Here is a 144,179-nt window from a genome sequence, read left to right on the forward strand (position 1 = left end):
AGAAGAAACAGAGAGAAAGAGTGGTACAGCACTAGAATGGCAGCAGGTCTGGTTTTGTTTTCATTAAAATTAGTAAGAATCAAATCAGACTGTTTGATGAAAATATAAACTCATTGCTTCAGCCTACAGGAAATTATTCTGTTAGATAAATCCACATTTTGGAGAGTTTTTGGGGTTTTTAAAAATATATTATTCTATACTTCTTGATATAATATGTATTCATTATTTAGAAAACTGTACAAAATAATTCAGATATTTTTGTGTAGAGCTGAGGCAAGATGCTTAAACATGAAACTCAAGTATCAGTAGCAGATTATCCAAACTGCCTCAAAGGTCAAAGCAACACAATATATAACAATGACAAAGACATTTTAATGCTTTGCTGGGATTGGAGGAATGTAGAGAGCTTGGCAGAAGAATGGTTAAACAGCAAGGGACATGAAACTGTAAAACTGGTCAAAGTATGAGGGGCTACGTAACTGCTGCAACAGTCAGCATGACCCTGGGTATAGAAATCAGGATATGTAGAAATCAGAGTTTGCAAGAATCAGAATGCTGAAAACTGCTTGGTATGTAGAAATAGATAGAGAAGAACCAAAAAGTATCAATCACAAGAACAGCAAGAGCAACCGAACAAGACAGATGCGCAAATCACACAGCAACCAATCATGAGCTTGGCTTTTGCAATATGCATGAACTAATTAACAAGTATATATAAACTTTGTAATTTGTTGTAATAAACTGAGACTTGATGATCATGATATCATGAGTCTTGTCTCCCGCGGCGCTTCTCCGACAGAAGAAAATATATTCTTTTAAATGTTGATTTGTGGATCAAGCTGGCATTAAAAGAAAAGTGAACCAGATGATGCCATTCTCTTTCAGAGAATCTTTTTTTTTGATGGTGTTCTTAAGGAAAGTATTATATTTGTATGCAATCCAAAGCTGTTACAATTTTATTTGAAGTGCAGATCTTCCAAGTTCACCTCACCCCCTTCCCCTTCAAATTACTAATTTGCCAATAGTATATCTTCATTCAAGGAACTGGTAAATAAGGTCCAAGGATATAGAGAAAGATGTTCTGTTTTCCAGTAAGGAATTAAGCTTCTACAGTTTAACCTCTTCAAACACATTATAGATATCTGCTAACATAAATATGCACTTTATGGTATTCCATGTATTTATTTTTTTTATAAATTAAAAGCATGAAATCATCTTAGTAGATGCATTTTATTTTTTTAACCTAATGAAATTTATGAATTGATAAAAGAAACCTCAAACATAGGAACCAGCTATTTAAAATGTAACTCCAACACATTCACGACTCCTTGAAGAAAGATTTTGGAGAAAAAACCTGAAGATCAAAAGAATTACATTCTCCCCTTGTGAATAGGAATTCTGGATTTTTGTAAATGCATCTCTTATAACCAGAGACTCTCAAAAGCACTGAAATGTTTCAATTGCAGGATATCAGACACCCCAATTAGAAACAGAAAGCAAACTGTGCAATACTGTAATAACCTGTGGTAATTTTGTTATTTTAGATGGGAATGCTAATGATGAGCCACAAATGCAAGTTGTTACAAAGCCTTTGAGAATAAAGCTGTATGCCCTATATTCTCCTCCCATGCTGTTCCAGTTAAAACCATACATGCAGAAGGACAAATGAAAATGTTGCCATGGTGATCAGAGCAGTTACTAAATCATGTACGCTGTAGGAAGGATTCCCTAAAGAACCTTATTAAGCATTTTGTTGCTTTTTTAAAATAAATATTTTCAGAAAGCCTTTTTTAATTTCACTGTCAATAAAATAGCTACTCAGCTAAACCCTATTTCTCTACCTTCTAAATAAAAACACACCATACATTAAGAAATATTTTGTTAAAAGTTAGGAATGGGATTCTTAAGCTGAAAACTTTGAAATAGGAACCAAGGATGAGCCTACCTGTTCAAAATACTTTAATGTTTTTCAGCATAGGTATGTCAAGCCTGCTAAGATACTTATGTCTCCAGCTGCCCAGGTCAAAAACCAAATCTTTGAATGAAAGACATCTCAAAAGCCTATCGGTTAAAAGGAATACTGTTATCTAGTGGGTTTTACAATAATAGTGCATGTGAGACATGAGGTGAGTTCTGCCAGCAGCAGAAGCACCGTCCAAAGCCCCCTGTCCCTCTGCCCAGACTAGTAGCTGAACCCAGTTGGGTGAGGCCCATTATCCAAGCTGAACGGCAAAGAAAACAAAACCTGTACAATGCAGACATCTTGTATTTCCACTGCACAAAACAGTACAACAGACATCAATGGAAATTGCTAAAAATAAGCTGGAGAAGGTACATGCACTTTGGGGAAAATGCACATGGCTTTGTTCACTAAGGAGTCCTTGTCAGCATCTTAATTCAGCATTTAAGAATACCCCAAGGCCCTCAATTCCTCAGCTAGTTTTTTTGCCTTGCAGGTATTTAAGATGTTTATGGAATACAAGTTTGTACAGAGGAAGGGAGGAAGCTTGATCTCTTATGGGTGGTTGTGCAGTGTCTCAGCTCAGACTAGTGCAGTTCTCCAACAAAATTGTCTCCTGCCTTATGGGGCTGGCTGATACACTGTACAAATCAACTACTGCAGTGAGACAACTGTCCTAATGCATCTGATTGAAAAAGGGCTTTCAGTTTTTTTAATAAGGAAAAGAACAACAACAACAAAAAGTCTCTAAAGTAACAGCTGCTTCCATCAGGTGACTTGTACGAGTTTAATTTTACTTCATGAAGAAGGCAGTCTTATTTCACACCTCATTCTTTTCCTCTCACTGCACTTTTAAATTGAAACAAAAAAACATCCCAGAACCTCCAGAAATTACTTGCTGACAACTTAACTAATCTGTGGCCACAAAATGTACAAACATAGTGGCTGTCAACAGCACAGTGGTCTCGCTGCATATCCTAGAACAACATTTATTTACCATTACTCTCCATCCCCATAAAGTCCTACTCTTGTGGGCAAAGGCATGTAGAGGGCTGCTCAGAAAATGTAATTCCCCCTCCCTGTGCTGTTCAGGGCAGTTTTACGCTCCCCACTAAAACCCTTAGGAACACTTATTTCACAGTTCAGTTTACTTTCTAAATAATTAAAATCATTATCATTCAAAATAAGATACAAGCAACCACATTTTTCTACATTTTTATTGATGTAATCCTGATGTGTGACTATACATCTTCATTCTGCTCATAGCTACAATGGCACTTTACTAGGATTGTTTTTGTAGTCAAGTTTCTTACAGTCTTCAGAAAACATATTTATAGACATCACTTACTGTACAAGACCAATCATTCTAAACACTAAATCATTGGGATTTTTTCCTCAGTAGTGCTACTTGAGGAAAAGGTCACACTACTCTCTTTAGATAGAAATTTGTAAAGGCAATTGAATTGAATTCACCTTCCAGAGAAAATAAGAATGTTAAAAATAGCTTCAAGAATTGATATGACTCATTTAGATCCCAGAAAAATCTATTACTAGCAAAAATATCTATAATTTGATACTGTACTTGGTATGTACTTTGGTACTAAGACCAAAAGAATATTTATGAAGAACTGAAATTAAACTTGTACATTGCTCCGAAAGATAAGCATTACCTTGAATTTTTCTTTTTTTTTTTTTTTTTTTTTTTTTTTATTTTAGGGTTTTTTTAGCCAAAATTGCACAACCTTCCAAAAATATTGTAGTTATGGGGTAAGTATTGACATCTTAAGAAAAATTGCTAAAAGCATGCAACACTGATACCAAGTTTTAGCAGATGACATTTTTAATTGAAAACTGACTCAAAGTATAGTACAAAAGAGTTTCTTCTCCCTAAAGGGATTTTCAGATGCAGGTACAGGAATAATAAGGGGATCTTCTCCAATGTGTGCATCACAATATGCCAATAAATCTGCTGCAGCCTTGGATACCTATTAGAAGAGAAGAGAGAACTACTGTAACACTTAATTCTGAAGCAATCTGAATTGCATAAATATTGTTCATAGAACAGATTATAATGGAAGCTATCGCAAAACAGGGAGTAGATTGCTTTATCCTTTAAATATTACACACATCTCTTAATCTGCTCTTCCTAGGCCTAGTAATCCTTCCATACATTTTATCTAACATAGTGACATAGTGACATCAACCTATTGATTGATGTCGAGCTGTTCCTCTCCATCAGAAGGAGATCAGGAGCACATAGTCATTGAAACATTTATATGTTAACCATCCAGAAGCAATAAGGATTCTCCTTGAAGTGTCTGTTTCTGTAGAGAAACCTGCTTCAGCTCTTACTCCCATTCATTGGTTTTAAGGTTTTCCACATACACTCTCTCTCTACCCTTTGCTCCTCTGGTTGCAAAATAAAAAGTTCTTTAGGCACATGACCATGGGATTAAAAAGAAATAATAAATCAGGAACAAAACTTGAACAACATGTGTCATAGTATTTAAGCTAAATACTGCTCTTTTCAATTAAGCAAGACTAATGTCTTTTGCTTAGTAAATTACTATAAGTAGTCCTTTATTCACAGCATTTATTTAAACTTGAGCACTACCTTAATATTTTTAACTTAATATTTTTATACTTCTAAAATAAATAATTCTCAAGTCTCCAAATTCAGAACATGGGTTTATGCTTACTGAAAAGTCTATAAAAATACAAATACATACAAAAATGTGGCAGTGTGTTGAATATTTGCAATGCAAGTTATTTTGCATTAAATGAAAAATGAAATATTAAACCTTGTATTTTTTGCAGCTTTGTGCCATAAGAATATTGGTGGCAGTAGGCCACAGTGATTCATTTATTTTTTCAAGAATTTAGAAAGCATATACAAATTTTTTTTGTTCTGATCAGTCAGTAAGATATTCACAGCTATCTCTATCTCTTTGCTTTGATGAATTATCGGGTTTTCAATATTCTGATAGTTGAGAAAATGAATTCTGGAGTCTTTACAAAGAAGTCTTTTCTCTGAGCACCATGACAGCTTGTCCCCCATCAAACACCAAGGTCAGCATTTTGCACAACTAGAGTGAAGAGAAGAAACAAATCGCATTTCTGGTATTTTTCTAGCAGGTGTGTCACCAGTGTTAGCTTTAAGCTTCCCCACGGCCTGCTTGTTTTGACATGAACCCAGCCCATAGTAGGCTTCAGATTAGATCCATGAAGTCAATGGGTATCAAATCAGAATTTGCATGAAATGCGAATGAACGTACAGATTTTATTTCTTCATTTTCTGTATTTTTAATTTCTGTATGTCTTTGTAGAATGTTTAAACCATGGAGAACCTGTGGTTGGCACCCCAATATAGACTATCCCCCTAATGGAGGAAATAAGAGTCTTAAGGTTATTTAAAATTAGTTTGTCTTTGAATTGGCCTGCAAGAAAAAAGGGTGACAGAGACACTACATATGAACAGAAGGCTGCTGGGCACAGGTGAAACAGAAAACTGAAAAAATCAGAAGAGATTCACAAGGACCAGTGCTTCTCAAAAAGAAGCAGGTAAAACAAAAATGTGTTGAAAGTTACAGACTTCATAATACAAAGGATTGTAATGATTTTCCTGTAATGATCTTGTTAGTTTCATGCATGGATAAGCAACATCAGCTGAAGTATATTGCTTTTCATTCAATGGAAGAGAAGTACAATTTCAGACCACATTCTTAGATGGGAGAAACCCAATAATATAATATCCTGTTTCTCTACATATTAGTAAAAGCTCAACATACATTTTTGTATCTAACTTGTCCTGCAATGCTGGTAGGAATGTTGTGAAGCAGAGTAACACATTCACAGAATTACCTGGGTTGGAAAAGACCTTTGAAATTATCAAGTCCAGCCTTTGACCTAACACCACCTTGTCAATTGGACCATGGCACTTGGTGCCACATCCAGTCTTTTCTTAACTCCAAGGATGGCAACTCCACCACGTCCCTGGGCACTCCACTCCAATGCCTCATCACCCCTTTCTGTGAAGAGAAACCCTTCCTTCCATGTCATGCTGTTTAAGTCACATTTTAATTTTCTTTTAAACCAACCATAGTACAATTTATTTAAAAACCAACCTGCAACAAGACACTGAGGAACATGATAATTGTCACAAACTAAACCTGCACTAGGCCATATATTTTCATCCTTTAAACAAATAAAAGGTTTTGAGAGGAAAAATCCTCCCACTGGGATTACAACAGTCATTAAAAAAAAGTGAATTATAACCATTTCTTCACTAAAAGTAGAGTAACTTAGGCCTGCACAGTGGAATAATGACCATTCACAACAGGGAGTTAAATGAGCTGATCACAATCCAGGAGAAATGAAAACACGAGTTCCTGCAGCTGTGAGCAGCATTGCCAAAGTCAGACCTGTGGCCCAAAAACCAGCAAAATACAATATTGCCTCCAGCACGTTTCCTGCTCAGTGTCATTATTGGGAAGAGCAGTAGTGGAAGGCCTGTGCACTGAGTACATGGCACCAAGACTCCAGCAGGGATGGCTGCTTTCGCACAGGCAGCACCTAGAGGAGCCCCACAACCAGGGCTGCAGGCACATTGATGTGCTGATCGTCCCATTGTGCCATGGAAGGAGTTAAGTGGAGCCAAATCTATTGTAGCTTTTACTCGCCTTCAGGGTTATTTGTAGCTGAAGGTTGCTCTACAGCTTCAAAATAGCTTTTCCTAAGAATTAAAATAAATGCATGTGATTTGAATATTCAAATGAAACGAACACATTTATCATGTCAGCTTTCCTACACACTATGGCTTGGTCTGCAAATTCCAAGTAATTTACACATATTGCAGAAGTGGCTAAAGAAAAAAATCAGTCTCCAGTTTGACTGATGAATTCTATCAGAAAGTTAACATCTCATTTTTTAAAAAATCTTTTAAGGTGTATGGATTAAAAGATGGAGTATATAGGTATCACACTGATCTCACATTTTGTAGAATTACTTTTACTCTTGCAGGAAATACATCTGGTTATCAAATTAACAAAAGGGAAAAAAATTCCTACAAATCACTCAATCCTGATGCTTTAGAGAATTAGTCTCAGGAGGACTGTGAAATTTTATCATTGTATTTCAGAATAGCTGTCATGGTTTGACTCTGGCACAATGCCAGCGCCCCCATGAAAATACACCTTCCCAAATAAATGCTGTGAGATGGTATCAGGAACAGAGCAGAGCAGGCCCAAGCTTAATAACAAAGGAAAAAAACTTTATTAAACTACTACTACACAAGACACATGGACTAAATCCAGGATGAAGACCCTCTAAAACACCCCTCCTCCTCCCAATTTCCAAAACAACCACCATGAAACGTCACTCGGGATTCCTGATCAAATTACCATCCTTCAGATAATCAATACTCAGTCTAGCAAGGGAGAGAGAAGTCTCTCTTGCGCCATAGACCCTCCAGGAAACACAGTTGCCACCTCCTGTGTTTCCATGTCACACATGGCAACCACCCAGAGAAAATCTGCCAGTGTGACACTCTCCTTTCCATGTCACAGTGCTCTCACCACCGTGCATGGACAGACTGCTCATAGGGCTCCTTTAAGGATGCTTTGCCACGAACCCAAAGATACAACAGTTCAGCTTCTCATCTTGGGACTACAGTCCCCCCCATTTTCCCCTGGGGCCAAGGGTCCAGGAACAGAGATCATCTTCTTCCTGAAGACAGAGGGCATCACCATTCCCTCCTCAACTTTCCTCTGTTCTTGCCATTCCTTCACTGGTGGTTGCTGAAGCAGGTCTCCTTGGGTCACCACTACATCCCCCTAAAATGCAGTCTCTATTGCAGGAGAATTTGGTTCAGTCCATGGCTAACAAGAAAAGTCCAGCCAAAAGCTACTCCATCATCTCCTCCCACCTAAAAATTTCTTCTTCTAACATCTCAGGTCCTGGACTGTCTCTCTTCCACTACAAATCGAGGAGGAGTAATATTTTACAAAGCCCTCATTTCCCGGAAAGGTTAGAAGTTCAGACTCCCTGGATGGCTGAAATCTCTGCCCAGCATTCCCGTCTCCCACGCTGGGCATCATCCCTCCCCTTTCTCCTTCTCCTCTGCCCGCAAATCTCCAGGTGCCGTCAGGCTCTCTGTCACTTTCCCTCTGTGGGGGGGGGGAACAAAGGCATCTCCGCTTCTCTCCACCCTTCCATCCCCAGGAGCTGGCTCGGTTCCAGACCTTCAGCCCCTCGGCCTACCTGGACAAGGCCGCATGGCTTCCCCTCCCCCACCCAGCCCATGGCTGGGCAGGGGAGAGTCTGCACTCTCTGATGACCAGAACAAAAGAGACAGTTCTCCTGGGAGTTCTTGCTTTTAACCCCCTGTGTTCTCAGAGGCGTGTCCATACTTTCAGTGGTCACTCCAGGTACCAATATCCAAACTTGACCACTGATTGGTTTGACCCAACTTCCTGAAAAAAAATTCACTTCCATGTCAAACCACGACAATAGCAGAGGTGATAAAAACTGCCAGAGTTAGAACATCCTGTTAGCTGCGCTAATAATTATAAGGTTCAGTGACAGGGCAAAATGCTGCAATTAGAATGTCTTCTGCCTTGTCATGGATTGTGACTCATTACCATCCTTGCTACAACACCCACTCTGCTTATCCTTTACATCTAAAATAAAGAGATTCACACACATTTATTGGCATTCTCACTGTTCATCTCCCAACACTATTGAGAACCAGTTAGGAATACTTCCTATCTTCCTTAGGAAAAAGAAAATGGAATGATAACTGATATGCTAAGGGTCTTAAATGTCAGAGTACTCTTGCTTTTCTGCTTGCAAAGAGAAAATTGGGCAGTGCTTTATTCTGAGGACAGCTCTGATAAACACCAGTACTAATTTTGCTTTCTCAATTTTACTGCTAACATCTTTAGAAGACACATTATTCTACAAGTCACGAGGCCACTGTTCACCTGATTTACTTGGGTATTTCCTAGCTTGGAATCTGCGTTTCCAGTTTCCTACTTACTTTTCCGTTATAACTCTAGCTGTTCCTTTGCCAGGTAAGTCAGGTTCAGTTATGATCCTTCTGGCATTCCTATGGCTTACAAAAAAACCCACAGTAATCCTCCTTCCAACTACTGATCAACACACCAGTAACTCCATCCTCCTCTTTCGAATTGTCCTGCTTCTTTCACACCTCAGCAGCAAGTTGTCTTTGTGGTACTTCAGAACACAGCACTGGTTTGGTGCTCTGATTGGCTAGAGGACTTAATAGGACTTCTTAAATGAGTTGAAAAATCCAGAACACAGTGGGGAGTCAGAAACTATCAACATACTTTTAACTACATTTGAATTGAGTGGACCCAACTCTTGCTGGTTACAGCAGCTACTATGCATTGGAAACAAAGTGTCTCTGTAGTAGAAAAATAAACTGGAACTTCTGATTTTCCCAGTCAATAACACAGACACCTCTTCCATGTTAGCAATGTGTTCTTGCCTATTCTGGCAATAACAACTTGGCTATAGCTATTTGCAAAAGAGGATTTAATTAAATTATTTGAAAAGCCCTGATCTTTTGTTAAATGTCTAACTTGTTTAATCAGATGCAAAACACCAGAAAAAAAGGAAGTAAGTTAATTTACCTACCTTTACAGTAATGACCTGAGAACTTAAAATCTCCTATTGAAACCACTGGAAAGTCTCTTGGTAAAATTTTACTGTGCTGAAACACACATTTAACTGATTCAGAATTTTGAAGGAATAAAAAGCACATCAACCACTTCTCACAATCCCTCATATGTTTGTTCAAAGAAATTCTAGAAATTAAGGCATTTTGAAAATTTATATTTATTTTATGTTAGCATAGGAACCCTCATAATTCTGAAACATGCCAGATTTTCTTTGGTGTGTGTTTGGTCCCAGGCAGCTTCAAAAAGTGAAATAATTTCACTTTCAAGCTACCTGTTTTTTAGATCTGCCACATTTGCTGATAACTGTGTTCATTTTAATTAAATTGACTTTAAAAAAATCTTTCTTGCAGCTATGTCTTTCTTGCATATGTAATTAAAAATGTTATATACCTAACTAATGAGGCTATTTGCAAAACTGATGTAATGGTGTGGGACATGACAGTTACCACTGCATATATAGAAGCAAGATTAAGGCAGTCTACTAAGTATCAACAACTTCAAATGCCAATTAAATGGGCCGTATTTTTCCAACCCTTTCCTCTGCCACCCACACCCTCCCTTGTCAGTTCTGTTCATGCAGCTGCAATATGACCTGAGCTGGGACTAACCAAGACAGACCTTCTTTTACTGCAGGAAGTAAACACCCTGTCCCTGTGAACAGCTTATGTGATGAATTTGTGACATGCTATGAAATAGAGGAACTACTTTTGCAAATTCGATGGTCTTACAAGATATTGTTAAAAACTGCCACAAAACAGAGTGACTGAAATTTCTTTTTCATATGAGCAAGACTGACCACTCATGTGAATTGCACTAATATTTCTGAATTATAAATATTACTTTTTCAGCTGGTGAGTTTGTGATCTGAAACTATTTTAAAAATCATAAATATATACTACTGTCCCCACGCTGACTACATGCAGACTTTCAGCACACAGGATGGATGGACAAACAGCCTGAGTTAAGACTACATGAAGATTTTAATGTACAACATTTCTAAATTGTCCTACTGACTTAATAATCTCAGTTACAGTTTGTAACAACTCAGTTACAGTTGTTTGTAGAGAACTGTGTCATTTTAATGCATTACTTTTTTAAGATGTAAAGACTAAAAGACTAAAAACTTCCTTGTAGAGGCTGGATATTTTATCAAAATAATGATTACCTATTTTCAGGGGAAGAGAACAAAATAAATGAGCATTGCTTTCTTTAAAAGTTCTATGGCATTTTTAGCTTCTAGGTACTTGATATTTCACAAAATTTTAGCCTAGTGGAAAGCAGAATGACATGCAAGAATAATCTACAAGATTTTTTGGTTAAAAAAACTGAAAACCTCTGTTTAATAGTGCCTTTAATGATAGTATTTAATCCACAAGAGGCATGATGAAACCAAATCTTCACATACAACATGTTATCTAGTGTGAAGAATCATAACTGCACACTGCAATCATACATGTTTTTTGTGCAATGACGTCTGCACTAAAACAAAACAAAGCACGGCAATTCAGCTTGTCTCATCATTATTAAAATTTTTTGCAAGATCTTAAAGACTTATTCAAATTCTTAAAGGAGAAAAACCAAGAAACCAGAGCTGCACTTAAATTCAGCTACAGGTGACAAAGAAGAGCACCTGTGCACCTGCCAGCTGACTTCAAGCATTTCACAAAATACCACTTTTGACAAATGTAACGGACACTCACACACAAGCAGACTTGAAGTCAGACTTTGGAAATTGCTTCACTAGAACCCACCAGTCGGTATGTAACTCACAGTACTGAATATTGTTTTATTGCTCAACACAGATTCTTGATTTCTGCATTATTAATGCATTATGACTGTTCCACAAACTAGTCAGTGAATTCAAAATGTCAACAATAAGTCTAAGTTTACCTTTATTCTATCCATGTATGCTTCCATTTTTAATTGCTCCACAGCTTTCCTGGCTTGAGAAATACTGGTTGTACTGTTTGAGACTAGTTCCTTCATTTTGTTTTTCCTGGAAGAGATGAAGTTGAGACCATTTAAAGAACAGGTAGCAAATGCAGCAATCACTGAGAGGACAGCTATCTGAACTCTAACCAGCCCTTGCCCACCACATCCACACTGCCAGGCTGTTGGTCATGAATACAAAGCAGACACCATTTATTTCTGTTCTCTTGCTCCATGGCACTTTATTGCATTACATATTTGCATCCTCAATCATCAGCATTACGCCTGAATCCTGCAAATGACATACAAATGCAGAGCACATGACCATGACTTCAGTGTGAAAATGGTTGCCCTGGTTCACATTGCCAACGCAGAACAGCTGTTCACAATGACTTTGCAGGCATTGCACAGTTTGGCTCCACGCCCCACTTACACCTAAAAACATCAAAATAAGCTCAGTGCAGTGGAAATTAATGCCACACCACTCTCACCAAGCATCAGAGAGAAATTTAAGATAGAGAATTAGTCAGAATTCTGACTATCGATAAAAGAGGTTTAGAAATGAGGTAACAGATTGAGATGAAATAATGCAACTTTTTGCTTAGACACCCCAGCAAAGTCTAAAGACGACTAAACCCAGTACAGTATGCTATACAGGATAGGAATACTTTATTTTTTAAGAGACCTGCAGCTCTTGGGAAGGGACATCTAGGTGAGGTATGACAGTGTTTGGTTCTGTTGCATTGCTCCTCCCTGAGGGATTAAATCAGGTAAATAGCCAGCAGTCCTCAGCACTGTTACCAAATTAGTCGAGACCTCCACACTCAGACCTCCACACTCAGACCTTGACTAACTTAAAATATTTATGCCAGAGGTGGTCTGCATATTAGACTCCCTTGTGCTGACAACTCTATGCAGCGCTGGCCCAGCACAAGAAACAGTCACTGTTTTGAAGTCACTGGAGGTTGTACTAAGGCCTCATGGAAAGATGATGGATTACAGATGACCTAAACAGGTCCCAGACTAGCTGTACTACCTAGTAACACTGATGCTGAGGTTTCAATCAGGCAACATTCCCCTGTGGTCCTTACCACAAGGGCTACCTGCAGCCAGATTGATCTGGCACCAAGCCTCAGAAATCAAGACAAAGTTCAGCAAAATGCAAAGAACACAGGGGCAGATGGGACACAGGAAAAAAAAAAAACCACACACAAGGAGGCATTTTGCTCTGCTGCCAAAGCAGTTTTAGGCTCAGGCCCTTCAAAATGAATACTTCCAGCTTATTTCTGGATAAGAAGCAAACACCTAGAACCACACAAATTTCCCTTCTTGAACCTTGATAGCTTACCTGATCCAGTCACTGGGGTGTAAGATACAAACAGGAAATAAAGTAGGACACTGGAAATGCTCTTGTAAACAAACCTGTATGTACAATGCCCCTGTTAGACTCAAGAGAAGTACACAATCCATAGTACAGAAAGAATGGAGGAATAATTTTTAAACTACTTTGATTTTGCAAAACACAAATGCTCAGAGACAAGGCAAAGACAGTTGTTTCTTCTCTCAGCCTGGTATGAAACAAACTGTTCCTAAAAATCAGTAACCTGTGCTGTAAAACAGGGTGGTGTAATACAAATACCATGGTGAGCTATGCTCAACACTAATTTGAAGAAACAATAGAATCTTTTCCTTTCAGGTCTAGTATAAGTCAAGGCAGGGAAATGCTACTTTAGAATACGTTAATTTTGCTAAACAAAACAAGAGCTTTAACATACACCAAGTCAAAGAACAGATTTTCTTCATATACGTGTGTCATTTGAATGGAACACAAGCTTCCCCCTTGCGTGCTCTGATGAAATAAAATTGTGTCAGAACACAGCAGGTTTTTTGTCTTCATCTTTGTTTACAATTTTTTTAACTCGTATTCCTTACAAGGCACAGGACTGAATACATGTAGAGGAAATGGCTTTGCATAAAATGCCATGTACTGTACAAAAATCCACAACCAAGCCACAGCCTCCAATCCATTTTGAGATGCGTTTTGAGTTGCAGTGGAAAGTCAAACAGCAGAAAGGATACAAGACATTCACAAAAGGAGAAGGCTCTCAATTACAGCTCATCTCTGGACTTTTTGTTCAACTCAACTTCCTCACTGTTAAGTATCAACCTCTCTATAAAAATTAGAATAGAGTGAATAATTTAAATTTTATCATCTCCCCTTCTACCTTACTAATAATGATCACAAATCCAAAAATGTCAAAGCTAAATCAAGTCAGAGGTCTTTCTACATTTGACACATACATTTAAATTAAACTGAATTAAACAACTGCAACTCTTTGAACAGCCCAGAGAATTCCACATCTCCCACACTTTTTTGGCAATTCACTCACTCATAGTGTAAAAGCTATAAACATTAGAGTTAGACAATTTGAACTGTCACTAGCTGCAACAAAGTTGGCAAGAACAGTGTTCATAGTACTTCCAGCCACTGTTTAAGCATTTACAGAATAAGGATTGAGTTAAGTCCATAGTAGAATTTTGAAAAGGCTATTAAGCACAAAAATGCTTCTAAAAATTCAAACCATGTTCCTAAAGCAATGCCACCAAGATAATATATCCTCACCTATATTCTGAAACACCAAATATGAAAATTTAAAAAAAGAAAATATATATATTGGCTAGTAAAGCATTTCACAGTATCAAAAAATCAACCAGAATATGAGGCTTCATAAAAAAAAAAAATGAACTTAAGAAAAAAAAAAAAAAAGTCTGGCACTAGGCATTTCAGACACGGGAGAAAATTTCCACTTATCCCAAAGAGGTTTGTTTATACTCTGAAGCACAAACATTTGTTCTGTTCCAAATCCTGCTCCAACCTTGGCCTTTACATACTTTTAAATATTTAACTACTATATTTCTGGAAGTGTTTAGCATCCATTTAAGTATTTAATTTTTTACAGACAGGTATGGTTCCATAACTTTGTGAGACTGACTTCTCCTCACATACCAAGCTACATATACCTCTACCTTCTCTCTCTGCAAGCACTGTGCATCATTTAAGGCCCTATTACATATGGTGTGATGTTGACAATGAGAATTGTAACCACTTTCAAACCAGGCTGTGATAAAGATCCCTTTTGCAGACAAGATTTTGTATGACACTTGATTCTGTTCCCCTTAGAACCTATGATAATAACCTTAAGCTTAATATTCTTTAATGAAATAAAATTGTTATTAGGAATAAAGCTTTGAAGAGAACAGTAATTTTAATTACAAGAGAATCTATTACACACTCATCCCCTGGAATGGGGAAGCCCCTCCTTCAAACACCCTCTCGCAGGGTGTGTTTCATCTGAGGCTGCGCCTGACAAATGGATCTGATCCTTTCTCTTAAGATGACTCCTCTTAAACTGCCCAAATATTCTCTAGGCCTGTAATCCCACAGGAAGGCACATTTATCTTTATATTGTACCTGGGTGACCAGTCTACAGGATCATAGAATGGTTTACGTTGGAAGGCGCCTTTAAAGATCACCTGGTTCAAGGCAATGCAATGTTCCTGCAATGAGCAGGAACATCATCTACTATAAAAGTTGCTCAGGGCCCTATCCAAGCTGACCTGGAATGTTTCCAGGAATGGGGAATCCACCATTTCTCTGGATAACCCGTTATAGTGTTTCGCCACACTCATGGTAAAGTTTTTCCCTTATATCTGGTCTGAATCAACCCTCTTTTAGTTTACAACTATTAGCCTGCATCCTTTCACAACTGGCCCTGCTAAAATTCTGTCCCAGTTTTTCTTTTAAGCCTCTTTTTATTACTGAAAGGATGCAGTAAGGTCTCTCCGGAGCCTTTGCTTCCCTAGGATGAACAATTCCAATTCTTTCAGATATTCCTCACTGGAGAGGTGCTCCAGCCCCCTGATATCCTGGTGTCCCTCTCCTGGACCCACTCCAACAGATCCATGTCCTTGCCGTGCAGGGGACCCCAGAGCTGGATGCAGTACTGAGTAGAGGGGCAGAATCACCTCCCTTGACCTTGTGACCACATTGCTTTTGATGTTTAAAAGGAGTAACTTCTCCCCATCATTTGAATTACCTAAGACCCCTGGAACCAGAAATTCTCAGCTGGGTTTGCTACTGCTCATTCCTGGCTGTTTTTACCTTGGATCAATACAGGCACACACAGGCCCCGATAATCACTGTAGTTACAGTAACTGTGCTAACGAGCAGCCTACATGCAGCCTACATGTTACTGCTGCAGCCAGCAGACCCGGATTATATGGAGCTCATTTATCCAGCATATTTTTGTGCAGCACACTGAGTTCAGTAACCTGGTCTCTATTGATTCTTTTCTTTCAGGGGAACACCGGCTGGGCTAAGGAAGAACAGTGACAGCAGCTACACAGCCTTTTTTAGCCAAACAGTTTCTGCTGACTGGCACCCCACACCAGACAGCCGTTTACTAAAGCATCACTCCTGAAAGCTGCACAGCAACAGCCTCCCAGCCAGCTGTATTTTCTGGCATTTTGTTTTGTTTACTTTACCTCGTCCTTTTTCTGGGTGCACGTAACTCACATGTGCCAAAGTTCTTAATTTCCCAGGCTCCTAAAAATGCTTGCAAAGAGCAGCTTTTCCTTTTTTGTTTTCACAATGAATGATTGTACCCAACAGCATTTCAAAGGCAAATTTATCTTATTATAATGCAGAAAGCTGCATAAATATTTGCAGGTATAGCTTGATGCTGCATTGGGGTAAGGAGTGCAACCTTTGTTTACTAAACATTATAAATACTTGTTAGTAAAATACAGAAAAATTCTAAAAACTTGAGTAACATAGAAGCAAAATTGAATTTTCAAGCTCTTTAGGATGGATTTCTACAAGAAACAGGGATGAAAAGCTGTGATTTCCCCCCCTCTAGCTCCAAGTACAAGCTTACAATGCCATACCATAAAAGTGACCTCTGGAATTCAATCTAAAAAAGGCCTAAACCAAATTGCTGCCTTAATCTAAAGTGATGGACCTGAAATTACTAGCTTAGAAAACCTGGGGTTGACAGCTCCGAATAACACCTTCCACACAAGCGCTGTACTTTTTGGACCACACAGCCCAATAGGAAAGTTAACCCAATCAATCATTCAACTAAGTCCCAGTGACATTAGCAGGAATCATCCCTGGATAATGACCTGCAAATCACATCCTAAATTGCACCACATTTCATTATCCACTTGCAGGAACAGAAACAGCAAAATTTACAGCCTCACAGCTGTTCGATGCCAAACTGGTATACCAATGAAATTAAAAGAAAAAAAAAAAAAAGAAATAGGAAAAAACCCAACTTCCCCTGCTATCTCAGTTCTTACTCTAAGATTTACAGCAACTGATGTAGCTCTGTAAGGAGAGAAGGAGGGTAAGGAATCCTTTTCTTTCTCTATCACAGGGCTGCACAAAGAAATACAAGAAAATTACTACTGGAGCTTTTCACTCCATCTCCTAAGGATAAGCTTAGTAGTACAAGCAGAAATGATTAGATTAAAGTCAAGAACTATTGTTCACGACAAGGAAAGAATGCAATTTTCATACCATAAACGTGGTGACTTTGAAAATAACTTCTCCTCATGTAACTGCAAATCAGCGAAACTCCAACAGCTCAGTTCTCATCTAACATACCATATCCAGCCCAATTGTCAAGTTCCAAAGATTCTTGCCATCATACCCAAATTTTTACTCAAAAATATCATCTTGCTTCTCAACATTAAAAAAAATCAAAGGAAACAATGGCTGAACTAATGTGATATTTCCCAAGGACAATCTTTTTGTGCAATATTATTTATCATCAGCATACGGGTTATGTGAACGTATAGCCCAGCACACCATCAGAGATTTGGAAGTCTGAGGCAGAAAGATTTGTCCTGGCTACTGTTTTACCTCTTTAGCTAATTTTGAAAGACAACTGTGAGCCTTCAAAGAAATACACAGGAATTTTTGATTATTCCTCTTAAACGCCGCTTAAAACGTACTTGAACAAAATTGTAACCTACAATGTAGGAAGAGCTTCTCCGGGAAGCTCGGCACTGCATCACCTGCAGGGCAGAAGCGTTTTTTAAGTTGTTATTCCGAGTTTTCTGTCTCACTGCACTGCCCTAATGGCTCTACTGTGCAGCAGCTCCCAGCACCACACATCAATGACTACCGCCAGCAGCAGCCGGGCAGCGGGAGCTCTTCCTCCGCCAGCACGAGCCAGCCAGCAGGAAAAGCGGCCACTTCCTTGAGCCTTCACCCCAGGCAGCTGACGGAGGAGGAAGGAGCACGCCGGGAAGAGACCCCCTCCCCGCCGCCCGCGGGATACCTGGGCTCGGGGCGGGTTCTCCGGAGAAGGATGCTCCCCGCCGGTGCCGACCAAAGCCCGACGCAGACTCCTGCGGATAACCGGGAAACTCCGGCTCGCGCGGCTGCCGCCGGCCGATGCCTATCCGCAGCAGCCCACGGGACCACCGGGATGCCGGGCGGAGCGGCCAAGGGTTTCCCAGAACACCAGCGCCGACCGCCGCGCCGGCGAAAGCCCCACGCGGAAACCCCGACCCGCCCTGCGCTGGTCGCCCCTCCCGGCACCTTCTCCCGCCCGGGCTCCCGGGCACTCCCTCCCTCCGTCCCTCCCTCAGCGTGCGGGCGCGGAGGCTGCGGACAACCCGTCGGTGGCTCATGGCGTGGCGGGGCGGGGCGGGGCGGCCGCGGCCCCCGGTGCCGCCGCCCTCACGCTCCGCCTGCCTCTGTCCGTCCTGATTCCTGCTGCAGCTGCCTCCTGCCCCGGCTCCAGCAGGGGCTAGGGATCAAGCGATCATCCACGTATTCTCGAACGGAATCACAGAGCACAGAAACAAAATCAATTAGATTGGAAAAGACCTCTGAGATCATCGAGTCCAACCTTTGATCGAACACCACTCTCTCAACTAGACCATGGTGGTAAGTGCCATGTCCACTCTTCCTTTAAACACATCCGGGAACAGTGACTCCAGCACGTCCCTGAGCAATCTATTACAAAGTTTAATCACCATTTAAGTGAAGAAATTCCTCCTGCTGTCGAAACTGAACCTCCCCTGGCACGGCTTGAGGCCATTCCCTCTCATCCTGTCACTTGTGACCTGGAAGAAGAGACCGGCCCCCACCTGGCTACGGCCTCCTTTCCTTTCCAGCTAAGGTCTCCCGAGTTTCTTTTTCTCCAGGCTAAACACCCCCAGCTCCTGCAGCCACTCCTCACAGGACCTGAGTTTCCTTCCCAAGTTAATTTCCCTTCTCTGGACATGCTCCAGCACCTCAGCATCCTTCCTGAACTGAGGGGCCCAAAACTAAACACAGAATACTCAAGGTGCTGTGCACAGTACAGTCACTGCCCTGGCATTTCTGGCCACACTGTTGCTGATCCAGGCCAGGATGTCATTGGCCACCTGGGCACAGCTGGCTCATGTTCAGCTGGGTGCCGACCAGCACCTCCAGGTACTTTTCCACTGGGCCACTTCCCAGCCACTCTGCCCGCAGCCTGTAGTGCTGTACCTCAAACAGCAAAGCCCAAATGGCACTGGGGTTTGGGGTGAGAGCCCACAGTGCCTGTCCTGCCCTCACACCAGACAACAGAAGGATGATGTAAAAAGCCTGCCATGAGGAATAGAACTGCTGTGGGAAAGGGGCTGCTTAGGTTCACCTTGTCAGGGCTAGCATGTCAGGACAAAACAATTCAGCTTCATAGATCAATTTTTATATGGTTCTCCCTATAAAAGCTGTATGGCTCAGCAGCATTCAAAAGTGCCAATTAGCATCTTTAACTGGAAATTAAAGCTGTGATAACCCACTGAGAGGATCACCCAAGTGTCATTAAATTTTTTCCCCAGTAAGATAGCTGCTCCCTCTGGAGGGGTGTATGTTTTTTCCTACCTGCCTTCAGCACATTTTCTCATTCCATCATAATGGAGCAGAATTTCCAAGTAACATTTGTTTTCTATAGGGAGGAGAACAAGGAAGAGTCCTATTTCTAAAGGTTCTTTGGAGCAAGGGCAACCTCTTCTGAGATGGAGTCAATGGCTTTTGGGGTAGTGGCTTGGCAGAAGGAGATGCAACAGGAAGAAGGTAAACATCACTAAATATAATTAGCTAAGTTCATAAGCTTCCCATAACTAAGAGTTCCAGAAACTGGTGGAGACTTCACTGGCTTATGCTGCTGCTCTTTCATTCATGTTCAACCACATCATCAGTCTACAAAAGGCCCCATTTCGTACACAAAGGATTTACATGCTATTAGACAAAGAGCACATAGATAGCTCTAATCATGAGGCCATTGTCATCAGAATATTTTTACCACTGGATTCTAACAATTTTGACTTAAGCTAAAATATAAACGTGGAAAATGGCTGTTTTAAAAACATGTTTTCATCATATATTACACAGATATTTCTTTTAAATTGCCTTCTTTTAAATCTGTAAACTCAACCTTCCACCACAACCAGGAGTCTCCCTTACAGGTTCTGAAAGCAACACCCACGCAGCTAGCACAAATTTCTATTCCTTGAATTTACATGAACTTGGCCCTAATGAGTATTATATGGGCTTCACTCAATTGCATTAGAGAATAAGGATTTAATTTTTTTTTTCCTGGCATTGCTAGCTCAAAGCTGGAAACAGTAAGCAAGCTCCTGTTTTCCTCAACTACTGTCTCCTGTGTAGTCCAGAATAGTTTAAGAGTCTATCAGAGCTATCAGAGCAGCCACATTTAATTTTTCATCTTTTTTTTAAAATTATGAAATACACAGAACAGAACCTATTACAGGAACTCTGATGCAAAATCAGTGTCCTTCTGACCCCACTCCAGAGCAGTAATGGCAAATAAATCTCCAAACAGCAGTCGTTTGTCAGTAGTTTGTAACTTAATACAGCAGTAAAAAAAAAGGTGTCTGTACGTACAGGGGCTTAAATATTCCAGTGGATATTTTTCAAGGCAAGCAGAGCTTTTAAATAGTAATTGTTTGATTTTTTTTTTTCTGATAGAGTAGCAGCATATGGAAGTGTAACTTCCATTTTCATATCTAAGGAAAAAACCCAATACAGCTTTAAACAAAAGAAGGCATGAAGAAATTAAAAGGTAAACTAAAAGTTTGTTAGTAGCAAGCCAGGTCATATTTCTCCCACTACTCCATTGTTATGTTTTACTATTATTACTATATTTTTGCTTAATTCAGTTCAGTTTTTTTTTCTTCCTTCTGTTCATTGTCATGGGTTTGTCTAAGCAATGGATCTTTAAGATCAGGGTTCCCTTTCAGTAATGGGTTGGAGACTCCCTCTCCTCACCACAAGTGAATATCCAGCTATTGCCTCCCCTTCCTTTTTTCACTATGTCTCTCCACTATCAGAGCATAAAGGTCTGGATTTACCACAGAATCCTGCAATCAGGTAGACAGTCCTTGCCCCATGAACCTCTCCCAACCCTGGCTTCCAGGAGAAAGAGCCTCATATTCTGTCAGATGGCTCCCCAAGATCCCAGGATTCCAATTTTGACCCATCTTTCTAAGAATCCTGGGAGAAGTTGCTTTTCTGCCTTTGCTGCTCAGACAGGTTTTCAGTGAGAAGGCAGATGGAAGGAAGGGGAATGTCTCTGCTTGAGAGCCATCATTTCATCCAAATTCTAGTCATGCATCCTATGGGAAGGAAGGACACATGCACAGAAGTGGAAAGTGATATACCTAGAGTTTCCCACTTCCCATCTTCCACTCACCACCTTGAGTTTCACAGACACAGGATGCAGTCCATAAATGGAACATTCCCACTTCATGATTTTTCAAATATGAATCAGCAGAAACTGATCTGGGGCAAGGTGTGAAAGATTCCCTAAAAGAAGAAAGTTGCAACTAAGCCAAAAACACTAATCATCTCAAAATGGTTTGATACAAAGATCTTTTTATTACCCAACAATGTGACAGTGTGTATACAAATACAGTGTGGAATGTGACATTTACAGGAAATTTAAGTACATCATGCACAGACACTATTGCAATGTTATTTTAATAGTTCTAGAATCCAGACTATTAAGCTGAATAAATATTCCTTACGTCAAAAATCAGTTTTACTTTTACATAAAAATATATAATATTGCACTCTTTACAAGGCCAGCAGTTTTGCATATTGGTTTGTAACAAGTGGAATTCTACTTTATAAAAAAATAAGCCTTTGTGAGCAACACCCCAAAACAGGGAGCACAAAAGCACCCCAAAACCACAATGTTTGTCCTTTTTTTCTCTTAAAGCACATCACATCAACACGAGCCAGGAAGCTTTTCAGCTGGTACTTGGACCTTACATTAACATTCAGACAGAGAAAAATATGACTAAAGCCATCCCATACAATACTGCTACAATAATATGCAGTTCAAAACTCAATCCATACAGTATGCAGCCACTTCTTAATTGAACCAACAATGAGCCTTTGTATCATGAACTATGAGAACATTTTTCTTAAGTTTTTCTAGTTTGAAAAGTTTGTCAACCGGGAAATCTCAAGAGTTTCTGAAGACTACCTGGAATTTTCAAAGTAAGTGTAAAGACTGCTTGTGTGTGTATGTGTGTCACCTTCATCACAACCTGACAATTTCATGTAAAGTGTTCTGAAAGCAGATGAGCCTTAAACGTAAGAAGATACAGCAGTTTGAATGGCAATAATAGAACAAGTCAGTGATAAAAAAAGCAAAGCAATTTAAAAGGAAAATGTAACTACATCAGACTTGTGTCGCATTCTTGCTTTACCATTCACATGACTAGTAGGCACTCAGTCATGGTGCCAGGTTTAGAGGTCTTCAAATCCATCAACTGAAATACTAATTTGTCATGTGGCCTAAGATTTCAAGTTTGTTAAGCCGTTCACAATAGAGGCTTATTTTTCCCCTCTCATAAAATAGCACCCAGGAATACACAACAAATTTGCACAGTGTATATCTGTGTAAACTTTCTGAATCATCTGGTGCTAATGAACATTGATTATTCAAGCAGTTAAATTCAAACATTTTACAGTGTATTGAACCTCAATGACACTAGAGCAGGAGCACATCTGTTCCTTCTTTAACACCTCTTTTTAGAGCTCTGGAAGATAAGCTGTGTGTGTACATAATAGATGTTCTGCCACAGAACTGCGATAGCCAAGTATCACAAAGTTAGGGAGTTCACACTGCATTGTGATCTAACCACTGTTTCATGATGCCATGAGGTGTCTACCCATCACTAAGACAAATTTTTCATTATTGTCTGTTGCAAAGACTATGACAGTAACAGAAAAGATGGCAAAAATTACAAATATAAAGATAGCAGAAATTCTATTTTTAGCATTATAATACCATAAGATGGTGCAAAAAGCACCTACTAAGTTCTTTGCTTCTCAAAAAAAGCAATTTTAAGTGGTCATTGTTTTTTAGGTTTTTGATTGCTTATTCCAGAGCTAATCATACCACACTCAACTAATCAGATATACATATGCTGACATTTGACATATATATTTACAGAATTTGATGCTGCTGATATTTTACATACTAAGAGGGAATATAAGAATAATCAATTTTTTTAAATACTTCTGTCCAAGAAGTGATTTAAAAAACATACTGTTGGTGTTTTATATTGCAGCATTGAGCATTTCTTAGTCACTTTGCTGGCATTGAATAATATGACCAGAGCTTCCTGCTGACCTGGATATGCTTCAAGTTTGTGCATGCACATATGCAATCTTACAACCACCTTAGGCTGATCTTTAAAAAAAAAAAAAACCAAGCTATTCAGTCATTCTAGAGACATTCAAAGAACTTCAAAGTCCAGTTAAATAAGAGCTCCTATAGCCTATTGGGATTAAAGTGCATCAGAGACATGAGTTAGCAGCAGGCCCTGCTGTCACCCAGCTGCGTAGCTGCTGAGGAAGGAGTAGAACATGGGCAGCTTCAAGCGCTGCTGGTCCTTGCGGCACCAGGCGATGACATTCCCATCACTGTTAGCTGTGAACAGGTGATGGCCATCGCAGGAAAAGGTAAGGCTGCAAAACAAAGAGAGAGTATATTTTTATACCAAATGTGGCTATTTATAATGCTAGAAGACATTAAAAGCCCATGAGAGTTCAGCCAACAAAGATGAGCTGTCAGGGGAGGCCCAGTACCTACATTAGCACAGCAATGTGTTTGAATATACCTGCTTATCCACTCGTACCCAAACAGGGTACCAAAGCTGATCTGCAGCTTTGGCCAGCACTTCAACATCCCCTGCAGTTTAATACTCATTTCTTTGCAGTGTCACAGCAAAGGGCAGGATTAGTAGCAAAATCCTACCCTCTTCCCTTCTGTTTCTGAAAGGAAGGATTTTCTGCAACAGAGCTCAGTGCCCTCTGAACTTGCATTGCTGACAAAGGCAGAAACTAAATCCATCAGATTTCATGGCACAGCACAGGACTTTTGTTCAGATGGGCATTTCTTGAGCTGTACCAGGGCTAGTAAAGCTCTTTAGTCATGCCATGGGTAATGTTAGAGAGCATGAAGGTCAGCATCCGTTTACTGTCACATTTAAGCAGGAAACTTTAAATTATTCAATAGTACAAAATCGTTATCAACAAGCTTTGTGAAATATGCTGCTTAAAGGATGTAACAAAGACAATAACTGCTATCAGACAATCTTTTTCATTTCTAAAAAAAACCAGGTAGTTTGGATTTTAAATGTTATTTTACCAACAGTCAAAACAAAAATTTTCAGAGTCATTTGTTACTATGCTAACATTAAGATAAAATTTTGGTGTAACTCTTAAGACCTTTGTGCAGACTACTGTACCATTGGGGATATCAAAGACTCAATCTTTGACCACTTTCTTAGAACACTTTGGCACAGGAACTCTGCTCATCTAAATCAAGGGGACTCTGAGAAAACTAACTGCACAAGCACTCCACAGTGGCAGGTTCCAGGCTACTCTGAGTTTGCCTCTTTCTCCATTTCCCTCTACCATCAGAAAAAATGGAAAAGGCAGTATTTTCATTTAATTTTCAGTAAGAAACACTCTGTCTATTTAAGTCTGTCATAGTTAAGATTATCTCATTTTAACACAGATTCTGAGGAAAAATATTAAATTAAAAAAACAGAGGAGTAGCTATTGTTCAGTTTTCAAGGGAATCCTCCTAATTTCCATCTGCCAGCAGTAGAATGTAGTTATTAATGTCATTAGCAATACAGTATACTTGTGCTCACTTTGCTTTCATGAATAAATGGTAGGCATGAGTGTTTACCTCCTATTTTCATGTTCAACACTTGAGACTATTTTTGTTGTGGTTTTGTTTGCTGGGTTTTTTTTGTTGGTTTTTTTTTTTTGTTTGTTTGTTTGTTTTCCTAAAGAGAAAAATGCATTCATTGTACACTTAAGATCTTTTTACCTTACAATAGGTTTGGCTGACTTCGAAAATGTTATTTCTCGTACTGGCTTCAAGTCCCACGTACTCCACAGTCTGAAAGAAAGAGCCATTTTTCTTCACACTTGCTTTTACAAATACTTCAGTGATAAACAATCTATTTAGCAACTGCTAAGACTGGGAGCTGAGCAACAGCTTGTCTACCTTCTTTAAAGCCAAATATCAGCATGATGTTTGGCTACATGCTCTCAAACTGTGAGCCTAAGTGATAGAGCATTTTAATAAATAAACATTTCAAATGCTTACCTTACAACTCCATTTTCAAGGCCCCCTGCAATCACATTGACAGACACACCTTCAGGCTGGTTAGAGAAAGCAACTGAGCAAATACTTTCCCTGCAGTGCACGTGTCCAACAAGATCACCATTAACTGTCCAAAGTCTCAAATCGCTGCCTCCTCCAACTGCAACAGAATATAGCATGGGAGTATTAAAAAAATAAATCTAGACCACAGTAAAGTCCATAATGTTTAAATATTCCATGGTAAAGAATTCAACTTCTTGAGAGTTCACAAGGTTTAAATGACTGAGTGATGTCTGCAATTACTTCTCTCTCTCTCTGAGACAGGAAGCACACAAACCATCAAGCCACTGCAGCAATTTAGAAACTATCACATCCTATTTATGGAACATTTTATTTACAAAGCACTATGTGAATTTACTTTTAATGACGAATTTTCACTTACTAACAGGGAAGACACTAAGATGGAATTCATACTAGCGATCTAAGCAGCTGGTTCTCATACCTTAGTTTGCATTTTAAGCAAAATACATAAAAAATAGCAAGCACAGTTCTCTTACCTGGTTATCTGGCATTACTTGGTTCTATCAATGAACTAACAACCCAATTACTGCTTTTGTCTTGAAAGGAATTATCTTAAAATGAAATGTAATGTCCCTTACTAATTAAAGAATACAATGGTTTGCAGAAAAAAAAAAGGTTTTGTGAGTTATGGAAATGGACTTGAAAGTCTCCAAGTTAGTTTAAAAATCTAAGTATTAGTTTTCTGAAACTGCCAGAATAATGTCTCCTTGTCCTTTAATACCCCTTACTGCTCTGTAATACCCGGTACTCTCCTGAAGAATTGTACTTTTGACAACAAATCTATCAAAATAAAAGTACCCAACATCACAAAATGTGAGTCTCCCAGGCACCTGTGAAATTTCAAGTCTTTATAAAGAGACCAAGCTGTTGGCCTTCATGTCTCTACATCACATTCAAACACCTGCCTAATCACTTCTGGAGAAATTTGTATGTTACTATGTTAAAAAAAGCAAAACATTGCTCCTGTATGACTGAATGAATCCTCAGATGATTAATACACATTCAGTAACTAATTTAATTATAACTCTCATTATTTATTTAATCTGCAAGTCAAACCAGCTTTCTTGACTGACAAATATACCTGAATCACAAACTGTTGCAATATCACCAGTAGTTTCACTAGCTGAAACTGCAGTCACAGGACTCTTGTGTCCAGCCAGACTCTGGACATAGCACAGCCTGGAGAAAAAAAAAAAAAAAGGGAAAAAGCCTAAATTTCAGACTCAAATGCAGAAAAGGTCCTTTGAGGAAAATCTTAAAAATAGTTACATTAATTTCAATCAACATTTTGCTATCAATTATCAATCAATTATTTTTCATATTCACTATAAAATGTCGGCACCTTTTATAAGAAAAAAACAATAAGGGTTTGACTTCACAACAAGATATACACAGAACAAATTCAACTAACTTCAAAGGGGAAAAGATACCTAAGACTAGGAAAACCTATATTTATAAGAAAGCTATATGAAAAAGTTACATATATACTTGTACCTGTTCAAATCCCATATTATGCAGGTTCCATCTTTGCTGACACTGATCATTATACTGTATGGTTTGCAGACAAACAAGCTTGTTATTTCTGCTGTGTGTCCATATAGATGGACTTGTGACTCCATTTCTATCTCTGAAGGCTGAAAAACAGCAAGATAAGACAAAATCTCATCAAAAGAAAATTAATGTCTCTCTAAAAAAGGTAAGCCTAGTTTAAGTCTTAAATTTCAAAGAGTGGTTCACATTGCTTTTAATATCATCATCATCATTTTAGCAACTGTGTTCATGCTTTATTATGTTTAACACTTTATAATGAGATAAGACATAGCTATCATTGATGTTCAACATTTGCTTCCAGTGCTTTAGCCTCAGCAAATATATTGATGTGATCCAATGAACCAGAATGAAAAACTACTGTAGCTTAGTCTCAATTACACAGCTTGAAGTTGGCTGATTTGTTTTCTGCAAGACTGCTCTTTCCATACAACAGTGAAATGACAGTTCTCAATATTTTAGCATCTAGTGAAGACACTTGGAAACAAGAGGAAAATCCAGCTTGGAAGTTGTCACTCTCCATACAGCAAATTACTAGAAATTCCTCAAGTTGGTGCCAAGTTCTTCAATGATAAAGTTCGAAAAACATGCAGGAAGTCAAGTTTAAATACAGAAATTCCTAGATAAAAATTAAAGTAGCAAAATTTAATACCAAACAACACTTTTTATTCAAGTTATATAATTTGAAATGACTCAGACTTCCTGAAAACTGGCTAAGTTGAAGGATCTGCTTAATCAGAATGCTAATGCTTTATTTAAGACAACTTGCTGTACAGAGATTACACTAATTTTGTAAAGGAAGAGAACAATTTTCTGCTGGTTTCCTCACCCATGTCAGAGCACATAACCTGCATTTTTGTATGAGGGTACTGGATGCCTACCTATAGCAGGTCTACAAAAAAACCTTGAAAGTTCAAACAGACAAGTACACATTCACAGGTTGTAGAAAATGTATGTTTTTGCACTAAAAGAGACAATCTAATCTATGTAATACTGCAAAAGAGCACCAGAAGCACAATACAGAGCCATTTTTGAATTCTGACAGCACTCCTTTGAGTTCCCATACCAAATTAACAACACAATATCTACTCCATGCCCATACACTCCATTTTTACAAATGTGAAACAGGGCAAAATATTCATGTTTCAAGTACTGCATTATAACAAACAGTTCACTTTATTGCTGATCAGCTGACAAGATGGATACAGAGCAGATGTCAGGAAGCACTTTTGCATTCCCTGCAGCCCTGACTTGGATAACTGACTCAACAACAGGAGCTACAAAATTGGCACAATGTCCCTCTGCCTGGGGCACATAAATCTGTCAGTGCTGAGAAATTCAACAAAGATGGTCTCAAAGAACATCATCTGTGCAGATGAACAAAAATCACTTTTTTCTAGGAAATGGAAGTAACTCAAGAACCATAACCCCACTAACTAAAGTTTCTTTTCAGCTTTGCAGGAGGCAAGTATATTTAATTTCTATTAAAAAAAAAAAAAACCTGGAATCCAAGTCTCAGTATAGGTTATTTACAAGTTCACTATTCCAGGAAGCAGTAAGGTGCCTGACTTATGATCCAACTAAGTAAAGCCTGCAGGCTTGAAGCTCTGCTTCATTTTCTATACTCAAAGTGCCGCTGAGCTTTGGAAGTATGAGTGGCAGTTCACCAGAAACTGGAAGAAAGCCAAGGGGGAAAAAATTCTAAAAATCACTGTTTACGTTCTTCCTGGTCTAAGCATCTGCTGTTTGCCACTACTGAAAACAGAAAACTGGATAGGCATAGCAGATCATACCAAGGTTCTCTCTAGCTCATGCTAGTGTAGGAATTCAAGAGCATCAAGGAGTACAACACCAAACATGTAAAATGAGCTGTTAGGAAAGTTGTCTACTTTTTGTTAAACTACGGAGAATAGAAGTTACTGCTAAAGAAAGAATGGAAGATTCAGAGGGAAGCTTCAAAACTCAGAAATAGATTTTTGAGTTCTATTTATGCTTTCTATTTTTTCTATTTATGCTATGTTTATCAGCAAACAGTATCAAGTATTTTTCACTAATAGATTAAGTAATGCAAGCTACTTCCTCCCTTCCACACTCTCAACTTTGCCCCTTGGAGAATATGACAAAGTAAAGAGGCTTGGTGGTTAGTATATACACTGTCTGAGAATTCATCCTGGATCTCTGTAGTTTGAGTGCCTTCTGCACTTGAATTATTGTTTACTTTGGGGAATTGCATTCCATGGCTTCAGTTAAAGTATTGAAACGCTCTGATGCCTTCACAGAAGAAGTTACAACTTAATGCGGGGAGCTTTACTCTGCCAGAGAGCTTCAGTTCCAAGCCCTGTCCTGAACACAGTTAGGGCTGTACATGTTGTGCACTCAGGTGATGAGGGTTGACTAAAGGCTAGCTGTATGTAAACAGCAGCATAGGAAAAACAGGCAAACATGCTGTGATGTCAGAGGAGCCTTTAAAAATAAATACTAAAAACGCATGTGATTTTTTTTTAGCAATTATCCAGAATATGCTCTTTTCCTCATTTTTCCTGTTAAAAAGAAAAGACTGTAATACTGAATACACAAAATTCTTTATTTATGAATTCTTTCCAACGTAACTTACTGTATTGCTGGTGAATCTGTTCATATATGCTGTGATGACACCAGATTTACTACCTGTGAACAACTGACAACTGTCTGGCACCCAAGCACAACTTGTTACCTTGAAAAGACAAGACAATGCGAGGAAAAAATTAGAACAGAAGAACTGTTCTAACTGCTGTTTTCATTATGCTACAGCATTTGGTCAAACTGATTCTTTATTAGTTGTCCTATGAAAAGAAATGTAGAACACCTAAACTAAAGAAATCCAAGACCTACAACATAGCTACTCTAGGTTGTATTTGTTACTATGTCAGAAACAGAGTAAAGAGGGAGTTTTATGTAGCCTGGAATTCATAGCTAAAGAGCAGTGCAGACTAGTGCAGACTTCAAGATCATACACCAAAATCTTTTTGGCAAGATCTTACCAATCACTGGATTGCGACAGAGATTATGTAGCTTTCACTAAAAACCTTTTAGACAATCTTTTTCAAATGGATCCTAAACCATAGTGGAGTTGTTCTTCCAACATGAAGCACCTATACTTTTTTTCTGTATTGATTTTTCCTGGGACAGAACTTAAAACTTTTTTAAATTCACAGCAACATTCTATAAGAAGGAAAAGCTACAAAAATCAAATTAATTCAAAAGGAATCTTTATCTAGTACAGGAAAACAACAAGGAACCAGATAAAACAGTGGAGCCATGAGGAACACATTTCAAAGGAAATCAAAAATATTAAAGGGAGTTGTGACTGGATGCTCATCTCCAAAAAAGGCTAAAGCAGGAGTACCCCACTGCCAAGTCAAGCCACCACTTAAACTGCCAATATTAAATTGAAGAGCAAGAGACTGATTTCATTTTACCTGATGGAGCTGTGAGCTCTGTATAAAATTTACTGGAGGTTCACTTTGCTTGCTTTTCAGTCGTAAGATGTTATCGGCATATCCCCAGCTCAGGATTGCTGACCACTGAATGTCAGTGCTGTGCATGCTCCTCACGCCTCAAGTAAAGCACAAAGGATTGTGTCATGTTCACAGCAAGATTCAATCACTTTGTCAACAACAAAAGTCTCAGGCTCATGTTTTATCACAAGTTAAAATATAAACCCCCCTAAAGTTTCAAAATAAGGTATTGTCTGTAACATATAAACAGTTTTCAGAAACCAAATGAACATTCCATCTTCTCCAAAGACAATTTGCAACATGGACAAAACTTTTTTGAAGAAGAGTTTCATCTTTCGAGAACAGAGAAAAAGGGCAGACAATACTTCCCACCTAGAGAAAGGAGTGGTGTAACTTCAAGAGTATGTTACTTGTTTTGTTGACTAAATGTGAAATGATTTATTTTTAGAAAGCCTGCACTAGTATATGCCACCAAGAAAACAAAAGCTTGTGAGAATTTATTTGTACATTCTCAGTAAGAAACCCGCCAAGAAGTTTAACTGAAAGCAGCAGATTCTTCACCTCTGCTTTTTTAGTGTTAACTTTCATCATTGTCTGGCTCTAAAATCCATTTCTTAAGCTTTCCTTTCAGTTGTCACATGAGTTTTTTCATCTGTTCTTCAGTTCTGGGACCCAGTCTGCTGGCAAGTTCTAAAGTTAAATTCTCATGCTTCAGTCACTTCAATGAAAAATATGAACTTAATTACAGAATGCCTCTACTGTCGTTTTGAAAATTATAAGTAAAATTCACCCTCCACATGTGGAAGCTGTTAAGGGAATTCTAAATTAATCTTTGGCAAAAGCAACTAAACTTAGGAAGTTTGCTGAAGAACAACAGTAGCATTAGATGTAATATTCATGGCTCATTTCACATATATTGTGCATATAGAGAAGAAAGCACAAATTCACACCTTGCTCCTTGCTATATATCATCAAAAGGCAGAACTTGCTGGACAAACCACAGATAGCCTTAGTTGGTAAAGCTTGGAGAGAGCCAAACCTTTCTCCATGTGGTTGGCTAAAGCAGACAACAGGGTCAGGAGCACTTGGAGAACCAACATATTCTCCCCACTTCAAGCCCTTTATCCATGGTAATGGACTCTAAAACAAGCACAGACAAGGTTCAAATTATAGAACTTTCAGAAAAACAGTTTCATTAGTAATGTAGAATGATTCATGTCAGTTTCCTGTAAGCAATCAGATAGCCGAAGGTACGGATAGCCGAAGTCTACTCAAAAACAACTGGAAAGACAAGTTCAAAGCACTTTAGTACCATCAATTATACTATTAACTTTAAGGTAGCTCTACTCCTTCTTTAAAGGCATAGGCAGCAAGCTTCTAGTTCAGGTAGTTTAGTGAAAAATACAGATCTCAAAATCCAAGGATGTAGTTTCTGACTGGACTGCAGGGGAAAAAACTGCTTGAAGTGAGGAAAGTTTAATTGTCCTACAGGCAGTGAAAAAGCTGAGGATGGAAGAAAGCACCTATAGCAAGTTTGCTTGCTATAGGTCTGCACACAGATTCCACAATTCATCATGGAAACTATAAAACTGTTAATTGAAATGTTTTCCAACACCTATTTCCCAAAACCAAGACAAACTCAGATCTTAGTTTACACAAAATATCACCAATGCATGAAAGTAATTTTCACCATCACTTCCTAATTTTATGTATTTTCTTTACAGTATAATATAGCAAGTAGCACTTTTAGGAAGAAAATTCTAAACCAAGGGTACAGGGTACAACAACTATGGCACAGAGATATAATTAAACCATCTTGCAATTGAAAATTACATACTGGATAAATGATTTCTTTAGTGTGTTCTCTGGTTTCTCTGAAAGCAAATTGCACTAGTAATCCCATGGCAGCAGGAAGTTCTCCTTCCATGATAAGCCTGGATCCAGGTCTACTAACATGTGCTGTATGAAACAGCTGGCGGGGTGTTTGTCCATATGTTTTTATCATTGTTTCAAGGGCTCTTCTCTGAACAGGATCTTCAACAGCAGAAACATCCATCCCAAAATAGGTCTATAGGCAAAAAAGAAAGGAGAGGGGCAAGAATAAGCTCATCAGGTTTGTCTTTGGGAAATATTTTGCAACACATACACACAAATTCAGAGGCAGACTATTCAGTTGTTTGCTTAAGGTGTGGACCAGAAGAGATCCCACAATGACTGTGCTGAGTAAAGAGCCACTGAGAGCATAAACTTGTCACCTCTTCTTTATTGGAACAAACTACCACTTCAAGGATTATCATGTGAGCTGCTCCTACATATGTCCCATAACTAATTTCTATTGAAGGTTTGCTTTGAGGCCTTTACCAATCTGTGAAAAATTGGAAGGGTTGCTGATGATAAGCAAAAGAATTGGAAAGAGTTGGAGAAGTTTATTTTCTTTACCTCTTTTTAATGAACATATTAAAGCTCTCTTTTGTGGAAGGGAAGGAGAAAGAAAACTCATACTTCAAGAGAGTGGAAATTATTTCCTTCTATTTGTCTTTTTCATGCCTCTCCAATTGTGCACCACACTCTTTTACTCAGTCACACCAAAGGCCTTTTCACTTTAAAAAATGACGAATATGCAAACTTAATATTTGAAGCTCACTAACTAAATCAATACTTAAACCCAGAAGGAGAAAGAGAAAGGGAAGTATTTGGATGGCTACTTGAAAATGGCATCACTGCTACACACTACCTATTTATTAGCTTTTCCAGCCATAAAACTAACACTAAAACCAGGAAACATTTGAATGCATTTACAACCAGGACTACCTGCTGAGGAAACCTTGTGATAATAAGGACTGAAGCTAAAGAATGCAATTCAAGATAACCATGTTGCAATTATGCAGTAAAACTCTGGAAATCTTAACAATAAATGAAGACTTATTTGAAATTAAATTTACTGTAGATGAAAGTGCTCATTAGAGGGAGAGAACACAGGACCTGTATGAAGGAAAACACTATGAGCTCAGGACACACAGAACTATTTCAATCCTATCAAAAGCTGCAGCAGCACCTGGCTAAATTAAAGGCTTTTGAATTAGGCAGAACCAGATACACACAGTTACAACAATCAGACTACTGCAAACCACTGCAAGCAACTATCCACAGGGTCTAAGCCCCACATCTGATCATGCCCCACACCTAGCTCAAGGCAAGAAAGAGGAACAAAAATTCACTAAGTTTCATAATACCCCCTGGGATCTTACAGTTCAATACCGAAATGGTTAAAGCCTTTCCTTATTCAACATTTCATGAGCAAGGGATCTTGATTCATGTTTGATGTTGTCCAAGCAAGTCTGACCAAACTCTCCCCCCATTAAGTTATTAATGACAATGAACAAACATGCTGCTTAACAAATACTTACTGCAGGATGAAAGACATTAATAGCCTGAACAGAGGCCTTGCCTTTTTGCTTATAACCAAACACCAAGTCAATCCAGTGACAGATTGTCTGGGAAACATGATCGGACTCCAAAGCCTGACGATGAATCAAGATGAACAGACGAGGATCATTACGGGCCCAGGGTGGAAGATTGACATGGTTAACTCTGTCACCATTTTGACGCACTCCAAAATCAAAACCTAGAAACAGGGGAGTGAGTATTCCAACACTTTAGTTGACAGTAACTTCAAAAAGGTCTATAGGGTTCTATAGACCTCAATGATTAAGCATGGTGATTAACAATCAACAAAGCAGCATCATTAACAAGTCTGTCCAAAACTTACTCAGCTGTACATACTCATTCAAATGGAAAAATGAAAAAACAGCAAACTCCTTTGCCCTGCTGACAAAATTAGGGAAAAACTCAGTTTAACTCCTACATTACAGCTTTTTTAGCATACCCCACAAATTTGTGCCAGATTTCTCCCATACCTCTACTACTTAGCACATTCAGCCAAGGCATATAAATGTTCTCAGTTTCAACCCATAAGCTCAATCATACAACTCTTTTGGGTATATAGTTCTGTTGTCCTCTTAGTATACCTTCTCTGTTAACTAGAAAGTCGGGAAGATAGAAGAATTCTGGTATAAGCTCCTTTACGTCAGTCATTGATTCATACGAAGAGAGGCGCCAGGTTGTATTGGTAGAGTGAAAAGTTCTGTCTGGGATGTCAAAACTTTGATCTGTAAAGAAATCCAAACTCAATTGTTACATTGATGATGGACACTAACAGTTGCACATCTGCAACTTCATGTTGTTAACTGCTCTCTAGTTAGCTGAGAACATTTAGAATTCTCTTATCTCAATTGCTATGTGTTACACATTGACTGCAAGTCAAATAGAAGTCAGCTTTGTATGCTACAGAAACTAAAGTATAAACATCAAATGACCAGCTTTATGGTCTAGCTTGGTAATTTCAAGAATGGATCTACTGTTAAAAGCATACCAGATCTAATTTTACGAGGCTCAGCTATCTGGAATTGGAAAACCTATGCTAAATAGGGTAACATATAGCATTCCTGGGTTATTGGAACAAGGCCCAGATGTAAAAGGCAAGTACAAGCAAATGCAACGTTACCTTGATAAGCTAAAAACATTTTAGTAAAAGGTGGCAGCCTAACTAGGAAATGAAGCACAGTTCCACTGTTAGAATAATGAGATCCATAGTGATATGGTTGTACAGGGGGCATTGGATCATCCTCTCGTGCTCCTTTACGGTACTCTTCTTCTAAATACTAGAAAAATAGGAGAGGATTAAAAAGAAAATAAAACCTTCTCCTTAGATGCATTCCAACAACAAAAATAAGAACTTGCCTAAATTGTTTAGGAATAAACACTCAAACTTTTCAGAAACATACATTCAAAAGTGATCTGGAATCATATACACTTAAATGTTTAAAGACACATGATCACTTTTACAATCCAGTTAGGTATCAAAGTCTTCAGCCAATTTAAATTACCTACTTTTCATTATTTATTACTTTTGCTTTTCCCCACTCCCCCATCTTGTTTTCTAACACAGCAGTCTTATGGAAAAAAACAGTTTTTGCAAATAATACAGTAGACCATGGTGACACAGACAAATTTGAAAGTCCAGATGCAGATACTTTAATTCCCCAGTTTGTTCCTATTTCCTACAGCCTTTAAACATTTTAAAGAGAAAAAAATCAAAAAGCACCATTATCATAGTAGGGCATGTTAAAATAACAGAGTACTTGAGGGAAAACAGCCTTTCTGTTATCAAACAGAAGAAATAGCTACAAATTCCACCAAAGTAATGTGAACTAAACAGCAGTAAATGATCTTCCTGATCTTTAGGGATCTTAAAATGTATACAGATTTCCATATAAGGTAGTATGTAGTACCCATTTAAATTCCTCAACAGTATCACATGGATGGGCTAAATTGATTTGACATTTCAGGTACAGGAAAACACACAACTTCCAAGCATGTTATAAAACAATTCCTAGGAAATGTTTCCTGGAAAATACACTGGAAATAAGAGTTCTGTAGCAAAGAAGTACTGTATTTGTAGTTTCCTCTTCCCCAATAAATATATGTTATAAAAACTAAAGCCACAGTGTCATTTGTCCCATTTGTCATGGGACAAAAGCAAGTAGAAAAAGTAATCCAAATTACCTTGTAAGTATCCACATAACGATCCTCTTTTTCTTTAGACTGCACAGCTATTGGTTTGACCAGGTTTCTGCAATAAAAGCAGTACTGATATGTTGTAATTTTGATTACTATACTGATTCACATCATTAAGAATAACACCTTTACTATAATGAAAAGGCCAAGGAAAATGTAACACTTTTCAAGAAAGTTCAGAAAATAAAGAAACAACTTTTAGTTAGTACTAAAGGCAAAGTTGATCCACAGCACAGTAACAGGCAAGCAAATGCCAAGCACCTCAGTCAAATCAGAGGCATCCTATAAAGGCAAAGACTTACTGCACACAAATGTTAAATTAGCATAACAGAAATTTATTAGGGTGGGACAATTCATTCAAATCCATTCAGAGGAAGACTGAGTTTGTAACTAGCTAAGTAATTTACAATCGGATTTCCTTTTCTATTTAATTTTTGCTAATTGGCCTGGAAGTCTAATCACATGAAATTAAACATACAGCTTCTATTTAATTCTGTGAATTATACATAGCCTATTAAGACAGTGTAAGTCCAATACACTGCATTTGAATCTATACACCTGTTTTATTTCAATATCCCAGGCAGAGCAGCCACTTAATTTGGGTAAAAACCCAAATTATTAGAGATGAGGCTTGTCCCTGAATAGTTCCATTTGTGCGTGTGCAGTTCAGTACAATGAGGCTAAAAAGCTATATAGGATGATCAGTTCAAGTATTTGGAAAAAAAGTTTCAAGCATTTCATATTACCTATATACTGAGGGATCATTTAGGTCCAGCGTTTCATTGGTGTAGTCAGAAAGTATAAAAGGAAATACTGGATATTGCATGAGATCATTGAAGGAACGACCCGCATGTTTGTTTAAATGAGTCAGATATTCAAAGTTAGTAATCTGTCCTGTGCACCACAGGTGGGTCAAAGCAGTAATGTTTCCATATTCCAAAAGGTTAGGCAAATTGTTAGTCAAGATGTTGTGGTACACATCATCACGGACCTAGAAGAAAACACCATAGATTTAATCATACACTTTAGATGTTTAAAACTACCAAGAGTAAGTTTCTCTCATTTTGTATATTTCTGCTGTATATATATATATATATATATATATATATATATGTATCTGCTGTAATTGAATAATGTCTAGTATCAGTAAGATTCTTTAATATCTTAATATATCAGAGATGTGTTTTACAACATGCCTATGATCATCCAGAAGTCTAGATGAGCCAAATTCTTTCAAAGGCATTAGGCAGAATTTAATTAGTCCATGCAACAGGTCTCCTTAAACCTAATGCATGAATATACATATTATAAAGACACAGCAAAATGCTTTGGTGTATTACTCTGCATTGGTGCCACAGTACCTTTGTATTATCGAAAGCCAAGAGTAAAGTTCTGCCATTTGTTAAAAAGATTTCCACAGCATTGTCTCTTAACTGCCACCAGCGCTTATGAACTTCCTTAATTTCCTCATAGGTCCAAGAAAATGATGCTGGTTCAGTTTCTCCATGAAAACTCTGCAGAATTTGTAATTTAGAAAGTAATTTTAAATAGTGGGTTATCCAAACAAGAGACCCTTCAATGCAGCCAGTTTATAACAATACAGCAAATCATAAGGCAAACTTTAATTTTCATGCAATGCTTTAATAAGTTGTTGTGACTTTCTTTAGCTACTTTCCCCATCCTCTACTCTCCTCAAAGCATGATCATGCCCCACATGTGTCACCAGATGACACAAGGAAAAATGACACACCACAGCTTTGGTCATGATGAAGAGACTAATTTATTTTCTCTGACTCCAATCTTTTATAGTTCTCAAAAGGTGCCAGTGGATTGGAGGGTGAACGTGCCACCTCTCCAACAACACTGGACAAACTACCTGTACATCAAATTTCTCCGCCTCTATGAAAGAATGCAAAACAATAGGTTGTTTACAGAAAGTTGTGTGGGAGAGTTCTCTACAAGAATGTAAACTCAGAAGGCTTTAGAAAAGTCTTGAAAATCAGGGCGACACACATGCTCCTCAGCTGCTCCAGCTCCCTACCCAGCACTAGCAAGCAATGCCACATTTTCAATGGCTCTTAAGCTAAAAATATTGGACAGCCAATCAGAGCAAGAAAAGCTTTGCTGTGAATCCCAGCTCTAACAGTCCTGTAAAGGACAAAGCAGCAGGTAGCATTTTAAGCCACAGGAACTGTCTGCTCAGTAGATGCAATGACGAGCTCTGTAAAAGCAGTTTAAAGCTTTCAGTAGTGCAATCCATATCTTGATTACTTTTACATGTTTGTTGGATGTATAAACAATTTACACATTAGTCTTTGTGTATCAGAAAGATTAGCTCAGCTCCCATTTCCTCCAAGAAACAATCCTCTTGTATAGGAAAAGGGAGGAGCTAGAACATCATATATAACATAAAATTCAAGAATGAGATGCTGTGGAGCACGATTCATACACCTGTGACTTTCTGCACTTCATAGTGCCCCAGCTTCCACTAAGGCAAGTTCTCAGGCACAGATCAAAGCAAACTCTGTGCACTTTGCTGATGAACAAAGATCAAAGCAGAAGCCTCTCACATCACCCATTCCTCATTCCCTCCCAGTCCCAGGCCTACATCTTTCCTGTTTTCTTCTATCACCACCAATTCCATAGCCAGGGTCAACAGAAGCAACAAAAACCAAACTCATCAGTTTGGCTAGCTTTGTCCAGAGATCTAACTCTAGGGAAATTGCTGAAGAAGAAAGCTACTCATGGCTATAGTTTGGAAAAATTAAAGCTGGACAATATGCTCTAACACTTACCGAATTTTCAATTGTGTCCGAAGCATTATCTTCAACAAAATACATGCCACATTTTCCTAGAGCAAAAAATAGTTATGAAAAGGTACATGATATTGCACAGTGCATCTCTGGGTTATATAAACAGTAGTCATGAGTTAAGAATGCTAAGAATAGTACCTGGGGCAAGACAGTACTTGACAGAAATACAATTATGATTCCACACTTTTAGCAAGTGGTCTGCAGATCTTAAAACTTACTGGCAGTTCAAACAGCACTTATGCAAACAGTAGAGAAGAAGGGCAAATTTGATCTATAAAGTATGTAATCCACAAAGTCAGGCAACAGCAGAATTACTTATAAAAAAATTAGCCAGGTTTATATATACAGCAGACTCTTACACCAAAAATGTATTTATAAAGAATGAAAATTAAACTTACCTAGCAACAGTTCACCAGCAGTCTCTCTAGAAGGTGCTACACTTACACATCTTCGATTAACTCTGAAATATTTCAAAGTGGAAATGCTTATGGATCATGGAAATGCCTATCCTTACGGATTTATCTACCTTTTGGCAGACATAAAACCAACCTAAACCAAACAGACTCCAAAGTTACAGCTGAAGAAAAACTGTTCAACAACATGACTAATGGTTCATATCCCAAGAGGGAAAGAAATAGAACCTCAGCTTTCTAGACTTGCTTAGGAGTGTATTTGTACTTATTTCTTTACATGTTCTCTGCAGTTATTTTAGGCTGTATTAGTGCCTGTAACAAGTGGCAAATTGACAACTGCAGAGCTGAGTAATGAAGTGATAAAAGCAGAGAGGATGGAAAGACAATTTGCTTTTGAACTCTGATGGAAAGACCTACCAGATCTTAGATATCTAGGACAGGCAGTGCTACTAAGCAAAAATAAGATCTCATCAGGTTATCCCATAGGTCCTATCCACAGCATACTAGATGGTATTTGGTAGCTCTAGTCTTTTGCTTTTGAGTAAAGCAAAATGCCTAGTATTTTTGACACTGGTCTCATTTCCCACTTCATTTTTTAAAAAATGTTTGTAAGACAAAAAAGTGGTTTTTAGACAGCTGTTTCACTTGCCTAGGAAAAGACAGGAAAGGGAAGCATGTGTTATCCAAAACATACCTTATATGTTCACTTGCAGCTTTGTCCTTTACAGTAGAAGAGTGAGAAGAATGTGTTTTGTCTTCAAATAAGTAAGACAATGGAGTTTTTATCACACCTATAAAGACATCACAAATAATAAGTTAGTAAGTCATTACAATTCAGACATTATGCTACATTCAGCATTGAAAATGTTTTAATTACCTTCCTGTTTTTGCCTGTCTGGGAGAAGATATTTGTTTGGAATAGTCAGGTAGCACCTCTGCAAGCGTCGCCTCTCTCTGTTTGGGCCCTCTGTTGGATCCAGTTGCCAAGAAGTTGGGTAATAGACTGGGTCATACCAGAGTGCTCTGACAAAAAAAAAAAAAGAGATATGTTAGGAGTTTGGCAGCAGAGGCAGTATATGTGCTCATAAATTCTGCTCTTCTTTAACAAGTAGAAAGACAGAAGTTGCACAGAAGTACACTGGACAATTATTTCTGAAAAAGTATTAAAAGACTGAATTCTGTAGTTTATTTTCATGAGCTATTCCACTGAATGACTTTTCACAAGCTGCTACTGTAAGACTGTTCTTCAAGTTACTCACTCTAATGAAAACATCAATACAATGCATCCAATACTATTTTGAAAACTCTGCTGCTGCAAACATGAGACAATACTAGTTCTGCAGTGCTGAAAATACCCTAGTTTCATTTCTTATCAACATTAATATCCTTTGTTCTACACTACTTAGTGAACAGAGCATCTAGATGCTAATGTGAATAACATTATCCCAAAAATGTTTCTTTACTCCATCCATGTTGTGCAAGATATGAAAACTTTAGGAAACTCTTCACTGTATTAGGCGTAGCAAAATGCATATGATGAAAAAAAATGTCTAAATGGGATAGAAATACTACTTGATTACTGACCCTAAAAGATAGGGTAAAAGAAAAATCAAGTCTTTTACAAGTCTAACTATCAGATGGTTAGCAGAAGGAATTCTAATTTTAGTATCATCTCCATGTCATATGCCTCTGAGTAGAATGAGAAGCACACATCAGGCATCAAGTCTCTCTCACTTTTTCCCCCGAGATGAGAAAACTCACCGATCATGCGTAAGCTGTTGAACAAGTTCCTGCCAATGTCTGCTGGCACTTAGCTCTGCCTTATACATTCCCCTGATGTGCTGGATTACTTTCTTCCTTTCCATTCCTTGTGACAGCGACACAGCTTGTGTGATGTCTGAAGCTATTTTAGAAATGTCTTTAGACTTTGTATCTAGACGCTGAAAGAGACTGAGAAAAGTTGTGTTTTAAAATGCCAAATAAACACACTGAAAAAGTAAAGACCGAAATGCCTCAAAATAAAATCAGTTTGGCAGTAGATATGTAGAGTTCTTGTTACAGCAGATGCAGAACAACTTAGCCTACATAATAAGATTCATGAATACCTTCTGCTTCTTAGTCATCAAAAAACTTACTACTTTTGGCCAAAGACAAAACTAGCCAGTTAGAAGATCAATGGCTATGTTTTAATGTGCTTGACTAATTCACGTATACACATTACAATAAAAATCTGGAGTTTTAAGGACTTTAACTGTTTAAAGGACTCTAATTTACCACTGATTAAGTCTCCTAAATCATTCAACATAATAAAGTCTTAATACTCGTCTGCATGGACTTGACTAAGCTGACCTTGACATCTATTACACTTGCTTACTTTAAAGCACATTGTGTGTACATCTCAAATCTGATTTTATGGCAAAGCCTGAAATCTAAATTAATATAAAACTCAATCTATCACAAGGTACTGAAATTTACAATTATACCAATGAGCAGTAATCTACATAGCTCACAAAAAATATTCAAATTGCATAGTGAATACAGTATTTCATTTGTTGAAAATCAGGGTTAGTTGCAGGGAAATTTAATTGCACAGACCACAGCAACAGGAGATGTGATTGGACAGATGCAATAGTCATAAAATTAAGGGTAAAATGCCAAATGTGCAAAAAACCAATCCAGTACTGAGGTTCACACAATGCCATTTATTATACAACCTACCAAAATGTGTATGCCAATAACAGCATACTTAAAACTCTGAAAGCTACTGATACTGTTAATTTGAAAAAAAACCCATCCATAATCACACAGGCAACTTTGCAATGGGAAGTGTTGAACAGAGAACATTTCTTAAAGTTCTTGCAGCCTCTAAGGTACTTACTTCTGCCGATTATTAGCCATTGTCTTCTCCCAAGCAGCTTTGTTTACACCTTCTTCCATCTCATATTTCTTCTGATCCTGAATGGAAGTTTAACACATTATTTTCTTCTTTCAGATGGACAAAATAAGGAAGGGGGGGCAAAAGGGTATGCCAGTTTTAAAAAGAGTGACAATACTGTTCAACGGATATCTTCACAGCACTTAAAACCAGCAAGGTTTCATTTCATTACTGCCATTTTATTATATTTATATATAAAATTTTCTCTTTGCAAGAAATCAAAAATTATTTTCTTGAAAATAAGAGATACTAGTAGCTTATTATGAACTCTCATCTCCCTCTGGAATAAATAATATGTTTAACCAGGAAGTCTGTGAGCTTGCTGTGAAAAGTTGAGAGTATGTGACAGAAATATTGAGAACCTAAAGAGAATTCCCAAAAGCATAAGCCATGCACCAAAGAACACCACAATCTGCAGTTAAACTCTGATCCTATATAACACAACTATCTCAAATACTCCCAGTTTTTAAAGCAAAGTTTTTATTCACAAACCTCTTTCAAAGCTTTTATTAAATCTGGTTTTGGTCGTGGACTCAGGGGAATGCATTTATAGCCACAACTTTTCAATGTATTCATTAAGTCTCTTGCTGCTCTTTGTTGTTCTTTGGTCATTCCATCGCTGTGATTGTGCATTAACTCATACAAATAGAGCGCTAATTTAGGCCCATGCTAGAAGACGAAAAGAAGGAAAGAGGAGAATACAGATGTACAGTCATGCTCATTTCCAGAACACTGAGCAATATTTTTCCCTCCACTTTTATTCCCTTTTCTAGTCAGACTGTGCAGATTTCTTCTAATTATTCTCTAATTTAAAGAAAAAGACAGCTTTAATGGTTAAAGATAAACTTTTATAAAACTAGAAAAATATGCTGAATCTTATCCTCACATGGTAAAATTTACCCCAGCCTCTTGTGACTTTTCAAATGGCTTGCAAGAAAATTGTTTTTCCCCCCAGTACTCAGTTCCTGCAACCTTATTTATACTTCAGGTCTCTATGTGCCAGAGACTTCTAATTTTGCCTGCCAATAAACCTACACCTCATTTGATTAATCAAATTAAAGCTGACAGATAATGAAGTTAAGCAGACATAAGCCATAAATGCACTCAACATAACACTCCCACACCAAAACCACTGCTAGTACATCAGCTCTTTTCTACATGATAAAACTTATTTATTTGAATAATGTACACGTGATCAGAAATACGTGAGTGCCATGAACTAATCCAATAAATACTTTCTCTCCTTAGAATATTGTGACTCAATCTGTGGCATGTCTTTTATTTCATTCTTGCAGTTCCTGAAGATCTCCAACTGCAACATTCCTACCTGATTTCTCCTTGTGACTCAAAGAAATTATTGCTTTCAAGCTTGCACTATCATAGCACAATTAGAAGCTTTCTTCTGACAAACTCAGAAAAGCAGGGAGAACCTATTCAGCTTTTTAACTTACGAACATGGAATACACAATCCCACTTTAAGATCTAATAAAGGTTAAGTAAGAAAAGAGAGCATTGCTTTGGTTGAGGATTGACTGCTTAAAATCTAGTTGCAATCAATTCTTACAAGCTTCAGGAAATCTGCAGTTAAGAGTTCCAAAGCAAGGTTAATTCCTTCCTTAATTTGCTTTTTTAGGGTATGGTAATTCCCAGCTTCCTCAGTAAAATTCTTCATGTTAAAACTAGTATCACCGTTCGTCTCTGCACAGCACAGGGGATATGTATGATGCAGAATGGCATCAACCAGACTTAATTCCATCTGTTCACAGGATAGTATAACAATTGCAGAAGTAAACACAGGTTTTGTATGACAATCGTCAGTCACTAAACATTGCTCAAGTACCAGTGAACAACTTGCCACATGCACTTCTAAATAACCATAAAATCTAGACCAAAAAAAAATGAATATAGGTTTTAGAAACTTCTCTCAAAAACTCTTGAGCTTACTTGCAAAGTTGGGCTAAGACAGTCACGCAAAATCTCTTGCTGGTTTATTTCATGCGCCATCTCCAAAGCCTGCTTCCTCTCCTGCAGAGGACTTACAGGAGACAAGCTATGCACAAGAAGCCTCCCAAGCTGTGTACGGAATGTGTCCTTACATAACAAGAGGATTCTGTTCCACTGCTGTTTTGGAGTGCTCATTCTGCTGGTGCCCTAAGTAATGGAGACAACTTTTTAATATTACATGATTAGGACTTTCTTTTATCAAGTTTTTCACATTAATATGATCAAAATGCAAGACAAAGTTTCAGCTACCAAAATAAGTGTTTTGGTTTAATATAGTGACTTATTATGGGTTAAAAGGCATCCTAAAAAACAATCCACAAAGTGAAAATTGTGATGTAGAGGATTAAAAAACCAGAGGGTTTCTTTATTGCTCATTTTAATCAACAGCCCTTTTACATTAATCACTAGTTTCTGAATGGATTACCTCAAAAGATTAGAAACCAGGCATTGGAAGGAGATGTGTGTGTTCCCAAGAAAAAACTTGCTATCTTTGAAAAGTACTAGAAATATGGCACAAGGGAAAGTTAATACACCTATCAAACATAATTCTTCCAGGCTAGAAAGAAAATTAGGTAGAACTGTTTTACTAAAATGACATAAGGAAGAGTAATAATACACTTAGTATTATTCAAGCAAAAATGGATTGCCTTGGAATGCCTGACAAGCTAACACCTGCATGTTAGAAGACTTTCACCGCTTTATTAAGAATTGAAAAAAGAGAAAGTTCTCCTTCCCAACTCTAAAATATACTATAAACGAATTGCTCAAAAAATCTCCACCACCTGTAGATACACAGAAGATCTGGTTTTATAGGCTTCAGCAAACCTAAATGTTGAAGTTTAAGAGACCAAACAAATTTTCATAGTACAAGAAAGTAAGTTCTGTGTTCTTGTTCAAGAAGAATTTTGCTAAATGTAAAGGTAAAAATCAGAACAGATCCATATTTTATTTTACAACTGCAAAGTAACTGGGAAACCACAGTTTTTAATGCCACAGTTGAATGGATAGAGGCAGTAAGAAAAGCATTAATGGACAGAATACACTATGCATGAAAGTTCCAAATAAATGAACCTTATGAAATACGCTTTAATGTGGACAGCGTCTAATTACTTACAACAGATACTTTGATTCCTTCCACCAACATTTTGACCATTTCTTTAAGAAAAGGATTTATTCTGCTAGTCAGTTCTTGCTGGCTTTCCTCTTCGGGAACTTCTAGCTGGGATGTTGTAAGTCTGCTTTGACTTGTATTTTCTGTTATACCCAGTACATCAAGGCAGTCTTCGGTAGAGGCTTAAAATTTAAGAGGTACATATTGATCAGTACCATCTCAAGCAAGACAATCCTACAAACCTTTAGTTGGCAATATATTATATCAAAAACTGCCTTTACTGATATATATACCATACTTACACTCTCTCTTGCTTTTGCAGAATTTGATCTAGCTCTCAAAGTCATCAAATCTTGCTAACCAATGTAGCCATTTCGTAGAAAAATTGTATTTTAAGAGAGCAGATGCTCCCTTTGGCAGTTAAATCTTCATGTAGTAATTCAGGCAGTTAACACACAAATGGACTAATGCAGAAATAAAACAACTTGTTTGGTTCATTCGGATAAAAACATTACCCAGATTGCCAGTTACATAATACAGAGAGACAAATCATAGAGAATGATGCTTTATGGCTAAATCCATTAAACTTATGTCACTGGAACAACTTGCCTCTCTAACACTTCAGCATTCCAAAAGCAAGAACTTTTGAACAGAAACAAACAAAAAAAATCCTACCTAAATAAATGAGCCTGTTAACAGCCAAAACAGTCAGCCTCTGTAACCTTTGTGCAAACTCAGACTCAGTGGCTTGGATAGGATTTTCTTGGCTCATTCTCCGCTGCATCATCATGTTGAATTCCTCACTTGCTAGTGAGCGCATTTTCACCAGCAGAGCATCAGACTGAGCAAGTGAAAACTTCCTGGAACCTTTAAGGAGAGAAGCATGAATACAATTCTACTAAAATGCACAAAACCTCCACACACAGCAACTACTTTCACCCAAAGATTTCACATCATTTAATGAAACAAAAATGTGAAATATACCAGTATTAAAGGGAACATAAGTGTCATTGGGTATTTGTCTTTCTTATTTTTAATTTTTAAAGCTTTGAGAATAAATATATAAATTTCAAATAATAAGCAATACCATGAATGAGTTAGTCTCAAGACACGATTTATTGTATGACTTCCATATCTTTGTGCTAAACATTCACACCCACTACTTTTATTCCTCTTATTGTATTAATAGGATAAGGGATTAAAAATTAGTGATAGAACAGAATCTTGCATATTGCAGAGTGGGTTCATCAGCACAAATGAGCCAGACATGTCACCAAACACATTTTGTAGCATACCTATTGCCACTAATAGAAGCAAAGTATCTAAACTCACAAGAATATTCCTCAGAATTTTCCTGACATGAACTGGGAGGCCTTGACTGTCCTTCCTTCCTTGGGAAATACCCATTTCTATTAACCTTTAGTGCCTTACCAAGTTCACTAATATTAAAACATTTCCACTGTACTGAACATATATACATATACATATATATATATAATATTTCAGTAGGTTGATGGAGAGGGGGTCTCAAAAGCTGACCATCTCAAGAGAAACATTCTCATAGTAAACAGGAAATAAGTATTTGCCAGGTTTTTAAACTGTATCTTCTGTGAAGTCTTTAATGCAGCTTTATTTGTAAGAGACATATAAAATCAACTTACATCCAATGTCAAAACCTTTACAGAAGGACTGACTAGCTATGAAATACGGAAAGTATTACTGTTAAAGCTAGAACTCAACACATGTTTTAAAAACACAACCACAGTGGCACTTCCAAATATAAATTTGGAGTGGCAGGTATTTATTTCAAGATGGTCTCTAATGAAAAGTTGTGCAACAAAGCAATCCCCACATCATAATTGTGTTAGTTACAAGCACTAACTTGATTTTGGCATTAACTTACTGTGAGGTTGGCTATTACAAGCATTACAAATTACTTTAAAAACATCTTTACTAAACAACTTGTGAATTTAAGAGAATCTCCAAAGAAGGTAATACCATGGAATCATCAAATAATACATACAGGAGAAAGCACAAATAGCACAAGCACACTTCTGCTACTCACCCGCGATGCCTTTGCGCTTTTGAAACATTGCACAATGTGGTGCTGAGGGTGCCGGGGCTGAACTGGCCTGCTCCTGAGCATCTTGGCTTGCTGTGGTTTTTATTAACTCAATGGCTGCTTGAAGAACTTTTAACTGTAGAACAGCTGCCATATCTAGAGAGAGAATCATACAAAGTACACGTGACATCTTCAGGAATTTTTACCAGATGTTTGTAACAAGTCAAACCACAACATGTGTCAAGAGCTAGAAAATTCTAGATTCCACAGGAGTCACACAAAGTCACTTCACTATGCCAGAGATAGACACTACAGAAACGACTTGTCATAGAAAAGCCGTTGAATTTGATCACTCTACAACTAAATGAAACTGTACAGAATGTTTTCATTTAAATATCCTTAAAGAACTTTTACAGTCACTGTTTTTTCAGATTAGCAGTACACAATTCTTGACCACAAGGCAGGCTCCTAATGGAAACTCCTAATTTGAGAACCACTTAGAAGAGAAAGATTCATTACCAGAAAACTCCCCCTTCTCCCTCAGCAGGAATATTAAACAAAAAACAGTGGGGAAGGGATTTAATTTTCCAGTCCCATGACCCCAGAAATTAGCAGACAACTTACTTTGCATCCTTGCATTTTTACTGTTTTGAAGATGACCCAGCAGCACAATGAGGTCTTCAATAACACGAAAATATTGAGAACCTGAGGAGCTGCAGGCATGAATTGCAACTGCTACCAGCAGCTGTTGTATATCACATGCAAGTAACTTGTAGTCATTCAAGGGAATGCTGCAAACAAAGTTGTAGTTACCAGAAACATGACAATTCTAGTAGATTGTAACTCTTAACAAGACCCATTATTATTCCCCTTGCTACTTCTGCCAACTGTACCTAATATTTTATTGTACTTCATATAAAAATATCACTGCTGAAGACTAGAACATTATAATTCAAGACATTTCTGTAGTGTTAACTTTGACAGATTGGATGTCTGCAAATTTTTGAGGCGTTCTAATGTTGAGTGCAGCACAGTTTTATTGGAAAAGCAATGATGTATTACTATCAGATTTTTAAGTTGAAGTCTGAAATCTTATATTTCAGAAAAAAAAAATCAGGACAATCTAATTTTGTAGTCATGCTGAAAAAAAACTATGTTGAGGTAAAAAGGAAACCTTTCAGTTTCTTCAGGATACCTACTAATGAAATAAAATAAAACCCTGTCTCTCCTTTGTTCCCTGTATAATCTTTTTTAAAGTACAGAATCTTTATCACTAATAAAGTCATTGAAGTTACTCAGAATCTCAAATATTAAATCATAGGCAGTACAGGAGAGACTTTTCCTCAGTTTTGATATTGGCCATAGAGACAGTAGAATGCTACCATTTCCTGGGCCTTTATCTTACTGTTCAGGTTTATTAAGAAAAGCATTGAAAGTAAAGACAGTGTGACAAACTCGCATTTTAAAATGTCATTTCACTTGAACGTTTAAGGTATGGAAAGAACATTTTGTATTCTACTATTTGAACTGACTAAACATTAGCTTAACAGGTACAAAGTTGAAAACATCAAACCCAGTATTTTGTACACACTCTCTGATAATTTTAAAAAGGAGAAAAAATGCAATACAGTAATTTCTTGCTAGCCTTAAGGCTGTGCCTAGAATATTTGATAGCAACAAAAACAATACTCACTTTGTTTCCAGTCCATTGAGAGCAGCCAGTGTATTACACAACACATAGAGCAAACCATTATCAAGTAGCAGGTCTGCAACTTTTGAGCAGGAATTTATGATTTGCAGAAGGAGACAGAAACAGTTATGCAGCAGAACGTTATCATAGAGTGAATTCTCTATTAGACCCAGAACAGGAATGACACACCATTTTCGAAAGAGGCCAACATTCTTGACATCTTCCAGATCAAATCTATTAACAGAAATATGAGTAAATGGCATCCTAAAGAACAATCTGATAACAAAAACAGTACAGACAACTGGAATACCAGTTATGTATCATATGCTTGTATTTTGGCAAAGATGTCCAAGGAAATTTCCTACATTTCACTGTAGTAACAATACCCATCTACTAAAAAATCCAATAAGAGAAGAATAAATTTTTCATATAGTCACAAAAAAATGAAGTGCCTAAAAAATAAATCTGATGCTTCAGCTAACTACCAACTGTCTACAACATAGACATGAAAATAGCTCATGAAAACAGAGGGGTTTTTAATCTGTGTAGAAGAATGTTGCATCACTCTTCCAATGTCACTATTATAACTAACATAGACACTATCAAGAGAACAGATACAGCTTGTCATCACTGTAACAATATACTGACTGGCAGCAGGTTTGATATTCTATATCCATTACTGCTGAAGATTAATTAAGTTTGGCACTTGGCTTATAGTGATTGCAGAATTCAAAGTGGTGCTTCAGACCTTGTTTTATTTGTACACCAAGAAACTGCATTACTATTATAAGGTTATCAGCCCATCATATGACTATTATATACAATCATAAAACTTAAGACATTAGAATTATCTTTCCGGCCACATAATAAATCCTGAAGAAGTAACAGTTTTCTGCCTTGGGACAAGTTAAGCAGCCATGACTAAATATTGCAGTTAAACAAGAAATGGTTTTGAATGGTGAAGATCAGGTCAAGAGGCAAAAGTAACTTGTCTACAAATCCTGCAGAGGCAGCAATTGAGAAGGAACTTTTTGCAATATTTTTCCAATTATTATATTTACATATGTGATTTCTGTACTAGCATTAAGTAGCAGACTAATTCTAAAAAATATCATTTACTTTTATAGCTGACTGCTTAAAGGTAATCTCCTTTTCTATCAATATAAGGTGGCTCTTTGGTTCATGAAAATGGTGTATCTCTGGGATTTTTCCCTAAAAGAGACAGCCATTCAAATTTGGAGCCAAGACAAGGAAGCAGCTGTGGCATCAAGATTTTTCTTTAATTACCTACCAAAATCCAAGAGAAGTCTAGTGACTACTACTTAAAACTTTTAAGGATACAAATCAGTTTCCCGTAGGATCAGAGACAGAGAAAATTAAACTGATTACACAACATTTGAATTCAAGGCCTCTGAGGCACTCAAAATCTGAGTATTTACAAGATCCTTGCTGACAGCCTCCATCAGGTGAAGTTGCTTACAAACAACTTAAGGGCCACACAATAGCCCTAAGGATTTTAATACATGTCTATGTTAAACAAGCAAAACATAGCAAAATAGTTTTGAATGAATCTTTCTTATGGTTGTTGACCAGCAAAGTGCACTGCTTGTAACTCACATATTGTTACAGGACATAAAAGCACCGCATTACTTACTCTTCATCCAAGCCAACAGAGCAGCCAAAAAGCATTTCCAAAAAGCATTCTAAAACTTCCTGAGTCCCCTGATGAAGATACAGCTGGTTGGCTAGCAAAGAAAAGCCACGATTCTTTAAGAATTTTTCCTTCTGCTCCCTCCTTGCTCTGTTGAAATATGCATCCAACAACTAAAAGAAAAAGCATAATCATAGTGTAAGAATGAAACATTTAATATAACTGCCCTGAAAGTTAAATTTCTGTCTGTCATTGAAATATTTTTTTTTAAATTCAAGATTGCAAACATCAATCATACTATTGCAGCTGCACTCTACACTGTCCTTGTTAAAATTAATATTTGATAATACATTTTTGACCTGAACACACATTTTTCATCATGTTTGGGGCAGATGAAATCACACCAAACAGTTAGCAAATGCGTACATAAATGCTCAAACTTTTTTATATTTGTTCAATCTTACACTTCAGTGTGCATGCAAACGCATGCATGATATTTGTTGTCAATAAGGCCATACTTTTCTTATACAGTCTTATTCTTTTTCAAATTAAAACAGAAAACTACTCAAAGTTTTTTATCTACAGAAACACTGTCCTTAATACTACAAATATCTCTGAAAACATTTTGAAGCCTCAAGTCCATCTTCAGTCCACAAATGTGTGGACAACTCCTCAGAGTAACTCAGTCAACTCTATTACAAGTCAAACGAAGGTGCAAGCACTTTTTTACACACTACATCATGTTTTGTGTCACTGACTTTCTGCATTGCTGCTTCCATTTACAATGGTAATGCTATCAATAAGCTCTTAAGGCCTTTGGCTTACATTAGGGACTATATCTATACAAAGAGTCTGTGTTTATGTTGCTTTGTTGTTTACTTGTTTTTGGGGTTTTTTTTTTAATCCATAGGGTGAAAACTCATCTTAAAACTCAGAAATAAATGTAGAAAACTGAAGAAAAGGAAACAAAAATATTAAAACCCTGCCACATTTCCAACATATTAACCATATTGGTTCACATCTTTTTAGGAGAAAACATTTGATATAGGCCTACTTTAATGACTCCTTGTTGTATGAGAGGAGATGGGTGGTTCACCAGAACTATGAGATAATCGGGTTGGATAAGTTTGTCCATCACATCTTCTAGCATGATATCTGGTAGAATTAGGAGAACTCCACGCAAGAGATCATATAACCCGCAACAGATAAGCACAAGATAGTCTTCTGCACATCTGAAAACAGAGGAACAGGTTTCAGCACAGCAGGAAAGATTAAAAAATGCAAAATTGCAATTATTGAGGGACAGAAAAAGGGTTCAGGTTAGAAATTTGGAATACATAATTTCTCCAATACTCCGAACTTCCTAGCAAAAATCCTGATTTTTAAAATTTGTTATGTAAATACAGTAAAAAATGAAACGGAATATTCTATACACTAAAAGCCTAATAAATTTGTGTATGACAGCCATTGAACACATTCCCTTAGTTTTCAGAATTTAAAATTTTATGCAATATTAATCAATGCAAGAACTGTGAAATTAATGCTCATGTTAACTTATTATTTTTTGTGCTTACCTGTCATCAGGGCTTTCAGATGGCTTTGGGGTATCCTCATTAGGTGAAGAAAAAGCAAGACTGTCCCAGTCTTCAGTAAGAACATTCTTGTCAGCAAAGCTTGGCCAGCGAGCAATGGCTGATGATGCTCCAAGAACAGAGAATGCCAAACCCAACCCTGCAAAATTACTCTGCCCCTTTTGAAATGAAGCCAGTCCTTTCAGATTGTCAGGACGACACAGTGATGCCTCAGCTGCACCGGCACCACCAGCAGCTTCACTACATTTCAGGTCTGTATCAGCTTCTTTACTCTCTAATGCGCTTTCAGATAACTCTACTTCTTTTGCAATATCCTCAAATGTTTCGGCAGATGTTAGCTCTGAGTCACAAACTGTTTTTGCAGACTCACAGCTGCTAAGGAAGAGTTCTTCCTGTACTCTCTTTATAGTTTCAGAACTTTCTACAAAACCAATTCTACCCTGAAGATCAACGTAGTCACGCTCACCAAGGATCTGCAGGTCATCAACACTGCTTCCCATTCTTTCAGTCAGTCTTTTTCGATGAACTTGGGGTGAGGAAGTAGGTGATGCTGGTAAGCTTTTAGAAAGCCTTCTAGGTGCCTGAGAGCTTATCTTCTGCTGTACACTAGCCTTGGAAATGCTCCCTAGAGAAATAAGGGCATCTTAAACATTCACACTAAAACCCAGCTTTTCTATTAATGTTACACTCTTCATATATTTAAAATTGTAGAGTCCCAAGTTAATTTTATGAGAAAAACTGATTCAATGCCTAACAAAGCTCAGATCTGGTTAATCAAAGTAGAGATATTAAACTACTATGCAGCCATATATTTAGCAAGTCACAAATGTGAAAGAAACAAAAAGCAAAGTAATCTTCGCCAATGTAGTGGAGCTTCTAGATTGAAGTTATGATCCTTTCACCTAACTCTCAGCAGGAACATTTACAGAACCATGGAAGGTGGAGAGCACATCTGGAGGTGTCTACACCTCCAGATGTGGAGGGTGTCTACACCTCCAGATGCGGAGGGTGTCTACACACCCCTTGCTCAAAGCAGGGTCAAATAAAGCAGCTTGTTCTATTACAAACTTTGTGTAAGAGGTTTAATCTGCAGTGTTTCAGTGGACATCAAATTACTACTCAGGAACTCTTTTGCACCAAAGTTTTACAGATACTTCAAATTTAGAACAAATAACTACATGTTTTAATTAACAGTGCTTGCTTTTAACTACACATTTTGACCTGAAATAGTCAAACTTTCAGAGCATATTACAAGTCTTTAACAAAATATATTTTTGAGAGAGAAAGATGTCTGTATAGAAGACTGGTAGAAGCAGTTACCTGTTAGACTAGGAAAAGGAGAATTTTTTCATTCACAAGTATTTTGAAAACTATGCATCAGTTAGTACTAATGCAATGATGATGCATTAGGAATGTATTTTTTATGAGAAATCTATGAAATATATGAAAGAAATACATGAATATACCTACACACATACATGTGCCAACACAGCCAGACCAAACTGCCCTTCACCCAGGGAGATCTACACAGCTGCAGCAGTCTTATGTTCAAGCTTTAACACACATTAGCAGGTAGTACAACAAATTGCAACTCCACATGCAGGTAGCAGGTTACCTAACACACATATACGTTCCACTATTTTATAGAATCTTACAGTGTTAAGGTGTTGGAATGGACCTTTAAAATCTTCTAGTCCTAGCAGCTCCTACCATGGGAGGTGCCATTAGATCAGGTTGCTCAGAACTTCATCCAACCTGGCCTTGAGTACTGCCAGGGTTGGGGCATCCACAGCCTCCCCAGGCAACTTGTTCCAGTGTCTTGCCACCCTCACAGTGAAAAATTTCTTCCTACTACCTAACCTAAACTTCCCTCTTAATTTGTACCCATTACTCCTTGTCCTATCACTATTATAGTTCCTGATTAAATATAAGATTATATAAATTATACATTTATTTATATAAATTTGGAAATTCAAATTAAGAATCACAAATACTCAAACATTTTCACAAAAAATTATGTTGAGTATTCCTCTAATACACATGAATAATCTGTTCAAAAACAATAATTTGGTAATACTGACATTTAAAAAAGTATTAAAAGTACTTATTTGGAAGAATGAGTTTTCATACGTTTTCCATATGGGGAAAAGGACTGATTCCATACACAATTTAGTACTGTGATATATTCTTCAGACCACTTTACTGGAAAATTAAAAAAACTTGAATAAACTTGTTTCAACTGAAGTAGTGCTTGAAGAGTCAATTTCCTTTTCCTAAACAAAATAGCAACACGATATCAATTGTAAAAGGTATTACACTGTGAGACTCAGAATATAGCCAGTCACACATGATCTGGAACATATGGGTGGATGTTAGGGATTATGCACAAGAAAGAAACGTATCAGCTTAATGCTCTCTGCCCAATTAAGATAGCTGCTTATGGCTGACTACTTCAGATGCTGCCTGGTCAGGGCACTCTCATACATCTCTAGCAGGTCTGTTTAACAAATGAAATGATTCTGCTTATCTGGTGCATTTCACTGCCTGAGCCATCATCATGGCAATTTGTTTCAACTTAAGAATGAAGAGCAATTTAGGTAGCATGTTCTGTTCCATCCTTCTTACTCTGCTGTTCAGTCATCAAGCTCCAAGGGACAGGGGAGCTTTATAAAAAATATCAGTGGGAAACTAACACTTTAGGGTACTCTAGTAATTTGCCAAAAGATTGTGTCTTAATATCCTTGTTTCTCCAGTATTGTTTTACCTTCCAGTGGTAAAGCTGTAAATCCTGTTGGAGATGTAATCATAAATGCAGAATTGTCTACTGACTTCCCACCACTGCTGGAATATCTCAGGTACTTAAGTGATTCAACTTTCTCCTGGAAAATTTTGCCATCTAGAAAGAAAAGATAAGGGGGAAAGTTACATAAAAGCTTTTTATGTTTGCATTGCTGATAAATTAGATTCACAGTAGTGAGTGGTGGTTGCATTTGGAGCTGATTGCTGAAGGGTAACGAGAAGTGCTCAAGTCCAAACAACTAAGAAAAAGCACTTTTTGGTTTAGTGATATGACTTCAAAATTTATCTTAGAACAATAAAAATACTATGATGTACTAAAGCAATTACATTTAATGACAGTCCTTGCAGACATACAAGTAGTGACAAATTACTTTTTGTCATATCAAAAACAACAGGCTGTTCTCAAATAGCCTAAAAAGGTTTCAAGTATCACAACATGCTATTACTCAGTTTTAGAATGGTTAGTATTAGAGGACAGATACAGATAAACACAACTATGCTGTCTTTGAAATTGATCACTAAAACTTGAGGTACACAGGTGTACCTTGAGGTACACAGCAAAAGGAGAAAATAATTCAAACTTAGGTAAACATGGAAAGCATCATCCAAGTTATAGCTTAGGTTGTACAATGCTAATATTAAAGCACTGACTATACATTGTTTCACATTTTAAAGAAGACCAAGAAATATTTTTTAAAGCTTACATCCGTCATTTTGCAAACATGATCATCCAGTACAGATATATTAAAGCAGCTGTTGTTCTAGGTCTGCACCCCTCAAATCCCACAAGCACTGCCAGGCACTCTTATGCAATGAACTGATGGTGCCTGACAATGATGTCTTGTAGTGCAAATCATTAATTGCTAAAAATGCTCCTGGGAACCTTTATTTTTCTTGGAATTCAGCTACAGGAAACAGGAAAGTACAAGTTCAGAAAGTACCAAATACACATTTCTGAAGAAGTTCCATTTACAGGTAAGCTAGATGATTTTTTTCTAAATTTGCCCACAGACAAATGTCCACACAGGAAGCTAAACTTAAGCATACCATTTAGCAGCAAACTTTAAGAAAGTTAAAGGCATAACCACCAAAGAAATTATCTATGGCTATAGACAGAAGAAAGCTCTCTAAGTACACAAAGTCTAACTGTAACCTGTTTCAGAAAAGTAAAAGTAGTTTACAGTATTAAGTTCCAACAGTTCAATAATTTTTAATATGTAGTCATTAAATTACAGGGAAGTTTCTTTAAAAAATATTAGTTTATTCCCAGATTTTTATCTTATTGTTTATCTAAATGTGCATATTTACCTATGTGCAGGGAGAAGTAGAAGTTGGTAGGGTTGTGACAAACATACGTATTAGTGGGAGGGTGAACTGCTAAGAGGAAATTGAAGATCAGGGTCAGCAATTCCAGGTCTGGAGGAGAACCAAGTACTTCTTCAATTATTTTCACAAATGACCTGCAAACCTCCTGAGGCAGGGATGCAAGGTGTCCCTCTTTATGCTCCTAGAAAGAAAGAGTAATACAACTGTAAGCTACTTGCAATTTTAATTTGACAAACTTATTTTTTAGATGTCATGCTGTAGTAGAACAGACAAGAAAAGAAGGTCAGCTAATAAAGCTGTATTCTTTAATTATGAGAGGAGCTACTGTACATCCAGAATGTTATCTCAGTCCATCCTGCACCAAATATTACATATGTTATGCAAGCTGATTTTTAGAAAAATGAGCATCTTCTCCATACTATACTGCCCTGCCATGAAATGCTGGAACCTTAGAACATGAATCACCATTGAAAGTATAGTTTAATGTCATTGGATTACATATTTGTAGAGAAATTAATTGTTGCCAATACCAGTAATTCAAACATATTAGTAAATTTCTGAACAGTACCACAGAGTCTACTCTATTTCCACTTCAGTAGACATTTTTATGAACATACACATTTGAGATTAATTTATATTTATAATTTCAGCTTAATCAAGCATTCTCTATAGTTCAACAACAGCTACCTGAAAAAAATTATTAGAAGAATATGGATTTTAGAACAAAACTTCAAGAAACTTGTGGGAAACCCTGACAAAAGGTGAGCATGGTGATTATCTTATTTCTTTCCAACTTCTCTAAATTTACCTCCTTTTTTGATACAAGCACCTTAACTGAGACTGCTGTGAGAAAAGATTAAATGAAGTTAATTTAAGTATTGTTTTCCAAAGAGAGTGGCCTCACCTTCTTTCCATCAGTCCCCACAAAATTGCCAAATCATTGACCAATCTGAGTAGTTTTTTAATCAAGAAGATAACTTTTTCCCCCAATGTGCAAAATAACAGGAGAAATACTATGAAATATTATGAAAAATTCTGTATCTAGGCATTTGCACTAATATGCAATTTGGGAAGTTAAATATATCACTAACAAGTTCCAAAAGTAGGGAACACTACATAAAAATGAAAAAAAAAAAATTACAGATACTAAAGCGAGGAAACAATTTTTGTAAAAAACATCATTAAAAGAGGAAAAAAAACATTTTATGTGCTTAAGTGAGAAACTCAGAGAAGAAAGGAATGCAAGACAGAAAATCATAATATAGGAAAAAGTGATTAGAATAATTATTTTCACAAATAGATACATGTACTATAATCAGGAAACCATTTCAAAATCACGTTCCTAATAAGTGTCTATCAAAGGACTGAAGCATTTCTCTAAAATCCTTTCTGACATAGCTATTTCCATGCCAGGGAGGAAGCTACTACTGTACCAAAATTTTGAGATTAGTACTCAGACTGAGCACAAGAGGCAGGCTGCCCCATTAGCTCTGATGAGATACAGCACATACAGCTTCACTACCTGCATAGTATCTGGCTTTCAGTAATGGAGACACAAAGCAGCAAGAGACATCTCAGGTCTTTCTATATCAAAGGGACAGTTCATTTCAGCTCCTGCTGGTGTATGGCAAGCAACCTAGAGCCTAGGTTTCCAAATCACACCAGATGGTTACAAGCTCTGGTCCCTCCTGCCCAGCAGTAAATGGAGCACCCAGCAGGGAACTGAACCAGTTTACAGCAACAACGCCTGTTGAAGATGGAAGTAGTCTGGAAGGACAGAGGACAGTCTGCTCAACTTTTGCCATAGAATTTAGTCACTTCTACCCCACCCTCCTCAAATAAAAATGAGTATTTCCAAGCACAAAGTAGGATTTTAGAGTGGAAGTACCTGCAGAACCTGACAAGTTAACAGGAAGTGATGGACCACTTGAGCTTTCAATAGCTGTTTAACATTAAACATCTGATGGTGATGGTTAGCTCTGATAAGGATTTCTAGAGCTGCTAACAGGGTTTCCCAAACACCTTGCTGAAAAACAAAAAACAGGAATGTAGCTTCAGAAATATATTTGTGAGTCTACATACTGAGGAAAAAACCCAACAAACACAACAAAGTCAAGTTAGTCTTATACCTAAGATAATGACTAAATGAATTCAAGTGGTCAGGTCAGAACAGGTTAGAAACCAATCAGAAAAGTCATGCTCATAGAAAATTTAGCATGTTTTAATGATTAAGCTACAAAAAAGACTTGTCTCAAATAAATTTTGTACATTTTTAGCTATATTAACCTTGAACAGTTATCTTCAACAGTTTAACTCCAGGAGAAAACAGGTCCTCCTTAGTTTCTCCACAAAAAATGTATCAATTCAATTAAGAAGTCATATGCATGACAGCACATTTACTGAATTTAATACACTAAGGTTACCTGCACCATTGGTCATAGGAGACTGATATTGCAAACAGCTATTCAAAGAAAAACAAGGAACATTAATTTTGGAAAATTGTAGTAATTATCTAACTACTACTCCTCCTTCAGTTGCTCACATGTAACTGGAAAAAAATTCAGAAATGATAATACTTATTTTTTTTTAAATATTGACTTTTAGACCTGAAGAATTTCCAAAATTAAAGTGCTTACCTTTGCTTTAGACCATATCTTCCAGTCAAGCAGCAGCTTTTCTAACAATTGAACATCTTGAATAACAGCAGTAGAATCTGGGTCAAGCTGGAATTGCCCATTTTCATTTACACAGAGAATCTCATCGCTGCAGCATCCTTCAAGGAGAGTCTTAAAGAGGGGGGAATTTTTTTTTTTGTGAATCAAAACAAAGCAGTACAGTTGTTCGATCCAATTTTTTAAAAAATTAAAATATTTAAAGAGATGGCATACTCTTGATAGAGAAGACATATCTATCTAGTCAACACCAATCTTGCTTCAAATCACTATTTTGCCTTCATAAAAACAGCTTCCAATATACAATTAAAATCTCAGTTTCTAGATTTGTCCTAATATTGAACAAAATATCAGGTTTAGAAGAGGACTTTACCTTCAGCATGCAAAATCCAACAATGCATTTTGGTTTGATCAGCACCCGACGAATCATAGAATAACCATTACAGTTGTCCATCTCCTGTATTCTCTGTTGATTGTATTTTGTTAAAGATAGTATAAGTTGTAGTGCTAAAGCTTGAGTGTCTTCACAGCTGCTAATCTCTACAACCTGAGGAAAAGACAAATTTAATAAGCAGTTTAAGTGGGAAACATCTAGAAAATAGCTTTGTTGCACACCTAAATAACTACTTATGGATTAAATCTCTGCTATAGCATTTGAGTTTATGTACGTAACCTTCATTTTGTCTGTTTGTACATTCAGATATTATATTTGAAGTGCTAATTTCTACTGTGCTAAATTATGATCTGCTAAGGAAATACAAGTCCCATTACAAGAATCCCTTTCAAAGAAAAAAAAAATGTGTTCTAAATAAATTTTAAGTAGAAGGTACTTGCCATACTACAAAGTCATAAGTTTGTGAAATACATGAGCCACTTATAACAATCAACTGTTTGCCCTGAAAAAAGTATTTCTGAAGTGTTTAAGCTATACAAAAAAGGTTCCTGAAGTTCTGGACTAAGTCTAGCTCTAAATGTCTAACATTGAAGTTTTATTTTCTCCATAAAGAGACTAACAATTTTATAGATGAAGACCATGAATCCTTTCTCTCTCTTGCCTTCTACAATTCTTGAATCCCAAGAGCAACTAGCATTTTTACCAAAAATATACAAGAATGAAATCTAACATTAATGGGATTTCAGGTCCTATAGGTTCTCTTGATATGTACCTGTTAATTCTGCTGCACTTACACATTCACACCTGTATTATAAGACCTGTATTGTCACACAGCTGATCTATCGTTTGCTTGCCTTAATGATGCAAACAGTCTTCAGCAGGATCTATAGCAGATACTCAGCATAAATTTACATAATAAAATAACACAGATTTAGATTTTAACCTCAGATTTCACTGTCAGTGGCAAAATTACAACAAGCAGTGTCTTTATAACCACAATCTAATGTGCATTGGTTACTACTCTCACCATATCTTTCAGAGCAATACCAGAGACATATAAATCAGACAAGTCTTAGGCCTATAGTAGTATTTTCAATTAACTGTAGTACTTCAGAAACTACTGCTAGCACAAATATTAGCCTCTCCATGTACAGGTCACAGTTAAGCAGTAACTAAGTTATGGCCTTACTATTTTTCAAATAGCCATTTTTCTTAGGATAAGCCTTTGAAGACAGGTGAAACAGTTATTGCCAAAAAGCTCTCACTATTCACTAAAAAAAATATAAAGCCTTGCACACCATGCAGTTTCACATTTATTCATTCTTGCATTGTGAATATCCTGTGGTTAAAGATATGCAATTAATTTAGGTGCCTCAAAATCAGAGACAAAACATATAATCAGTTCAAAGCATCCCTAAAAATAGTCTCTTTTGATATTTAAAAGCCCCATTTCTAAATCATAATGTAACTCCATCTTAAATACTGGCAGTATTATAAAAACCATAATACAACAGAATTATAATTACATTTCCAGTTTAAGACAATGTGCATGATGCAGTCTTATGCTGCAGGTATTTTCCACAAGTTTTCTTTAACAGAAAAGCATCACATGCAGAGTAGAGCAAGGCAGCTAGAATAATGTGATTTTCTACCCAAGGAAGAAAAAGATACAAGAGACAAGGAAAATTTTACATAGGAAAACACATACACACCCCCTACTCCTCCAGCCCCCTTACCCTAGCAAGGAGGAAAACAAATGCACCAGTGCCTCCAATTTCATGTAGTATGCTCTGAAGAGTTTTATATTCCACCGGCTGAAGTGCTTTTAGGTGTTGAGAGTCCAACACACTGCTCTGAACTTCTTTCAAACTGAAAGGTCTCTGAGAAGGTACAGTTTTCACTTGACCTTTCAGTCTAATGACAGGCTCGTATATGGTGTACTGACCAGGGCAGCTTGTGGTATAAACAATAGCAAGACTCTCCTGAAAAGAAAGGAATTTAATTTTTTTCTAGAAGTTTAACAAAAACCCCCCTCCCCTCCCCCCACAAGGACGCAAAAAGCCAAACACAAAAGCCACCTAACAGCAAGCAGTAACAACTTTGGCAGTTCATTTCTACTTTACCATTAACATGCACTGAGGTTGCGTGTGGATGCATGTACACTAAAATGCAACAGGATTTCCAGACCTTAGCAAACTCATGCAATAGCTAAAGCACAGAAAATTAAGAAAACACTAAGAAATTTCACCAAGGATCCCCCTCTCATCACCTGAAGAATTACATAACTGTTTTGCATAAAAAACAAAGTTACTCACAAATTTAAAATAAAATGAGCATATAGAGGTATTGAGTAAAGAGTTTCCTTTTCTAAAATGGCAAGTTCAAAACACTGATGTTTTTTCAAGTGTTCTCCAGCTTTTTGTTTTAATTCTATCCTTTAATAAGCTTTGCCATAAGAGAAACTCAACACAAGTTTCATTAATGAAGAGACTTAAACCAAAGGTCCTATGGAAAGTAACTAACTTTTTTTCACAGAAATGTAAAATTATCTTATTTGGAAGGTTATTTAAAATAGAGAAATAATTTCATTTAAGGAGCTTGCACTCTTTGCAGAAGTAAAAGATTGATTTATCACTTGAGCACATGGTTCTTCCCTCTGCCTATCTGGTGTTCCTTAAGGCAAAATAAGCTTCTAAGTTGCATGACTGATTTGTTAAGCTCTTATCCAATTAATTTCTTTTTAACCTACTCAAAATTTAGTACCATTGTCTACAAGGATCACATCCAGACAGAATGAGCCTTTGCCTACAGCTACAAAACGAAATCAGAAAAATCCCTCTAGTGGGAACAATTCATACAGCAGGAATTACTAGTGTATGAATTCCCAGAACACAGCAGGCTTCACTGATAAGCACGTTTTATTTTATTGTTCTTCTAGCAATAGTACAATTACACCTGCTTCTGGCAGGGCTGTTTCAGGCAGGAAAGATGAGAAAAGCAGTATCTGCCAGCTGGAAAATAACTTTTCAGACAAGCGTAACACAAACTTATTTCCTCCATAACCTTCAAGGAACTTGGATTAATTCTTTTGTTTCCTTAAAGCCAGATAAATCCTCATTTCTACTCTTCTCTCAATTTTAATCTTAAAAGGTTAATTTAAGCAGTACTTGGCTACTTTTACACTAATGGAGGGAAGAGCTATGTATCCATCCTAAAGCTTTTGGAGGTACCTGTTTACCCACTGTGATTTAATATGTAGTATTATTTATAGATGCTGGAGCATCTAGAAATTTTCAGAACCCAACCTAAAGCAAAATTAAATGGTCACCTTGTGTGGAGTTCAGCTCCCATTAAAATAAGTAGGAAGAGCCCTGCAATGATCTTCATGAGAAGAGGATTTGATCCTCTCTGATTTGATCACACGAAGCACTTTGGGAACCAGCAGCATTCCCACTTCTTAATCAGTTCTAAAAGATTAAGGACCATTTTTTAAGTAGAAACTTACAATTAGAGGCCCAACATCCACCTCCTTTTTTGTCATGAAGAGCTCCTTAATTTGTTCACATTGTAGAATCTCTTTACTTATATACTTTGAGCAGTCAGTCAATGTTTTGCCATATTTACAAGGCATTACAGATGTGAAGTCTGGTCCACACGTGTATAAGTAAAATGCTTCCTCTGGTCCAATATTTGCACCTAAGATCCAGAAAATAATGTGTTAATTCTTTACTATACAATAAAGCAAAATTCATACAGTGGCTAGTAGGATCAGAGACTTTACAAGGAATATCACCAACTGGATTTCTTAGTCTCTGATGATAAAACTATCAGTGCAGCCTAATGCTTGCTATTAGCTACAGTAAATCAGTGACTTCTGACACATCACAGGCCAGATTAATTCAGTGGCAAAGGCAACTGAAACAAAGTCAGGGAAATTACCTGCATGAACTAAAACTCAACAAGTCTGAATAATTCCACTTTTTAAAATTAAAAAGTCACCTATTCAAGCCTCCTCAAAGCTTTCAAATCATAGCAAGATTACAGATAGCAACAACATGCTGCATTGTCTTGGAGACTTGGGCAGTGACTGAGCAGGATGCAAAAACAACAGCTCACTACAACTGACAGAACCTATGGGAAAAAACCCCATAGGAAGCAGGAGACCAAATGAACCTTCCTCTCCTTTCTGGGCAGCACATCTTGGGTCATCTGTGACCTGAGAACACAAACTCAAAAGAAGCATCCAGAAGGATCCAGGTCTGATGTGTGGGTGCATGACAACTGTACAGCAGCAAATCCAGGGCTCTCTGGATACATCAGTTATACAGGCAGCAAGCAGGTGGCATGTAGATTCTACATGTTACATTTATGACAAGTTTCTCACCTATGGCCCACAAATACACATTTGCACACACAGGACCTGCATGCACCACACATCCTGGGCAAACTGATCTCACTTGTGGAGCAGTCCTGACTGGGCCATGTCATCCAAAATGCCAGGTGACAAAGCAGCAGGGTTCCAGACTTCAGCATTAAGCAAACACCCAGAAGTACTAGATAAGACTTCCCAAGGAAGGAGGAGAATTATACTTCTAAGAAATCTCCAAAGTATTGCTACAAGTTCCAGAATTAAGCTTGCTTAACTCAGAGCATTCAGTGGTTTAGATTTTGTTAGCTTTTTAATAGCTTTACGCAATTTGAAGCTAGCAGGTTAGCAGCAGGCAAGTGAAATCAATTTTCCAGGTAAGAGACTGAGTGCTTTAAGAAAAAAAACAGTAGAGCAAATATCACTATCTCTCTATCCCCTACTCCAAGGTATTATTTAAAAAAAAATTAAGAAATTTGCCAATTATGGCACTAAACAGAAAGCAAGAGAATATGGCAGAAGGGCACATTAGGAAGTATCCAATACTGAAACATTTGCCTACATTCTCCCTGATATATTATGCTGCTAAAGGGTGTATCGTTGTTTTTACTGTAAAAACTTTGCACATTAAAAAAGACATTAAAATAACCCATTGATTTTGGAGGGGAAAGTGGAAATGAGCACTTATTCAAGAAAAAAAGCATACAAAAATACCATTAAATAGAAGCAGATTTCCAAGATCCCATCTACCCGACAATCGAAGCAGATCTTCTTGAGATGATGTGCAATGGCCAATCATGCAAAATGTTTTGTTACTGTCAGATAAGCTCGTTTTCCTTGGTAGTGCAAAATCTAAATTAATCTCACATTGCCTAAAAATACATATAAACAAACAAGTTTAAATATTAAGAACCAATCAAAATTGCTATCCAAGATATTCATCTTGGGTTTAAAATTAATTTTAATATTCAGTAGGTGAGAAGCCATGCTGTCATCAACAATAAATTACTGAAGTCTTCAACTTTCAGGCACCTTAAAACTCAGTAACATAAGATATATGCATTCCAGTAGATGAGTAGAGTCCCAGCTAGGGTTGCTAGGGTTGCTGCAAAATCAAGTTTTCCTAGCTCTGAAATTCCTTCCTTCTTTCCTCTGACCTCAAAGAGGAAATGAATGGTATGTAACACTATACACACTTCTAAAACAGCACAATTTTTCAATCATTTCTACTATTCCTAACAAGGCAAAGTCCTTTGAGCATGCTAATGCACATCATGAAAACTGCGGTTCCCTAATGCTGGAAAACACCATGTTGAGGATTTACTTGGATCAGGAAACATTGTCAGAACTGGCGTGCTGCACAGCCACAGGCAATAAGCCTGATGCTTTCAGAAAGTATCCAATTAGTTTTATGTGCCTTTACATAAACAGACTGATTGGACTGTAAAGGTCACTCAAAACTTCCTGAAAGAGTCTAACTATTAGCAAACTAGCAACTAAATCTATATATAGAGAAGCCTTAACAACTACACTTGGGGAGAACATTGTAGTATTTTTAGCTTTCCCCTATATCTCCATATTTGGACTTTACTGAATACCAGCATTAACAGACTTAACATAGCTTTCACAGATTGGACTTTAGGAAGAAAGGGTGAAGACTGATATTTAATAAATTCCTATTTCTCCAATCAGTGAATAATTCATGCAGGCACAGGCCCACTCAATTTAGTATCAGGTACCTCATTTAGGAGCATGGACCTTAACTTTGCAGTGGAAGTACTACTCACCAGCAGTTCTTGTCTGAAATATTTTTTTTAAACTTCTTCCCTATTCATTCTTCTCAGTGGAACAAAGTGACTGCCTTTTCTCCTACTCCTCTTAATTTCTACTTCCAAAAGTATTGCCAGTACCTGATCTATACCGCCTCAATTTGGATTCAACCAGATACATTATGCCTACTGCTAACTTCATGCCATAGCTTATTTTGGATCTTACTCAAAATCTTGTAGCACTTGCCTCTTTCTTCATTTGTGACGAAGAAAAACATGTCTGCACTGGTCCATGGTATAAACTGACAATTCTCAAAGTAATCCATGAATATTCTGGATATCTGTAATATTCTAAAGAATTCCTAACAGTGTAACATACTCCTCTCCTATCCTCCCTTCTAGGAGGGTACTACTTGACCTTAACTTCAGCTTGCACCAAAATATTGCAGTGTTTTCTTACCAGAAAATATCTTTAAAATAAGATAAATGTCTAGGTACAACTAATGTATTCCTTACCTCTGACCAGAAACCCAGAGCAACAGCTTTCCATGGAAATTTTTTTTGCCTTCTGGCTTCTGCAGGTATTTTAATGCCAAATGCTGCCACCTGCCCACAAGGAAAACATTCCCCGGAGATTCAGCCTGTGCCAGCAGACCAGCTTTCATCTCGTCATTTGGATCCATGCACATACTATGTAAACATCAGAAAAGAAAAAATGAGGGCATGTGTTTTCATATTTGCATTTTAAGCCCCAAATCTGCACATTTTGGCCTCAGTTAGTTTGAGATTGTGTTCCTTAAGTTTGACAGGTAATTTTTTTAATTACAGTTCTATTTTTAGAATACTCAACATAAGGTAGGGAAATCATCACAACACTTTCACCTTTGTTATTTAACTTGTAGGCATAAATCTGCTTACATTTAAGATAAAAATATCTCTATTTTAGAGAAAAGTTGAATTCAATTTACTGAAAAAATGCAGGTGCTTTGAACACTGAAACAAAGTGTTCTAAAATTGCAGTTTTAGACACATTTCAAGGATACTTAAGCATTATTTATGAGAACTAAATTAGCGCTAAAATGTGCTCAAAAGATTAAAACCAAGACTATCCAAGTATTACATAGCAGCAATTTTCACAGCTGAGGTGTGATAACCTACAGCTGCAAAAATCTTTTCCATCTTCTCACATTTATTGTGTCATTTCATTAGAACTTGAATTGCTACTTGTGGGCAGTTATTTAGAATTGGCTACATGAAACATGCAAAGACCAGAGCTTAACAGCTGAAGCTGATAAACCTACAGATCTGTATCTAATACACTTACTTGATGTTGCCCCATCAGAGTGCAAGATGTCTGTACTATATAAATTTCTCTACTCTCCACCAGTATTCTCTGCAAGTTGCTACTAGAGGTAACAATACAATATGTCCACAGGACTGCTTCTGGACTAATACACCATACCAAAATATGAATGCTCCAGTGTTCAAGTCTGCCCAAACTTGTATCATCAGAGCCTTGGAACCCAGTGAAATTATGTGAATACAGCCATCTTCAACAAGTTTGTCTCCAAGGCTTACATATTCCATTCCTATAGACTTTGCTTCTTCTAGAAATATAAACATATTGCAATTACTATATAATACAACAACAATGCCTTTTGCAGCATGTATCAAGTGTGAAAAGAAACCATTCAGGTACTGCATAGAATTGGTTTTTGTTTGGTTGAGGTGGTTTGGTTTGGTTTTTTTAAGTGGGTTGAATAGTAAGTATGAGTCTCTTTAGAAACCTAGGTCTCAAACAGAAACAGAGTAACATAACACTAACTCAGTACTTTATATGTTTCTGTTTGTAATATATACATCCACTGAGCTGAATACACTCTATCAATGATGCTTTTGACATATCATATTACATTCCTATGTTGAACTATCAGTGTGCACCAAGAAATCTTCAGAATTTTCTTCACAAATCATCATACCCTTTAAGCATAATCAGTATTTTTACTTTACCAAGCAAAAGCACAGACCTAACAAAAGCAACTCTAGTGAGTTCCAAGGTTCAGAGTTGGATTTTCCCTCCTTCTATTTAAATACAAAAAGAAGGAAAAGAGAATAAAGGTATTCCAAGTGTTGTGAATGGGATACATTTTAAATAAGGAATTTTCCCTTTATGAATTATAATCCAAAAGATTCTGCTTAGAACAGTTTAAGAGCAGTTGAGCCCTTACAAAAGTATAAACAGAAAGTTATTTTACAGCTAATGGTATTTACATGTTGCACACACAAGGAAAGTTAGGAGTTCTACTGAATCAGCCTGAAACTTGATCATCAATACATGAAATTAAATAAACTTGAGCAGTTTTTTTCCATAACCACAGCTGCAGCATTTATTATTTTCATCATAACATGAAGTAGCATAAATGTTACTGAAGTTACAAATTCAATGAGAATACTACATTTCTAAGGAAGCAGGCATTAATCTTAATTCAAGAACTAGGGTTGGAAATGTTGTCTATTTGGTACAGTAGTCATGAAAAAAAATCAGAAATACTACTACTGCTGTTCAATATTGATCATAAAATTTCAAACTTTTGTATATAGTACATAGATTGGAATATTTGTAACCAGAATCCTTCAGTGCTACCTAAGTAAAAACAAAATACTATATCCTCACCTGTGCTGTTAAAACTGTTCTCTCTTACAGCTATGAGTCTGCTTCTCCTCTTGACTTTTTTCCCCTTTTCTGCTGAATTTTCTGCTTCATGAGCATAGTCCAGACGAAACCACAGTGAGAAACTGAAGCCATCGGACATGTGTGGCCAACAGTTTTGCCCAACTAAAGGCAAGTGAATTGGGGCTACATGCCAAGAAGAAAGTAGCTGGTGACTCAAATTTTCACCATCTGCCTCTTTCTTACTCTGTGACAATTTTGCTCTTTTTAGTAGTCCAGCATTTTTATTGTTGGAAGCGCCAGAGCATTTTTGTGAGGAACTGCTACTCAAATTTGTGCCATTCAGCAAAGGAAAGGCAAGGTACTGTAATGGATTCATATAAATATTAGTGTCTACAATCTTCAATACACCCTTGAGTAGTACCTCCTAGAAGAAATAAAACAAATAAATGAGAAAAAAAAGGAACTGTTTACACCATGTAGTCAAGCATCATGTGACTAAATAGAAACCTACTCCTCATTTAAACTTGGATTCATGTTTTTCCAAGAGAAGTCAGCTTGTATATCCAAACCTACATACATTGGCAAAGCATCAGGTAGCAACTTCAACAGACTGTGGCCCAACATAGCTTTGGGGATTTAGTCTGGGCAGATCAGACTTCAGGTTACCATGCTTAGGAATCAGCTGAAATGCAGCAGGTGGTCATTGCACAATCTTATCTCACGCCTGTTATGTGCATAAAAAGACAGCACCTTTTACCCTGTGCTTTGAGGCTGCTTAAGAAGCCACACACAGGCCATAACTTTGTTATTGCATAACCAGTAACAAAACTAGCTGAGCCCATAAGCTAAAAAGTATCTCTTATTACTTGGCTGATAATTACAAGCTATCTTTGAAAAATTGACTTGTGACTCTTTGTTTGGTTTGGTATTTCACACTGTACAGTAATTTTAAAAATGTTCTTCCACTTGTATTTTTCTACAGACTCTCAGAAACCAGAGTTACTTCAGCAGTATATCTCACACAAGCAGCAGATTCCAGCATCACACCAACCAACTTAGAACACTTTTGAAAGTAATTCCTGCTGTTAAAGAATTCTCAAAATAGTGAGTTGCCTTGTAACTTTAAAGGAATTGCTTCCAATTTTAAAGTATTATTGTTCTGTCTTCCATAACCACAATGTCAGTCTCCTTGAGAGGATTCTTGGTTTCTTGTGCTGAAGAGTTCCCAGGGCCAACACACCCTTCAAAACCCTTCTGCTTCTCATCTCCTATTTCCTTTTCCAGTTTTGAGAAGAAACTGTTTCTACAGCCAAATTTTATTTGCTCTGATCACTTCAAATATTGCTGTGCATCTCCTTATTTCCCAAAATTCTTGGACAAAAAAGGATTTTCTTTTTGCTTGTTTTTTCTCATCAGACCTCTGAATTTTGCTATGTGCTACTCCATACCTACCGTACAAGGTGTCTTCTCCAAAAATATCCTCAGAAGAAGAGTTAGCTCTTCTGAACAAGTCTGTGAACTCATCAAGGAAACTAGCAGATCTACTAGCACCACCTGACATGCTAAAAATAAGGAGACAATAATATTGTTTAAACAGATTTTTTACACTTTAAAAACTCATATTCTATACTGTTATGAGGAAAGATTAATTTGGAATTTGAAGTGTTTTCCAAAACCAATTCAAATTAAGGAAGTAATAATGATTTCAACATTAATTCCAAAGAGATCCAACAGTACCTCCTGACACCATCATTCAAAATTTCACTGAATCAAGCAGTGCTATATTAAATTTTGTCCCAGGTTTGCAAAATGGAGTGAAAGTCTGAGAACCAAGCACCTGCCTAGCAAAGGCTCTCCACACAAAACCACCATGGATCCAAGTCCTGGGAATGGGTTTACATCATCTCCTGTTGTGAAGCACCCTCATTACATGAATCTACCTTAGGGCAAGCATTTAATCTGATTCCACCTTCTTAGGTTAGCAAGCTGCTTTCCTGTTAGAAATAAAACTAAAGGAATCATCAACATCTGGGTTACAAAGAAATTGCAAATACAGACTTACATTGTGATGGGAATGGCAATTCATCAGCTGCTATTTTTTCCAAGAAATGTTTAACACTGTCACACTAGTGTTTATGGTTTCAACTATAATTTTCACATCTGCAAGTATTTCTTTAGCTTACTTCCACTAGCTCAGAAATAACCCTATATTTACACTGAAGTTTCTTACAAGTTAAAAAAGCAGCTGCATAAATTCACACGCCAATGAATTTCCTTTGTCAATGTTGCATTTGTGCTGCTTGACTGTGTATACATTAGATTTTAAAAATCAATATTTAAGTTACTTGGACCTTTAACTCACCATGAAAATGAGATTCTGTCTGTGTCAATATATTCAGAAATCCCCCCAAAAGGTGTTTAACAGCTCCCTGTTGAAAAGAATAGGTAAAATGAATATCTGAAGAATATACCCCAGCTCAAAGAACTAAGAAAAATTCTTCTAATCTATTCCTGCCTACTATTGATTTTAATGATAATTTAGATTATTTGAAATTATGGACTGTTTTTATATTTGCCAATGAACAATCTTTCGTGTTCTGTACGGTCCAGTTGCAGAAGCGAGACTTTGATTTCAAATCATTATCTTTCACAGGAAGGATACTCAATTCAGATGTTAAAAAAGGTAACTAAAAGAAACTCCAAAGGATCATGTGGACATGACCATTTGCATAACTAACTTCTAATACATAGTTATGAAAAAAAAAGCATGGAATATTTTTCAGGTACATGATTCACAGTTTCTAAGAGTACATATTCAATAAAAAGTTTAGAATGCTCACATATACACACATACAAGCAGATATCTGCTCTTTTTTCCTTAAGACCTTCACAATGATCAAATCCATCTGTAGGCATTGAACAGTCTTGATAAAAAACAACACCTGCAAAACTCAAAAGCTTTGTAGGACAAATACCTTTTAATAAATTACTTAGCTCCTGGTAACTTAAATGCAATGCTATTGACAATATTGGTCATTTACACTGTTTCACATCTTATCAAATCCCATAAAAAGTGAGAATTTTCAAGATCATTATTAGGTATGATAAAATTAAAGATACACAACTACTAAACTGTTGCCTCTGCAAATAACATTTTTACCTGTTCTATAAGGACAGTGGCATTTCTTTCCTTCTGATTGATGATATTCAGGCAGCTTTGGAATACATGAGCAAGCACATCTAAACTTGCATTACCAGCTGAGAGCAAGTTTAATTCTAACATGCAGATTTCAGGATACATTAATTCTCCTTGACTGATGTTTTCGGCAAGGCCATTAAAATAACCTGAAGCACCAGTACATCCTGGTTCCACCTTTGTGTCTGCTCCTAAAAAGAAACCACATGTGTCTTACTGAAACTTACTCAGCTGAATGCATTTTGCATGATTTAAGCAGAACATCCAAGGACTTATCTCCAACCTTCTCATAGGTACAAACCAAAAATAGTCACTAGGTTATAAGCAATTTTCAGAAATTACCATAATTTTATTTTCCACTTCAAATTTTTCTATTTTCCTGTTAACACAGAAGAGCAAGGATGCAATTTCTCCCATTACATGCTCTTAAACTATCTGGCTTAATTTCCTGGGAATTGGACACACACAGTAATGGCAAAATACGCAGTTCATGAAGCATAACATTAAAATCATTGTAACAGAGCCCCAGGCTTCTACTACAAACTTTGAGCCTTCCAAGAAATGAGACAAATTTAAATAAATTTATATTAAAAGGCTAGATGAAGCAATTTGTTATTTAACTCTGAAAATACTCATGACAGAATATCTGCATGACAATCAAGGAAAAAAACTCAAACATGTAAGCCTCCCCATTACATTTTGGAGAGACTTTAAAATACATTACTTAAAATTATTTGGTACAGACATACATTACATGCATATGTATCATGGAAGTTTTTCAGATTCTTCATTTCTAAAGTCAGAAATCTTTTAAAATATTAAGAATCTATTGATAAAGCCTAGTCTCGCAGATAAACAGCAGCAGTTTGATGCAGTTCTATTAAAGGCTGTTGCTGTTCATGCTGATCTCATACCAGAACATAAGCACCCAGGTGTGCTCAGCACAAAGGAAAAAATTAAAGTAAGTTCATGTTTGAAATTAATTACACAAACAGAATACAGCAAGATATGTGCACATCAATTGATTAGAATAATGAGATATGTTGTATAACAAGGAGGCTATCAAGTCAAATTAAGCATGTGATTGGGAAAAGCCAAATACTGCTTGACAAACCTGATCACCTTCCACAAGCGAGAAACCTGCTGGGTTGATATGGAATGAGTAGTGGATGTCTACCTGAATTTCTCCAAGGCTTTCCAAAGTTTCCCACAGGCTCCTCCCAGAGAAATGGATGCATTAGGATGGAGACAAGGGGTCTGTGCAGTGGGTTGGCACTGACTGCCTGGCTGCACCCAGAAGGGGGTGGTAAATCCTTTTTAAACTGGACACTGCCACCAATGGGGTCCCCAGGGGTTGATATTGGGCCCAATGGTGTTCAATATCTTCATGAGTGATCTGGGTGATGGGATCAATCCACCCTGATGGAGTTTGCCAATGATACCAAACTGAGTGGGGAAGTGGACACTTGGGAAGGGAGAGCCACTCTGCAGGAAAATCTGGATAGGCTGTAAGAGTAGGCTAACAAGAACATTATGAAGTTCAGCAAGGACAAACATAATGTCTGCATGTGGGAAAACAGAATCCAGGAGTGCAGCACAGACTGGGATCCGCCTGCCTGGAGAGCTGGGGTCCCAGTGGCCAGTGAGCTCAGCATGAGTGAAATGTGTGTTGCTGTGGCAAAGAAAGCCAATTGGAACGCTGGGCTGCATCAACAGGAACAAAAAAGCCTTTATCCCACTCTATTCAGTGTTTGTCAGGCCGCACCTGGAACACTGTGTTTGTTTTTTTCCCCTACTACACAAAAAAGACAGGAGGAAAGGTTGAGAGAACTGGGCTTGCTCAGCCTTGAGAAAAGGCAGCTTAGAGGACATCTTATCACCATTTAAAAAGTGTCTACAAAGAAGGTAGACTCCTTTTTTACAAGAAGTCACATGGACAAAGCAAAGGGTAACAGGAAAGTTTTCCCTAATGAGAAATCCAACATTGGAATAAGACTCCCCACAGAAATGGTACATTGGGTACTTTATATTCAGATGAACAAGGTGCCAGGCTATCTTGTCTAGATCTTGTGATTTATTAAAGAAACATGGATATTGATCTAGCACCAATATCCAACTGTGACGGACAAAAACTCCCTAACAGTTTCCAGTTAGAAAGTGTATGTTTATTGCGACGCCGGGCAGCGTGCGGGATAGCTCCCAAATACGCACCACGCCTTTCAGATGATTACAGAGTCCTTTTATCCACACAAGTATTGAATACCCAAAATACAAATACATATTCATCATTTTGGTACATCCCATTCCTCACTTCGTATGCTAATCATTTCAAAAGCTATTAAGCATGCGTAGTTTGTTCCTTGAAATGGGTCAGTGGTCCCTTTCATGAGGAGGGGTCCCACAATGAGGAAGTAAAGGAAGTCTTCCTCATTCTGGCCTTTCTACCTTTTCAATGCAAATATGACAAATGAACTCTTGGTAGAACTCCCATTCCCTGTCTTCAGTTGGTTTCAGAACAGAGGAGGCCCACAATTGTCTTATGTTCCTAAAAGCTATTTGTCAGTTTCTATATTCTTCGTTATAAACCCAGCTAACTAAACACTGTGTTGACAAGCAATTATTAGTTAACTACTAACTCTTAACTTCATCAAGGCCTACTCATTTATTTTAATTAACTCTAGCAAGGCTTATCTCTAACTAAAATCTTAGCTCCTCTAAAATCTCTAAATTCCTTAAAGTTTATGTTTCACTTGCTTTTGTGAAAAAAGGTTGGACCAGATGATCCTTGAGGCCCCTTTCAATCTGGTATTCTATAAAATAATTACACTATTTAATTTTCACCAGATAGTTACAATTCTAAAGAAAAAAAAAAATGAGCACTGATTTTCAAACTACTGATGCATATCTCTGGAGTTTCTAGATCACAGTAACATATTTGAGCAACATGACTTTAGAGCAAGAGTCACATATACCAAAACAACCAAGACAGAACAATTTCTGTAACACTCAGTAAGAATATTTGTTATCTCTTCATCTGTAACTCCATACTACCAGAAGTAAATAAAGTTAATTATTTCTATCTATTAAAAGGTGCTTGCACTGTTTCGGTACATCTCAAAAGACAAACAAGCTTTGCTATAACAAAGACAGCTTTGTATATTCCGAAAGTTCCCATTTACCTTCATTCTTGGTTTCACTATCATCAGGATTACTTTCACTATCTGCTTCATATCCTTCCTCTTCAGCAAAAAGTTTAAGACTACAGCACTGTGATTCTTCAGTTTCTTCAGAAATTTCTCCAGGCTGTGACACAGGCTCCTTCTCAGTGTAATGGGGCTGTACAACACAACCAAATAGACTGTCATTGGTCAGGAAAAACATCTTTGGATCAGAAAATAATTTAGAACCATCCAAATGCCTATTTTTTCCAAGCCCACTGGGAAAAGAAACAAATTAATCATAGGCTTCCAAGAAACCTGAGATACGTTAAAAATACTTAATTCTCTTGTAAAAAACTTAATCTGCAAATAGGGATTTTTCTTACTAACTATCTGATCAAAGTTTTAGGAAACAGCGTTAGAACTGTTTCTAAATCACCATCAGCATGCACCTTGACATTTACTCAAAGGTGAAGATGTCTACAACCACTAAGGTCACTCAACATTCCCACTTGAAGTCCTTTCTTTAGGAGTTCATCACACTGTTGTGAGATGAAAGAGTAAAAAGAACATCAGGTTGAGTGAGCTTGCTACTTTTTGGGGCATGACTCATTTCTGAGCAGTAATTGTGGGGACCCTAAGAAACAGCATTCCACTTTGGTATGAGAAGCAGAGATTTCATCTTCAACTGTCACAATAATCAAACACATCTAAATTTCCCATCAGGTTTAAAAAAACCCAGAGAACAAATCTGAGAAAATCTTGCATTATTCAGAATTAGAATGTTTAGCTGGTGTTTCATACCTTTTCAATTTTTTCTTCAGAATGATCCAGATCAGCAGAAAAAGTGCCCAACGCAACACGAAGCAGTGAATCAAACAGAGGCTTTGCCAAGTCAGTTTCTATCACTTTTGACTGAGCAAGCTGCTCTTTTATTTCAAGTAAGATATCATCCACACAGGTATTCTGTGTTTTGGGGGAGAAAAACATTTTGATTCATGTTACTATTTCAAGCTAACAGAAGTCATTTAGCTCTTCCATTTAAGAGCTTCTTCTACCTACACTAATCTGACTTCTCATCTAAAACCACCAGATTTCATCCAGTCTCTTGAAATAAGAAAGATTCATCCTAAATGTCATGACAGATTTCATTGGAACCTGCACACCGAAAATATCTGGCTATCTAAATATGCTGCTATCTAAAATTTGCAGGTGAAAGTGCTGTTTCAAAAACAGACGTCTTTGAAACAGTTTCAGTTACGCTGTGCATTCAAACTATACCACATTACTAGTAGCTGACAGAGTGTGACATGTCCAAGATCATAAAAACAGTGAATGTTCAAGACAGAACTCCAGTTTCCAGTTCTTTCCAGCACTTAATGCCTCCTGCTTTGCAACAAATTGCCAAGTAAAATTCAAGACAGTAATTAAAACATTAAAGAAAAGTCAAGGAGTCTTCTGTGAATTAACAACTTCTTGTGGAATACTGAATTAGTCCACCTCTAAGGCCTAAGGAATCAATTTTTCAGGTGTCTTTTCAGTATCTGTGCCCTTCAGTAGTCCTTTCTCAAGCACCATGCTCTGCTCTGAACCATCCTCAAAAAACAACATGAGTCACTAGGTATAATGGTCACATCTTGCCAACACAGCTTTCCTGCAGCATCCCTTTCACACACATTCTCCACTGAATACTCTTTCTGAAAAGAGTACTACTCAAGCTCATTATTTAGCTGTACACTTTCAGTACTATAGAAAATATGGTACCATAAAAATTGCACAAAGTTTTTACCTCCCTAGAAGAACTTTTGACTAAATTACTATTAAAATAATATTGTATGAAACAAACAAATAGGAGCAAAGGAAGCTAGGGAAAGTTGCACAGTACCTGGTGAAACATCTCCACTTCCATCTTCTGCTGCATGGTGCTCACACTGTGTAGGCAGATGGTCAGCAGAGCTTCTAGAAGTCTGATACCTTGAAGTGCCCACTCAGTCTCTTCTCTTGCAGAAGTCCTTACCCCTTCAAGATTGGCAACTGAAGTAACCAAAGCGTGTTCCATACTCACAGGGCTGTCACAGGAGCCAGAGTCAGGCACCAGCTGCTCAGCACCAGCAGGACCACCACAACTATCAAGCTCCAATTCCATCACCTCTCTGCTTTTAGCCAGCTGAACAGAGTCATCCTTGCTGAGAAGCTCAGTTCGAGGACTCCCATGTGAACTTCTGCTGCTTTCACTCAATACTCTCTCCCTCTTTTCTTGCTCTTTTTCCTTATTTTTTGCAAGTTTCTGAATTATCAGGATTAGTAACCTCTGGCATGCTTCAAAGCCTCCAAGTCTATGGAACTGTCTCTGGAAAACTGAACTATACAAATAGATGCAACGACACATGGACCAAATATCTGCAGCCCTATGAATATGTTCCAGAGAGGGCAAAGTAAGGCTTTCCAGGGACAGATATGGTAATTTGTGGCCTAATGGTTCACTAGCTGTACTATCATATCCTGACGTATCTTCACACTCATTAGCTGAATCCAGATCACCATCTGCTTCTTTACTTATACATAAAAAAGCAACACAGAGGAACAGGTTTATTGTGTTGACATTAATGTCTTGGCTGACAAACCTTTTCTTTTTTGGGTAAGCCTCTTTCAAGCCAGCATAAAACTTGCTCAGGCTTTGAGGAACTTCTGAAGCAGCATGCTGGCTACAAAGAGAAGTGGGCAAGTCAGACATAGATTCCTTTTGTTCGCTGTTTAGGCCTTCCAGTTCTGGTGTTGGTTGGTCTTCCTGCTGATCATCAAGGCAGAGTATCAAAGTCTCTAACACCTTCAAAGAATGGCTTCTTAATGTATCTAAGTAATTTAACTCAATCATTTGATTCACTCCATTACAACTCAGAAACAAGTCTCTAATTACTCTGCAAAAGAAATCATAGGAAAGTCACTTTATAAATCACCCAGAAACTCATGTAAGTCAGCAATTGCTATAAATTACTGTAAATTAAAGAGAAGAGGAACTCATCTGCAGCACTCTAGGATCCTAACTCAGCATTGTCCAGCTGGTAGTGGAAAATTCAACTTTGTGACATATACTGTAGGAAATACCTCCCTCTAAACTGCAGACCACACAAATATAAGATGTTCAAAACATTGAAGGTGGTTAATTAACTTTTTTTATTACATTTGCTCTTTAGTGCTATTTCCTTGCCCCAAATTTTTATTAGCAATTCAAGCTAGTAAGTATCTTTATTTCTCTGTTTGGTGATTTCACCAGAAAGTAGATATTCCTTCTCAAATAAACTTCATGACATTTTCCTAGCTGTCTACCAGTTGCATGGATGATGAATTTCAGATAAATTCCAGAGTATCTTTCAAGATAAGTTTTTGTGCAATTGTTATGCCAGCATGTCCAATATCAAAAAAATTTTCCATATATTTGCTTCCAAGTCTATTTTTCCCTTCTTCTACTCTCAAAGTATTATATTAAGTTCATACAAAATTTAGGGTAGGGATCTGTAAGTTTTTTAGCATACTATGTTTGCTTGTAGATATCCATCTTACCTCCTATCTCCTTCCCACAGGATCAGATTTACTCTAACCAAGTTACTCTAGAATCAAATGGATCATTTACTTATTTATTCCCACCTTTAAGCCAGTAAAAAAAAAAAAGACATTTTAACTTTTTTCTTCATCTAAGCTTTATTTCTCTTGCCTCTTTGCCACTAAAATAGCTTCTAATACAATTTAGGTTAGGACAGAAGTTAGAACTGTATTTATTTTACATAAACTGGAGTACTAATCTACTCTTTGTCTTGGGTAACCCCACTAAATTCACTTCAGGACTCCAAGAGAAATAAAATCAATCTTTCCTGGACAAAAGGACACATTCATATTCTGAAAAAAGTTCCACATATTTATTAAAAATGTATTTAATCAATTTAACAATAAATAAAAAGTATCAATTTTATGCCTTGGGACAATGCTTGTGCCTCTTTTGTGTTTTGGGATTGTTGTAGTTTCTGTTCTTAAACTATTTTTAAAGGAACAGGATTTTGTAAGTTAAAAACCAGTTACTACAGGAAAAGTAAACATCCAGCCTTATTTTTGAAAGGTGGTTTTTATAGTGACAATTCTAGAAGGAAAAAGGAAATAGATCAGAAAACTATGTATTCTAATTCCCATAGAAAAATGACATATCAATCTGTTTAACATTCCTGACTAATTTTAGAACAAAGAATGAGGAGGCAGAGAGCATGTCACAATGGACAAAGATTTTATTTGCTGCTACAGAGTTTGGCTTGTTAAAGAACGTAATTCATGAGTAGAAAGCCCTCACTTCCTATAGTTTATGAATCTAGGCTTGTATCCTGTTACCCAAGCATTTATCTTGTTGCCACCTGCAACAGCCAAACAACACCTAGAGTCCAAATAAAACTTACATTCCAATCAGTAACAAATATACAAAGCTCTGTACCTAATTAGCACTTTTCCCAATAATAAACAGAAAATCAACCAACCTGGATTTTAGCAACAGAGGGAGCATCTGCAAATAAACCTGAAGCACTTCAGAAGGCAAATCCTGGCTACGGTAACTGCACGTGAGTTTATCAGCTGTACTTAGTCCAAGTTGCTGTTGAGCATGGCAAGCTAGCTGAACTCCTCTCTGAAGTATGGGATTATAGATACAGTTATACAGTTTCCATTGGACCACTACATTTCCCTTTTGAATTAAGTGGCAAATATGGTTTGCAATCTGTGCGCCACGTAGTTTGTCTTCTTCAAAAATGATGTCCTGATAAGCCTCCAGTGCATGCCATCTCAAAAACATATCTTCAGATCCAGTGCTAGGCAAAATTCCCTGAACTCTGCAAGAGGAACTAGATGCGGGACTGGCATCACTGGAGTTGCCCTGCAAGGCATCTTCCAGCTGAGTGAGTTGATCAGAGTCAACAGTACATATATTGCATGATGCCTGTATAATTTTTGGAGAGACTTCTGCTCCACCCAGCTGATCCAATATAAATTTGTTAAGGATGTTCAGTATGTGCTGTTGAAAATTTTTTAATATTGGCAACTTGGAAGCATGGAGCAATGGGACAATCACAGACTTTGGGTCCATACAACAACATATTCCTACATTATGTACACCTGAGAGAATCTCAGCACAAGTACTGCTCAGAGAAACTTGCTGCAACAAGTGCAAACACTGGTGTGCACAAACAGCAATGCAACAGCATCTCTCAGGATAATCAACTTCTCCATCAGCAGTTTCAAAAGGGTTTTTGGAAGCTTGGTTTTTAAAAGCAGATACAGAGAGCCCAGAGAGATCTCTGTGGTGATTCATGAAGTGAGAGTACTCACATCGTCTGTGCCGCTTTCTTGTACACATTGATTGATGGAGCTGCTCCGATTTCACTTTTTTGACAGTGCTGATTATTTTCATGATGCTGTTGATCAGGGCTTTCAGATGCTCTGAGGCTTCCCCAGGTACTCCCTCATTCTTCATACACAGCCATTCCATTTGAAGCACTGTTACTTCAAACAGCTTAAATCCCTGCTGCTGTATGAACTCATGAACCAGATCTATAGCTTGGCTAAAGTAGAGTGGATTGGAGGCTGCACTTTGTAGGCAGCAGATCAAAATCTGCAAGACCCCTTCTATAACCTCAGGTAGAAGCAGGGCTCTGTGACGGTATCTAGGAAATATATAGTCATCCTGAACCAGCTGCTGTAGTGTTTTCTTGTATCCTGTAGCAAAAGGACCAGGTTGCTTTTCCAAGCAAATTCTGATTTTTAATGCTGCTTTAAGTAAGTCTGTTAAATTTCTTCGTAAATTGTCAGGCATTGTTTCTGTATTGCTGATGTCTAAAGACATAAGATGTAGAACTGTTCGAAAAAGCATCCTTTGGATCAAAGCCACAGGTTCTTCTGTCCACCCTGCAGAAACCACTTCATTTTCTGTGTTACTACTTACATTGCAGGAGTCCCCAAATCCTGATAAGAACTCTGTCAATGTGGGCACAACACTCACTGAAAGAGCAGAGCTGTGATTCAAAGTAATATCAAATTTGCACACTTTCTCTAGGAGAGACAGTAAGACATGGCATAAGTCAAAAGGAGAGTTATTAATGTTGCTCTCAGATGTTCCTGCAGCTGGCTCATTCAAAATCTCATGTGCTGGAATAACTCTGCTGGAACCTTCTAGATTAGGGGCATCGGTATTAGAACCTGGTACCACTTCAGGAGGCTGGCAATCACTTCTACCTCCAGGGTAGCTGCCCCTAACAGAAGAGGTTAAAAAGGGCTGCAGTATCTGGGAGCGTCTATGTTTTGTTATTACAGCAGTCTTTTCATCAGAATTGCCTTCAGAGTCTGAAGTGGACAGCTGGGACCTCCTTGCATCCCGCACAGAGTAGCGGTGGGTGGTTTTGCGGAGATGGCCACTTTTTCGAGATCGAAGATTGAGTTTTACAGAGGTCTGAAGAGATGAATGAGCACTTCCATCTAAGTTTAGTTTTTCCTGAGTAGATTTCACAGAACTTGTATTATTCTCTTTGGTCAGGCATATGTCTACTGTAAAGGGTATATTAAAATCTGTTGAAATAGAAAGATAACAAAGGAACATTAGAATATGTAAAGCATTTTTCCTAATTTTATAGTTAAATACTTCCAGATTTAAAATACACAGCAAATTTGTATCTTAATAGGTCATGGTTTTGCAGGCACCTGTGTCAGACATTTTCTGTATAAAACAGGCAGCAACAACTGATGTTTAGGGGCCATACTGACTATTTTTAAAGCCCAGACAAATGATTTCATTTTCTATTTAGGGTTAAACAAAAGTGTGCTAAAAGTTTTCCTAAAACTTTTTGTTGGCACAACTATTCTCAAAAAACCATTCTCAAACAAATATGTCATCAAGGGAGGTGAAAGGACTTTTTGGTAAGCAAATTAAATGGAGGAAGAAAGGTCTTTTCCACTTGATGCTCCATTGCCACTTTTTGCAACTCAGCTGGGTGTGTTAGCTCACAGTCCTCTTAGCATGCATGAGGACATTGCCAGCGTACTAGTGGTAATAGAAAAAATAAATTTCTCTACTTATTATCAGTGCAAATCTTCAAGTATACAGACCTCAGACATTTTACTTCAGCATTAATTATTCCAAATACATGCAGCAGAAATAAAAGTAGGGGATTTTAAAATAGTGAGGGACAAAAGGGAGACAGAAAGGAAAACAGAAGTACTACTGCTTCATTTCTATCAGTAAACTCCAATTAGACTATCAAAAAAGCAAGCAGAGAAACAACTCTGCATGTTCTTGGATTAAATCCATTGTTATCTTTAAGAAGTGACAGAACTGTAACTGGATGCTTTGGGCAGTAAAATAATTACCATGAAACAACTGCAAGTATCCTCTACCCCATAAATTCATTATTTAGAAAAATGTCATAGTTAACAACAACAGCCCCCATCCCCACAAAGCCCTAGAAGCCCACATAACAGCTATAAACATTGTTTAAGCTGAAAGAAAAGATGCTTCCATGTACAAGCACAACTGTGCCATGTTGTTTAAAAAGTCACTGTTGTGATATACTTAAGGAAGAAACACAATCTGCTTTGAAGGCAGGAAATTAATCAGGAGTACTTTATCAAACAAAGGATATTACCTGCACTGAAAGAAGAAAGCTGCCTAATACAGGAACTTCAGTCCATGAAAAAACCTGACTACTCAGTGCACAACTGGATATATCATGCTTATTCTTTCAGTACTAAGAGAGGGTAATTTGTAGAAGTAAAAGCTGTGCATTATGTAGTGTATAAACCACAACATCTTAAAACCTATTTACACAACAGCCTTTTAAATGAACCCTGGAAAAGCCACTAAGCTGTCACAGAACAACCAAAACATTTCTTTAATTCCATCATGCTTACAGAAGCATGAAAGAATGATGCATCTGGGCAAGCAGGAAAGCTTATTATATAAAAGCTCTATGAAATTGGCCCTTTAAAGACTCCACGTCCACAAACATTAACAAAAGCCTTCAATTTGGAGGAGTTGCAAATAGGAAAAAAAATCCCTGGAAGAGTTTTGGGTATGAATCCTTAGAAATTCTCTCAAACAGTCAGGTAATTTCATTACTTAACTCTTTGTTTTACCCTCTGAGAGGGAAAAGAATGCACCAGACAAATATAAGAGCCCAAAATAAAACAAAAAAATCTGACTCCAATTACTGCCATTTCCTTGTTCAGTTTCTACACAGCAACAAAAGCATTGTCTTTCACACTGACCAGAAGCCTTTACCTTCTCTACACAATTCTTTTGCATTTTTAAAATTTAAATTCTGTGCAGAATCCATGTCTTCATTTCATGTTAGAGGATATGTACTACAATGAACTTCTCTTTAGCACAGAGTCCTCAGCTCTGTAGTAAAACACAAATCACTTCTATGTGCTTAATACTGTAAATGATAAAATATACCTATTGCTTTTTCTTCCCGGACAGGGATTTTCCACACCAATGGCAGAAGGGACAGGAGGAGGGTCAGAAGTTCTTCTCGACATGTCAGCTCCTGTGTTAGGAACAAAATAAAAAAATCTTGTACTTTCAAAAAATAGCTTAACCTCCTTTATTTTACCAAGCTATTCAGCATTCAGTTCCTATATCTTTCTGCTGTTTTAAGCACTGAAAAAATGACCTAACTACAAAGAGTGCTATAATCATTAACTAGAGCCAATCAGAAAGCATCGAAGATATTTATTACACCTCTAAACTGTTTCTATACAAAGCTCCCCTAATCTGCCTTGTAGAAAGAATTATTCAAAAAAGAAAACCAGAAAAGTCAAAAGCACAAAACAGTGATTTTAAAAAATCAACATGAAACTTTGTTCCAAAAATGTAACAGAAAAAAAATAAAAAATAAAAACCACAGAATAACCACTAAAAAACCTCCACTCCTACTGAGATTCTAACACCTGCATGCTAAGAACTTCAGGGCAGGGAAGACCTGCAGAAACCACAGAATTCAAACACAATTTTTTATGGGATGCTTTGTAGCACTATCAGAATGTTTCAGTCCTGAAGAACAATAACTTTCAAACACAAAAAGCTGACTCAAGCATTTTGGCACTTTACATGATTCTGGGACATGCAGCTGAAGTCTCTTTCCACCCAGCTACTGCACTTGAGCTTCATACATGCCTTAGTCAAGTACGAGCTGGCAAACAGGTCTACGATTATCTAGTTTTCCATTTTCTGCTTCTGCTGAAGGACAGAATGCAACTACAACATACCTTTTTGAATTTCTATTCTTCCCAATTAACTCACGCACTATCCACAAAAGGAAAGAAAACCAGTACCAAGAACAATCAATGTGAGCCAGACAAATCCACACAGTCAAAGCGCAATACAAAGACTATAACCCCTTAAGAAAAGCTACTACCTGATCAATTATTGAGTTCAGAGTGGTAAGCAAAATAAACCCACGGCCTTGAACTAAGTATTGTCCCAGTGCTGCCATATGAGTTTCTTCTTCTTCATCCTCCTTGGCTTCTGTCCTCTGTACCACTGCATTGCACAGTCTGTTGACATCAGTCAAGAATTCCCGTGCCAGTGAGTTACTGGCACTGCTCATGTCTGAGCTGTAAGTAGAGGAAGGGACAGAAATTAACTCCATCAGAAAATACATTCCTTATAGACAAAAGACTGGGGGAAGAAGGGAAAGAGACAGGAAAGATTCTTCCCTGTATTTCACCCCCTCTGAAAGACAGTGTCTGCTGAACTAAGGAATCAATATACCCATGTAGGGTAGAAGGGGAAAAAAAACAAACTTAGCCAAAATTTCACTGAAATTCTCTAACAGCCCAGGACCCCAAACACTGATTTCATAAATCTAGAAAGTAAAAGCGTGCAACAGAGCATTCCCTCCCACAGCATAAATGGAAGTTAATGACATTGTTCCAGCTTTTCTTTGTAACCTCTATGCAAGCTTCAACATTTGTCTGCTACTAAAAGGTATTTGACTTGAAGCACAAGGGCAAAACACATATAGCACTTACACAACATTGTACAGAAATCCTATTCTTTAATTGTTTATTTGAATCATACTGTGTTATGTATTCCAACAATGTGCAGATTGTTTCAAGTGGAAAAGAAAAAAAATTACTGAGTTCAGATAATTTTGGGAGTTGCAAAAGTACCATGCTTTAGATTTACAACTAAACCAGACAGTGTATTCCTTCTGGCACAACTGAGGGGGTAGCAGTCACTACTAGTGTGTGCTTAATTCAAGAGACAATTCTGCTGCAATTGTTCAGGAGGAAATACCAAAAATATTGGTTCTGCTTCCCAGACTGATTAATTGTGCTTTGGATGCTCAGCACTAGTACATGGAGAAACATTTAACTCAAACAAGACACAAAACACAAGACTCAGCTGTAGAAAACGCTCAAGAGGATCACAGAAGAAAGCAAAACAAAAACAATAATCAGTGATGGCAGCTATGGAAACAAGATCATTCAATCCACATAAATCTTACTTAATGAGTGCTACAGCACATTTAGCTCCTTCTATTTCTATATAAACAGCTGCAGTAAAAGCTTCAAAAGTCAAATACTTTCATCATATCCAAGCACAGAATGTGCAAACAAAACAAAAAGGCCGAATAATTTTCAATGTAGCATTTAAATATAACAGATGGATTAATATGTAATTATTAGGTAAAAATAAGACCTTGGAAGTTAAAGCAAGTTTGTTTGCACTACCAGTACAGAAAGCTCCTTCTAGTAGCAAAAATGCAAACACTTACACATATGACATTCACAGTAGAAGTAGCGAAAAAATTCTTACCAGAATCAGTTTGCCAGCTTAACACATTTATCTCCTATCTGGAAGAACAAGCAAATATATTCTGGAAATATCACTCTTGGTTCACCTGTTTTTAAAAACAGAAAAATATCATGGTTAATATGATTTTTTTTAAAGTTATTTTATGACAGCTATTTGAAATTTAGGAAGAGTCCCTGAGGGTTTTTTCAGCTTTAAAGCCCTAGTTTTCACTTTTAGCTCAAGATTGTGCACAACTGAAATCCTATTACAGAAAAAATAATTGGCATACATGAGATAAGTTAACATAATAAAATCCATCAGTTTGTTGAATGCAAAATGAGCCAGGTAGACAGGTTTAAATAATTCCCTCCAGAAACAGTATGAGGTTTTAGTGATCACTACCTGCATATATAATTTTAGAAAAACTTGCAGCTCCAAGTACAAGTGAGGGATAGAAGGAGAACAGAATTATGCAGTCAGGTGTTGACACAAATGCATCTTAAATCTGTCCTAGTGTATCCTGACAGAATACCAATTCTCTATTATACTAAGCACTGGTGAAGATGCAAATAAAAATTGAAAATTTTTCAGTGGGAAACTCATCAACTGAAAATTTATCACTGGGAATGCAAAAGGTAATAACCAAGAAAAGCCTCAAAAATATTAAGCTACTAAAGGTCTCTATGTGAGCACTCAAAAGACATTTATTAAGTCCACAGTTAATTGTGAGAAAAACAAAACACAACAGATGGGGACAGGAGAAAAAGGAAAGAAAAACACTAAATTAATTGGTTTAGTATTCTCAGATGGCAATTAAGTAAAAATTTCAGCTTAAAGTTACGATGAACATGAACATTACAAGACAGACTTCCTTAAGGAAAGAGACAAACACTATAGGTTACCCAAGCAAGCACCTAATAATTGGCCTCTTTGACCACTAGGAAATATGTTTCATGCATAGCCTCACAAAAACTAACTTACACATTCAGCTAATTGTCACAATTTATTGAAATAGAATAGTTTAAGCAGCTAGTGGTTTTGCAGTTGCACCAGAGTAACAAACGTAGAGATAAGCTGTCCGTCATGTTTTGGTGTCCTTCCAGCTGAAGCTTCAGTCTCCAGGTTTTCTGCACTGCTTGCCTGGTTTCATGGATTTAACATACATTGCCATATTCTATCAAAAGGGTGGATTCTCAATATCAGTAGCAAGATGAAGTACGATTTTGTTGCCATTAACACAAAAAGACATTAGGCATATATGCTTAACACAATGATTTAATAGAGGATGGGTAAGGAATTAAGATACTCTGACTCTACAGTGCAGAAAAAAAATTGTAAAGAGATACCATGCTGGATAATGGGGCACTTCTTTTAGGACTTGTTTCAACAAGTGCTATTTAGTCCTGAGTTGTACCTATTTCTTTTTCTGCAATGAAGTTTTGAAACAGACTGACAGCACAAACATAGCTTTGGAAGCAGATCATGATAAAACCTAACTAAGCTGTATGAGAGCAGAAAGAAACCTACTAGAACATTGTACACAGTCCCAATGAGACATTAACAGTTTTACAGTTCTGAAATATACTATATGTGAGGGCTTCACATAGCCAGTTCATCATGCTCATAATTCAACTGGTATCACGTTTGCCTTCTGGACCCTTTCGGCCCCACCTCTCAAGGCAGTTATTTCCTACTTACTGGTGTGGTAGAAATCAATTTCTTGCACCTGAAAATTGTATTTTCTGAACTTCTTTCCATTTTTATGAAGTTTCTAATCAACTGAGCATCTTAAAGTGTAAGACTGTCTTTTACTTCACTGGACTTTGAAAGAAAATATCAAAATTGTCCTTACAAGGACTAAACTCTGAGACAAATTTAGCAATCTTGAATACTGAATCATTAACATACTAAATTTGCATTGTGCTAATTATTAGATGTTATCTCTAACAACAGTAGAATTTGTGGAAAGAAGAAAATGCAACAAAAACACAGAATCAGAACTAGTACTCTGTATACTAAAGTGAACTGGGCCTATTCCTTAGTTACGCTTTCAACAATACATTGCCCAGAAAGGCCTGGAATGTCCAGTAAACAGCAGCATCATAATAAAATACAGAACTAATTCAAAAGCCCATAATACTAGTTCATTACTTTCAGAAACTGTTGCCCAACAGCTATAGCAGGAGTAAAAGAGAACTAGGTAACATACAGCTACAGGAAGTTGTTAATTTGTTTACCTTCCCTAGTTTTCTGTTTCAGGTAAGAGAGAAACATTGACCAGGCATGGCATGGCTACAAGTCCTTTTAAGTACAGACTCCAATGAAGTTGCTTTTTCAGCAGCTATTAAAACCAATGCTTTGAAAAAACCCTTAGTTTCTATAAGACATTGTGCAATCAAGTTTTTTCTGGCCTCCAGTTCAAACCTTGTAGCCTTTCCACCCATTCTCTAGAATAAAGTGTATATATATATATATATGCACAAACAAGTAATCCCTGGCCAACAAACATTACATTTAGTTTATACAGTATTCATTTCAAATAACAAATGCTTATTCTAGCCTCATTGCTAGTACCTAATGTTTATGCTCTGGAGAGCATGCATGTTAACTTTTCAAGGATTTTAACATTTATACATCTATCATTATTTAGTAAGATTTAGTCAGGGGTTAAACTTTCAACTTAAGCTCAAACTTCTGTTAGCAGAGGACACATACATAATGAAGAGTATCAGCATGTTACTAAGACACTCCACAAGAGGCTTCTGCTACTGTAGCAAAGATTGTCAGGGTTATTGCAGAAATTAAGTTTAGCTTGTTAGTAGCAGACAGCAATTTTGATTGTCTGGTTAAAGAAAATCACTAACAATTAGACTAAGAATGAAATCCTCTGTGCAAACTGGGGAGGAAAAGAAAGTGCATGAGAGCATGCAACAGAGTAACACATATCTAGCGTGGCCTGGAATAAAATGGGAAATACAGTGCTGCCTTGAAATCTGTACATGGTGGGAAAATGCAAGTGAAGGCTCAAAGTAATGCATCACCGAAATCAGCATTCTTTCTTTTCTGTTCTTTTGATGTGATTCAACACTTTACACAAGCTGGAAAGAAATACCCAGCTGACATTGCCAAAATAGGTTACACAGCAGGAGCAACACACAGAAAGAAAACAGGAACCTGCAGTTTAAGCAGAGCATATCAGAAAGCCTGAGACACTTTGATGCTCTGCATTACTGATGCACAGCAATCAGCCAAAAGAATAGCTTACAAAACACAGTGAATATTTGCTAACCATCCAACAACTCAGTCAAAAACATGAGCAAACGAGCAAAACCAAGACCTTTTAAGTTCAATTCTTTCTCAAAACAGACATACCAGGCAACACTCCAGCTCCACAGAAGACTTCCTGCTTAATATTTTCAACCACTTTCTGCTCTGTCTTCTGCTATTATTTATTAACTATTTGCAGTTACAGAAGCAGAAAACCTATTACATACCAAGGCAGTGCTGCTCCAACCATGACATTGCACATGAAAAAAACAACCTCTTAATATACAGAATTTATTATAAGGCTGCAGGTAGCTGTCAATTTTTTTGGCACTGTGCTATTTCTGACCAAGTCCTTGATATCATCAAGGAGTTCAGTAACCAGCTTTAAGCCTTACACAATTCACTAGGTCAATATTATTTCTGAACAAGTTATTCAGAGACTCTCCCCTAGAGCAAAGAAAAAGTTGAAAACCAAAAATGCTTGGTATGTTTGGATAAATAACACATGCACTGTCCTTTTAACGAGCCAGGGAAGTATGTCAAGTGCACAAGACAGTAAACAAGTATTATTTTAATGAACCCTCACAAGTATGGTGAAACTATCAGAGTAATGATGTTTCAGAATACACAAGTGTGTTTATGTCTGTATAATCTTAATATTGCCACTTTATGTATCAACTCCCATCTCACGTAAGAGGGATGTTTGTCTTGCAACACCTGAAGTTTGAGACTCTTGCTTCTCCAAGTATTGTAAGCCTTCCATAAGTATCTTGTTTACTTGTGTTCTACTGCCATGGTATTAAAGATTTAATTCATGAAGCTCAATGCTTATACAACCTGAGAACTAGAAAATGTTTACCTCTTGTGGATGTGCAAGCACTGTATCTTACACTGAAAAAAAGAAAGATTTAAAGGAATTATCTGTGCTTACTGAAAAAAGCAGTCCTTAAAGAAATAAAAATACGCATTTTCATACTGTGTATGGTTAGGGAACGCTGATGTGATGGTTAAACTAGCCATTCCCCATGTAGAATAGGAATGCCGAGGGGAAAAATCAAATGAGATTAAACAAGTAATAAGCCAGGTTTGTTCAAATAAAAGAAACGGCTGCTTTCCAAAATACCTGTCATATATATATATTTATAAAATCAACTCAGCAAACATACCCAAGGGTACAGACATTTTGAGATACATAGAAGCATTGCAGCAGGTGCAGGCAGGTCAGAAAGAGTTTCAGAGCTGTCATCATTCTGATCAAGACCCAGACCTGTGGTGTACCACACAGTGACAAGAAAAAGCCAAACCCTTGCTTACTCACAAATTATAATTTTGCATGGATTTTCAGGCCTCAGATTTTTTTGACATCAAACTCATGAGTGATGTCTTTGGGCATGAAGATGGCTTCAGATTACACTTCCAAAACTTGGTCAATGTATTCTTTCAAAACATAATCTATAATGTATTTACTAGCATTTAATCGGCTTCCTGCCATATATTCTGACCTGTGTTTATGTCTGCTCCCCCTAGCATAACTGTTTGAAGAAGTAATGTTTCAAGAATTTCACTTGTGTAGCATAACTATTGGTGAAACCAGCTTTAAATGATAGAAACATAACTCAGAGGTATCTCAGATTAACATGTACACATTATTCTTGTTTACATACAACAATACACACCCCCCAGTTCATGTTTTTCTGTTCAACAGTTTCCAAAATATCGTCTTGGGACATTTTTTCTTGCTAAAATTCAGCAGGTTTGCTGCCTTGAGTTATGAAGAACAGTATTCCTTTACAAGTTAACAGATTATCAGTAATTTCCTCCTTTTGAGTCAGGGGGAAATACCACTGAGACAGAGCTAATGGCAAAGAATCCGACAGGATAGCTGCATATTAGACAAGTGCTTTGAGACAGCTTCTCAACTCCATGTGGAATTTTAATTTCGTCATCAAACAATGTGAACCACCTGTGAATACATTCTTGTCAAGCCTGAAATCAAGGAAAAAATGAGAGATGATTCATCTAACAAGATAAAAAGTACAACACTAACGAAAGACAGGCTCTCAAACAACCACCTACACTCAAGTTATACATTAGCCCTGTACATATGCTATACTCAAGTTTATGCTAAGATTGTGGTCTTCTACTATCCAAAGTCATTAACAATAACATAGCTGTTACCAAATTAAATCCATTCCAGTTCATTTAAAATTTTCATATTTCAGACCACTGCATACAAGCATTCCTTACAAGAGGCATGGGCAAAGCTGGGAGACTTCAAAGATAATAATTGCAGCACTAACTCTGTCAAAAACAGAGCTGCTATCATGGACATCAGCTAAAAAGCACTAAAGAATACAATGCTGCTACCAATACCATGAAAATGCTGGTGTCAAGCTTTGTTAGCAGGCTTGAAGACTAGGATCTCTTTCAGATCTTACCTAAAATGTCAGCGGCCAACACCTCTGCAAACACATGGTGCTAAAGGAAGGAATTGACAAATATTCCACCACAAGATGGAGTCTGTGAAAGACCAGTAAGTTCTCACAAATGAAAAATCAAGGATGAAGATTATCTTTAAAACATACGGCAGTAGCAAGGCAATGCTCCTAAGTGAGCCTTGTTCTGAACATTAGTCAGTTATGGTCTGCATACCATAACTGTATCTTCACAGTTACCAAAAAATCACACTGAGAAGACTCACACTTCTACTTAAATAATTGGTACAAAAAACCTGACTTCCCATAAAAAGATTTTAATCAGACCCCAGGCTACAAACATGAATCAAAGAGCTAATAGCTTACAGCAAGAAAAAACTCAAGACTTACACACAGCCTTCTCCTTTCCCATCACACATTCCAGTATCACTTCTGCATAGAGTGCTCCATCTGGAAGCAAGACTTCACCTTGCACTAATTTCCAAGTCCCTGAGAGCCATGATCAAATGCAAGACCTGAATGTAAACAGAGGGAAAGAAAACCTGATCTGGTGCACACACGCTGCTTTATTAGCTCTTCTCAACAGACCATGACAGCTGAATCGAAACACTGTTGAACCTCAGTAAAAGCCCCCATCTCCCAAAATGCAGGTAGGGTAGAGTTATACAAGACAGCTCAGCCCACTTGACAACACATGACTAGCAAGAAAGTGCTTCTGCTTTTCCCCAGCAATTTCTCTCTTCCTTTTATTTCCAGCACTGTACTTATCCATCTCCTTCTTCATGTGGCCCACCCCAACAGCTTTGCAGAAAACTAGCTTTTTCAGCTGGATTTGTTGTTGTTGAATTGCCATACTGAGGGATCAGGCAGCTGTCACTGTCAGTGAAGGGAAGGCCACAGGAGGGAGATTTCCTCCTTCAGCAGTAACAAGCTGCTCCATCAGCTTAGCAAGCTCAGACAAACCAGTCCAAATCACACAACAGAAAGAACCTCAAGTCTCTTCTACCTGATCTTGTCCCAGGTGTACCATCCTCAGATGAGAGCTGTCACAGGAACCAACAGCTGTGATGACACCAGCTTAACTATTTGATACTATCTAAAGGCCCATGAACCTTCAGCAAGCAATAATTTGCCAGAGTACTTGATACTCTCACAACTGTCTCTGAATTGCAAAAGAAAGCAAAAGACAAAGTAACTCCAGGCATATATACATAAAGGCCTCTCTCCACTGCACATTACACTCCTTTTCTAACAATATAATCCAATTTTCCAACAAACACAGCAAAAAAGATGGAGTAACGATAACTCATGCAATAGCCACTACAGTTTTTAGCTAAGGAAGCCCATCAAAGCCTGACAATTCCCTGAAAAAGAAAAAAACGGGTATTAGTGTGGTCTTGTCAATGACAGCTGTTCACTGAAAAGAACTGAAATTCACCCACAGAAGACAAGCATGCATGTTCTGGACAGCACTTCTGGGTACAGCAGAATCCTCTTACAAAATAATAATTTCACCCTACATTCCCTTTGCTCTTTTCTGTCCTCAAAAGACAAGTATCAAATCTAGTTTTGCTTCAGATTTCCTCCATAGGCAATATATTCTTATTTGAAAAGAGACTACTATGGCAATGGCAAAATTCTGCAAATACAAAGGAAATATTAAATGACCAGCTGTAAGGGTGTACAATTTCATACTAATAAGGAATCACCATGGTCTATTACAGAAATCACTGACAGTAGAAATATAGAGCTGAACTTCCTTAAGTACTTGTACAGAGAATCACAGTAGTTGCTTATGCTCTTTGAGCTCAACTACAAAGAGAACTATATGAAAATAGTGACTTACTTACAGAAAGTGTTAACAATGCAGTTTCTCTTTTCCAGCGTTTACATATCCAGTGTCTAACTTTCCAATACATCCTGCACTATTGTTCAAAGTACTCACAGACTCTTTCCCTACTATCTTAAGCTGCACTAATAACTGATGTGGTGACACATGGAAAATGTACCAGGGACTACAAGAAAGAAGGAAGCAAAAGAAGCATCAAAGAAGAATCTTAACGAAATGGTTACTAACCTTACAGAAAAACTTCTTACACTCAAACATTTTTGATGGAAAGCTGTCTTTGAGTATGGTTAAAAAAATTCACAGGGCAAGGAGAAAGGGAAGGCAAGAAGTAAGTGACATCAAAAAAGCTCATCTTAAGAAATCTGTATGCAGTCTTATAAACCAAGTGAAACTGACTTCCTTTAGCAATTGGCTTTGATTTTAAAAATAAAGCATTGAAAGCTATATGCTTCTAGGTTGCAAGAGTGTCTGTCCAAAGGACAAAAAGGAAGAACAATTAAATTAAAACCCCCCTAGATAAAGATGAGGTTTGTTCCTTATCTATGATAGTGTATGAAAACAGTTTTATTTTGCATTCACTCAATTAAAAAATCCACCAGAAACTCTCAGAGCCAGTAAACCACAAATTTTCTAAAGCACCCGAGAGGATGTCTTGTCCTTTGCACTACTGGTCTGGGAGCCTACCATACAGGCAAAAAGGAGACTCAAGAATATTTTCCTGAGTCCTTATCACACTGCAGCTCCATTATGATAAAAGCTCTATGCAGGCATGGTCTCTTGTCCAAGCAAGCAAAATCTGATCCTTCCTCCAGGAAAAGTTAAATGTTCCAGACACCTCTTTTCTGCTACGTAGCACAAGATTATGATATGTACGACTAAAACAGATGGTTGTCCCACCACCTCATCAACAACAGTACACAAGCTTGTGTCACTAGCTCCAAGTTTCCTGTAGATCCTTATAACGAAGTCTTACTGATTCACATGGCACTACAAGCAAGAAGAAAAAAAGCAGAAAAAAAGTCTGCCATCCAGATTTTCTTCTTTAGCCAGTCCCATTAATAACTACATTAGATGCTTTTCCAAATCCTAGGCCATGACATTTAGTAATCTGATCTTTGTTCTGAATTTCTTCAATTGCTCTGCTTTCTCTTACAGAAGAAGTTTTATTTTCACTTCCAGTGATGCACTTGCTTTTCTTGCCTTCTCCCTTCACTGCAGATGTTAGTAAAAACGTAGCTCTTTAGTTCTTCTGGTAATATCAAGCAATATCCAATTCTTAGATTTTTCCTTTTCTCTCGAAGAAGCATCTTTGAACATTCTCCCCACACTCAAAGAACATGTAGAATAGCTTCCATCGTGCCTCTGTCCACCCATTTTGATGCATGTTTTCGGAAAAGGGCAGTTCAGGTGCTGAAACGCTGCGACTCTTGTATATTCCACGTCCGCCAGTGTTATCGAGTTTCCGTGCACAGCCCTCATTTGTTTTTCTTCAATCCTTATCTGCAACACACGCCTCGCTGACAGCAAAGGCTTTCTTTGTGTTAGCGCCTTGCGCCAGCACCTCGCATAGCGCTGCCCACCGCAGGCAGCGCATACGGAACGGGTCTGGGCTGGAAGGGACCATAGTGGGGCATCTGCTCCAAACTCCCTGCTCAAGCAGGGTCATCCTAGAGCACGTGGCACAGGATTGAGTCCAGACGGTTCTTGAACATCCCCAGTGAGGGAGACTGCACAACCTCTCTGGGCAATCTGTTCCAGTGCTCGATCACTCACCCGCACAGCATCCCGGTAACACGGGAGGGCGCGGGGGAGAACCCGCATGCACCGTCTGGACACGCACACGGGGTATTAAACCTCGCCTTTCGGCAAATGCCGAGGCCTCACGTCAGCAGGGACCGCTCTGGCCGCCGAACGCCCGCAGCCGGCCCCGGGAATACTCGGGCCCCGAGCCCGCGGCGCCCCTCCTGCCGCCGGCGGCCGCCGCTGCCGGGGAGCCCCGGGGCAGGCCGGGCCCCGCCCGCGCCACCTCCGGCGGCTCCTTCCGCTTACTACTGCCGCCGCCGCCGGGCTGCCCCGAGCCGCCAGCGGCATCTCCAGGCGACGGCGGCGGTAACGCCACTGACAGCCCACCCCGGCGCCGCGGCTGCGGGCCTCGGCCCGCCGAAACCCGCGGGCAGGGCCCGTGCTGCGCGCCCTCCCACGGCCCCGTGCCGCCAGGCGAACCCCCCGCGGTGGCGGTACCCGTCCCGCCCTTACCCGCTCCTCTCCCCGCCAGAGCCGACACGCCTGGCCACCCGCTCTCCTCTTATCCTGCTGACAGCGTCCCGGCAGCCCACGGCGGGAGGTTCCTGCCCGGCCCCGCCGCGCCGCGCCGCCCGCCCCCTTCTCCCCGGCAACACAGCGCCCGCCCCGCCCCGCTCCCCCAGGCGCCTTCCGCCCGCCTCGCGCTCGCCGCCGCGGCTGCGCCGGGCCAACTGGGCCAGCGGCCCGAGGGCGGCCCTGGAAGTGCCGCGGCGAGCCTGGGACTGCCGGCTCCGCCTGCTCCTGTAATCGGGCCGTGAAAGCGCCCGGCTAGTGCCACACGGACAGCCGGCCGGCCTGCAGCTCCTGCTGGGGAGCCAAGCGGGCAGGAGGTGCCCCCCTAAGCCGCTTCACTCTACCGCCACCACCGCCACCACCCTGCCCGGCTTTAACGTCACCATTATAAACGCCCTTTACATGGGTGTCACGTATCCGTGGCCATCCGCCCGCTGGCGTCTGGCGCTGTCACTGCGAGCCGCTGTCACTGCAGCGCTGCGCTGGCTCACGAAGGGCTCCGGAGGGTTTGCGCTCTGTTTCGGTGTTTACTCAGAATAAATTCTTGGAGCAGGTTTCCGGCTGCGGAGCTGGGCTTTGGCTGTTGGCTGGAATGCCCAGAAGAAACGATTGCCCTGAATGCTGTTCGATCAACTCCCTGACACAACAGGTTCGCGTAGGCAAATAAATAAATAGTGAGCTTTGACTGCATGTCACTGTTCTCGCCTGCTTCAGGAATTCACCTTGCACGGCCAGGGCACGCAGTAATTTTATGAAAGTGAGAGCAATACGGTACAGGTGATGTTGTAAGAATGTGCTTAATATATTCATGCATGCCTAGTTTTGGCATCACCATCCTGATTCTTGAAATCAGAAAAAATGTACATACAGAGGGTGCACAAGTGTATCCTTCTCACATCCTTATGCCTCTCCCTGGTGCATTGGCCTCCTACACCTTTGCTGCCTTTTCTGGTGAGGACTGTGTAATTGCATTTCGCTTATCATCCCAGGGCCTGCTGGCTACCTTGGTGTCATATTGGCTTTGTAAAACTTAAGCCAGGCTGCCTGCAAGGATTACACCAATGGACAGAGACAGATCTTGGGAATGCTTCAAGCAGCAGGATCCAGGACCTACCTGCCGAAGTAAGTTTAGATAGACACGAGGTAACAGCAGTTAAGTCTTGCAAATATAAACTTCAATCTGCCTGTACACCCTACTTCTCATGCTTTTTCCCTTGGCATCTACTTATGGCCACCTTTCATATTTTTCTCCCTTAGCACCTGCTTTTGGCTTTTGTTCATGTTTGTGTTCACTTTATTGACAGGGAGCAAGCTATCTCTGTCGGATGGGTACTGGGCTAAACAGATCTCTATTCCAAGCCAAGACAGCAACTTCCCTGCAAGGACCAGCTGTGCAGACCCCAGAACTGTGCCTTTCTCTGGGAATTAAGCACCTAGGCAACACTTCTGCACTCAAAAATTGCTTAAATCCCTCAAGAAAAGCAGTCCTAGGCAAGCACCACCAGTATTACAACACAATAGAACAGGAAGGAAGGGAACAGAGCCTAACACTGCTTTGCTGCTAAGCAGGGTTACACAGCACAGTCACAGAGCTCCCACAGGTGTGGGAGCCCCAGTGGCACCCCATGTCCCCGCTTAGGTACCCACCCTTGAGAAGCTCAGAGAGATAAGTGGTTTTCAAAGGCACCCAAGCCTCTTCAGTGGCCACAGAGAACTTTGAGGAAAAGTGGTTCAATCGATGCCCTGGAGTTTAGATGACAGCTGCTGATTCAGGCAGATTAATTCAGGCAGATTCAGGCAGATTAAATCCTACTTTTAAGCCAGTTTATTTTAAACTCCTGGAGAATGTGGTAGGATTCAGTCCAGCCCATCCCATCTGGCACAGCAGCTACTGGAAAGTGAGCCAAGATTCCCAAACCCAGGCTCAGGAAGTCCTTGCCCTAATAATGCTCACACAAATCCTCTCTACTTCCTGCAGCTGAGAAGAAAGAGAAGTCTCTTCTACCACTGAACCAGGACTTCCTGTTTACTGAAAAGTAGAGATACTACTACTTTATCTTTCCTTCAGATCTTACAGTTGCCAGACGATGAATGCATGTATGTGTCCCTTCTCACTGCTGACAGCATCCTGAAGACAGAGGTTTTGTATTGGCCTCTCCCATGAAACTCCTGCCTGCCAGTACCTCCAAGGCTCTTTGCTGTTCCCTCTGCTGCTGCCCAGTTTTCCTCAGAAGCAGATGTAGGACAGGACAAACGCAGTGCTTGACGTTTGCACATTATCTACAGTTTCTCAAGGAGACCACTGAAGCTAAGCAGGCTGTACATTGCCTTGTGTAATTGTACAGCAAAACTGTAACAGCAGCAATGAAAATGAAGTCAATGGCCAACAGCACATCAACTCACCCTTGGAATATTAGATTTTACAGTGCAAAGAATATGAACATTTTAGATTGGTAACATAAATTTTACTGAAAATAAGAGTTTTCAGGAGAGAACTTGCCATCACATACAAGCAAACATCTGAGTGAATCTTCACAAGGTATTTACGAAAATCTTTAGAAGGGAAGTATGCCATAGCCTAAGTAGAGCTGCACTGAACAGTTATCATGTATGTTAAAAAATTATTATAAACTGCTTAGACTAAAAATATTGTTGCAAAAGATAAGTAGGGTCAATTAAAGATTTTATCAGAACGATAATGTTTTTCTCACTTGAATGCTTCAAAGTACAACCTTTCAGCCATGCAGATTTTTTTATAATTACAATAATTAAAGATCCTGCACAGATGCAACACTATGCCCGCTCTTCAATTTCAAGTCAGAGTTTTTCAGTAAAGTACTAAGCATTCTGCATACATTTACATCAACTTAAATTTGCAGCACCTCCATGAAAGTGAGCAGAATGACACCAGTTCATACTAGAATAACTTCAAATCAAGCCTGGTTCTTCTTAGCATCACTGATTCATTGATGACTCCCTCTATCCTACAAACAGTACCTGAATGTCACTTCAGCATCATTCTTCCTGGGTTTCTACTATAATTCCTTCTCTTCAGCATAAATGGAGAGAATAGTAAGATGAAAAACAAGCAAGAAGCAAGAATATAAGTGATATTTCCCTACTGTTCTCTGAACAATAGAACAAGTCCACAGCACTGAGACCTGCACAAATCACACTGGCACCCAAATTCTTCAGTGTGTGGTACTAATGTTCACAGAGAGTGGATTGAGATCAATGGTTCCAAAACTTTAGTGTTCAGTGAGCCACTGTCAATTCCTGGAATTTCTTAAGTACCCACTAGACATTTTTCAATAAAGATCCATCTACTCTCATCATAAAGGTTTCAGCTGAAAGCCTTGCAAAGGCAATGTAATATAAGACGTAGGTTTTGTTAGCCACCTTTACAGTCTCATTGTCTCTCCTTTCCAATGAGTATGTACCTGTCTTGGAAAATTTGTCTGTATTTTAATGACATAATGAAAATAATATTTAAACTGTGGAGTAATCAATATAATATGTGGTATGTCCTAAGTCCATGATCTTAAATCAGAGTGGTTTGTGGATCTTTTGTCAGCTGAGATGAGCAGCCTTTCAGCAAGGAATGAGTAACAGTCTGTTTTCCCAAAGAAGCACATTACTCTTTTATTCCTGTACTACTTTTAAAAAAATCAAAAGAGTGAATAAAATACAAAAACAGTTTTGCACTTAGGGAATCAAGGAAGGGTTAAAAAAAAACATTAAAAATATATTAGTGAGTGTGGGTCTATCTATATAATGGGGAGAAACAGTCTGTGATTATCTACTCACTTCTAGATCAATGTTGGAAGAGTAAGCTGTTGAATGAATTCAAGGACAAAGAAATACAGGCTCAACACTCTTCATGTTTGCATTCTTCATGTTTAGCTACAGTGGTATAGAAAGACCAGAGACAAAAGAAAAACATTAACTAGTAGGTAGAAAGCAAAGGTGAAATTAAATGCTTCCGAAAGTGGCTTAAAGCACAGGAGTTGTGGAAAGTGTTCCCTAGTTGTTTTATAATCCTTGTTTGTGTTTGCCTACTGCAAGCAGGACTTGATTTCCAGTCATGCTTGATTTTTCATTGCAGTTACTCCTGGTCAGCATACTCTGACATCAGGATGTTTTTACTCATGGTTCTAGGGCCCATTTCCAAAACAGAACAGGAGGTAGCCAGATAGCCTGGTGGAAACACATTGTATGACCCCTAAATTTGTTCAATGTCTAATCTAGATGAAAGAATTAAAAATTACTTGCATTATCAGTTTTGAATCAGTGAGTTTACTTTGACTCACCTTGGCTTTTCCATTTAGAAGGAATTAATCCAGTTTAAAGTTTACTCAAAAACAGCAGAGGTAAATCACTGGTTGCAATGTATGTTGAACTAGAATTAAATTGCCTTTAGTGAAGTGAGTTTGGATGATGTAAGAAAACTTGATTTAGGCAGAAATGATTGAAGCTAGAATAATTCCCTCAACAAAGAAGGAGAGAAGCCTAATGAGAAATGCAAATGGTTTAAAAACACATAGGCAGGACTTTGAGTCTCAATTTGCAGCTACTCATGGCTTGTAAATGCATGAATTACACCAGATCATAGTCTCTTACAGTTACACGTTGTCATGTGTCTAACAACTCACATCTGTTCTGCAGCAAACAGTCAGGCAAAGGATGTGTTCTTGAAGTGAGTCATTTCAAGAGGTGAAACTGAGATGAAATCTCATTAAAAGCATGTCAGACTGCAGTTTTCACATGTCCTTATTAGGCCTACCATTGTCTTTAGCTGGATCTACAGCCCATGGGAAAATGCTATCTTCCTTATCCACTGCGAAAAGCATATCTGCAGTTCTCAATAACACACATGCTTTATATTATCTTTTCCCAATCAATGCTATGAAATTGTGTAATTCATAGAAAGTAGTATTATTTTTTTTAAATTTCTTTTTATTAGTGGAGAAGTCCTAGCAGATTTTCAATTTCACCTGTTATACACCATTTCTGAGTTTTTGCACTGCTCTTGAAAAATTAAGATTGTATTTCAGAGTTTAGAATGGATAGATATTTTATGAAGAGCAAACAATACAAAAATAGGAAATTCACAAGAGCATGAGGCCCCTGAAAGTGACCTTGTTTCCAGATGTGAATTTCTGTCATAACTTGCTTATCCATTTATATCCTAATAAAGGTTATCCCCAAGAATTTGTCAAGATAATAATCTGATTTTTAAAGGAGCAAATCATCAGAATGGTAGCTCTGGGAACTGCAGGTCCAAACCCTATCAACTGTATGGTAGGGGCGATAGGAGTATATATTTATTTGGATAAAGCTTAGCCAAGCTTTTATGTTGAATTCTTCCACTCTGTTTCTCACGCTTCCAGTGTATCTCTCCTTTTCCCACTTGCAAGAAGGAAAAACCTATTTATTTTGCCTGGACATGGTTAGAACCATCTGATACTGCTCACTATTCTAGTGACAGCTAAACTTTCTTCAGTGCTGTTTAGTTTGACACAGGGGACAGTTTCTGGTTTTGTTTCAATGTTTTGTTTCTGTATCTTTTTCACTGTTTCAGTTTCCTGATGGATTCCAGTCTCACCTTCAAAATGGCCAGTCTGGGTTACAGCAGACCTGTTCAGCCCAGCATCAGCTGCCTGCAGAAGGCTACATGAACAGAACACGTATACGGTGACACTTAGTACCTGTTCCAGTTTGCAGCAGTCTGCAGTTCAAGAACATCCTGGGACAGATGGGGTGTCTTCATGGTTTATAGACTTTGATTTATTTTTGTTCTGTTGATTTGTCCAGTAGCTGTGTTAGCCCTCACAAGCCTCTGGCACCCACCAAGTCCTGCAGTGTTCTAAAGTTGAATTACATGTCTGGTGAAAAGCACCTCTTTAATTTGTTTGGAACTTTTTACCCACCCATTTCTCTTAGTTTCGTCTAGTTCTTCTGCTTTGTGAACGAGGGAATAATGACTCTGTGGTCCTTCTCTCTACGTTGCTCATGTTTTTAAAACTCCTTGTCGAATCTCCCATCTGCTTCTTTTTTCCACTCTGAAGAGTCCCTGGATATTTAACCATTCACTGTGTACCATTTGTTCAGCTTTCTTGCCCTTTATAAAACTGTTTGTCATAACTTAGGGATCTCTTCTGCCCAAGTATAGGACTTCTCTTTTCAGGACTTCTCTCTCTGCACATAATGTTGGGATTCCTTTGACAGCATTGATTTTTTCCTGCCATTTTAACCCAATAACTTATAGCATGAAATCCTATTTTTTTCTGGCTGACTTTCATTTTTGCTACCTAGAGGAATTTGCCATCTCTCACCTCAGACTATGCTTTTTTTTTCAGATAACTTCTATGTCAAACCAAACAATTCCAGGGGCAGATTTCTGAGACTTCACTGTGGACTTCCATCTCCTTCCTGTGCTCATAAACCTCCAGCAAGCTGTGAGATTTTTTTTTTTCTATAAAAGTTATATCAATTTTTCTTCACAAAATCACATATATTTATACACCTGCTAATTACATTATATATTATATTTTCTACCATTTTGTTCAATATTTCCGCAACCTTTTTTTTAAGACTTGACCTCTTTAAATATGAGTTTCAGTATAGTCAGTGTGACATTAGAAAGACTCAGCAGCAAAACTTTGTCTTTCACAAAAATAGTAACTCTATATTGATTCGTTTTGTTGATTTTTTTAAAAGAAAAAGACATAATGCAGGTCAACCACATAAACCTATTAATCACAAGACTATGAATAAATTATGAGGAAAGCATTACAATTTTCTGGCAGACTGACTATGACTTTTACTGATGTATTAATGCTACATAAAAACAAACAAAGAAAGCTGTTTAAAATATTTCTGCATAAGGCTGATACTGCATTTCTCCCTGTGATTTCTGATTGTCAATCTAATAGTTCTATTTCCAGCCCAGCAATTAATTTCTTAGTGATTTTCCTCTGTTGGAAAAGAAAAGGTAATTTAGCAAAGATAAATGTTCAATATTTCAAACACTTTTTTCCAGAGCATCGGGCATCTCCATCTTCAGAAGACATAACCCACCTCCATGCACAGAATGCTAAGCAGTATTCAGGGTTCTGGTAAAGCAGACACAGAGCAATCACAAGAGTGCTTTCAAATACTCCTCTGGTACTGGGACAGCTCATGGCTGCCTGTTCCCCCATGGAGGAGGTATAGGTGTGGTGTCAGGGAGAGGTGAGAGGCTGCTTCAGTACCTATTCCCCAGCAGTCACAGTGTTTGTGGGTGCTCATGTCGGCACTGCAAACAGGACATTTCCTTAGAGCTACTTTAATGGGGACAGACTGTTCCCCCCAGCCCTGCAGCTCCAGATATTTAGAGATGTTTGGTATGTATGCCAGCTTCATGTTATCCATGAATGTCAAACACGTGCTGCAATCAAGCAGCCCAAGTGGGTAAAGCCTCTTCGGTGTAGAGGATGATGGCTGAAATGTAAACATGGAGAGGCTTGGCAGATCGTCTCTATCACACTTGCCCAATCCCATGATGGCAAGTGCCATGTGCTTATGATGGTGGCAGCAACCACAGGAGGGCTGCAGACACGCCCTGTGCCCCATGCGGTATGCCACACCGCCCAGAATGCTATCCTGGGCCTCGGAAAGAACTCATTTCCTAGACAACCTTAGAGACACTTGGGCCAATGAACACGACATTAAGTGGTTGTATCACATTCCCTGTTGTGCACCATTCTCTGGAAAGATCCAACGATGTAACGGACTGTTAAAAGACTACACTGACAGCAATGAGTGGTGGGATGTTCAAACACTGGGGTACACATTCAGCAAAAGCCACCTTGCTAGTCAACACCAGAGGGCCAATTGGGATGGCCCTGTCCAATCAAAACTTCTACCAACTGTACAAGGGAATAAAGTTCCTGTAGTACATGTTAAAGACATGCTGGGGAAAAACTGAAAACCTGGAGTAGTCCTGCCTCAGGCAAAGGCAAACCCATCCATGGGACTACTTTTGCTAAAAAACCTGTATGGACTTGGTGGGTGATGTGGCAGGATGCAGAAATCTAGTGTGCCCCAAATGGATTTGACTTTGGGTGAAAAGAAACAATTAATTACACTGTGTTTTTAACTCCCCAGTGGTAAGATTAGCACTTCTGTGGTGGTTACGTGTGCATCACCTCACTGAGCATCTCATGGCATCAGTCTTAGCCACAAGCATTCTAAGGATCTGAGCCTGACTTCCCTCTGATTGCCACGTTCACACCAATGAAGAATGAACTTTGATAAAACAGAACAAGTGCAGCAGTGCTGGAATGAGAGCCAACTCAAATGTGCACCATACAACAATACAACACCGTACATCATCTTTCCTGCTTGAAGAACTGTTATCAAAGATGAAGGCCAAAGTCATGGAGTAAAAGAATGCAATAAACTTTTTTTTTGCATGTGTGTGTGTGTGTGGACATTTTATGAATATTTGATAGAGGCATTCCATAGACTAAGAGAATTAGTTTGTATGTATACCTGTCAAAACACATGAATAGGGAAGGTGATGGGATATTGGGCAGTGTGAAACTTGGCATGATATAATGGTGTGAAAAAAGGGGTGGATGTTGTCCTGGTTTCAGTTAAGGTAGAGTTAATTTCTTCTCAGTAGCTATTACAGTGCTGTGTTTTGGACTTTAATGAGAATGTTGTTGATAACACACTGATGTTTTGGTTTTTTCTAAGTGGTTTATCCCTAGCCAAGGACTTTTTTTTCCCCCTTCTGTCTTGCTGTGCCAGTGAGGAGGTAAGCAAAAGAAACTGGGAGGGAGCACAGCTGGGACTGGTGATCCAAGCTGACCAGAGGGATATTCCACACCATAGAATGTCATGTGCAGTATATAAACTGGGGGAGTTACCTGGAAGGACAGTTGATCTGGGTTCAGGAAGGGGGGTCTGGCATCGGCCAGCAGATGGTGAGCAATTACATTGTGCATCACTTCGTTTTTTTCCATTATTTATTATTATTACTACTACTACTACTATTATTATTATTATTATTATTATTGTATTTTAATTTCAATTATTAAAATGTTCTTATCTCAAGAGAAATGTTTTATTTGCATTCTCCCCATTCCTTTGGGTGTTAAGAGAGAGGCTGTGTGGTGTTTCATCTCCAGCTGGACTTAAAACCAAGACACAGCTTCAGCTCTGGCACAGTGGGGGAATCTGACAAGAAGAATGATGATGCTGGCAAGTGAAAGGGTGCAAGAGAGCCAGCATGGATGGTATGCAGGGTTTGCATTGCCTGTTTTGGAATAAACCCAGCGCATGAAGTAGCCTCCCTAACAACATTCAGCCATTGTGCTTTTCTGCTTGTCTGTCTCCAGATTAGCATTTTTGGGCAGGCACTAGCTCTGAAGACACAACAGGGCACAAAACATGCTCTATTTCAGACACTGTTACTTTCTCACAAGTAACAGGAGACTGCAAGGTCCTCAGCAAGAACCTCTCTTACAGTGCTCTGTCAGTTCACCTCCACATTCCTCTTACTATGTTTTCAGTTCTTCCTCCAAGTATGTTAAGAGTTGCCTCAAGCCAGGGATTTACTACTACAATATAGCAATATATACAAATCAGAAAGAGACAACACTATTGATTAAAGTCGAGGGAGCGAGGCCATTTTGCAGTTTGATGCAACTCATTGGAGCTCTGTAGTTATTTCGTTGCATTGAATAATTCAGTGGGTAGGCTGTCTGAAGTGCAGCAGGCTCTTTGTTTCCTGTGAAGGGAAGGGTGATGCATGCTTGTAGGACTTCAGACATCTCTCCAGCAATTGGCACAGACTTTTTCAGAGTCACATTCATTCAGAGACTACCTCTCAGCACCCATCCAGGCCCTCTGCCAAATCTTCTCGTTTTCACACTATAAGGCAGAAACCTGTTCACAGTTTTGTCGGTATTACTCTACTGCTGTCAGCAGAGTCATTCCAGGGTCACACAGGTGCAAATGGGTTTGATATAATCTTTAGTGTTTCCCTGACCCAGCACACACCATCCTAAACTTTGTGCCCTACTTGATCACTGTTTCTCCCCTGCCTGCTGTCTTAGCATATAAGCTGATGCACAGATGCCAAACCACAAATATCTGTCCCTGGGCAAACACCAAAACATGTGTGAATCAGGTGCTAATCCTCCCTGAGTCCTTGCACCAGACCTCACCAGAGACTTCCCTGTTAACCTGCACCCAAGGCAAATATCCCATCCACCTCCACTCAGGCTGATTTTCCTGCACACCCTCACACCCCACTACCACCACTCCACAGCAAGAAGAATGACCCTTCTTGGGGAGCTTTCTTCCTCTCAACCATCTTCCCCATTTCCTTGCAGCTTCCCTTTCCCTTAGAAATTAGACATCACCATAAGGAATAAAACTGTTTTAAAACCTGTAGAGCATACCTGGTCTCCTCAGAGAGTTGCTACTAAAAAGCAAAGGGATAGCAACACAGAATTACATGGGCATCCTGGGCACTCCTCTGTTAGCATTTGACATGGACCCAGCCAGAGAGAGATTGCTACATCTACACAAACTGCTGCAGTGGAACCTTGGATTTTCTGTCAGACTGCTGGATGAAATCATAGCTTCCTTGCTGGTATGCTCTGGCTCCTTTTCAGCTTCACACAAGCAGCCTGTCCTGCAGAGGCTTGGAATTCAAAAGTCACTTTGTTTTGTTTTTCTTTGAGTTGGTTCTGCTGCTGTGTCTACAGTGCTGCTGGAGGAAAAAAATAGCATTTAGGGAAGAAAGGAAAGGAAAAGGATTCCTGCAGGCTTTTACTGTCAGTGGTGCAGGAGGATGAGTAAGCAGTGCAGACAGCTAAAAAGACTGTGCTAAGTGGTGCAAGAGTCTAAAAGCTTTCCAGTGTGCCACCCCATTGTGTTTGCTTGAGTACTGTATATAGGCGTATAAAGAGGGAACAGTGTGGCCTTAAGGACACATTCATGAACTGAGATGGCAGAGTGAAAAACTCAAAACTCTGTCCTGTTCTGCCAAAAAGACTCTCAATAAGCAATCTGAGCTGATCTGCAAAAATTGTTTCTGGTCTCCAACTGATGTCATTTCTCCAAGTAAAACAATAACAAAAAAAAAAAAAAAAAAAAAAAAAAAAAAAAAAAAAAAGGAAGAGGGTGCTCAAACCACCCAATTCAAAGTCTACATATACCTTTCAGAGTCTACTGTTTTAGATGTCTCCTTTTGAATTTCCAATGCAAGGACAGCAAGGCCAGGATCCCCTTATTCTAGTCACACTAAAGAAATTATATTTGTTCTAAAACACCAAATTACTTGATGAATGTGTATGGTCCCAACTGAATAAGCATCAACTCTCTTAGGGCTAATACTGGTGAGCAGGTTTCAGCAAAATGTGAAGAGATCTAGAGCCACAAACCCTTTAAGACAGTGATCTGCCTTAGCACTATAGTGTGCTAAGGTTTCAAAAACACTGAAGTCACTAAATCTTGATGCACCTCCCTGAAACCGTCAGTGTAGTATTTGTGGGTTTTATGAAGAATTGATGGTTGAGAATGCTTCTTTGAGCTTTCCTGACACATATGACCATGCTGATCTACCTATTAGTCTTAATTCACTAATTACCTTTATGGCTTCTGTCAGTATAATATGGACTTGGCATTTACCTCAAGTATTTGCTGGGCATATTAGTTTTTTACTTTCTGCATAGTCACAGCTACATCTCAGGGCACAGTTTCCCTAAGCCCAGGTGCTGGAACAGGAATGCTCATGCTTGTCTGATCTTGCAGTCAGCTGGATCAGCCCACTGACCCAGCTGAAAAACAATCTGCTATTTTTCTAGGGCAAGTTTTCCATTGGATCAGCTTGTTGATCTCTTTGATGGCACAGCCACGAGTACTTTGCCAACACAAGGCAGGAGGGGACTTGTACCTGCAAGATGAAGGATGGTGCCATCTCTTTTGATTTCAGTCTGCATGAACACGTCTTAAGCCTCACCATGAAGTGAGGCCTTCAAAGTTCACCACAAACTCAAACAGTAGAGATCCTGGCTAAGTGCAATTCTGCCATGCTTGAGTCTGTATTTATAGCTACCTTAACTTCAGAGGATTTACTACAAAATTATAGTTGTCTGAGGGGTAACTCAGGCAATCTCTGTACAAGGAGCAGCTGGTATGAAGGAAGAAGACACAGATCACTGCCAGTGCAATGTTGTTGAAAACATGTAATTGCTATTTAATTTGACTTCTCAGCTTTGCTAAGATTTTGGAAACTTTCCAGATGTAAAAATGCTCTTTGATTTTTTCCTTTCTTTTCCTATACCAAGAGGAAGCTTCTTCTGAATTTCAAGGAGACAAAATGCAGCACAGGATGCTGTGAAATACTACAGCAAAATTTTCTGTCTGACACAGAGACCTAAAGCAATTCCTGCATTGGTGCTGTAGTACCTTCAGGTGACCAGGAAATCTGTGTGCACATCTGTCTGGACATTTCTAAATATTTTGATGGCATTTAGAGTTTTGCTTGGAAATCAGACATCTGCAGTAGGTAAATGGATCTTGATCTTTGTCTTACCTAAATTCTCCCTACAATAAATTAGGCATGCAGTTGAAATAAAAATTCTTATATTGTAAGTGGAGAGAGATAGTAACCTCCAGAAGGCAACTCAGTCTATCCAGCAGATATGCATATGTGGGATGAACTGAACCCTGAAAATGCCCCTCTCCCTTCCTCACCACAGAGGGTAAAGGAAGACAAGGCCTTAAACTGAAGAAGGAAAAGAACACCTCTGAACTCACTAAAGGATGGATCTGAAACAAAGAAAACTCAGATTCATGAGGATGAAGTGGGCTGTGAGGGTAATCTAGAGCTGTGTGTATCAGGTGTTGTCTAAGCAAGGCTCAGGTCTGTCAGAAACTTGTGCAAACCTGTTTTATTCTAACTTCTTGAGCTATCATTAACCTGTGGAACTTAGGCTGCTGGAAGGTGTCAGGGCCAATGCAGTTGTATGGGGGTAGGGAAAGGGGTCTCTTTTCTTGGGTGGGTGACTGTTGTGGGCAGAAGAAGCACACTCTGAGCAGGAGTGCAGAGGTCCAAAGCCAGGATAGAGTTTAAATCCTGCTCACTCTGAGTGTGTGCCCACCACACTGGAAGACAAGCACAAGCACTTGATGAAGGTCCAGAAGTCTGCAGCACTTGAAAGTCTGTGTCTCTCTTCTGGCTGAGAGTGAGAGCATCAGGCTTGCAAGTCTTTATGCATCTTGTACAAAGTCAATTTGTCACTTGCTGGCTCCAGGCCAGGTAGGACATAAATCTTACCGTGCGTACAATTTTAAACAGACAATTCTGCTCAGCCAAGGAGGTAAGTGTGTGTAATTTGGGAGCAGAAAAGCCTCAGTGCTGCATGCACTCAGTGCTGAAGCAGTACCATTTCCAGGGCCCGTGTGTGTCACCGCTGATGGCAACGGAGCCTGAGTGATGGAAATGGCTTCCTCCAGGCACAGCAGGTTTGTTGCTATGCTGTTTCTGAGCCCTCTGCTTACTTCTGTTACTGGAAAAGGCTTACGTTTGTTTCTAAATCAGTGTCTATTGATTAGCATTTGGCAACTAGCTGCACAGCTTAATATAATGATCATATTTGTTATTCCCGATGCACAGAAGATTGTTCTTTCTTTTTTTAGTTGCAGGGTGTTCTTGTTAGCTCAGCGTAGCACTGTGCATACTTCACAGTCCAGGGTATTTGGGATTTTCTCTTGAAGCATTTTATACTGGCAATTAAGAGAAAAAGTACATCATATTCATTTTGAATGAAGTTGTGACTATATATCAAAACATTATTGAGGTGTAAAATACCACATAACACATCAGTTTTTACTGCACTAGGTATTTGGTTGGCTCTCTCCATTACAGAAAATTCTTGGTTTTCCCGCAAGTATATTAATTACACTCACAAATGGTACAGTTTCTACATGTATGTTTTGGCTGAAAAATAAAATTAATCAGAGGAGTCTGTTAAGATTTGCCTTTAAAAGATACTCATTGCAAATACCACATTACAAAATTGCCATTACCTGATCAGCTACTAGATCTTCTTTGTACTGGTTTCTTGACTGGAGCATTTGTGATTATATCTCTAAATAACTTTTACTTAGCTCATGCATTCCAGCTCCTTTCCTGAGGAAACTGAGGAAAACCTGGTATCAGATGTCAGTTATTGGTTACAGTAATTTGTTCAAGGATTTTCTTCAGCAATTTCTACTAACTTTCATCCTGATAAGAGAGTTAATAAAAACCACAAGTAATATTACACGTGGTTACACAAGTGGTCAAAAGCAATTCTTGCCAATGTTTGCTGTAGATGTTCAGTCAGATGCTCAGCACGACAGCAACAATAGCTCCAGTGTAGTTCAGTGGAAAAAGATTATTTGGACCATTACTGTATGCAGTGTGTCCCCTCATGTGATATTCATGCCCCAGCCCTACTCACAATAACTCTCTAACATATGCTTTACCACAGATCGGGTTAGGTTATGGCTCTTCAGGACTTGTTGGGGAAGAGGATCAGACTAAGTTCCTGTTGAGGTCTCTTGGGGACTTCATCTATCAGCACTTCCAGGAGTGCTGCTGTACTGTTCACCTCTGCTTCCAAACACTGCAGCAATGCCCACTGCAGGTCTCCTAGCCACAGCCACTGTTTGGGTGACACTGCCTAGAATAAAATAGAAGTTTCCAGATGGCCACTACCGTGATCCTTTTCAAACCGGCTGAGCTGAGGTGCAGTGGTGCCAAATTCCTGATGAAGACTCAGATAGAGTCATTTCCCCATCCAGCAGTTCTACAGTTGCTAGTCTTCTTTGAGACCCAAGAACATCCATTTTTGGTCGGAGTCTGTATCTAAAAGAGGTCACAAAGAATTGTTTCAGGTGCAGCATGGAGCCATCGCAACAGGCTGCTGCTAGAAGGTGTCTGATGACCACATTATGAATTTTAGGAGTAGTCTTCGAGGCTTTGGCTCTTCCTACACAGTCCTGTCATGTCCTGAAATCAACTCACGCATCTCTCAGCTATCCATGACCAGTAGGAAATGAAAGCTGATAATCACCTTCATCTGTCTTCTAAAAAAATAACTTTAAACTGGGGTTGGCAGTAGGAGACTGAGTGGAGTAGCCCAGCAGACTATATATGCCATCCTCTCCCACTGTACAACAGGGCCCCTGTTTGAAAACTTAGAAAAAGCTACTGCTTCAGGGGCCTGGGACTGGTGTCCAAGTCACCATGACTATAGAGAGAACTCATATGACACCATGGAGACAGAAGAAGGACCCTTGCATCTGGAATAATGTCTCTACAGTGCACAAGTGAGATCAGTTTTTCTTACACTGGTAATGCCTTACCAGGTCAGCTCTTGATTACTTATTTTTCACAAGGTGATGCTGGAGACCAGAAGCTCTCCCCTGTGGCATGCATTCTACATACCAGCTGCTTTAACACATACTACTTGTACTGAACATGCTCAGGAAATCCTGCTCTAATACTTTGGATGCCACCAGAAGCGTCACTCAGTAGCGCTAATGCTGCCTCAGCCAGCTATAGCAATGCTAGGCCCTTTAAGAAAGCTAGATGTCTGTTCCTGTTAACACAAAATCTCTAAGAGATGAATGAGAAAGATTTAAAAAATTAGAAAATAATACTAATGTAGACAGCTGATGGTCTTTAGCAGCAACATACAACAATTTTTAGTCATCTTTCAAAGGATTGTAATCTTTATCTTGGCAGGATAGTAAACAAAACCACAATCACAGGATATAGAAATACTCATTCTAGGAGATTCTGCTTCTTCAGCTCCTGTGTAATATTCCAACTAAAACACAAAAATGCAGAATATAATTTAAGAGTCAAGAAAGGCTGGGAATTGTACCTTTGGTTCTGTGCTCCAGTGCTCTCACCACAGCCTCCCTCCTGACCCTGTGTACAGTGTAACAGCGCCTACATTCTGCTTGCACAGCTGTAAGAGAAACACAGTGCAACTCAGTCATAGATGGAGGTTGTCACTGCAATAAAATGGCCAGAATCAAATCATGTTGATCATGCCTACATTCAGGGAGATAGCCATTTTAAAAGAAGGCGTTAAGTTCCCTTCCTTAACTTCTCTGTGACCTAAAACAATAACAAACAGCAACATATATCCTTAATCTTAATATTTAAACATTTTCCAACAAAAGAGAGACATTTTTGTCTCATTTCAGACTGGTTTTGTTGTTGCCTTTTATTACATAAACAGAAGAAAGGACTGTCTTGTGATTATAATCAAAGGCTACAAGTCAGGAGATCAACATTAAGCTTTTCAAATTTTTTCTCAGTAGTTTTGGTCTCTGTTTGCCCTAGGAAAGAGTGAGTGACATGCTTCCTTAGCTTATAGGATTGTAAGAACTTTTAAGAATAAAACCCAAAAATGCTGGATTTAAAGTCTGGTGCTTAGATCAAATTGGTTAAGTAGGGCTAGTTACATTTCCAGCAGAAAAATCTGACTAAAAGAATGCTCTGCATGTGTCTAAATCAGTGTGGCTGCTTGTCTTAAAAGCTAACTTGGAGTAAGCATTGAGTGCTGTGGTGATTGACCCATGGCTCACCTACGAGATGTTGTTTTCAGGTCATGACCACATAAACACAAAAAAACCCCAGTTGCCAAATACGTTACAGACTGAGATTTTCTGTAGCAATGTGACACAGAAACAACATGAAGTGTTACTCATGCAATCTTGTCCATATATCTGTTACTTTTACAGTGCAGTACCACCTGAAGTTTGGCATTGGTTCAGGGTCCCATTGGGCCAGGTGGGGTACAAACAATACAAACCTGCTTTCTTAAAGCAGGTTTTGGAGCCAGAGAAGATCTTACTGCAGAATTATGTGCTTCGTCTGACAGTGTGGGAATTGCAGAATCATAGAACAGCTTGGGTTGGAATGGACCTTAAATATCATCTTGTTCCCTGCCCACTATCACGGGCTTTCACTTTACGAGGAGAAGTTTACTGGGAGAGAAACAAATACAGCAAGATAAAGCAGAAAAGGTTGCTGCTTATAAACAGCACTGCTGGTCAGAAAGTAGACAGCCCTAAGAATGAATTCTGGCTGCCTCAAGCTGTTGGAAATTTCTGAGAGGGCAGGCTGTGGCAGGAAATAAAAAAGCACATTGAATAAATCACTTGATGCTCTGATTAAGAGGCATGGGACTGTGTATCATGTGATAGTTAAAGCCATAAGCTCCAGCCTTTAAGATATTATTTGGTACACAAGCAGTCTGAATGGGCAGATGGCATTCATGAGCAGGATTACTATTTCTAGCAAAACAGGTCAAACTAAGTCACTTAGAAATGGAATTAAAATGTAGATTCTAATCTCTCAATATCTTCACAAAGGTATGTGACTTTTAAAAGAGAGCTAATGAATTAGATCATTATAGTTGCCTCATTTTCATCAACAAAAACATTCTGTGTAGTAGAGAAAAATTTTGCCTTTGCTTCCTTTCTGTCAGCTAACTACACTCTGATTTTCCAGCATGAAATTTGCCTCCAAATAGGAATGGATTGTCTGACTACTACTAACCAAAAGTATTCATTTTCCTACACTACAGAATAAGGCCACAGGCTGAGTGACATCATGTAATGAGTGGGAGTAAATGCTGCACACAAAGTGTGGTTCATTGACAGTAATGTCTATCCTTATAAATAGTAGCCAGACTCACTTCTCCATGGCTTTTCTGTTAGCAGACACCTTCATGGGTTTCTGACTGCTCTGAGTCAGGGATTAAAGCAGGTTCCATAGGCAGCTCAGAGATTAAACTCTGCCTCACAAAGGCACAGAATCACAAAGATAGATAACCATGTGGCAGAAGTGCCCACATTACTTCCTGTGGCAACCTCTGATTGCTGGCTAGACTGAAGCAGAGGGTAGGAGGAGCTGCTTTTGCAAACAGAGGTTTCAGCCTTTCAAAATTCCTGTCCTCTCACAGTGAGGGAGGAGAAGTGACAGCAATTCCTGGGTAACTGCAAGAGCCAGGCAGCTGCTTGCAGGGGTAGGATGGCAAGCTGGAGCAAGGTCCCTGCAAAGGACCTGCAGAAGGTGCTTTGTAAAGGGCCTTTGGGAAGAGACATCCCTCTGCCTTTTCTACGTGAGCATCAGCTCTCTGGGACCATTTCTCACAGACCCATTCCCAGCATTCTTCTTTGCCATAAGACCTCCCCAAACCCCAACACATTAACAGAGTATTAGCAAGAAACATTATCTACGTTGACTTAATGGACATGGAGCACATGGGAATTTCAAGTGCTCTGCTTTGTCTTCCTGAGCTTGAGTGGTGAAACCCTGCTCAGCTCCCTACAATGTGGCCAGATGCCTCTTCAGCCCTGGGGCAGCCTCCAAATCTCCTCAGCTGATGTCGGGCTCCCAGGCAAGCCTGGGAAGTCTCACTGGAGCCCATGCCTTGCCCAGAAGCCTGCAGACAATGAGCAGCAGCCCGCGCCAGCACATGGTGCTGGGTGGTGAGAGGCAGGGGTGGCCCTGCAGCTCGCAGGTGCAGGGAAGGTGCTGCCAGCCAGCAGCTCCCAGTGCTGCTCTGGCAAGCTGGGCCGGCTGGGGCTGTTGGAGGAGGCAGGCAGCTCCCTCACCTCAGGCAGGGGAGGAGGCAGCAGGCAACAACTTCACAAGCCAGAGCAGAAAGAGGCCACCAGCCCAAGACAGCTCTGCTCACTTGTGAGAAACAGGGTGTCTCTTCCCTGCAGCTCTGCCTATGCCACTTCAGCATCACCAGTCCTAGGAGTGTGAGGAAATTATACCTGAGGCTTCCACCAAGCCTGTTAAGGCATGGACAAGAAAATACAGAGTACCTTGCCTCCACTGTCTGTTGGAGCTGCAGTGGGATAAAGCCGTGGAGCTGCAGAAGAGTGAGAGGGTAAAAGAGGTGAAGACTTCATGAAGTTTGTCACAGAATTAATTACTTCTTGAAGACGATGCTCCCATATGGATATGCTCCCATATGGAGGAAGCTCCCATATGAGATGTGATTTCAGCTGGGCCTTCAGAGAGAGTAGGGGTCAAAATCACCTTGTTACATCCCCAGGACAGACGGCAGGACTCTCTTCATACAGTGGCTGGGCCAGCTAAGAACACCAAAAGGGCTCATATTGCATTGAGATGTTTGTGTGGTGGGCACTGCACAAATTCACAGTAAGGCAATCTTTGCTGCAAGAGGCTTACACTGCAGGTTGGTCCACTAGTAAAAAGTAGTAGAGAGGAGAAAACAGACCATCACAATTTTATATGAGGGAGGAGAGGAAACCAAAGTTGAAGGAGGTAAACCATGGACAAAGAGAAAGAACAGGCAGTGAAACTGGCTGGAAGTGAAGGAAGTGGGAAAAAGGGATGGTAAAGGATTTGGCTTGATAGCCAATCTGTAGACAAAGTAATCAGGGACACAGTACAGTCCAGCAGGAATGCCAGCCAGCTTTGCCTTCCTGCTTTTGCTTTAAATGCACTCCCTGCATCAGCCAGCTCTGCCTGTGGGGTCAGAGAGACGGGGCTGGTATGTGCAGAGCAGATGCTGAGCTGTGCGATCCTGAAGAGAAAGATTGTGTTATATCAAGAGCATACCAATGTCTGCACCAGAAGGTGCAAAAACAAGCAACTGCTTGTTACATAAAAGATGAAATCTTGGTCACAAAGTAGGGGTATAACAAATTTTGCAGTGACACTTTTATTCCAAGCCTCAGACTCTACAGCAACTAACCGAAATGTGATTTGTGTTCCTTCTACCTATGCCCATGTATGCATTTAATATGTGTGATCAGAACACTTGTGAGAAATGCCAAAATGAGGACTTTGGAAAGTAAAACTATATATTTATCCACAAGAGAAACCCAGCATATGCAGGGCCTTTAATGTGCCTCATTCAGGTACAGGGGCCACAGAGAAGGGGGCAGAGGGGCTGCAGCAGTTTGTCTCTCACAGGCACCTGCTCCTTCCTCTCTGGGTTCAGTCTTTCAGCAATGCTGGCAATTCCTGGCAGCTCTGGTGGTGTTTGTGCACTGGACAATGGCTGCCCTTTTTAAAGTCTCACCTAAAGGACAATTATTGATTCTATATTTCTTGTGTTTTCCTATTTTTTATTTCTTTTTTTTTATTTTTAATTTTTTTTAATTTTAGATTTTATTTTAATAGATTGGAAAGCAAGGTATGGAAAGCAAGAACTAGCAAAGGGAAATCAGTGACACTCCTTTCTGGGTCATGGAAACCAGAAAGGTTGCCAGTTTGTTGGCAAATATGCAAAGAACTGAATCTAAGCACATTCGTTTGATGTTGCAAACAGGATTTAAATGCTGCATTAGGCTTGTGACTTCTCTTTTGACTTCTACTATCCATAATTCATAATTTGTTGCATGTGACTCATTTGTTAAATCATAAGCATTATTTCTGTCATGCAGTCAGTTTATCTAAAACTGGTCTGTTAAAAAAAGTCTTCCAGAAATATCAGCAAAATTAAACACCTTTTGCAAATGTTGGTAGAAAATAAAAGAAAAACAAAAGTAGGGTAAGTTGAGCAAGGATGGTTCTTGTATAGATAAAATATCTGAAAATATTTTATTTCCTTTTTCACTCACATCCTGTCAAGCTATGCCAATTCAGCAAGAGAGAGACTAGGCACAAGGGATGTAAAGGTTATGTCTGATACAGATAAACTTCTCTTTTATCTCTTTATGGTCTCAGTTTCTGAGCTGTAATTTGAACCAGAGATCAAGTCAATGTAACAAAGACACAAAACATTAGTCAGACTTCAGTAGGCACAGGTCCTGAGATTCAGTTTCCAAACTTTCCAGTTTGTTGCTAGCATCAGATGTCATAAGCTGTACCTCTATTCTTTTAAAAGGGTTCAGTGGTCTGAAGGGAACATAAGAATATCAGTGACGAATTACAGTATGCGGGTAGTTAGATTTTCTTGTTCTTTTTTGCCTCCTTCCTCCATTTATCAGATTTTACTGTACATTCTAGCTTGTCTCTTCACAAACACCTTTATTTGACAGTGCACAGCAGAGAAGCAACATTTGACAGTTTGGCAGAGAAGCAGCATTTCACAGCCTTTCAGAAAGAGAGGGAGAGAGGGAAGGAGGGGGGGAAGAGAGAGAGAGAGGGAAAGAAAGTAGTTTCGGCTTTGCAGACTGTATATTCACCACACAGGTGCACTTTCACATAGACTGAGTGTCATCACTACACCTTAACACTGGAGTGATCCAGGGAAGCCTTACCTTAGTGTAAGTATGCACCAGGCACCATTCAGCAAGATAGCCAACATGCAAATGAAAGATAAATAAATGACAAACTGCTACAGCTTCAGCTTGCAGAGTCTCAAGTAGCTCCTGGAAAGTGTTTAGAACTTTCCACTTCAGGTAGTTTCCATGGAGGCTGACAGATTTCAGCATGGGCAGAGTAGGTCTGTCACTTTGTAGAGATCAAGGGGAGTGAGGAGCTGCAGAGCCCCTGGGCTGTGGGAGCTTTACCCATGTGACAGCTACACACTCAGTAGATGTGGCTGTGGCAGCAACTCTTGCAGCCCATTGTTTTTCTGTGGCAGATAAATGGAGTTCCCAGGCACTCTAGAAGCATTCCTGAAAAAATCTAAGGTCATCTCTGTCATGCTTAGGGATTGAATTCCCATTTTTAAGTTTAGCTGTCCTGAGGAAAGCCCTCCTCTCCTCCATCTCCACAGTGCAAGCAGTGTGTGAGCCTAGAGACCACTTATGGTATAGATAACAGTGTCATGCCAAAACAGTTAAGTTTGTTGACATCTACTGTGACACACAAAAGGAGAAATTTCTACTTGTTTCTCCTGCTTTTAATATCTGTACTACGTTATACCAGATGGACAGGTTTCATTGAGAAGAGAGACATTTATTAAAGCTGGTGTATTTATCTTAGTAAATATTTACATCTATGTGCTTCCATAGCAGCTATGTACATGACAGACTAAGTAAATTCAGTTTAAAAGCCCAGAGCACAAGAGGCAGCAAAAATAATTCTCCAGGCCTCAGCAGAACCCACCCCCCTACCCCTTTAGTCACTCTGATATCCAGTAACTTTCTAACTTCACTATACAAGCATATTAGACAGATGTTGGTGCTTTTATGTTGCTTCTCTTCAAAAGGTTTAAGGGCTTAACCTTAGGTTAAGGGCTTAACCATGTCCTGCCTGCAGATCCCCAGGGATGTGCAAAGCCTCCAGTGTCCGGGCTTGCCATTTTCTTGTGTAGGAGCTACCATGGGATCTGGATTCCTATACAGGAGCAGTGGGCTCTGGGGTCAGCCTGTGACTAGGACACTCCTCTCCCCTGCACTGCTGCAGGCTGTGACACTGACTGTGCAACACTTCGGGTTGAAGAAGCTTGGGAGTTCACTAAATGGAGTTGCAGAGAAAGGAGAAACCAGTCACTAAGTATGAGGGGTGCTGAGAGAGAGAGAGATTTAACAGTGCCCAGTGGAGATGCCTGGCTAAACTAATACAAGCTTAATAAACAGAAGAGCTGCTAAATATCAAAAGGAGTTAAGCAATGAAAAGTGGCAGAAAGCCAAGCAGCAATACTGAGCCTCTTAATGCAAAGCGAAAGTACACAGCAAACACAAAATGAAGGAACAGATCATATTTTAATAAGATTTGCATAGTACTAATAATCTTCTGTGCATTTTTTCCTGACTGAAGATATTTATGTACATCCAGTGCATGAAGAATGATCGCAGAAGTGATGTTGTCTTAAATATATTCTTTGAAGCCAAGTGTTTCTCCCTTGGAAATAAAAAACAGCCTCTAAAAGTATTTAAAAATGCAAAGGGGAACTACTTTCCATAAGTCTGAACTCCAGGGCTAAAGTATGAGGAAAATATGCAGATATTTTCAGGAAAAAGGAGAAACATTATACATGCACACATGCACTTGTATCTCTAGCTCCTGGAACTCCAGGATGCTGGGCCTAAGTCACTGGTCACCATGGTTACAGACGGATGTGAAAGCTCCCTTTGAACAGACCATCAGCTGCTGTTGTTAGTGAGGCCCCCAGAGAGGCAGTGAAAGTGGGAGAGAGTGGCAGCCTTTTCCCAGCCTGCAGAGGAGGATGCCCAAACCATGCCCTGCTGATGAGCAGAAACTGTGCTGTAACGCACAGGCTGAGGCAGGGCTAGCACAAATGTGGCACAGGGAGTGGGATTGTCCCTGAGAAGCTGATCTCATGCAAAGGCAGGGAACAAAGGAGGCGTTAATATGCAGCCACTGGCACTTCAGACAGCATCCATAAGCAAAGAAGCCATTTTCTTCAGAGGTGGGGTTGAAATGGAGGGGATGACTGAGCGCCATAGGGCCACATTCCAGTGCAAACCAGTTCTCTTTTTTGCCTGTACTCCACATTATTTAATGTTTGCATAACAAAAGTGTCCAATCAGCACAGCAACATGCAGAAACCTGGATGTTCCTGTGTCAAAGACTCTTTGGCACAAGTTATTGCTCTGACCCCAAGTGTGGGCAAGCAAAAATGAAATGAAATCCACCACAACTGGAATGAATTTTATAATGTGTTTTTTGGAAGGAATCATTCCAAGTGATAATCTCCTGATTGTATTATTTGCCCTGTGAGTCAGGAAGCTTGCACTCCACTCATGACACTCTGCCCATCTTTCCCTGGGATATGTCTGTGTATTCATGTGGATATCATACCTCATTTTGCAAATTGCACTAGCTACACTTTTGGGTAAATATATCATTGACAGTTTTCCCAGTCTTGTTACTGACTTGGCTAACCATTAACAAAATCATAAAAAGTCCTCGTGTTCAAAGATGCAGGGGATGAGTTGAAGACTGCTGAAATGTTGTTCCATTTGCACATGTGAACTAGAAATACTTATTGCTTTATGCAAGACTTTCAGACTCCTGGGACAACTCTTTTTGTACCCCTACAAAAACCCTCAGTAGGTAAAGAGAGGCTTTGGGTATCATTTTTATGAACTGTATTTGTGCTTCTCCAGCTTCCTATGTACTGCTGGACAGGGAAGAGGTCAGAAAACAGTTGATTGCTAGCTTTCACTGTAGAAAGCAAATTGTGGGCAAACAACATCCAGGGCAGGCAGGCTGGTATGAAGTGATCTGTAAAGAGATGACTGGGCTGTTTTCCTAAGGGGAAAACCACCATGGTGGGGATAACAGAAGGTCCAATAACTAAGGAGTTATTTCAGTAATTCAAATTTTAAAGGATCCTACCAAGTAAGCAAAGATGTATAAGAAGAGACATCTAGAGGGAGAGAAAGCAGCAAGATATTTTCTGGGAAAAGCAAAGTCTGTTGCATGGGTACTCCTGCACCTCTAGACACAATCTGAATTTTGACTCAGCCCTGTAATCAAAGGGCACTGCCAACTATGTCCGGTGAATTAACAAATGTTGGCTTGTTTGGAAGGAAGAGCTGCATCACTACAGTTATTTCTGATGGTGCTATTTGCCTAGAAGGTATGTGCCTTTAAAAAGACTTCTTGGCATGTCAGTGGAAATGAGCAAGAGCTTGACTCATGGACCTCGTCTTGAGGACCCACCACATGAAGAAGCTGCATTCTGTCTTGCTTAATGGTATATCTGGGGAGACTGTTTTGAGAAAAAAACTTGACAACTTCTTCCCTGAGGAGGAACCCAATACAGGCTTTCATATCTCAGGATTATCCAGATGCATTTCCCAAGTCTTCAAAAAATGTTTTTCTATATTGTGTGAAAATGACTCACAGACTAACCACCCAGAGAGGGGAAAAGTGAAACTTTGGGAAAATCTACATGCTTTATCACTGTCACACTAGCTGATCTTAGAACCATCAAAAGGGGGTGGAATCTTCTTCCTTGCTCCAGCCTTCTCCTCCTTCCTCCTCTTATGGCCCTCAGGACTGCCCTCAGGGCTAGCCCAGCTCCCTGACCAGTCACGCAAGCAGCGGACAGAAGAATGGAGAGCAGAGGATTGGGCAGTGGAGGGGCATGGAGAGGAAGGAAGCCTTCTCCTTCTGCTGGAAGGGAGGTGTTGTAAGAACTTCATCACCGTGTACAGCTTTGGGTGCTGAGAAATGTGCAAACACTTCTGTAAACATTGGTGTGAAACAAATAGTTGGGGTCACAAGGAAATCACTTCTCACTCTATCTTCAGTTGCCAGACTCCAAAGTAGCATACCAATTGTGAAAGAACGTTGACTTTCAAGTTGCAGGCTACATTTCAAGTCCAAGATGATAAACCTCCATAAATGTACCTATAATTTGCCTTCAAGAAAGGAGGATATTCTGCCACCAAGAGACTGTACCACATATGCTTCCTGACCCCATCTCTCTCTCACAGGGAAAACAGGTGCCTTTTTCATACAGTATGTGTTCCTAGACATAAAACAGGTGAGGCATTGGTCATTCAGAAAAAAATAAAGAAGGCTGAAGGCAAGAAAAGAAATCCCAAGTCATAAAGGTCCATTTTACATCTAGAAGATACAGGCAACAAAGTAATGAGTCACTCTTAACAAATTTGTCTGCAATTTTGTGACTAATGTATTAAATTATATAATTCAACAATGTCCAGCCCAGATAGCAATATGGAGTGAAAAAGCAGGGTCTTTTGGAGAAAGGGCAGCAGTCACCACTAATGGATTTATTGTGCAAAAGCTCACGTGGTTGAAGAACTATGCACATACACACACACCTGGCTGCTTCAGCTGTTAGTAATCATGAATGCAGCTTGCTGATGCCAAACAAAAATGTGTATCAATACAATAAGTTATCTGTTCATTTTTATAATGTAGATCTTAAGATACTAGCCACAACTGTAGCAACAACAGAAAACAAACATCTAGGTTTTCCAGGAGAAAGTTAAATTTGTACAAAGTTAATCAAAGTCCACACCAAACAACTCAGTTAATAGGTTGTCAGAGCTTACCTGCTGAAGTCACAGAGGCATTACTCCAACATTTCCAATGAAAACAGCTGGGATATCACTTTGAAAACAGAGGAAAGTTTCATTTTCTTTCTGATCCATGTCTCTGGCCCCTGAATATAGTTCAGAAGCTTGTGTACCTTTGTTTCTGCATATACTCAGCACATTGCAATGCCAACAGCATTTAAAGAAAATGCAACCTCAGAGTTAGAGACACATAAGGACCAAATTTTTACCTTAAAAATCCAATAAAACCTAAAGTTGTGAGGAGGGCACATGTGGTAAATGGGTAGAAATCATCAAATAGTTTCACCTCAGGTAAATAAGCTAAATCTCTGCCCAGCAATGTAGACAAGTGCATGTAAGAAAGCCTTTGTCTGGTGCCTGCAAGGAAAAGGAACAATTAAGCTGAACTTTGGATGCAGGTACTTGGTTCTTGTGACAAAATGCCAGGATTCAGAATTATTTATCTTCTCTTCTCTCTTGTCCATTAGCACCCAGTACTTTTCATGCTCTAGGGCTGTTGTCTCAGCCATGTCAATTTGGATTGGTTCACCCCTGGTTTCATAATATTTAATTATCTTTCATAAAAGCCCAGCTCTTGCATTTATGCGGTCAGTGAAGAAACTCCACTTCCCCTTTAAAAGTTACTCATTTCCTCAGAGTTGCAGATCTAAACATAGAAAATGAAAGTGCCAAAGTCTCACAAAATAGAAGGCTAAAACTAAATTAATATTCAGTATTTTCAGAAAGATTATGAGTTTTAAAGCAATTAATTTTTTTAATAGGATCATGGCTTTTGGCTCTCTGGTATGATAAGCATAATTTTACATAGCCTTCTTCCCATGGCAGTGAACAGGAGCTAAATAATTCTCAGTGTTCTGAGGCTGGTTAATATCACACACAATACAGCAGACTTTTACACTAGAAAGATAGCTGATGACATATATCTATTTTATAAAAAATGAGAGTTTACCATAAATATATGATTCCGTAAAAATTTCACACTGAAGATTTTAATGTTTGGTTAGTGATTCTAAAATATAACACTCTATCTTTAAAAATCACACTCTTAAAATGCAATTTTGGGAAAGCTCTTGGAAAAAAATAGTATGTTTCAAAAATTTATGTTAAGGCATCCTATTTAGCAGTTATTAAAAGTAACAATTTCCAACAAATTAAAAAAAATCCTTACAGATTGCACTCTTCTTTCTTGATTATAATCTTACTATGAATAGACCAGGAAATGCTACAGAAAAAAATAATAATACATTGTCAATTTTAATGGGGAAATTGCATTTTCACTTGATTGTTTGCAAGGAAGGGATTAAATGGATTAGAAACCTGTTTTTAAAGGAGAAATGAGATCATTTTACACATTTCTTGTTCTTGCATAAATGGAGGCATGTCTTGCAAGCGTTCATAGTCTGGTTCTGATAACAACCCTGGGCACCCACAGAATCTGCCATTTTTAGATCAATGTGGTACATTTAACACAACAAGACACATCAAATGAGAAGCAGGATCTATTCATCTCAGCAGAGTGGGTAGGTTGAGATGAGTTAAATGAGTCTCTGATTCTATACATGGTACATTTTAACTACATGTTGTGCTTTGAATATAAAAGAAGACCTGGTTTACCCAACATTTATGTAACATTTTTTCTCATTAAGATTTTATTATTAACAGTTTCATCAGCACTGACATCTCAAGAAGGAGCGGCAAAAAAACACCCAAGTCCAATTAAAACCATTAATTAGTTGGGCAATCTGATTGTTCATTCACAACAGCTGTTGTCTCCTTGGGGTTTCACTGATCAGCTGTGGAAACAAATGCTCACTGGAAAATATTAAAATAAGAGCAAATTTGGTTTTGATTTTTTGTGGTTTTTTTGGTTGGTTTGTTTTTGTTTGTTTTTGTTTTTGTTTTTGTTTTTGTTTTTGTTTTTGTTTTTGTTTTGTTTCTGTTTTTGTTTTGGAAGGAAACAATCACAAACAGTCCTCAAAGGTGGAAAAATTTCATGATGGCATCAGGTACATAAACCTGCACAGTCAAAATTGAGTTTAGTTTTCCTGAGGAACATTTAGAATGCTGAAAATGTCTCCTGCTGCTGCATGATTTTCTTCCCTAACAAAGACCATGGAATACTTTTCTGAATCACAGCCATGTGGAGCTTTACTGTATACTGCAACTCTTTGTTTGATTCATAATTATCCAATAGGATTTGCAGCTTTGGCCTCTGGTCCCCCTGAAAGCATTGGGAGCCATGTTATTGATTTCAAGGAGGTGCAAGTGTCAGCAGCTTTTCCATCCATAGCAACTACGTACGTGCAAGAACACACCACTTTGGGCTCCAGTTACTTACTTAGAAGTTAAGTATACCAGAAAATAGTGCATCTACTCTTTACTAGTTTATCTGCTCTTTACTTCCTGCTCCCATTGAACACAGGCACTGACAACACTGACTGCAATTCCCTGCTTTGTCTTAAGACACCAGGTCCTACACGGCTACTGCCTCTACAGAGAACCAGGAGCTGTTATAGGCCCTGTGCTACTGCCTAGGTTGAGAGGACTTTTGAACCAAGAAGGTTTCCAATCTGAAGTTCTTTGAAGGATAATGACCTTCATTTTCTTTTGAACAGAGGCTGACTCATTCAGTTCTTTTGCACACCGTGACTGAGGAATAGTGGTAATTTCAGCCAAAAACCATTAGCCAGCTAGTGTAAATCACACAATGTTAATGACATATCTTGCTTTTAATATAATTTTAGAAGTGGTTTGCTCATGCAGTCCTTGCAGTCATGTCTTAGCTGTTGCAGGATTGTTGCATCCTAGAGTTTGGGTTTAGATTAGGGTTTTTTATTTATGTTAAAATAAGTCAAGTTCTGTAATCCCACGGACCCCCCATGTTGTTCCCCCCCGCGGTTTCTGGCCCCACGCTGCCTGCTGCCGGATCTTCCCCCTCTGCCGCTTCTGTAACCACCCCGCCGTCCGGCCTCAGGAAACCCCGTGCTGGCCACCCCAAGCCACACAATCCCGCTCAGCCCGAGGCTCGGTGCCCGCCCCTGTGGGGTTCTCTGGTTGGTCACTGTTGCTGGCGTCACCGCCACGGCAGCTGCCCCTATTGGACAGCAGGCCGTGGATCCTCTCGCCCCGCCCCTCCATAAAATCCTATCCCGCCGGCACCCAGGCGCCATTTTCTCCCATGCGAGTGCCAGGAGCGGTCATGTCTTTCCATTGAACCGTGCCACGTGACCAGTAAACCGTTCCTGCCAAGCATGGAGTAAATGGACAAATTCCTTACCTCTTTACCGGATCCCTAGCGCAACGTAACAGAGGCTGGCCAGCCCACGCACCCGAGACACGGAGCCATGTCCAGGAACCCGTGGCAGCAAACCCCGGCAGCACGTGGAAGTTATGCCACAGCCGGGCTCCCAAGAGCCGCATGCAGCCGGGGAAAGTGAAAACTCACGCCGCAATTGGCGCCCAATGTGGGGCCGAGGCCAGCGCTCAGCTGATCACGTGGACGGAGGTTCACTGCGGAGCTCCAGGAACAGCGCCGGGAGCTGCCGCCGCCGGGCTGGGGCTGCACCGCCGCCAAGGGGGGAGCGCCGCCGCCAAGCCAGAGCGGGCATCAGTCCGCGCCGGATCGCTGCTCCATGCCGGACGAAAACTGAGAGCAGAGGCTCTCCAAAGTATGTCAGTGAAGTCTCCGTCGCCCACGGGGGACCAGACGGTGTGCCCTGCGTGGGACAGGAAGTGCAAACTTTCGCAGCCAAGAGGGCAGCAGAAAGGACACTTTTCGGGACTCCCGGACCCTGGTGGCAGCTTTTCTTTGCAGACTTCAGTCTGGTAAGTATTAGTCGTGGAAACGTGTCCAGCTAATACGGGGAGGGATGGCTGTGTTCCCAAGGTTGGGACGTGCGGCGCACAGCTTGAGCGGCAGCTGCTGGAGTCGCCTGCGGTTTTTTGCTTTTTTTTTCTTTTTTACTGCCCCAGGGGTGAGGTGGTTTGGGTGGAAGAAGCATGGGGACCGTGCTATCTGCCCAACAAAAGGAATTTTATTCCCAATTTAAGGAAATCCTTTCGGTGAAGGGCCCCTACCCAAAAAATTTAGTGAAATTTGTCCGGTGGTTGTTCTTTGCTTTCCCCCGTCTGTCTACCGAGGACACGTGCAAAACAGAATTTTGGGAGCAAGTGGGAAAAAGGCTAGCAGAGGGGATCGGTAGGGATCCCTCCATAGATGACTGCTTCCCTAAATTCCATTTGTTGATCTCGGATGTGGTAAAATCAGACCCCGTGCGAAACTCGGTTGGGGAAAGGAAAGAACCATCCAGAAAATCTGTTACTCCCTCTGAATCCGTTTCCCCATCCCCTTCTCCTACCCCTTCTTCCCCTAACCCGGGTGGGCGAGGGGGGGCACCCCGTTGATCTGAGACGCAGGGCAGCTCCACAAACGTGGACCGTGCTCCTGCCTCCCCCAAGCCACCCCGGCGTCCCCACCTTAGCGAGATCAGTCGATTCGCTAAGGCCACGACCCTAAACCTTCCTTCCAATCCCTTTTTCCCAGTTGAAAATCCCAGTTTTGGCTCTACCCCGCGCAGTTCTGTTTCTTTAAACCCCTTTCTTTGTTCCTCTGAGGAGGCCGAGGCCACGTGGTTGATACCTTTGTCTTCCCAAGATGGAGGGCGGCCACATGGCAAGGCTTCCCCTTCCCACAATCCCTTTCTTCCCTTTGTTGCCTATGACCCCACCACCTCCTGCTTCCCGGTGGGCGCGGGCACTGCCCGCTCAAGGCATCAGGTTACCACCCCTCCCCATCCCTCCTCGGGTAGGCGTAGGCGTTCCGTCCTTGCATGTTCTACCTGCCGTGTCAGCAGCCCCGCCCTCTCCCAGCTGGGAGGGCTCAGTAGCCTCCTTCCCACCTTCCGAGGAGGAGGATTCTCCCCGCCCTGTCTGTCCTCTCCCTCACACTCCGCCCCCACATCCTCCCGCTCCTCGGAGACCTGGGGTGGGGGGGGGGGGGGGACGGGGAGGAGGGGGGGTGCAACAGAGCCCGGTCCATGAGGTCGAGCAGTCGATCCACACTCCAGTCCCCTACACAAGGGGAGGGGAAAACCCTATGTGGACACCCCTCTCCTACGATTCAGTCAAAGAGGTCTGCAAGACATTGCAAAAATTTGGCAGAAAGAGTCCTTTTTTAAAGGGATTCTAAAAGCCACTTTAACATCTAAAACTGTAGTGCCGGCTGACCTTAAGCTTCTATTCAACTGCCTGCTTCTCCCTTCTGAATACGACCTGTGGGAGAGGAGGTGGAAAAGGCTAGCGGCAGACCTGCTTCCCAAAATCCACGAGGGTCCTTATGGCCTGGATTTCGCGGAAGAACAAATCACCCTAGACCATCCTGTGGGCAAGGGAGAATGGAGTGAGGGGCGACTGCAAGCTCAGGGAATTCCCACAGCGGTGTTGGACATGTCCAAGAGTGCAGCAGAGCGTGCGTTCCTGGGCATGCCCGCCAGGGATCCGGGGATGCCCTACACGGCAGTCAAGCAAGCCGTGAGCCTATGTTGGATTTTGTAGATCGGGCCTGGGCAGCCGTGGAGAGACGCATAGAAGTACCTGAATGCCGGGAAGGAATGATCCTACAAGTGGTGCACATGAATGCCAACGCCATGTGCAAAAGAGTCATCATGTCAATGCCGGCCTCACCACTGCCAACCCTCAGCCAGATCATCGAGGAATGCACGCTGAAGGTGCACCTGATGGATGAGGAGGAGGCCCCAAAGAAAAAAGACAAGCAGGTTGCCTCGGCCGCTGCTCCTTCGAAGAACCCAGCACTGAAGCGACTTCCATCCACACGCTGGTGTGACCATTGCCATCAGGAGGGACACTTCCAGGTTCAATGCCCACTTCTAGGGACTGTGTTACCCAGGGTTGCGGGAGGGGGGAGGGGGGATGGGAACACTACGGTCCAAAAAAAACTGATCCATGAACGCGCACTTGCCGCGCGTTCAGACAAAATGAGGCAAGTCGCGGTGCTGCAAGAGGAGCCGCAATGCACCATCTAGTACCATCAGTAAGCGGCTGCCTCTCAACTAGTGACAACTGGGAGCCTTATTGACTCCAACTCACTAACTCTGTTCATTTCCGTTCCCAGGACTGGCAGTTTTTCATAGCAGATGCAGAGCTTCTATCGCACATCTGCCACTGTGAGACCAGGAAAAAGGAAGATCTCTTAAACTGCAGGTACCTCGTTGTTTGGGACACAAAGAGCACTCCACTGGAGATAGAAGTCCCTCCAGTAATCTCCACCCTCAATCCAAGGCTCTTCTATCTCGCGGCACGCTGTGTCCACCCCCCACTCTTCCTGCCTAAGGGCCAGGTAATTGCACAGGCAATTCCCATTCCTCGTGCTCTGTGCAATGACCTGGAACTCTCTGTGTTTTATGCTGGGAAGCTGGGAGAGGAAAAACCCCTCATATGGTGCAAACTCAAATGCGAGGAGCGATCTGTACACCTACAGGGGATGTTGGACACAGGGGCAGACGTGACAGTCATCCCACCACACAAGTGGCCGTCACACTGGGAGCTGCAAAGCGTGGCCACACCAGTCTTAGGACTAGGCGGGCCACAGCCAGCAAGACAATCTAAAAACATTGTCCAAATTCAGGGTCCGAATGGGCTGCTGGCCTCAGTGTGTCCATTCGTGATCGACTGCAAATTTACATTATGGGGGAGGGATGCCATGTCGCAGTAGGGAGCCAAATTGGAATTTCCGGTCCCCCAGCATTTTTTGGTGCAGCCACTGAAGAGCGACCCACACAGAAAGTAACATGGCTCGCAGATGAGCCCATCTGGGTGGAGCACTGGCCGCTGAGTAAGCAAAAGCTGCAGGCACTCACAAAATTGGTTAACGAGGAGTTAGAAAAAGGACACCTTGTAGAAACAAACAGCCCCTGGAACTTTCCTGTGTTTGTAATAAAAAAAAAACCGGGGAGAGACAAGTGGCGACTCCTCCATGATTTGAGAAAAATTAATGAGGCAGTGCAAGATATGGGCTCCCTCCAACCGGCTATGCCATCTCCATCTATGCTACCCCAGAATTACAATTTGGCTGTAATTGACATTAAAGATTGTTTCTTCCAAATCCCACTCCATCCGGATGATGCTCCCCGTTTCGCATTCTCTGTGCCTTCCATCAACAGAGAAGCCCCAATGAAGCGCTACCACTGGACGGTACTACCACAGGGTTTTAAATGTTCCCCTACTATATGCCAGTGGTATGTCGCTAGGGGTCTATCCCCAATGCGTGCCAAGTGGACATCTTGTATTTTCTATCATTACATGGATGATGTGCTGATTTGTGCCCCTGACAGCGAGATCCTGCAAGTAGCACTGGAGAACACTGTTAGGGCCTTGTCGGTGGCCGGATTTGAGTTACAGAAAGAAAAGGTACAGTTGCTGCCACCCTGGAAGTATCTGGGCCTGGAAATTAACAACCGGACGATCAGACCCCAACAGATACAGAAAAATGATAACCCCAAGACGCTGAATGATCTCCAGCGCCTGTGCGGGTCATTAAATTGGATCAGGCCATGGCTGGGACTCACTACGGGGGAACTATCCCCCCTCTTTGATTTGTTAGCAGAAAGGGAGGGGGATGAGGGCTTAGGTTCCCCAAGAGTCCTGACCCGAGAGGCCAGAGCAGCGCTCGAGAAGGTCCAGAAAGCCATCACGAGCAGGCAGGCCCACCGTTGCCAGCCAGGGCTGCCTTTCTGATTCATCGTGTTGGGTGAGTTGCCCCATTTGTATGGTGTGATATTTCAGTGGGACAAGGGTCAACGGGACCCCCTCTTAATAATAGAGTGGGTGTTCCTTGGCCACAGGCAGTCCAAGAGTACCACCAGGCCACAGGAGCTGATGGCGCAGCTCATAATATGGGCCAGGGCTCGTCTGCAAGTACTAGCTGGCTGTGACTTCACATGTATCCATCTCCCCATCATGACATCCACGGGGAGGATGACCAAGGAGGCTTTTGAACACCTGCTAAAGCAGAATGAGAATTTACAGTTCGCTCTAGACAGCTTCTCAGGCCAAATTAAGATCGGACATCCTGGCCATTATTTGTTCAATACTGAATTCAAATTGTTACCCAAAGAATTACAGAGCAAAAAACCCCTCCGAGCACTAACAGTATTCACGGATGGGTCAGGGAAGTCCCACAAGTCAGTGGTGACTTGGAGGGACCCAGAGACTCAGGTGTGGGAATCAGACATTAAGGTAGTAGAAGGTTCCCCACAGGTGTCTGAGTTGGATGCTGTAGTGAGAGCTTTTGAGAGGTTTGAACAGCCGTTTAATTTGGTAACAGATTCGGCATATGTAGCTGGAGCAGTGTCTAGAGCTGAACATGCAGTTGTAAAAGAGGTGCCAAATCAGGCCATCTTTGGGTTGCTCTCAAAATTAGTACACCTGGTTTCTAACCGTGAGCATCCCTTTTATGTGGTACATGTGAGATCACACACGGATCTCCCAGGCTTTATTGCCGAGGGAAACCGCAGAGCAGACGCCTTGGCAGCCCCAGTACAGCTGGGAGGCCAGCCGAGCATAGTCGAGCAGGCCAAGCTGAGCCATCAGCAGTTCCATCAGAATGCCCCAGGGCTGGTACGCCAGTTTAATCTGCGGCGTGACCAAGCCAGGGAAATTGTGGCCTCATGCCCCAACTGTCAGGAGGCAGCTTTACCAACACTGGGAGCAGGTGTGAATCCCAGAGGTCTCTGCAGTTGTGAGGTGTGGCAAATGGATGTCACCAAGGTCCCCGAGTTCGGTAAGCTCAAGAATGTCCATGTAACCGTGGACACCTTCTCAGGGGCAGTTTTTGCTTCAGCACACATAGGGGAAAGGGCCACAGCCATCAGGAAACATCTTGTCCAGGCCTTTGCCACCTTAGGGGTCCCAACCACGATTAAAACAGACAATGGTCCAGCCTATACTTCCAAGGTGTTCCGCAGCTTCCTGCAAGACTGGGGGGCTCAACATAAGACCAGGATTCCCCACTCCCCCACTGGCCAGGCCATAATAGAGAGAACCCACCAGACTCTAAAGCAAGTCCTCAAAAAGCAGTGAAAGGATGTACGAGTGCTGTCACCGCACGAGAGGCTCTGCAAAGCATTGTTTACCATCAATTTCCTGAACTGTTCCTTTGACAGACCAGAACCGCCAGCCCTAAGGCATTTCAAACAACATCAGGAGCTCCAGCCAGAGGAGCAGCCTCCAGTGTTAGTGAGGGATCCGGACTCTAAAGAAATCCAGGGTCCGTTTCCATTTTTGACTTGGGGACGGGGATATGCCTGCGTGTCTATGCCTTCAGGAGTCAGGTGGATCCCCAGGAGGCATGTTAAACCCTACACAGCAGAGCAGTCTGTGAGTCGGAGTGATGCGGTGCCAGTGGATGCAACCTGTGATCCCACCAATCTAGGGGTTGCATCCAATCGCAGACGCCGCAAGGAAGGAAAAGATTCTACCTCTCCCTGACCAATGCTTCCCTTACAACTACCTCAGCCCAGTTATACCCCCAGTTCCTGTGTTTGTAATAAAGTTGTTTCCTAGTTTCCCTATCCCTAAACACCCTGAGAAGAACCAGCCCCAGTACCATCTCCATGCCCTCTCCACCTGTGTAGCAGTCACCGCAGTTGCAGCAGCAGAAGAAGCTAGGAGAAGAGGCCACCGTTCGAGAGACTGAATCAACACCACTGCTTTCCTTTTATATTTTATTAAGCGGGGAGATGTTGCATCCTGGAGTTTGGGTTTAGATTAGGGTTTTTTATTTATGTTAAAATAAGTCAAGTTCTGTAATCCCATGGACCCCCCATGTTGTTCCCCCCCGCAGTTTCTGGCCCCACGCTGCCTGCTGCCGGATCTTCCCCCTCTGCCTCTCCTGTAACCACCCCGCTGTCCGGCCCCGGGAAACCCCGTGCTGGCCACTCCAAGCCACACGATCCCGCTCAGCCCGAGGCTCGGTGCCCGCCCCTGCGGGGTTCTCTGGTTGGTCACTGTTGCTGGCATCACCGCCACGGCAGCCGCCCCTATTGGACGGCAGGCTGTGGATCCTCTCGCCCCGCCCCTCCATAAAATCCTATCCCGCCGGCACCCAGGCGCCATTTTCTCCCATGCGAGTGCCGGGAGCGGTTGCGTCTTTCCATCGAACCGCGCCACGTGACCAGTAAACTGTTCCTGCCAAGCATGGAGTAAATGGACAAATTCCTTACCTCTTTACCGGATCCCTAGCGCAACGTAACAGAGGCTGGCCAGCCCACGCGCCTGAGACACGGAGCCGTGTCCGGGAGCCCGCGGCAGCAAACCCCGGCAGCACATGGAAGCTACGCCACAGCTGGGCTCCCAAGAGCTGCGTGCAGCCGGGGAGAGCGAAAACCCACGCTGCACAGGATGTATTGATGAGGATAGATTTTTTCATGTCTGTTCCAGAGGGAATGTGAGTCACTAAAATAAAATCCAAGACTATCCTTCCCTTGCTGGATATGATCACAATTCCAGGAAATCTTTTTTGTCATCCCTTAGTAGTAACTGGAGATCACCCACTGAAAACCTCTGAAATCTCATCTCTTCAGGCAAGGCCATATAGCTGGTGAGTCACATTTTCTTTAAGTGCCCCTAATGAGCAGGGTTAGAATACAGTCAACATATTTGAAAATAAAGTAATTTCCAAAATCACAACCCTAACTACTGACCTAACTTCTGTGACAACTTCCACAGGGAAAATGTGTCCATTTGTTCCTCCTTCATCACAGAGTAGACAGAAAGAACTGTTTTGGCCTTCAAAGGACCAGTGGTTTGTCCCCAAAGTTATGAATTCCAGCTTTTAAAAGCAAGCTTGTGAAAGAGTCTGATGTTTGCTGATATTACCTAATTCTTTACATACTAAAATCAGAGGCTTAGAGAGCTTGCCAATCAGTGGCTTTTATGAACTCTTAGTTTTAAATTTCCCATCATCCTACAGGCTGAAAAATTTTCAAGTAGTAATTTTTACTATAAAAGTATTCCTAATTATTTTGAGAATTAAAGCATAAGAGCTGAATATACTATTTTGTTTCTTTTTAAACAGAGAAATACGATTATACATTCTCTTCCTGATTCCTGTCTAATAATGTAAATTGGCTTTGATCTTTTCTAACTTCTATAGGTAGCTCTGCAGGGAAGGATATTGGGTGTTTGTACAAATTCTGTATGAAATTTGTGAGTTTGCGTTCTGCAAAACAGAAATCAGCTAATTATGATTTTACTCCTTTCGTATTTGCATGAACTTTCAATTCTGAATTTTCAAATTTACTTGGCACGAAACACCTAGTGATACACCTATTCTGTACAAGAAAAACCCACCACTTCCCTTGTAGATCCCTGTCCTGATTCTGAGACTGTCTAGAAAATCTCCCTCATCTCTAGTCTCATTATTTTTCTATATTTATCAAGAGAAAGGAGACCTACTTTTTCTTCAAAAGGAAAATTAATCTAAAACGCATAATATACTCTTGCTACCCTATTGTGAAGAACTGGAGGTTATTACAGTTTTTTCACGTGCTCTGATAGAACAGCTTATGTTGCTACCATGATTCTTTTGCACACTCAGCAGATTTTAGGGTTTGTTTTACAAATACATTTGCTTCCAGTTGCCAGGCTAATTCCTGAAATAGGATATTCTACAAATGTAAGTTGCAAAGAAAGCAAAGAAAGTTAGCATTTTACTCTCAATCAAACAAATAACGTTAGGCATTAACTAAATAATGTTAGGCATTAACTAGTGTGAGAAATTTTATCTTTTAAAAATATTTAGTTGTTCAAAGTAAAAAAGAACAATATGTAATCACAAGAGGGGATACAATTCTTGGAGATATTGGAGAGAAGGAACTAGACCTATTATTTTTCCAAGGATATTTTCTTCTGATAGTGCCCAGTAACCTCTTGCCAGTGAAGGTGTCTAAGGAGTGTTAAGTGTACATGCACACGCAGGTGCATTGACAAGTCATGCTGTGCCTTTATATTTGAACTTTCACTGTTTATCTGTTTAATAATATGTGAATCCTGCCTGGGTCATCTGAGGCCAGATGACCCAGGTAGCCAATGAGACTGCAGAAGTTGCTCAGGCAGGCATTTAATCTTGTTATCCAAGTCAAAACCCCCAAAGTTTGAATCCAGACCTGGCCAACAACAGTAGCTTGGAGTGAATTCCTACCTGAGGTCCTTAGGTGGAAGAATAAAGCAGAACTGAAGACAGAGACCCTGCTAAGATACTGAGAGGAAACCTAGTCAATAAGAGAGACAAAGTATGAGCTTTTCTTTTCCTTAAACACTCACTTCTGTGAGTATTTTAATATATCCCCTTGCAGGGATAAATACAACCCCTAGTATTTCAATGGAGGGGAAAAAAAGACAACCACAGAACAATTTTAAATTAATAAATAAACATCCACTCCAGGTATGCAAGCCTGTAATGGTGCCATCTCCCCTTGAGATTGTTGGGTAGAGGGAAAAAAAAAAAAACAAGGAGAAAACACTGAGCACAAAATTTTGTCAACCAGGTTTCTAGAAAATTGTTGATGAGGTAGGAAGACCTTTGACTGTGAATTGTGCCTTTAAGCCCAGCGTGTGGATAATTCTGCTCTCCTGTACACCAGCTAAACAGAAAGTGACGCACTTCGTTTCATTGGACTGATTTAGACAGCCTCTGCAGAGAGCAGGAGTTGATCAAATGTGAGTCAGTGTGTTTGCCTGCTGCTGTCAGCCCCAGAGGAAAAGTCTCACAGCTGCTGAATTTCCAGGAGCTTCTGAAGAGCTGTGGTTTGTAAAAGGTGGTCAGCCCTAGAGATGAACACAAGATGACTTATTCTGGGATTTCACAAATGACAGTGCAAGAGAGGGAGTACGGTCCAGAGGGGCCAGTGATAAGCAGAGATACAGATGTGCTTGGAATGGTCTTCTGACAGGTACAGGAACAGCCCAACAGCACTGAGTATGGCAGCTCATCTTACAACTAGCTATGAGTTCCCAGGACCTAGCAGGCAGTGGTTCCATCACCAAAAGATCCAGATGAAGAGGTTTTCTGCACCTAGAGTCATCCCTTCCTCTCCTGTAGAAGGTGATGCTGTCACCAGTACAGGTTCTCTCAGACACAGTTCAGAGTCAGTCACACAACCCGTTGAATCAGCTGCAATATGGAGGAAGAGAGGAAAATTTTGAGGCAGATTTGTCATCTCCTGTTTGCAACATGAGGATACAAACTGAGCTGCTCTGCAGTGCAAATCCATGCAGCTCTAGAGTCTTACTGTGTTGACATTCACACTTGACAAGTTAACTCAAGATGAGTTCTCATGGGCAGCAGTTTATTTGGATTAGTGCTGCAATGGAAACAGGCTCTGCAGTGCTCTCACTGAGCTTTCATTCTTGAGCATGAAGTACATTGTGGGGACTACACCTATTTTTTTAAGCATAAGATTTCTTTTTTTTCTTCCCATATTCAGTGAAAAGTACTTGCTTTATCCACAGGTTTTGGATTCCATTTTTATTTACTGTGGACTATTAACTCTTCAGGTTTTAGACATTGCACAACAGATGATCCTATTAAATGTGTTATGCCCAACAGCCTGAGCACTCTTAAATTAAATTATGAAGGTCTCAGACAAAAAAATAATAGTTAAATACATGTGGTAGGTCATGCTAGTAAACTTTTGGATGTGGACTGATCACTACACATGGAGTCACACAGAACATTTAAGGAAGTAGAATAATAACCTGATTCTGCTAATCAGTCAATTCCAGTGATGCATGGAGACGCTGCAGCTTTATACTCCTGCTTTATAAAACAATCACTTTGCAAGATGTACTGAAACCAAAGATGTCATACATATTGATGGAAAAGAGGAAAGTATCATGATATATGACCATGTATAACTTGACATGCATTTGGAAAACATGGTCTGAATCTAAAATGAATAGCTTCTATGCATGACTCCTCTGAATAGCACTTGAAATCATGACACAGACTGATTCAATGTACATGAAATCCACCACCAGATTCTAAGAGTTACCTTCTGTCTCTTTTCAACCAGACAAATGTCAGACCATTAGAAATCAGTGTTCTCCTGTTCTGGTGGAAGCACACAGAGGCTGTGGCTCACACAAAGAGGAAAGCTTCTTCAAGCTCTCAGCCATGCATTTTAACATAGACAGAAAAAAGTTTTAAATGCATAAAAATATAAACAAAATTCTGAAATGCTCAGAAGACTTTGCTTTCACAGGTGTTACATGTTATACCTGCAAACATAACCCCCAGTACTTAGCCAGACTTCTGTGCGAAGGTGCAGTGACAATGGAAAGGAAGTCTCTATGGCTCTAGGCAGGTCACAAGGGCTAAAGGTGCCATTATTTATCTGGTCTTAGGGGTGTCCAAATTGAGAAGTAGTAATCTAGCTCTGCTTAATCTAATTACTGCATCTAAATTACTGCTTAGATGTTGAATAAATCCTTCCCAGCAAAGAAAAAAAGATATTTTTGTGTTTTTTTCATACAGAGCAACAAGCTCCCTGATGCTCAGTAGAATTAACTGTGTCATTTTCTTCTGGCATGATATTTCTGTGGTGTGCACATCTGCATGTTGACCATGAACTTGTTTTGTGTCATTGAACAGCAAAAAGGGGGTAACAGTCCTCTCCTTTTTCATGTTTTATCTCTAGTAATGGGCACACAGAGTTGGACTATCTGTGAGCCAGCTTGTTTTCAGACACAAGAGGAAGCAGAAGGAACAGTCTAATACTCTAAAGCAGGAACAGAGAACACATAGATAGCCAACTTCTACCAGCCACTACAGGCAATTTGTGCCTTGATACAGGAGCGTGTTGCTGAAGAAATCCCCCAAGACCACTTTTAAAATAAAAATGTGTGAGTAACTCTTTTCTTCATCTCTCTGTTTGCCCCATACCTGTATACCACCGACATCTCCTCACCATCTGCAAGTAGATTTGCATGCACTTTTTAAATTGAGGTTTCAGATTAATATCATAGGAAATATGACTTTTTAGATTTGAGGCAATGTATGAAAAATCCTGAAACTTCAGCTACTGGCAAAGCATGTTACTACTCATGAAGGAAGTTTTTCCATAAGGTACTGAGCCAAATTTTTAATGACATTCATAAATGAAGGAAAGAACCCTGGGATTCACTACATCATTATTAAATGTATATCTGACAGCATATATGCAGACAGACATGTTATATATATTGTTCATACCCATGTTTTCTGTTCAATATCATGGTTTTCTCCAAGAAAAAAATGAACTCTAAAATATGTGATTACTGTTACATACTCAAATAATGAATAATTTTACTTAGTAAAAGTCATCCAAAGCCAATAAAAGCCATTAACTCTTTTCCTCCCTAAAGATAATAAGAAATCTATTAATATTTGGGACAGTACAAGGTAAATGTCTGTTTTCTTTTAAATATTAGAAGGATAACCAAATCTCTAAGGATTTCTCTTTTAAAGATGGTGGTGACTTCATTCCTGAATCTTTTAATCACTTCTCAGAGTTTATTAGAGACAAACATTTTATTTAGAGACAAAATCTCTTTTCATAAGCAGCATGCCAGTGAGCAGCAACAATCCACATGCCTAGCTGCAGCACAGCAGACTGTAAACAGAGGAAGCTGTTGGCAGTGGCTGACCTGACCTGAGGAGAAACCTTGTGAGTCATAGAGCCTTTGTTCATTTGAAGATTAAGTTTGTACTCTTTGTGAGAAGGATTCTCCCCCATCCTTTGCCTCAGGAGGAAAACTGAAACATTAGCCTGTTGGAGTGTGAGCAGTGAGAGAGGTCCTCATGCAAATGGTTGTTTTAAGAAAAAAATATACTATGTGAAAGTGGTTGATTGCAACATGTTTTTCATCTAGAAATTGCTTTTTAGTGCTCAGCTTGACACTTCCATACACTTTTTGAAACATAGAGATTTCGATTTTCACTCTTGCTTTCTACATCTTGATCAATGGCTGCTTGGCTATTTTGTACTGAAAGTTCCCCAGTTTCATTCTCACTGAAAATTACAAGCTCAGCAAATTATCTAAAACACCACTAAAGTTTAGAAGGCAGAACAGAAGATCTTTCTGATCCATCCCAGCCTGTGGGAATTTTGTTCTTTCTGAGAGTTTGCTATCACGTTGGCCTGGGGGTCAATAGCTTTGACAGACAAAGCCAGCACAAGGAAAATGCTGAATTACCCAGACTAAAAAGTGGTGACATTTTTTACCCTTTCCAGAATTTCACTGTTAAATAAAAGCATTTAGAGTAAGACAGCAAAAAGGAAGTGGGCATTGCAAGTCCCTTCAAAGACAGTTGGTGACTGTATGTGTAGCCTGCTCAGAGAAACAAGTCTTTACAAGGTGTGTCCTTCCCACAGCAGGCAAGAGTGCTGTGTGACTTACTGTTGCATCCCGGAGTTTGGGTTTAGATTAGGGTTTTTAATTTATGTTGAAATAAGTCAAGTTCTGTAATCCCGCGTTTCCCCCGTGTTGTCCCCCCCCGCGGTTTCTGCCCCCATGTTGCCTGCTGCCGGATCTTACCCCAGTGCCGCTCCTGTAACCACCCTGCCATCCGGCCCCGGAAAACCCCGTGCTAGTCACACGATCCCACTCTGGCTGAGGCTCGGTGCCTGCCCCTGCGGGGTTCTCTGGTTGGTCGCTGTTGCTGGCGTCACCGCCACGGCAGCCGCCCCTATTGGCCAGCAGGCTGTGGATCCTCTCGCCCCGCCCCTCCATAAAGCCCTATCCCGCCGGCAGTCAGGCGCCATTTTCTCCCATGCGAGTGCCAGGAGCGGTCGCGTCTTTCCATCGATCCGCGCCATGTGTGACCAATAAACCGTTCCTGCCAAGCACGGAGTAAATGGACAAATTCCTTCCTCTTTGCCGGGTCCCTAGCGCACGGTAACAGAGACTGGCCAGCCCATGCGCCCGAGACACGGAGCCGTGTCCGGGAACCCGCGGCAGCAAACCCCGGCAGCACGTGGAAGTTATGCCACAGCCGGGCTCCCAAGAGCCGCATGCAGCTGGGGAGAGCAAAAACCCACGCTGCAATTGGCGCCCAACGTAGGGCCGACGCCAGTGCTGAGCTGATCGCGTGGACGGAGGTTCACCGCGGAGCTTCAGGAACAGCGCCAGGAGCCGCCGCCGGCAGCCAGGGGCCGCGCCGCCGCCAAGGGGGGAGCGCCGCCACCAAGCCACACCGGGCAGCGATCCGCGCCGGACCACAGCTCCGTGCCGGACGGAAACCGAGAGCAGGGGCTCTCCAAAGTACGTCAGTGAAGTCTCCGTCGCCCACGAGGGACCAGACAGTGTGTCCTGCGTGGGACAGGAAGTGCAAACTTTCGCAGCCAGGAGGGCAGAAGAAAGGACACTTCCCGGGACTCCTGGACCCTGGTAGCAGCTTTTCTTTGCAGAGACTTCAGTCTGGTAAGCATTAGTCGTGGAAACGTGTCCAGCTAATACGGGGAGGGCTGGCCGTGTTCCCGAGGTTGGGACGTGCATCGCGCAGCACGAACAGCAGCCGCTGGAGTCGCCTGCGTTTTTTTGCTTTTTTTTTCTTTTTTACTGCCCCAGGGGTGAGGTGGTTTGGGTGGAAGAAGCATGGGGACCGTGCTATCTGCCCAACAAAAGGAATTTTATTCCCAAGTTAAAGAAATCCTTTTGGTGAAGGGCCGATACCCAATAAATTTAGTTAAGAAATTTGTCCGGTGGTTGTTCTTTGCTTTCCCCCGTCTGTCTACCGAGGACGCGCGCAAAACAGAATTTTGGGAGCAAGTGGGAAAAAGGCTAGCAGAGGGGATCGGTAGGGATTCCTCCATAGATGACTGCTTCCCTAAATTCCATTTGTTGATCACGGATGTAGTAAAATCAGACCCCGCGCGAAACTCGGTTGGGGAAAGGAAAGAACCATCCGGAAAATCTGTTACTCCCTCTGAATCTGTTTCCCCATCCCCTTCTCCTACCCCTTCTTCCCCTAACTCGGGTGGGCGAGGGGGGGCACCCCGTCAGTCTGAGACGCAGGGCAGCTCCACAAACGTGGACCGTGCGCCTGGCTCCCCCAAGCCACCCCAGTGTCCCTGCCTTAGCGAGATCGGTCGATTCACTGAGGCCACGACTCTAAACCCCTTTTCAAATCCCTTTTCCCCAGTTGAAAATCCCAGTTTCGGCGCTACCCCGCGCAGTTCTGTTTCTTTAAACCCCTTTCTTTGTTCCTCTGAGGAGGCCGAGGCCACGTGGTTGATACCTTTGTCTTCCCAAGATGGAGGGCGGCCACATGGCAGGGTCTCTTCTTCCCACAACCCCTTTCTGTTCTTTGTTCCTGGTGTCCCCGCCTTTGACCCAACCCCAACCTGCCTCCCTGTGGGCGTGGGCGCCGCCCCCTCGGGAGGTCAGTTTACTCCCTCACCCATTGTTCTCCCTCGAATGGGTGTTTCCTCCAGTCCTTTGCATGTCGTCCCTGCTGAGTCATCGACTCTGCCCTCTTCCACCGGGGAGAGCTCTGCCATCTCCACCCCGCTGCCTGAGGGAGGCAGCCCCCGTCCTGTTGCCCGTACCCTGTCCCCATCTTCCCATGGGTCCCGGAGATCCGGGCGGGAGGGAAGAGGGGGAGGGAGGAGCGGGAACCCCTACCCCCATCTTCCCATGGGCCCCGGAGAGCCGAGCGGGAGGGAAGAGAAGGGAGGGGGGGACGGGAACCCCTACCTCCAAGTTAAGTTCCCATGGGCCCCAGACGTCTGGGCGGGAGGGAAAAGGAGAGGGGGGGGGGATCGGAGCCCCTGCCTCCACATTCCCATGGATCCCGGAGACCCGGGATGGAGGGAAGCAGGGGGATGTGGGTTTCTGAGCATTTTCCAGGTTCCGTGGAATGGGTCAAGCCGACAGATAAGAGGCATGTAGAGGGATCGGAGGTTCAGGACAAGTTTGTCCTGGAAGCGGCATCCATGCACACTGCTGCCTTGGATGCCGTGCCTCCAAAGAACGCTGGTCCGAAGCAGCCTCCAGCAAGACGCCAGTGCTTCCACTGCAATCAGAGAGGACATTTTGTGGTTCAATGTCCATTTCTGGGCAGGGCACCGCCAGGGACAGTGGGAGGGGGGAGAGGGGGCGAGGGAGATCCCATTCCCCCAAAAAACTGAAGAAACAACGCGCACCTGCCTCGTGTGAAGATAAAAGTAAGGCAGGCCACAGCACCTTAAGGGAGCTGTGAGTTATCAAGTAACTGTGCAGGTGGTAGTTCAGAACATCAGGGTGCCTTTGAGTGCGGCAGATGACCCCACCAACTGGGGGGTTGCATCAAACCGCAGGCGACGTAAAAGGAAAAGGGACCCTATGACCTCCTTAAAAAATGTTTTTCCCCAAAGCCCCAGTCTGTGTGTGTCCCAAATCCCCATGTTTGTAATAAAGTTGTCCCAGTTTCCCTATCCCTAAACACCCTAAGAAGAACCAGCCCCAGCACCATCTCCAGGCCCTCTCCACCTGCGTAGCAGTCACCGCAGTTGCAGCAGCAGAAGCTGGGAGAAGAGGCCACCGCTTGAGAGACTGAATCAACACCACTGCTTTCTTTTTATATTTTATTAAGCGGGGAGATGTTGCATCCTGGAGTTTGGGTTTAGATTAGGGTTTTTAATTTATGTTGAAATAAGTCAAGTTCTGTAATCCCGCGTTTCCCCTGTGTTGTCCCCCCCCGCGGTTTCTGCCCCCATGTTGCCTGCTGCCGGATCTTACCCCAGTGCCGCTCCTGTAACCACCCTGCCATCCGGCCCCGGAAAACCCCGTGCTAGCCACAAGATCCCACTCTGGCTGAGGCTTGGTGCCCGCCCCTGCGGGGTTCTCTGGTTGGTCGCTGTTGCTGGCGTCACCACCACGGCAGCCGCCCCTATTGGCCGGCAGGCTGTGGATCCTCTCGCCCCGCCCCTCCATAAAGCCCTATCCCGCCGGCAGTCAGGCGCCATTTTCTCCCATGCGAGTGCCAGGAGCGGTCGCGTCTTTCCATCGATCCGCGCCATGTGTGACCAATAAACCGTTCTTGCCAAGCACGGAGTAAATGGACAAATTCCTTCCTCTTTGCCGGGTCCCTAGCGCACGGTAACAGAGACTGGCCAGCCCATGCGCCCGAGACACGGAGCCGTGTCCGGGAACCCGCGGCAGCAAACCCCGGCAGCACATGGAAGCTACGCCACAGCCGGGCTCCCAAGAGCCGCATGCAGCCGGGGAGAGCAAAAACCCACGCCGCAACTTACCTACTGTCAGGTCTCAGGATGGAAACTTAGTAACAGGACTAATTTTGTTTCTACACAGACAGCAAATACCTGGTTATACTTCCACATCTGTTAAAGCTTTCCCAGTACTCCAAAGCACACATTTTTGGCTGCTTCCCTCTATCACTGGATGACTTCAGAAAGGTTGTGTCATGGGCAAGCAGATTTTATTGTACTACCTTTGAAGTAAATTTTAACATTTCTAATTTTCTCTGTGTAGAAACTACAAATAGTAAATTTCTACTAAAGTGTTTAATCCCCTCCAAGTCGAATTTAAAAACAATAAATTCCAGAAGGTGAAAAGATCAAAAGCCCCCCATACTTTAGGAACTAAACCAGTCCCGGTTCATTATGCTTAGGAGAGAAGATTGTAATAGAAATGAGTCACCCCCCATCTCTCTATTGCTGCTGCCCACTGTCAGGGTTGGAACAACGGAATAAAGGGGCAACAGGATTGCACTCAGTATAGCAACACTTAGCATGTACGTGAATTATGGTTTCACTAACAACTGATGCAAAACAGTGTCAGTGACATCATAGAGCCCTAAACGATGTCCATCAGGCTGCCTGCTTTCCTGCTGACACACCATCTGTTCCAGCCGAGGGTGCTAGAGGCTCGAGTCAAAGCCTATTGAAGTTACTGAAAAGATTCCCGTGAATCTTTGCCTCTGTGACTCATCCGGAGCTTATACAATGCACAAAATGTCAGGCTCACAAACTGCACTGTGCAAACAAGACAGCTAAAGCCTAAACAAAACACAGTGAGAGCAGTCAGCTCTCTCTCACCAATGTATGTCAGGATTTGGTCTGCTAAAATCATCACAGCTGCAGTCCTGTACAGCAGGAGCACACAAGCAGAGAATGAACTCTGAACTGCTGCCTGTTACTGAGAGGGCTTTAGGAGACAAGAAAACTCTCTTATAGACAGAGCCAGAGGAATCAATTCTGCATCTTGAGAGATGCTGCCATCAGTGAGGATGATGTGCCTAAAAGGAAAACATAGGTCAGTGGGTCACAGTGCCTGAGGAGATCAAACACCACAGGAGAGGTGGGAGGAAAGAATCTCTGATAGCAATAAGAGAGGGAGAATTCAATGAGCAATAAGGCTAGGCAGAATTCAATGGCAGTGAGTAAAATGGGAGGATGACATAAAAATAGTCAGCTCTATCTATAGATTTAACTTGTCTTCTCTAAGTAGAGATGACAGAGTTTTTCTTTCTCAAGATTACATAAAGGCACCCACTTCCCTGCACGGAGCTTTCACTGAAGTCAGTGTGAGTCATTTATACAGGCTGCTGAGAAACACATTCCCAGGAGAGCTAATTATTGCATATATCATAACAAGCTTGCAGAAGAGGCTTTATAAACATCTGCCACTGTTTCATTAATTCCAGTTGAGGAAACAGAACAACTGTCAGCCTAAATGACATGGTTTGGTATTTTCCACAAATTCTGACAATAAGGCAGTGAAGGGCAAGTCCTGATAACACATTCAGTTTTCAAACTACTTTCAAGTAAAATATGTATTTTAAAAAGCATGCTAATTTTATCTCCAGTCTCCTATCAGAACATGCAGTTGTTAGGACATCTTCTCTACTTTATGTACAAGAAAAAGAGACAAGCAAAAGGCCCTCCCAAGCCCTGATTTACTCTTACACCTGCACAAAACAAAACACTCTACCTGTGCTAATTGTTCAGCAGAACTCAATAAGGTGAGAAACATAAAATTTGAATGCATAAATCCAGCAAAACAGAAATGAGGTTTTACTAAGGACGATGCTGCTCTCCATAGATTAAGTCTATTGGCCTAAAATTTATGGCCTAAAAGTTTATGACTAGAACCTGTCCTGTCTGCAAACATTTACCTTTATTATACTTATAAACCTTTACAGCATGAGTCTGCTTGTGATTTAGTCAAGATCTTTAAGTGATCAAATCCTTTTATTGATCAAGTACTGAACATGAGCTTTATGCATGGCAACTGAGATCTCTCTCCCAGCATTAGCCACAGTAGAGGCTCTGTGGCAATTCCAAGCATTTAGATCATAGAATACATACAAAGTTTGTTCTTACTTTCTCATTCCAGGAGGAAGAAAGAGAGGCTGCAGGCAGGAAAAAGGAAAAGGACTTCAAAAATCAGGGAGATAGAAAATGAGGGCAAAATCTCAAGCCGAACACCTAATCCTGAAATTAAAATCTGGGATTTGCAGCAGAATCTTTCTGGATTAGTAGTTCTTTATATGCCTCATACTCAAGAAATCCCTTCTCCTGAGGGACTTTCCTTGGTGGAAAGTCTTCCTTTCTCCATATGGTTTGCAACATACTGAGGCAATAACATCTCTCACTAGGTACAGCCTACTGAAAAATAGGGTTCTGATAAAAACTTGCACTCATCTTTATTATCTTGTACCAGACAGCAAGGGTTCAATAAAAATAATAATTAATAATAAATATTTAGAAAAAAAAAAAGAGA

General features: G+C 40.0%; 2 protein-coding genes and 2 long non-coding RNA genes across 5 annotated transcripts; 2 read left to right on the top strand and 2 right to left on the bottom strand.

Moving 5' to 3' along the window:
* Positions 1–3,162: 3,162 nt before the first annotated feature.
* On the bottom strand, positions 3,163–18,201 carry GNG4 (G protein subunit gamma 4). The gene is made up of 3 exons (XM_053937141.1): positions 17,937–18,201; positions 11,551–11,656; positions 3,163–3,945 (listed from the first exon to the last, which is right to left on the bottom strand). Exons 2-3 carry the CDS (start codon positions 11,644–11,646, stop codon positions 3,817–3,819), a joined length of 225 nt encoding a protein of 74 aa, XP_053793116.1. The 5' UTR covers positions 11,647–11,656; positions 17,937–18,201; the 3' UTR covers positions 3,163–3,816.
* A 3,311-nt stretch (positions 18,202–21,512) lies between these two features.
* Positions 21,513–95,353, bottom strand: LYST (lysosomal trafficking regulator). 2 transcript variants are annotated; one of them, XM_053937127.1, is made up of 53 exons: positions 95,313–95,353; positions 85,527–85,611; positions 84,121–84,319; positions 83,160–83,250; positions 79,198–81,274; positions 76,566–77,598; positions 75,485–75,646; positions 74,702–74,858; positions 71,487–71,713; positions 70,689–70,755; positions 69,779–69,888; positions 68,327–68,750; positions 67,115–67,259; positions 66,169–66,342; positions 64,598–64,755; positions 63,023–63,213; positions 61,254–61,499; positions 59,497–59,670; positions 59,088–59,237; positions 58,340–58,477; positions 56,434–56,632; positions 55,091–55,222; positions 52,309–52,951; positions 51,789–51,966; positions 50,738–50,907; positions 49,087–49,317; positions 48,018–48,184; positions 47,397–47,549; positions 46,007–46,198; positions 45,335–45,513; positions 44,161–44,367; positions 42,709–42,885; positions 42,160–42,236; positions 41,043–41,231; positions 40,159–40,304; positions 39,976–40,072; positions 39,267–39,328; positions 38,851–38,906; positions 37,417–37,569; positions 36,802–37,046; positions 36,044–36,110; positions 34,983–35,139; positions 34,447–34,587; positions 33,826–34,043; positions 32,256–32,486; positions 31,369–31,558; positions 30,380–30,516; positions 29,536–29,634; positions 26,868–27,007; positions 26,455–26,552; positions 25,296–25,452; positions 25,014–25,085; positions 21,513–23,638 (listed from the first exon to the last, which is right to left on the bottom strand). In XM_053937127.1, the coding sequence occupies exons 3-53, from the start codon at positions 84,310–84,312 to the stop codon at positions 23,500–23,502; spliced, it is 11,415 nt and encodes a 3,804-aa protein (XP_053793102.1). In that variant the 5' UTR covers positions 84,313–84,319; positions 85,527–85,611; positions 95,313–95,353; the 3' UTR covers positions 21,513–23,499. The 2 variants fall into 2 exon arrangements, with proteins under 2 accessions (XP_053793102.1, XP_053793103.1); XM_053937128.1 differs by lacking the exon at positions 37,417–37,569.
* Positions 95,354–95,506: 153 nt separating this feature from the next.
* Positions 95,507–104,309, top strand: LOC128785043 (uncharacterized). The gene is made up of 4 exons (XR_008429737.1): positions 95,507–96,021; positions 96,362–96,494; positions 101,732–101,830; positions 103,521–104,309. It is a non-coding gene; the product is annotated as an uncharacterized LOC128785043 (long non-coding RNA).
* Positions 104,310–142,322: 38,013 nt separating this feature from the next.
* On the top strand, positions 142,323–143,862 carry LOC128786378 (uncharacterized). Its single transcript, XR_008430263.1, has 3 exons — positions 142,323–142,709; positions 143,263–143,418; positions 143,793–143,862. It is a non-coding gene; the product is annotated as an uncharacterized LOC128786378 (long non-coding RNA).
* Positions 143,863–144,179: the final 317 nt, after the last annotated feature.

Source organism: Vidua chalybeata, chromosome 3 (assembly GCF_026979565.1).
Source record: "Vidua chalybeata isolate OUT-0048 chromosome 3, bVidCha1 merged haplotype, whole genome shotgun sequence".
Classification (NCBI taxonomy): Eukaryota; Metazoa; Chordata; class Aves; order Passeriformes; family Viduidae; genus Vidua; species Vidua chalybeata.

Excerpts from the sequence above, each read along its gene's own strand:
- GNG4 (XM_053937141.1), bottom strand. The coding sequence starts at position 11,646 with ATGAAGGAACTAGTCTCAAACAGTACAACCAGTATTTCTCAAGCCAGG. Across the intron at positions 3,946-11,550 it reads CATACATGGATAGAATAAAG|GTATCCAAGGCTGCAGCAGA; the intron begins GTAAACTTAGAC and ends CTCTTCTAATAG.
- LYST (XM_053937127.1), bottom strand. The coding sequence starts at position 84,312 with ATGAGCAGTGCCAGTAACTCACTGGCACGGGAATTCTTGACTGATGTC. Across the intron at positions 58,478-59,087 it reads AGATATGGTCTAAAGCAAAG|CAAGGTGTTTGGGAAACCCT; the intron begins GTAAGCACTTTA and ends TTTGTTTTTCAG. Across the intron at positions 49,318-50,737 it reads TCTGTTGGCTTGGATGAAGA|ATTTGATCTGGAAGATGTCA; the intron begins GTAAGTAATGCG and ends TTCTGTTAATAG.